Source organism: Natator depressus, chromosome 22, assembly GCF_965152275.1.
Source record: "Natator depressus isolate rNatDep1 chromosome 22, rNatDep2.hap1, whole genome shotgun sequence".
Taxonomy (NCBI): Eukaryota; Metazoa; Chordata; order Testudines; family Cheloniidae; genus Natator; species Natator depressus.
Genome location: NC_134255.1, coordinates 795893 through 940071, shown reverse-complemented (window position 1 = coordinate 940071; position 144179 = coordinate 795893). Strand labels below are relative to the sequence as shown.

The window sequence follows — 144179 nt, the reverse complement described above, 5'->3', positions numbered from 1 at the left end:
CCAGATGTGCATGCAGCTCCTGAATTAATGTCACCGGTCCCACAGCAAGCTCGGGCTCCAGAGCGGCAGGTGCCCTGCTGTGAGCAAGCTGAATGAACCGACTGCAGCAGCACCCACAACGGCAGAAGGGCATGCCTCTAGTGCCAGAGCCGCACCAGGGGAATTGGGAGGGGTGAAGCTCACAGATTTGGGTTGGATAAGCCCCCAGAAGTGTCTCTGCACCTTTTGTCTCTCCAGCATGGGGCTCAGGGGCTGGAAATCTCCTGACCGCAAGCTCTCTTGGGAGACTCCTGGGATTTCCTGCTTTGGTCCAGCCAGAAATGCCTCAAGTAATAGCCACTCCCCTGGTATCCCTGCAATTCCACTCTGCTCCCCATGGCACACGTCTGGTGGGAGCATAGGCTGATGGCTAAGGGATGTCCACACAGCCCAGGGCCCCGGCCAGCTGACTTGGGCTCACCCCAGTGCCCTCTGTAGACAGAGCTATGACGGTGTGGCTCGGGTGGAGCTCTGGTTCTGAAGTGCACTCTTCACCCCCTCTGCCCCCCCCCCCCCCGCCCCGGCTCAGAGCCCAAGCTCCAGCCCCGTTAGGGTCTCTTAGGGGACATCTACACCGCAATTAAATACCCATGGCGGGCCTGGGTCAGCTGATTCAGGCTCACAGGCCTCGGGCTGTGGGGCAGTAGACTGCAGGCTCAGGCTGTTGTAGCCCCGCAGGCCGAGCCCCCTGCACCCGAGTCAGCAGACCCGGGCCAGCCATGGCCATGCTGCAGGTCTTTGATTCCCATGTAGACACACTGCTCCTGACTCCAAAGGGCTCACGGAGCCCTAGTGTTTACTGAGTGAATATGAGGCCGACAGAGAGGGCTGTGCAGGAGGGACTGTCAACTGCCCATGAAAAACCATGGGCCCTGCTACAGACCCCATGGCTGGGAACCACGCACAGTGAGGCATGCAGGAGAACCTCAGAGTTACAGACCCCAGGGTTGCGCACTGACCAGTCAACCCCACCCCTCGTTTGGAGCCGGAAGCGCGCAACCGGGCAGCAGAGACAAACAAAAGCTAATACCGTACAGTATGGTAACATAAACTGCTAAAAAAAAGAAAGGGAAAGTTTAAAAACAAGATCGGACATGGTAAGGGAATGGCTGCTGTGGTTGTTTCATGTAGATGAAGATGGTTAAAAATCAGCTTTTTTTCTTCTGCACAGTAAAGTCTCAAAGCTGTATTAAGTCAATGTTCAGTTGTAAACTCTGGAAAGAACAACCAGACCGTTTTGTTCAGAGTAATGAATATTTTAGCCTTACGAACGCCCTCCATTCTCGAGCTGTTTGTAACTCTGAGGTTCTACTGTAGCACTGCACGCAGCGCTGGGGGGGCGGGGGGCTGGCGGGGGGATGGTTTCTATGCTGCATAGTGATGACTAAGCTACAATCACAGGCTCTTGTTTGTAGCTTCCAAAGAGAATTGTGATGTGTGTGCAGCTGCCCGGTCTGGCATGTGGGCATGTGAGAATGTGTGTGTGTGTGTGTAAAATGAATGACATTGGGCATGTGAATGTGTGTGTGTATGCAATGAGTCACAATGGGTGGGGAGGGTGAGTGAGAGATGCTGGGCTTTGTGTTTTCGCACGGAAACCCCAGATCACACACTTTATTCCTCAGGGTTGCAATGCCCTGGATCCTCAGGAGAAGCTCAACGTCTTGTTTTCTCACCTGTTATCAACTCCCCGTCTCTACTCCGCAGCATATCACAAAATCAGATTCTGAGGGCCAGGGGAGCATCCTGCGCAGCCCTACGCTCAGGTGGGCTGAGAAGCACCCCATACAGCCCTAGACTCTGTGGCCCTCTGGAATCACCCCACACAACCCTGAGCTCTGAGGATCAAGAAACCAGCAGCCCACATGGCTCTGGGGGTCCATGGAACAGCTCCCCACGTGGTCCTGGGCTCTGAGGGTCCAGAGATTGGGGCCCCGGGCAGCCCTGTAACATCCTCAGTATTGCCATTCCTAGATTAATTATATCAAATAATATTTTAAATGCTGCCATAGAAGACTTTCCAGCCAAAATAGACCCTTACCCCCAAAGTTCCATAAACCAGCTCCATGCTCCAGTCAGAGAAAGGGAGTGGGTGGAGAGGGCTGGATGGAGTAGCAGGGGTCAGGATATAAAGGCATTAGCAGAGCTGCCGTAGATGTTTAATCCCTCCTCATCAGTCAGTCTCTTGGGATTGTTAATCATTTTTGTTTCCCACCTTTGAGTTCCCCTGAGTTTGCACCACTCATATATGGAGGGCCCATAACTGAAGGGGATAGCCCAGGTGCAGAGTCTTTACGCCTGCCCATCCCTTCCCTCTCCAGGAAGCTCCACTTTAGATGCTACAGTGCTGCACTTTATGACATGGCCCCAAGGCCTCTTGCTCTCCCTACACATTGTAATCCTTAGTCAGTGTCTGGGAGTGAAAAGTTTCAGTTCCTGGCCTTGGTCTAGGGTCATGGCACATGAATTCCAAGCAGTAAGGTATTGAAAACACAAGCAGGATCATATGAAAAATTCCAGTTACACAAACACAGAGAAGGGGTATTATTTGCACTCATTTCATCCCAGATTAGGTGAGTTGTCTATTAATCTGCTTTTAGGTTAATCTCCCAGCACGATATTACATATTCAAATAGAGAGAAGTTTCATGGGAATTGCATGGATTTGGTCCCATTTGATGAGAATATCTGATACATGATTTCATAATGTATGTGTTCCAGTGAATAATAATCGCACCGGAGGGGGGGGGGGCACCAAGTGTCCCACTGCTCACCCTGGCAGTGGGACACTTGGCCAAGGGCACAGGTATGGCTCAAACACTACTGATTTGGAACTGAAACCAAAGCCAGATGTTTGGCTATTTCTAAACATCTGTTTGAAAACAGTACAATAGAGACAAGGCCTGGCCGCACGCTGCTTACAGAGCTGCCATGTTGACTCAACTAAATTAAAGGTTGTTGAAAACCATGTGGGCAGCATAACAATACTGGTTCCAGCCACGGCCTAGGGAAAGTAGATGGTGATTAAGTAGCAAAACCCATTAGGGACCAAGTACAATTGGTCACTGCCACCAGACTCCTCATCCTCCATAGAGCTGAGAGCCAAGATCAGGAACGGCACTGGAGAATCAATGCCTTGAGTTTCAGCTTGGCTTGGCTTGGCCTTCCCCAGTGGCCTGTGAGAGGTGCTCCAGGGCTCTGAGCAGAAAGGCAGGGAATGCAGGGAAGAACTAGCTTGGAATCGTTTGGGATTCCTGTTCTTGCTGCACACAGTCTCCACCCCTGCCACCAAACCCCTCCAAATTCCCCCAGCCTCTCCACCACTTCCCAGACTTCCTGTCTACTGCCCTGGTGCATATTCAGAGCTATGACCCAGCCTGAGTCGACTGGCCGGGCTCTTGTTGCTAGAGAATGGGTCAAACCAAGCCCTGGATTGTGCATTCCCTGGAATGGGATCCATTTGCTGTTATAACAGTCGGCCTGAGTCTGACAACCAAGCGGAGCTGTTCCCTTCTGGCACGTTATCACCAGTAACCGAGACTCCGCAGGCCAAACAAGCCCTCAGTTACTCCTGTGCATGCTCATTAGCCTCCAGAATAAGCCCTTTGTTTTAAGGCACCATCACTCTTCACGCCCCAGCTACTGGAGAAAGATGGCTACTCAGGCCGTGCACTGTGTTGGCCTCTGACCCCGTCATGCTTTTGTAATAACACGACAGGGGAAAGCTATGGGTTGGTTATAAGTATAACGCTTCTGGCGGGTAGAGTTGGCAGCAACAAGGGCCAGGTTCAATATGCAGAAGTTCCTCTTAACAATATAACACAGAACTGGCTTGAGCCCCCACCCAGTAACCTGGGAAAGTTTACCACCACCCCGAGCGCCTCTCAGAGGCAACACTTCCCCTTTCACAAACAGAGTCTGTGTATAACAATAGAAAACTTCTCTTAGAAGGGAGAGGGAACCCAGCATTCGTTTGGGAAAACACGACAACCACATGCAAAAGCATGTTACCATAAGCAAAGTAGACCCCACAGTGTCCCTTGCCTCAGTTTCCCACCTGGCAGTGGGAAAGTCTGATGAGCGAATGTCCCTTTAACGCATCAGTCCTGCTTCCCCTGCTGCACCCCCTCACAATTGGCTGTCCTTGGTCAGCGTACAGAGGGGCGTTCACGGGGTTCACCTCTCACCACGGGGGGGGTGGTACCAAGCAACACCTCCGCTGCTGCCTCTGCAACTGGCTGCCGGCTACTGCTGCTTCTCTGCCCGCGGCCCCTGCTCGCTGGGTGAGTGACCTGCTGGCCCTGCGCTGCCTCCCAGCAGATGGCCCCCACCCACCCCCGCCATGCTGGCAGCTCAGGGAGGCTAGTGGCCTCAGTCCCACTTCCTGGGGTAGCTGCCTGGGGAGGGGAGTTCCGAATAACTGCCCCTTTCCTCCCCCCGTGCAGAAGGGGGTCGGTCTGATTCCATCGCTTGTGCCCAGGACAGTGGGTAGGAGGCTGATGAAGGGGGGTGGGGCTCTCCCGTGAGTCACCAGTGCAGGTGTAACCCTTCTGCCCGTCAGAGTCGGCAGCAACAAGGGCCGGGTTCAGTATCTAGGGGATCCATTCCAATAACACAATGCAAACCAGCTCGAGCCCCCACCCAGTGACCTGGGACAAACATATACCACCCCCGCTGGGTGCCTCCAAGAGGCAATACTTCCCCTCTCGCAAGCACAGAGTCTGAGTGTAGCAAAAAGCCTTTTAATAACAGAGAGAAACAATGTGGCATTATGTTGGGGAAACACCACCAACAGGATTCATAACACAACCCATGAGCAAAAAACCCACCCCAAGCAAATCGGGGCATGTCCTTTCCCTTTGGTTCTTGAGTCCAGCAACCCAAAATCACCCGAAGTCCCAGATTTCCAACGACCCAAAAGTCTCAGTCCCTGGTCAGGGCAGCCCCAGAGTTCAAAAGTTTATCTGCAGAGTTTTACCTCCCAACCTGGGTAGAGATGGGGGGGGGCTTTAAGGGGCACCTTACATGGTCCAAAGCTGATGGCCCCACCTCTCCATGGGGCGCCGCTCTGCCAGCCGCCCCATGAGCTGCTCTAGGCATCCGACAAACTGCTCTGCTCTGCTCCACCAGCCGCTCTGCTCGCCGTCCCACAAACTGCTCCACCATATATCTTCAGGCTCCCCCACTACTTAACACAACACTCAGTGATTTCAGCTCTTAGTAAGTTTAGCTCTTTTATGATTGTAGCTCATAGTAGGGGAGCCTCAGTGCTGGTGCACCATTAGCCCAAAGGGAATTCAGCTCAGCAGCCGGTAACTAGACTCCTAATAGAATCAAAATTAGCTCTGATATTCCACAGTGGAGAGAGGAAGAAGTGCAATTAGCATGTAAGGCCCTCACCAGGAAGCCCATACCACCAAGTATTAATACCTATCCACAACCTCTCTCCATTCACAGAGAATTGGAACCCATGTCCCTTGCCTAGCGAGTGCTACTTAGTTGATGGCGAGTCCCTCCATCATAAAAAAAGGCCAAGTGCAGTTCCACTGTCCTTGATTCCCATAATCAGGGTAATAACAATTTATTCTTCCTGCCCCAATAATAGAGACACTGGGGATCCCACAGCAGCCAAAGTGACTGTTTATTCCCATTTAGCAGATGGGGACATTTGGGCAGCTATGGGCTCATGCTAGGCGGGGTGGGTGTGCCTATGCAAATGAGATCAGCCCCTGAAGTTCTTTTCCACAACTTGCCACACCTCACCACCAGATGTCAGGGTGGAGCTCATCCTGACTCTGCTTACACAGGTATCCTGCTCCTAGAGACAAGCCTTTCTTGGAAGAGCTCTGTGCCTTCTCTGCTCCAGAAATAACCAGGTCTGGAGTGTTCCCATCCTGCGTCTGTCATCTACAGGACACTGAGGTTTGCTGCATGCTTGAATGGCAGGGGCTGTGTTCAAATGCTGACTGGGTTTGGTTTTCTTGGTTTCTTCTTACACCTGGTGTGACCTAAGCCCTGCCAACAACCCCCTGTGAGGGGGGCTTTGGGGCTAGCACATTAGTCAGTGAACTTGCTCTGCTTAAGTAAAGCTTCATGTATGCACCCCGAATAGCTAATAGTCCAGTGGTTAGAGCACTTGTGGGAGACTCCGGCTCAGGCTCTGGGCTGAATCAGTACTCTAGCCACCAGCCGATTGGCTATTGATGGGCTGGGTCTCTCTCCTTGCCCAGAAATTCCATCCTGGACCTGTGAAACCCTTGTTGATGAACATTTGTTGAAATTGGCAAATTCCTGTGAAAAGCTTTGGCTTCAACCATCAGCATGTTCTGACAATAGTGTTTCGTTGAAAAATGTCCAGCCAGTTCTAGATATGAGGCCCTTCCATAGCATCATAAGAAGATCTCAAAGCACAATAATTAATGAAGTCTCACTGTTCTAATTTAGTCTTTATTCATCTGCAAGATAGGGATTTACTGTTTATTCCCATTTAGCAGATGGGGACATCAAAGTATAGAAAGGCGAAATTATTCTCCCAGGTTCACTTAGTGAATTAGTTATGGAGCCAGAAATGGAACCAAGAATTCCCAGTCAAGTGTTCCAACATCTCAGCCATACTCTTCTCAGTGCCAGTGGTACAACAGATGCTAATTCAAGTACGGTTATGAGGCCCTAATGTTACAAGGTAATACAGGTGGATGGGGTGCGCCACACATGTGCAGAGGCTTGCCTGCACCCATCAGTTTGGACGAGTGGGCTTAAATCTGTATACTTTATCACTGGGTTTGTTTCCTGATTATCTGGTATGTATTTTAAAACAAACAATATGGCTGAATACATGGATAAATAGGACTAGTTGGACATACAGCTATTCAGTCAAGTCTTCAACCATATTTTCTGTCTTGTTTTCCTTTTAATATGGAAAACTTGCAAAAACCAGTGGATGTTCTCACATATCAAAAGGACACTGCTGAAGTGTTCCAAATAGAGTTTTCAGGTACCTAAGGTGTTTTCATGGTTAAAGTTGCCACCCTCCACCAAAATCTGAAATTCTACCCCGACCAGCTTGCCTGATTCAACTCCGGATCAGCACCTTGCTTAATGCCACAGCACTGAGATATAGTTATAGTGAAAACAACAATATGTTTATTATCAAAGAGTCACAATTCAAGAGATAGTGAGTAAGGATCATGGAAACATAAGGGTTACATAACACGCTTTTTAGAGACTACGACCTTGTCTACTTTACAGTGCTGAAACTTTCTCGCTCAGGGGTGTGAAAAAACACCCCCCGAGCGATGCAAGTTTCAGTGCTGTAAAGTGGCAGTGTAGACAGCGCTGGTAGTTACTCCCCTCGAGGGGTGGGTTTTTTTACAGCGCTGGGAGAGTTCTCTCCCAGTGCTGGTGCTGCGACTACACAGCTGCCAAGCGCTTTAATGTTGGTAGTGAAGACATACCCTAAGCTTAACTATTAGGTTAGCCGCCTGTCTAATGAAGTTTATCTTGTGCAAAGCCTTTTGCAGTGTCTTCAGCCAAGGCTGGTTGTGATCCTGTTTTCATTAATGTAAACACACTGCCTGTTTACTTCCTAGGTGCAGGGTGTTTCCTTTGTTCCCCAAATATAGTCTAGCAAACCTTTAACATGCATCTCAAGATAAGCTTCTCTTCCTGCACTCTCTCTCTCTACCCAGGGCTGGCTCCAGGCACCAGCTTTCCAAGCAGGTGCTTGGGGCGGCATTCAGAATGGGGCAGCAGTCCGTGTCCCGCGGTGGCAATTCGGCGGCAGCTCTGCCCCTGTCTCTACCTGTTAACACCTTGCTGGAATTCTTACAATCCTTCCTCTGCATTCACCTCAGATGGGTGATGAGAGACTCACTGTGAATGAGACACTTAATTTACATCTCAGCAGAGAGACAGGTGAATAAACACCTTTTGTGTGACAGGAAACCTGTTTCTTCACTTCTGCTGTGGTACAGACTCCAAGGACACATTCCCAGTGTGCACGCAGCGCCCTGCACAGTATCTCTACATCCCTTGCACAATAGTAACAATGGCCTGAGTGATGCTGGCTTTCAGTTAACCCCTCAGACAACATTCTTTGCTGAGTCACGCTGTACAGACCAGAATCAGGACATCCTTTTAAACCTCTTGTCAGTTGGCATTGAGGAGTTCTTGGGTCATGATCTTGGAATAGAATCATAGAATCTCAGGGTTGGAAGGGACTCAGGAGGTCTAGTCCAACCCCCTGCTCAAAGCAGGACCAAATATCCAATTTTTGCCCCACATCCCTAAATGGCCCCCTCAAGGATTGAACTCACAACCCTGGGTTTAGCAGGCCAATGCTCCAACCACTGCGCTATGAGCTGATTAGGAGACATTGGGCCAATTCTGTTCTTGTTTACATCATTGTAACCCCAGTGAAATCTGGCCCATGTCATCATCATCACTTAGTGTACGACTCATGATTACAATTCATTGCTGTATTTTCCAGCAGCAACATAGAATATCAGGGTTGGAAGGGACCCTCAGGAAGTCATCTAGTCCAACCCCCTGCTCAAAGCAGGATCAATCCCCAATTTTTGCCCCAGATCCCTAAATGGCCCCCTCAAGGATTGAACTCACAACGGGCCAATGCTCAAACCTATCCCTCCACCCCACTGAGCTAGTTCTGTGAGAGGAATTATCTGAGCCTGAAAACATGCTGCTGAGCCATACTACATCTGTCAGAGCCAGCAAGAGAGGGTTTGTTATTGCTGGCAAGGCCGATCTATTCGGGAATTCTTTCTTGGACATATGGCTAATATTTCAGATATGCCTGATTGATGCCTAATGTTTGCATCTTTTCCTTCCGCCTCAATGCAGAGTATTCAGTTGGTATAAATAATAATAAAAATCATGTTAAATGTGAACGTGAGCTGGGGGCAATTTGGCTCAAAAGGCAGGCAGGTCTCCTCTTTATCAGTAAATACACACCTCAAGCCTTTTCAGATCTGGAGCATTAAGACTCTCACAGCTCCTTAGCAGCCCCCCATCATGATTAGACATTTATAGGGAGGTTTTACAATGCAGACTATTGCCATGAGGCTGTGTGTGTGTGTCTGTGAGAAAGAGATACATGGCGTTTTGAAGATCTGGCACTGGAGAGGAATGAATCAAAACAGAAAACAGAAAAGCACTGAGCTTTCTTACAGACAAGCCTTCCCAGTCCTGCAATTAAAATGTCAGTGCAAACGCCATAAACAAATGGTGCCCTTCCCAGGGAGCCACACTGGGACCTTTCTGAAGCTCCGTGTCACACAGCAGCAGCACCATCTAGCGACCAAAGAATGTAACATTTCATTTCTTTTTTCGCACCCTCCTTGATTTCTGGGCAGTTAGTAATTCCCAGGACTGTTGCAGTATGTTCTCTTGCTGGTGCCCTTATTGCACAGGACTACAGTGTATCCTCCATAAAAGAGATGCTGGGTTGGAAGCAACTTCAGGGCTCAGATGCCATTGTGGAGACTTCGTCCAAGAGGGGATGCAGTGGGACTCGGACTGGAGCATCCTGTCCAGTGAACTCTCAATGCACCTGACTGACCCTAGTGCAGAGGGGAGGGCCTGGTTGTGTTGGTGAGGCTGCCAGATTGGGTCCTCTTTTCATAGCCAGCATATGAATCCACAAGTAAAGTAAGTGTCACCCCTAGGGGAGCTTTCGCTTGCCTCTGAGAGGATGCAGCTTTGTGTTCTGCTTGTCATTACACCTCCCCCTGGAGAAAGCGAACCGTGCAATGCTAACAAATGTACACCAGTCTGGTGTGACCGCCACAGGCTATAGGGCGCCAGCTCTTGCTCTCACACACTCTTTTTAATTTTACACATTGGCAGTAACAGGAAACTATGCTAAGGCTACTCAGTGGTTCTCAACCTGCGGCCCATGGGCTGCTTGTGGACCAGTCAGCACCAGGGCCGGCTCCAGGCACCCGCTTTCCAAGCAGGTGCTTGGGGCGGCAGTCAGAACGGGGCGGCCGGCTGTGTCCCGCGGCGGCCATTCGGCGGCAGCTCCGCCGTTCTTCCCACCGCGGCGGCTTTCGGGCGGCAGCTCCGCTGCTGTTGTGGAGGTGGCAATTCGGCGGCGACTGCTTGGGGCGGCAAAATTGGTAGAGCCGCCCTTGATCAGCACAGAGCTGAGGCCCACGTGACATCCTCAGGGCCACACTAACAGTACTGGATGCAGCCCACAATGGTAAACAGGCTGAGAACTGCTCTACACGCACTATTGCCAGGAATCTGATCCCGCTTCAGAGCTTGCTGCACCTCCAGCCCCTCTAGCAGTCCGTCTCTCAGAGCTCCCCGCCTCCAGGGTTTGGGCCTCAAGCCTTTACTTCCCACCGGAAGAAAACAATGGTTACTCACCTTTGTAACTGTTGTTCTTCGAGATGTGTTGCTCGTATCCATCCCAATTAGGTGTGCGCGCGCCGCGTGCACGGCTGTCGGAAATTTTTTCCCCTAGCAGCATCCGTCAGGTCGGCTGTGGAGCCCCTGGAGTGGCACCTGCATGGGGCTCAAGATACACCCCTGCCGACCCGGCGCCCCTCAGTTCCTTCTTGCCGGCTACTCCGACGGAGGGGAAGAGGGCGGGTTTGGAACGGATATCAGCAACACATCTCGAAGAACAACAGGTACAAAGGTGAGTAACCATCTTTTCTTCTTCGAGAGCTTGCTCATATCGATTCCAATTAGGTGACTCCCAAGCCTTCCCTAGGCGGTGGGGTCGGAGTGAAGGAGTGCAGATTGTAGCACCGCTCTACCGAAAGCTGCGTCATCTCTGGTGTGCCGGACGATGGCGTAGTGAGAAGTGAAGGTATGCACTGAGGACCAAGTTGCTGTCCTGCTGGCCCAGGAACGCCGCTGTTGAGGCCTGGGCCCTAGTGGAGTGCGCGGTGAGAGCTGGGGTCGGCACGCTGGCCAGCTCATAGCAAGAGCAGATGCAGGCCATGATCCAGGAGGAAGTCCTTTGAGAGGAGACTGGGAGGCCCTTCATCTGGTCCAACACCGCAACGAAGATCTGGGTTGATTTCCTGAATGGCTTAGTGTACTCAATGTAGAAAGCTAGGGATCTGCGGACATCGGGGGAACGCAGCTGCTGCTCCCGAGGACCAGCGTGATTTTTAGGGTAAAAAACGGGCAGGAAAACATCCTAGCTGGTGTGAAAAGCCGACACCACCGTGGGGAGAAAGGCTGGGTGCAGCCTGAGCTGTACCTTATCCTTGTGGAAGACCGTGTAGAATGTAGAAGGCTTCCGGCATCCATGGTTCAGAGGTGGCCAACCGGGAAGCACCAGACTGTGCACCTTGGGCCTGGTGGTATGCCCACGGGGTCCAGAACAACCACTGGGTGGGTCCCTGCCTGGGCGCCTGCCATGGCCATGCCCCCGCATCAGAGAGTGGCCACAGTCCAACTAGCGGGGATCCCGGTCCGAAAACCTCGATCCTGTTTCTGAACCCGAGGAACGAGAACTGGATTGTGAGGGTCAGGGCAGCACTAAATGAATCTGTGCCGGTGAGCAGCCACGAGGAGAAGGGGAGCGGTGCCGCAAAGCTGGGGCGTGGTGCTGGGACCTGGAGCTGTACCGTGGCCTGGAGCTGTGCCAAGATGACCAAAAGTGCTGGGATTGGCGCTGGGTCCAGGATCTGCTCTGCAACGGCGACCGGCAGGCAGAGCAGCACCATGATTGGGAGTGCCAGCGCGAACCGGAGCGGTGCCGCAATTGCAACCAGCACCATGAGTACAACCGGCGGCGCAATGGAGAGCGGTGCCTGGACTTCGAGTAGTGCCGGGAACGGTGCCAGGAACGGGAACGGTGCCAAGGCTTGATCACTGGTGCCAATGGTGCCAATGGTGCTGATGGGTGGATCAACGCCGGCTTGCCCTGAGACGGTGCCATCCGCAGGGGCACTGGGGGCTTGGCGTGGAGTGGAGGAGACCCCGATGCTGTCATGGTGATGAGGTCCCTCGCCACCGCAAATGTGTCTGGGGTAGAAAGCTGCTGGACTTCCACCACGCTGCGGGTTGGGGAGTCTGGCGGCACCGGACTCAACGGTTCCCCCCGCAGGCCTGGAACTGATGGTGCCGCAGCTATGACCTTTGCTCCTGGGCGCTCCCGTCCAGGATGCACCCCAGTGGCTGGCTCCAGGGAATTGGGTCTCTGCCCCTCTTCTCCGGCTTTTGGTGCCACTTCAGTCCCGGGGAGCGGGAGTGGTGCCAAGCCCGTGTCACCGACGGCGGTGCCAGGGAGCGGTGGTGCCACGGATCTCGGTCAGGGACTGCCTCCCCTGCCGCCGCCGGGGCGCTGTGCACCGAAGAGCTCGGTGCCAGGTCCTGCTGCGCCGAAGGAGGCTGGGGACTAAGTGCCGCCTCCATAAGGAGCTGCTTCGGCAAATAATACAGTAACAAGCAGCTGGACATGTCCTGTCATAAACGGTTAGGGACTTCTTCCTTACCCTTCACCGTTCCGTGCTGCAGAAGTGCCAGCCCGAGGTGGTTGGGGGTGAGGAAGGCCCAGGGACGATTGCCTCAGGGAGCTCTTCCCAAATCAGTCTATTGGGCAAGGAGGGAGATGGTGGTTTGTCCTCCTGCAATGGCACTGTCAACAGTTCCACTCCAAGCCCCACCTGTCAGCTGGGACCTCCCCTCCGAAGAGGACCTAGACCTCTGCACTGCTTCTGGATCCATCAGGCTCTTCCCAGTTCAGGGAGGCATGTGCTGCCAGGGCTTTTTCAGCTGCTGTTTCTCTAGGACCCACACAGAAGCCATTTGGTGCGGGGGGAGGAATGGGGAGTCAAATGCTCCCCCAGATTGGCCTGCCGGGGGCGGGGAGAGAGAGGGGCTCTCCCTGGCAGCTGGGCAGGGAGCAGGACAGAGCCGCATCTGCAGCCCTCTCCCTGCCTGGGCTTGGCCGCTGGGGGCGGAGTGGGGCCCGGGGACAGGGGCTGAGCGAGCCAGAAACATGATGGGGAGGGGAGAGGGGACTCTAGCTCGCTCACCCCTGTCCCTGGCAACTCGCTGGGCCCCTATCCGCTGCAGGGATAGGGGCCCAGCGAGTTGGAGCCCCAGTCCCTCCCTCCGGCAGCCGAGCCCAGGCTGCCTCCCAGCCAGGCTCTCTCAGGCAGAGCGGCTCTGTCCCGCTCCCTGCCCGGCTGCCAGGGAGAGCGGGTTGAACTTGCTTGGGGGAGAGGGGGAGGAACAGGGAGAGAAGGACAGAACCCCCCGGACCCCTCACTGCAGGTAACGTGGTGGCCCGCGCTGGGCGGGGGGTGTCACTCGGCAGGGGAGACACGTGGGGTGGTCACACGTCCTCCCCTCTAACTTGTGCCCACCCAGTCGTAATTTATCCCAGGGTGGGTGGGGGACAGTAGTGGCAGTGCAGCGATTGGATTTAGCCCTCTGAGTGGGAGATAAAGGGTCCATTGGCATGTAACAGGTGCTGGTGTCTTAACAGGGACACATCAACTCCCCTCACAGACACTTTGCCTCCCCAGAAGGCTTCCATGGTATTTCCCCAGCTGTGCGGATCCCACGTCCTTGTGAGCATGGGGAGGGTGGCTGGGGTTAAAATAATGGAACAATGAATGCTGAGACATCTGCCAGGCTGGGACCCTACCTGTGGACTTTCCCATGAGCAGGGATTCCCGTTCACAGCCTGACATCATCTCCTGCCTAGAGCGAGAAGAGGAGCCCTTTGTCCCAGCTGCCCAGGACCTTGAGGAACCAGAAATCCTGAGAGGCATCTACACAGGGGAGGGATGGGATAAAGCACTTCCGAACCCATGGACGAATGAAATGAAACGTTGGGACCCTGGGAAAGCAGCGTGAGCGCCCCTAGCTCTACCTCCTCTGGTGAGCTCTGCAGAGGCAGGTCTCGGCTGGAGATGGGCAGCGTTTGCCATGGCTCTGAGCAGCCCCTTTCTGCCAGGGGGGATTCGCCCCCTGAGTACCAGAGCATTCTGGATCCGTAAAACAAAACATAAATGTAGAATCCTGAGGCCAGAAGGGACCATTACGCCCATCCAGTCTGGCCTCCTCAATCATCCAGGCCCGAGAACATCCTCTGGAGAATCCTGCCTCCAGCCCAGTGGCTAGTGACTGAGCCACAAAGGATCTTGTTGAGTAAAATCTGTTTCTGACCTGTTTTACAAATCCAAGGTGGATATTACATAAAAGGACAGCTAAGCCTCCATCTTGGATACCCTTCTCCTCAGATGATTTCGTGCCCTTTCAGCCTTTTTCAAATTAAGGTGGAAAAAGGTCAGGGCAGTTGGAGTCATGTGACAGCCATAATCTATCTGCTTAGCGACCGCAGGTTATTGAGTGAGCGACATGCCTGTCGCTCAGGGCGTCCCACGCAGTTCAGCGAGCTGCCAGGAGCCCCAGAGGGACCAGGTCTCACAGGACTTTGGGATCTTGGTCTCTATTAATCTACGTGCACTCAGCTGCTACACACCATTAGTGAGCGCATACTTGCACTGGACTACGAGGTCAAGCAGAGACTGCGTGGGCAAGCACTGAAGACCTATCTGAGGGAGAAGACCTGCCCAGAGGACTTGTCCAGACGGAGAAGCAAACCCAGTTCCAGAGTTTCTGTTTGCTGTCCAGCACCCCTGATTTTCACCACCATCCCTGTCAGTATCCTGAGTCTTTGTCACTGTGTCTCTGTCTTCAGGGTATGGTAGAGTAATACCCATTTTGGTTTTCCTCTCTTTTACATCAATAGGTTTAGGGGATTTAAGGGCTTGAGCTTCACGTTCTGGTAACTGTTAACAATGGAGTGTGTCTTGCTTATGTTGTTTATTGTCTGAAGGGGTCCTTGTAAAGTTTACTGACTAGTGACAGAATAAGTATTTCAGAGTAGCAGCCGTGTTAGTCTGTATTCGCAAAAAGAAAAGGAGTACTTGTGGCACCTTGGATTTGTTAGTCTCTAAGGTGCCACAAGTACTCCTTTTCATAATAAGTATTTGTGTGTTACATCTTATTCTGCCTCTGTCTTAATAAATCACCCGACGATAGATGCGGGAGGGAGTGGGATCTGCAGACAGCCCTCTTCTGATCTGTGTAGACTATAAACTGTTTTGGGCTAACAGCTCTTAGGGATCCAAAGAGAGAGAGACACCCTGCAGCCCTCCCCCACACACACACTCTTGTCACCTTCCCTTCACTGTTCCCTTTCCAAGCTGTCTTCTCCAAAAGTGTTCAATAAATATTTCTGTTTTCCTTTTTGGAAAATGCCAGGTAATGTATTCATGTTAAACGATGGGGAGAAATACGGTCTATTCCAACGACTAAGGAGGATGTTAACAGCAGCTACTTTTAAATCAGCAGATCCAGATAACTTGCATCTAGGAGTTTTAAAAGAGCTGGCAGAGGAGCTTGCTCACCCATTAATGCTGATTTTCCATAAGTCTTAGTACACTGGGGAAGTTCCAGAGGACTGGAAGAAAGCTAATGCCATGTCAGTAGTTTGAAAGGGTAAATAGGACACCCTGGATAATTGTAGGCCTGTCAGACTGGCATTGATCTCAGGCAAAATAATGAAATGGTAGATATCCAACTCAATCAATAAAGAATTAAAGGAGAGTAATATAATTTATGACAATAGCATGGATTTATAGAAAATCAATCCGCTCAAACTAACTTGATATCTTTTTTTTTTATATGATTACAAGTTTGGTTGATAAAGGTGTCACGGACTCACAGGACTCGTGCTCTCCCCCGGCTCCATATGGTCCCTAGGAAGAACCCCCTTCAGTGTGACAGCTCTTCTCGGGGGTCCACTCTCTCTCGGGGGTTAAACCATAGGCCCCTCTGCCTCCTGGAAACGCACCTCTTTGAGCCCTCACCATGCCTGTCTCTCACCGTGGGCCCCCTCAGAGAGTCCACTCGCTCTGGACCCCCGGGGCCTCCATGCCCAGAGGAAATAATGCAGCCCTGATCTCTAGACCGGAGTGACTCTCCACCAGCATAAAACAGAAGGGTTTATTGAGCATCTGAACCCAGCACAGGAAACTCTCAAGGCCTTCAGGCCTAGCATCCCTCAGCACAGTACATCTAGGTCTGTCCTGCATCCGGGTGGGCTCTGGCTGCTCTCTCTCTGTCCAGTGCAGCAGCCCACTCCTAGCTGATCATCCGATATCATCTCCCCCAACAGCTCCTCCCCTGTGCTTTGTCTTCCGTCCCAGGTAAACAGGTCACTGGGGCCCTCTCTCTTCCATCCTTTGTTCCCCTCTGGCTGGAACTGGTTGGTCAGGTCAGTGCGGTCCTCTCTCCTCAGCCCTTTGTCCTCCCACTGGCCAGAACCAGCTGGCTGCCAAGCTGGAGTGGGCCTCTTAGTCACCAGTTGTTAGGGTTCCCCATCTCCAGGCCGGTGTCCGGGGCTCCTGGCTGCTAGGTGAGGTCATACCTGGTCCTCTGCAACAAACCATCTCTCACCACCTTGTTAAACATGCAGCACACAGGGAAACTGAGGCGCGCACATGCTGTTCATGTAAAACACTACAAAAGTCCCCAACTTCATCACATCTCTCCCCCCTTCGAGTCTGAACTGAGCAAGGTCACTCCAGCTGGTGACACTCTCCGGGACACAGCATCATCTATAACATTCGCGCTCCTCTTAACATGGACCACCCCATATGATAATCCTTGCGGATCAGACTCCACCCTAGGAGTTTGGCATTGGCCGCTTTCATCCGGTGCAGCCACATCAGGGGCGAGTGGTCAGTGTACACCATAAAGCTCCGCTCAATAGACACGGCTGCAGCTTTTTAACAGCCCATCCCAGGGTCAGGCATTCCTTTCTCTATGGCTACGTAGTTCTGCTCCCAGAGGAGCAGCTTCTTGTTCAGGTACACAATGGGATGTCTCTTCCCCTCCGGATTGGCCTGCATCAGCACTGTGCCCAGCCCTGCGTTTGAGGCATGTCGGTGAACACCCTAAAGGGTTTGTCCAAGTCTGGGTTTACCAGCCCCAGCCACTGGGCTAGAGCCTCCTGCAGTGCACAGAGCGCCCCCTGGCACTGCTCGGTCCAGACCACCTTGTCTGGCTTGCCCAATTTACCAATCTTCGTAACAGGAGCTAAAGTGGGGTACAAACCTTCAGTGGTACCCTGCCCTCCCATGAGAGGGCCTGTGTCTTGGTTTGAGGAATGGGCCAATCTCTGGTTACCTTCACCTTGGCTGGCTCTGGCTTTAGGCAGCTGCTTCCCGCCTTGTGGTGCAGGTACAACACCTCTGCCATCTTACCCTTTCCAGCCTGTATCATCTGTCCTGCATCCTGGAGGTGTCCCAGCCCCCTCTTCACTGGGACACATGGTTCTCCCAGCGCAGGCTCAGGACACAGATATCATGAATGTATGCCAGGCACAGTCCTCCACCGCGCCTCAGTAACTGATCCCCTGGGAGGTGGCAGGCACCCCTTTGAGGCTGAAAGGAAGGACCAGGAACTCAGAGCCCTATAGGAGTGATGGGAGCAGATTTCAACCTGGCAACTGGGTCCAAAGGCACCTGCCAGTAGCCCCTGGTGAGATTCACAGTAGTGAGGTCACGCTCCTCCACCCCGCCTTGTCTAGGATTTTGTTAGTCCTAAGCATGGGGCAGGCATCAAACACTGTGACAGCACTGAGCTTCCGATTGTGCACAATGGGTCTGATCAATTCGTCTTACGTGGGGTCCAGCCCCACGGGTGAGTCCCAGGGGCTGGAGGATGGCTGGATCACCCCTAATGCCAGCATGTCACTGACCTCTCTTTCCAGATCCTGGGCTGTTTTCCCAGTGACTGTGAACAGGGAACACCTCCCCTCCCCCCATAGATAGCCAGATTAGTGAGCCCAGGCCAGCTGGCGCCCAGCTGCGGGTATGAACGCAGCCCCTCTGATCTCTGTCAGCAGGCAGGGATTAGCTGGTCAGAGAGGAGAAGTTATTCCAGCAGGAGGTCAACTCCTGGCTTAGGAGCGAGATTCCCTTTCCCCTTCTCCTTCCGCTGCCCACACTCACGGCCACACCAACAGTCTCCCTGTCAAAGTACAGCTTCATTATGTTGAAATGGTACAATTGCTCAATTGGGCAGCTCCAGCATGACTCACCTCCTTCAGCTGGTTGCTGATTTCACAGGGCTCTTCCCATGTGCCCTTCGCACTGAGCCGAGAACCCTCTTCTGGTCTCTGATCAGGCACATTGTCATACCAGCCCTTTTGCAGTTCCTGGGTCCTGGCTAGGTTCTTCCTGGCCAAACCCATGAGCTTAGTGAGCTTTCCCCAGAACAATACTTCAGAATCTACCACCGATTCCCCATTTGTTTCTCATCAGCTCGAGGGGTCCCCTCCTTCTCTTTCCATACACCAACTCAAAAGGGGGGACCCCTGTGAATTTCCGGGGCAGTAAACATTCTGCAGCAGTCTTCACTTGGTGCACTGAACTCCCTGATATTTAGAAGAAGGGACATCCCCCCATGGGTACTCTGATACCCCAAGTTCAGTTTTCCCGCAGGGAGCCCTTTCTTGGTACTGGGTCACTTCTCTCAGCTGGATCTTTTCCCAGGATCTTGCAACACTGTGGCCCACAAGGCCCCCACTTCTTCCAGGACGGATCCTTCTGCTGCTAGGTCTAAAATTCAGCTACTGGGTTTGGGGCCCAGCTCTCATTGCTGTGCCTTAGTTTTCCCACCTCCGGACAAGGCCTCGGTCTCAGTCCTGTTAAGCCCTGTCCCTGGAAACTCACTTCCTGCCTTTGGAGGTTTCACACCTTGTGCTGGGTGGATTGCTGGTGTCAGGTCAAGTGGCCCTCCCTGACCTCAGCCACAGGCAAGCATGAGGGCACCATCTGGCTAGTTCTTCAGTCCATCCCCCATCAGCCCCTCTGCAGGTAGCTTATCACGCACCCCAACCTCATTGATACATTCAGATGTATCCTCGCTACAAGACCTTAACTGGGAGTCCGACCACCCTCAGCACCCATGTCCCAGTGGGGGTACGGAGCGAGCCCGCTGCTTTGGCTTCCTCATCAGAGCCAGTGTGAGTCACCTCTACCCTGTGCAGGACTGTTGTCCCACTCAGCTCCAGGGGCTGGCTACAGATAGGCAAGTAACCAGGGCTTTGCAGTTCTTCCTTTCTGCTACTACCCAGGGGGGAAAGTATTCCCCTCCCTGCCGGCTAGGCCATTCACATGCTCACTGGCTCCTGCCCTCTCCACCTTCCGATCTCTGGTGGGTTCAGCTCTTTGGCCATTATGGTGCAGGGTCTGGATCCTGTCTTTAAGAGAGAGAGTCACTTCCCAAGAGTACGTCAAAGCTGATGTGCTGAAGGACCCCAGCTAACTGCCGCCCCCACCCCCATCCTTTCTGTGTCGGCACAGAAACCCCGGGTGAATGGCTGCTGTCTGGGAGCCTTCCCCCAAGTTACACGGCCCCTCAGCAGCTGGTGAAGTTGCATCACACCCACAAGTGTCTCATCCCAGAATCGCTTCACTCCGTGAATGTCTTCCCACTGACCCCCACCTTCCGCTCCCATTGGGGATCAGAGGGGCCTGAGCCCAGAAGTCACAAGCAGACATATCTGCTGGGCTCGGAGTGGAAGCCCGTCTGCCTTCCCCACTCCCCTGGCCAGCTCTGCCCCAGGAGCTGGCTGGATGACCGCTTCCCAGCTTGCTCATTCTGCCTGTGTTACAGGTTGTCTACTTGTCTTCCCTTTGCCTGTAAACATAGGCACCGACTTCCCCTCTGCCCGGTGGGTGCTCGACCCCTCCCACCCCTGGCCCCGCCCCTGCACCACTTCTTCCCGCCCCTATATTGCCCTTGCCCCACCACCTTCCCACCCTGCCTTTTCCCACCCCAGCCCCGCCCCCTCCCCACCCCATTCCACCCCTTCCCCCAAGTGCCTGCCCCACCCCGCCTCTTCTCCGCCTCCTCCCCTGAGCACACTGCATCCCCGCTCCTCCCCCTCCCTCCCAGAAAGTCCTAAGCACCCCCAAAGAGCTGTTAGGCAGCTGATGGGTGGGAAGCGCTGGGAGGAAGGGGGAGGAGCGGGGACGCATTGTGCTCAAGGGAGGAGGTGGGGAAGAGGCGAAGCGGAGCTTGGCTGCCGGTGGGTGTGGAGCACCCGCTAATTTTTCTCTGTGGGTGCTCTGGCCCCAGAGCACCCGTAGAGTTGGCGCCTATGCCCGTTAACTCTTCGAGGGTTCTCTTGGGCAAAAATTTCTTGTGTCGTTGGGCATGACACCACCTTGCATCCCTTTGCCAGAAGTAATGACACCTCAGGTCCCAGGGAGGGGGTCTGCCTGCTTCGGCATTCGTGGGCACCCCTGCATTGGGCTTCCTGGAGTGTCACCTCTGAGAGGTCTCTGGGTGACTCCCCTTCCAAGTCCCCGACAAGGGTCTCTCTCCGCAACCCCGTCTGCTGTCCATAACCAAGTCTGCCAGCATACCTGCACCTTGCAGGGCTTTGGGCTTCTGAGGGCAGATGTGCCACAGCTGCCCCAATCCAACCAGATTATACACGCCCTCTGCGAAGGGAGTGGCCCCGCACCCTTTCCCCCCTGCCCTTGCAGAGATATTTCTCGGGATACCCGGAATCTTTTCCTATCTGCCTCTGGGGTCCATTCAAACTTAAGCAGCAAAGCCTGTTTGAACATTCATAGTCCCCAGTCTCTGTAATGTCCATTTGGCTGAACACCCCTATTGCCTTGGGACCAAGCAGTGAGGTGAGACAGCTGTGCCCACCTGTGGGGTCAACCTGGTTCAAATCACCAGCCTTCTCACAGGCAGTGTGGTCGGCTTCATAGATTCATAGATATTTAGATCATAATGGTCCCTTCTGACCATCTACTCTGACCTCCTGCACAACACAGGCCACAGAATTTCACCCACCCACTCCTACAAAAAAAACCTCACACCTATATCTGTGCTATTGAAGTCCTCAAATCGTAGTTTAAAGACTTCAAGGAGCAGAGAATCCTCCAGCAAGTGACCCGTGTCCCATGCTACAGAGGAAGGCGAAAAATCTCCAGAGCCTCTTCCAATCTGCCCTGGAGGAAAATTCCTTCCCGACCCCAAATATGGCAATCAGCTAAACCCTGAGCATATGGGCAAGATTCATCAGCCAGATACTACAGAAAATTCTTTCCTGGGTAACTCAGATCTCACCCCATCTAATAGCCCATCACAGGCCATTGGGCCTATTTATGAATATTTAATTACCAAAACCATGTTATCCCATCATACCATCTCCTCCATAAACTTATCGAGTTTAATCTTAAAGCCAGATAGATCTTTTGCCCCCACTGCTTCGATATACCTCCCCCATTACACCGGGACACACTTTGGAATCTAGGCTTCCTGCTGAATTGGCAGCTTGGTGTCCTTCCCCACTTACTCCACAGCAGGTCCTCTTGGCCTGCCTCTCCTCCAACTCCAGTTCATGTTTTCACTGCTCCAAGCAGTCAGCTAGCCTCTGCTCTTCTGGCTCCAGCTCCTTCACTCTCAGCTCCAGTTTCCACCTCTTCACATCCACTGGGGGGAACCCAGGTTGGGAAGCCCCTGTCCTGGCTGGAGAGCCAGGTCCAGTGGACCCCCTCCCACTAGCCCAACAGCTGGCCCCCCTGCTACTCCCAGGCTCTCCGGGCACCCCGGAAGCCCCACTGAGACCTGGAACTTGCTCCTCGGACTGGTCATTCTCTACCAGCCAGGCAATCAGCAGCTCCTGGGTGAGCCTCCCAATGCTCAGCCCTCTCTCCCTGCACAGACGTGCAAGGTCCCTCACAGGGAGCTGGTTCTAGGCCCTTTCCTTACTGATTCCTTCAATTCCCTTGTTTTATCGCTGGCACCCACTCACTGCAGAGCCTCTCCGCTCACAGCCAACTGTCTACAGGATCCTCTGCAACAACAAACCGTCTCTCACACCTCGTTAAACATGCAGCACACAGGAAAACTGAGGCATGCACACACTATTCATGTAAAACACTACAAAAATCCCCAATTTCATCATAAAAGGTAATAGCATTGATGGAGTATACTTAGAATTTTGTGAGGCATTTCACTTGTTAACGTACAAAACTTTGATGAAGAAACTAGAACAGTATGAAATTAACATGTTGGATTAAAAACTGGCTGGCTGACAGGTCTCAAAAGAAAAAAGAAAAGGAGTACTTGTGGCACCTTAGAGACTAACCAGTTTATTTGAGCATGAGCTTTCGTGAGCTACAGCTCACTTCATCGGATGCATAGCATATCGTGGAAACTGCAGAAGACATTATATACACACAGAGACCATGAAACAAAACTTCCTCCCACCCCACTGTCTTGCTGCTAACAGCTTATCTAAAGTGATCATCAAGGAAGGCCATTTCCAGCACAAATCCAGGTTTTCTCACCCTTCCCCCCCCCCCCCACACACACACAGACTCACATACAAACTCACTCTCCTGCTGGTAATAGCCCATCCCTCTTTGAAACCTCTCTTTATAATGCGCATGATAATCAAGGTGGGTCATTTCCAGCACTAATCCAGGTTTTCTCACCCCCCCCCCCACACACACACCCCCTCCAAAAACCACACACACAAACTCACTCTCCTGCTGCTCTCCAGCAGGAGAGTGAGTTTGTGTGTGTGGTTTTTGGAGGGGGGGTGTGTGTGTGTGGCGGGGGGGGTGAGAAAACCTGGATTAGTGCTGGAAATGACCCACCTTGATTATCATGCGCATTATAAAGAGAGGTTTCAAAGAGGGATGGGCTATTACCAGCAGGAGAGTGAGTTTGTATGTGAGTCTGTGTGTGTGTGTGGGGGGGGGGGGAAGAGTGAGAAAACCTTGATTTGTGCTGGAAATGGCCTTCCTTGATGATCACTTGATGATCACTTTAGATAAGCTGTTAGCAGCAGGACAGTGGGGTGGGAGGAAGTTTTGTTTCATGGTCTCTGTGTGTATATAATGTCTTCTGCAGTTTCCACGATATGCTATGCATCCGATGAAGTGAGCTGTAGCTCACGAAAGCTCATGCTCAAATAAACTGGTTAGTCTCTAAGGTGCCACAAGTACTCCTTTTCTTTTTTCTTTTTATGAATACAGACTAACACGGCTGTTACTCTGAAAAAAGGTCTCAAAAGGTAACTGTAAACAGGGAATCCTCAGTGATGGGTGTGTTTCCAGTGGGGTCCCACAGGGATCGGAGCTTGGCTCTATACTGTTTAACATTTTTATCCATGACTTGGAAGAAGGCAAAAGATCATTACTGATAAAGTTTGCAGATGATACAAACATTGGAGTGATGGTAAATAACGAAGAGGACAGGTCACTGATACAGAGCGTTCTGGATTACTTTCAGAGTGGTAGCCATGTTAGTCTGTATCAGCAAAAAGAACAAGGAGTACTTGTGGCACCTGAGAGACTAACAAATTTATTTGGGCATCAGCTTTCGTGGGCTAAAACCCACTTCATCAGATGCATGGAGTGGAGATGTATATATACAAAGAACATGAAAAGATGGGGCTTGCCTTACCAACTCTAACGAGACAAATCAATTACAGTGGGCTATTATAAGCAGGGTGCCACAAGTACTCCTCATTCTTTTTGCTGGATTACTTTGTAAATGGGGCGCAAGCAAACGTGTGTTTTAATAGGGCCAAATGTAAATGTACATCAAGGAACAAAGAACGCAGGCCACACTTACTGGATGGGGGGCTCTATCCTGGGAAGCAGCGACTCTGAAAAAGACTTGGAGATCATCTGGATAATCAGCTGAACGTGAGCTGCCAATGTGACACCGTGCTAAAGGGCTAATGTGATCTTTGGATGTATAAATGGGAACCTTGAGTAGGTGTGTGACGTTGCACTCCATATTTTAATAAAAATATGTTTATAAGTGTGGATATGATGTAACTGGAATATGCTTTATGCAAAAGGTTTCTTGTAAAGTATCATTACAAAGCTTATAATCTACTGAGTGTGGTCATCCTATTTGTATGAATGTATCATTCTTGTATCTGAAACTAGGAATATGAACTATAACTCCGAGGTCCTATTGTAATTATGCAAAGTGTGGGCCATTAATGGTGGTTTGGAATCTTGATGGCTCCCGTTAACCAGGACAATTGGTTGTAAATGGCTCTGTTTACTTGTAAGACTCCCTGTATAGTGTGTGTCAGCGAGTGGATAATGAAGTCTCACAGGACATGTGATCATGTCACCTGAACTGGAATCCATCTTTAACCTGGTGCTTTTCCATTTAGAAGGAGGGGTGGGAACCCAGAGAGCGACAAAGGATTCCCGCCTTGTGTCAAAGCTATTAAAGGGGGTGGAACAGAACAAAGAGGGGCCCAGTCATGTGGAATCCCCTGCTTTTCACTTCAGATGCCTGCTGGAACTAACAAGGTCTGTACCAGGGGAAAGGATTGGGCCCAGACTAGGAAGGAGTCTAGTCTGTGAGAGAAGCTTATTGGAACATCTCTAAGGGTGAGCTTTACCTGTATTCAGTTTCTTAATGTATTAGGCTTAGACTTGCGTGTTTTGTTTTATTTTGCTTGGTAACTTACTTTGTTCTGTCTGTTATCACTTGAAACCACTTAAATCCTACTTTTTATACTTAATAAAATCACTTTTGTTTATTAACTCAGAATAAGCGATTAATACCTGGGGGAGCAAACAGCTGTGCATATCTCTCTATCAGTGTTATAGAGGGCAGACAATTTATGAGTTTACCCTGTATAAGCTTTATACAGAGTAAAATGGATTTATTCAGCATTTAGGCTCCCAGAAAGACTGAATACTGGGTGTTGGAAAGTCCCTATTAACTGAGAAGCCCCCGGGCTAAGTGAACTGCAGGGGGGCGTGGCCCAACCTCTTGGTCTGTGTGGAGCTGACTGGTGTGTCTAGCTCAGCAAAATGGGAGTGGAGGGAAGCCTTTTCTGGCAGGGGGGTTTGTTCTCAGTGGTATCCCAGCACAACTAGTGACAGTCTTGAGGGAGTTTCTGTGACCCAACCTGCCATAAGGAGCAGAGAGGTTACTTCACCTCTGTGTTTGGCACTGGTGTGACGAACTGGACACAGGATTCCAGCATCATAGTGCCCCGCAGTTCAAGAGGATGTAGAAACATTGGAGAGATTCAGAAAAGAGCTGCCAGAATGGTGAAAGGATTGGAAAACCTGCCTTACAGTGAGACTTAAGGAGCTCTGTCTATTTAGCTTTTCAACGAGAAGGTGAAGGGGTGACTTGATCATAGTTTCTAAGTACCTATTTCAAAGCAAAAATTTTATAATGGGCTCTTCAATCTAGCAGGCAAAGGTCTAACAAGGTCCAATCTTTGGAATTTGGAGCCAGACAAATTCAGACTGGAAATAAGTCACAAATCTTTAACAGCCAATGGTTGTGGCAGATTCCCCATAACCGGCAATTCTGAAACCAAGCCACTCTCTGAACTGTTTTGTAATCTATTGTGGGAGAACTTGTCTGTCCTCGGCCCGTGTGTGGAAGTGTTTTTAGCCCACCAAGGCAGTAAAGAGGAGCCACGTGAGGAGCTTGCCCAACCCTTGAGCCCCAGCACACAGGGAGGCCATACCTGTCCAGAAATGCGTTGCCATTGCCATATGGAAGTTGGCCACCCCAGACTGCTGCAGGTCAGGTGGCTGGTCAGTTTGGTGGTGACAAGCCAACCATCGATGTTGTGGTGATGGAGGTTTGGGAGGTGATTATTCCTGTGGTTTGCCCTTTGCTGGCATTCCTGTTCCCATGGTCTGCCTCGCACAAAGGGCACAGGAATATGGCAGCTAGAAAAGATGCTGCTCCCTTGTTACATAGCCTTGGATCAACTACAGAGGGGGGTTCATGGACATAGCATGAGACGCATCGGCCAGGCGCATTTGGACAAGAAGGGGCTTTGGTTCCCCCACATGATATGGCTATCGACGGGGGTGTCTGTGCCCACTGTTGTGTGGGTGGCCAGGCCCACCCCTGCCCTGGCTTATGAAACTGAATCCTGATGAGAGAGCACCTGGCAGCAGAAGGCTCAGTCACCCCAGAGCAGTTGCTGCATGGTGGGGGAGTGTGCCTGGGGAAGGCAAGAGTGTACTGCCTACAAACCCATTGCTTGTTCCTGGGGGGTGCAGCGCACTGCACAACATACACCAGGATGCAGGCAAGAGCTGTCACTGGGGTGGGTCGATGCCTGTGCTGGGTCACAGCGCAGTGCAGGAAGCTTGACAGTGGCCTCTGCTCATTGGGCTGGGTCACACCCAGGGCAGCTTCCCCCTTTCAGGACGATTGGCCCAGGCTCTGCGCAGACTCAGACAGTGCGGGTGATACTCGGGGGAAGCTGGCCCCTCTCCGGGCAATCGGCCCAGGCTCTGCGCAGACTCAGGCAGCGTGAGTTATGGGGGGGGGGTCACTTTTGAAAGATTTCTATGCAGCCAGGGCAACTGAGCAGAGGGATTCTGAATGCTTGGTCTTTGCCCTAGGAGAAGCAAACTGCTCTGTGGGGCATCCCCAAAAAGATGTGTGTGTGTGTGTGGGGGGGGTGTTTCAGTGTGTGTGTTTATGTATGTGCTCCCTCTCCCAATCAATCACATTCTAGAGCAAGAGAGGCTTCCTTTGGCTAAGGCTTGAATCATGTTGACCTCACAAAGATTCTCTTCATTTGGACAGCTCTACTTCATGCAAGAAGCCATGTGGTCACCAGGCTAGTTCCTGAAGTCAGCCCTTGATTGCCAGCTCTGCCAGTGCTCCATTCAGTAGGGCCTGAAAGCAGCCCTGCTGGGATTTACAGGGATTTGCTTTTACTACATGTATTTTCTTTCTTTACTGATGGAATCAGCACTTCATAAAATAACATCAGACACAGATGTTACTTCTTGCCTTACGTTCCAAGGAGGTGAAGTCAATTAGAGTTCAGATTTATACTGTACATAAACACAGTGCATGGCACAGGCAGCCTTAATACCAATGGAATGATCCCCTGGGTAATTAGCCTGACCTCCTCATTGATGTGCTTGCTGGATGGAGAACAGCCTGGGACACATACCTCATGGCTCAGCAGACAGAACACATCAGAGTTTTTTGCTGCAAGCTGCAGTTTTGTTTTCAGCACATCAAAGCTGCTACTCAGACATTTCACATCCGTGCAACTGGCTGCTGTTTCACATCTGGACACAATGTACATGCTCATTAACTGTCTTGGCTGTGGAGAGATCCAAACCTGTGCCCTTTCTGCCCCAGGGCATCTGTGCCATGGATAGGAAAGCGCCTGCTCTAGGCTCCAGGACCTATGGGCCGACATGGGTGTTCTACAGCTGGGGAGCTAGAGCAGTCCGGGGAGCTATGACTAGAATGTCTTAGCCTAGGTTTGATGCTGCAGCTGTCTGAGTGGAGGCTCTGAGTTCAAGTGCAGGAAAGCCTGTGGCCAGGCTGACCTGATTGCTGGGTAATCTTATCTGTGAACAATTCAACTCCCATCATTATGTGGGCAGCTCACAGATCTTTCTCTGCTCCAGACCTGGCTTCTTTTGTACAAATGAATATCTCTGCCTGTCTCTCTGATGTTGCCTTGTGAATGTCTAGCCATCACCCCAAATTCAAGATGGCAGCTAAAAGAGAGCTCTTAATCTTCCCCCAAACCCTCCCTACTACCTCCTGTCTCAGTCACTGTGGACAACAGCACCCAAAGACCCAATTACTGCAACATCCTGCTCTCTGGCCTTAACCAATGCAATCAGGGCCAGCCCTAGGTATTTTGCAACCCAGGGCAGAAAACATTTTCAGTGCCTTTCCCTGAGCAGGCCAGCAGAGCAAAACCAAACAAAAACACTGGCAAGCCAGACCAGCCAAGTTATGTAGTGCCCCAGCGGTGAATGCTGATTTGGGGCCCCGAGCGACTGCCCTGATCAACCGGCTCTCAGGCCAGCCCTGAATCCTGTCCCACTCATCTCTATCCAGAATGCTGCCGCAAAGATCTTTCTCCTAGCCCATTGCTTTGTCGCTGTTTTCTTTGCAACGCTCTACTGGCTCCCCCTTCTCTACCACATCAAACATGAGCTGCTTCTCTTCACTTTCAAAGCCCTGCACAGCCAGTCCCTACCCACCTATCATCTTTCATTGACTATTGAGCTGTCAATGCTCCTCTCCAATCAGCCCTTTTTGCTTTCTCCCCAGCTGCCCCATGTGTCTGGGAAGCACTCCCACAGGTGTCAGCTTCCTCTGGGTCCCGAGGGTGCTCATCCTTCACCTAATGGATGAAAAGGAACAGATCACAGAACGCAGAATTAATGGTAGCTGAGATACAAGTGATCATGACTTGATCACATCTATAATGTGCCAGCAGAAAAAGGTAATATATATACTTGGTGCTTAAAGAGGGCCAATTTCACAAAGCTGAAAACAGTTATGAGCCATATCAGCTGGGAGGTAGAATTTAAACAATAATTGCGAATCATTTGAGAACACCTTACTAAACGGCCAAAAAGCCACAATCCCACCATTGAGAAAGAAGGCCGTGCTGGTTAAAAAAGCAATCTGGTTTAGTCAGGAAGTGAAGGCAGCTGTAAAAAATGGAAGGAAGGAAGAAGTTGATAGGAATTGTAGCAAATAAATAAGAGAAGCCAAGGGACACATGGAGAAATCTATGGCCAACAGAGTTAAGCACAACAAGAAGCAGATTTTTAAATATATTAAGAACAAAAAGACAACGGTGCTGGTCTGTTACTTGACGGCAATGGTAGAATTTTCAATAATAATGCAGAACAGGCAGAAGTGTTCAATAAATATTTCTGTTCTATATTTGGGGGAAAAAAACATGATATACTCTCATCATATGATGAGGATAATGTTGCTGGCACCCAGTGCCGAGAGGCTAAACAACAGCTGGAGTTGGTTCGCTACCCGGTGTGCTACACCCAATAATCACAACGGGGTGGGGAAGCAGAAAAGTTTATTTGCAGCTGCAAAAAGGTACAGGGAGAATAGAATCTCAAATCCTGCACACAGAGCAGGAAGTTACACAGGCTTTTATACATCCTTTTTTTCCAGCATACTTATCCAATAGCAAGCTGCCCTAAGTATCCATATAGCCAGCCAATCCAGTTCCCAGCTAGTTCCCTTGTTCTCTGTATCATTTGTTAAATAAAATGTAACCCTTCTGCCCGTCAGAGTTGGCAGCAACAAGGGCCAGGTTCAATATCTAGGGGATTCATTCCAATAACACAATGCAAACCAGCTCGAGTCCTCACCCAGTGACCTGGGACAAATATATACCACCCTCGCTGGGCACCTCCAAGAGGCAATACTTCCCCTCTCACAAGCACAGAGTCTAAGTGTAGCAAAATGCCTTTTAATAACAGAGAGAAACAATGTGACATTATGTTGGGGAAACACCACCAACAGGATTCGTAACACAACCCATGAGCAAAAAAACCCCACCCCAAACAAATTGGGGCATGTCCTTTCCCTTTGGTTCTTGAGTCCAGCAACCCCAAATCACCCAAAGTCCCAAAAGTCCAATGACCCAAAAGTCTCTGTCCCTGGTCAGGGCAGCCCCAGAGTTCAAAAGTTTATCTGCAGAGGTTTACCTCCCAACCTGGATGGAGATGGGGGGTGGGCGGGGAAGGAGAGAGAGGTAAGGGGCACCTTACATGATCTGAAGCTGACCGCCCCACAGCTCCATAGGCCTTCGCTCTGCCAGCCGCCCCATAAACTGCTTTGCTCAGCTCCACTGCTCCACCAGCCGGTCCACAAACTGCTCCACTCCACGTCCCACAAGCAGCTCCTGCCATCCAATGAACTGCTCCACCAGCCCGTCCACCAGGCACTCCAGCTGTCCCACAAACTGCTCCACCATATATCTTCAGGCTCCCCCACTCCTTAACACAACACTCAGCGATTTCAGCTCTTAGTCGGTTCAGCTCTTTGGTGAATTCAGCTTGTAGTAGGGGAGCCTCAGTGCTGGTACACCATTAGCTCAAAGTGAGCTCACCAGCCTGTAACTAGACTCCTAATGGAATCAAAATTAGCTCTGATATTCCACAGTAAAGAGAGGAGGAAGTGTAATTAGCATGTAAGGCCCTCACCCAGGGGCCTATACCACCAAGGATTAATACTTGTCCCCAGCCTCTCTCCATTTACAGAGTTTTGGAACCCATGACCCTTGCCTAGCGAGTGCTACTTAGTTGATGGTGAGTCCCTCCATCATAACAAAAGGCCAAGTACAGTTCCAAGCACAGTTCCCATAATCAGGGTAATAACCATTTATTCTTCCTGCCCCAATAACAGAGATACTGGGGATCCCACAGCAGCCAAAGTGACCATTTGGGCAGCTATGGGCTCATGCTAGGCGGGGTGGGTGTGCCTATGCAAATGAGATTGGCCTCTGAAGTTCTTTTCCACAACTTGCCACACCTCATCACCAGATGTCAGGGTGGAGCTCATCCTGACACTGCTTACACATACGTAAAGCTGCTTTATTCAGCATTGTTCTTCCATATCTGCCCTGTTTGGCCTTGCTTAGTTTCAGGCAGTCTGACTCTGCAACATATTGTTGCAGATCCTCAGCATAACTGCTGTGAGTGCCTCCAGGTGGGAGGGCCAAGGACACTTGGGCCTAGTACGCAGAGCTGCTGCGAGTGCCTCCAGGCGGGGGGGCAAGGACACCTGGGCCTAGTGCGAGGGGGCTTCATCGACACTCGTGGTCTTCCATCCCCTCGAGTTACCTAGTGGCCATGCCCCAGGGTCCCCAACAACTACATTCTTTCCATTCTGCTTTTATCTCTGGAGGATAGTAAACAAAAGCTACTAAAGTTAGGCATTTTTAAATCAGCAGCTCCAGATAACTTGCACCCAAGAATTTTAAAAGAGCAGGCTGAGGAACTGGGTGGACTGTTAATGTTAATTTTCAATAAATCTGGAAACAGTAGAGAAGTCTCAAAAGACTGGAAAAAAGCTAATATGCCAATTTTAAAAAAGGGGAAAAAGGATAAAAAGTCTCATCAGCCTGACCCCGATCCTGGGCAAGATAATGGAGCAGCTGATATGGTACTTGATGAATACATAATTAACGAGGGTAATGTAATTAATGAAAATTAACACGGGTTTATGGAAAATTCATCCTGTCAAACTAACTTAACATCTTTTTTTAATGAGATACACCAAAGGTAATAGTGTGGACATCATATACTTAGCTTCTGTAAGAGTTTTGGCTTGGTACCACATGCTATCTTGATTAAAAAACTAGAACAACATAAAATAAACATGACACACATTAAATGGATTAAAAACTGGCTAACTGATAGGTCTCAAAATATAACTGTAAACATGGAATCATCATCGAGCAGGTCTATTTCTAGTGGGGTCATAAGAACAGTCATACTGGGTCAGACCAAAGGTCCATCTAGCCCAGTATCCTGTCTTCTGACAGTGGTCAATGTCAGATGCCCCAGAGGGAATGAGCAGAACAGATAATCATCAAGTGATCCCGTCACCCACTCCCAGCTTCTGGCAAACATCGGCTAGGGACATCATCCCCGCACATCCTGGCTAATAGCCATTGATGGGCCTATCCTCCATGAATGTATCTAGTTCTTTTTTGAACCCTGTTATAGGCTTGGCCTTCAAAACATGCTCTGGTAAAGAGTTCCATAAGTTGACTGTGCGTTGTGTGAAGAAATACTTCCTTTGGTTTGTTTTAAACAAACTGATCTGAAGGGATACGTTCTTGAGCCTATGCTATTTAACATATTTATCAATGACCTGGAAGAAAACATTAAATCATCACTTATAAAGTTTGCTGATGACACAAAAACTGGTGTGGGGGGGTGCTAAATAATGAAGAGGACAGTCATTGATTCAGAGCTATCTGGGTCGCTTGGTAACTGGGCGCAAGCAAATAATATGCATTTTAATAGCACTAAATGTAAATGTATACATCTTGGAACAAAGAACGTAGGCCATATTTCCAGGATGGGGGACTCTCTCCTGGGATGCAGTGACTCTGAAAAAGATTTGAGGGTCGTGGTGTCTAATCAGCTGAATCTGAGCTCCCAGTGTGACGCTGTGGCGAAAAAGAGCTAATGCAATCCAGGGATGTGTAGTCCACTGGGGGGAGTGGCTCCTCCTCCTCCAGGTCTGTGGGCAGCCAATCCGCCCCGCTACATCTCCGGGGGTCGCCTGATGTGGGAAATCAGCGGGGTGACAGGAGACATGAGCTTGGGCCTGTGGTCAGGGCCAAACAATAAACACAATTACATAGTCCCAGGCAGGGCAGCAAAGAGTCTCTGGCTCAGTCCTGGACTCAGGCAGGGCAGCAAACAGTCAGTTAGCCCAGGCCCTTGATCAGGGCAGTAGAGAGTCCAAGGCAGGGGTCTCAAAGTCCTGGCCCACAGGCCATCTGTGGCCCGAGAACCTCCCCACTGCGGCCCGCGGCGCAAGCGCGTCCCCCAGCGCTCCCATTGGCTGGGGGAGAGAGACAGAGATACCATCACTAGTCGCCAGGCAGAGTCAGCCAGGGAGGCAGCATCACTTTTTTCCACAATGAATATAAACAAGTCAAAATACCGGACGTAACTATCTGACGCCCACCTCACTGCAGCCTGAAGGTGTCAACTGCTCAGTCCCTGAGGCCAAACCTCAACAAACTGACAGAACTGAAGCGTTGGCAGCTGTCTGGCAAACACTAAAAACTCTCGGGCAGGCAAAGAATTGTATAAAGCTGTACGACAGTTTTATTATTTCTAAGGAATTCGAAATAAAAAGAGACAATACAAACATTTTCTTTTCTGAACACCATTTTCAGTGACATTATTGGCCTGCTGGGAGGATTTGAGAACCAACACTGGCCCTAAGGTAAATTGACTTCGAGACCCCTGGTCTCAGGGATCAGGCCTGCACTGAGGCTGAGCAGCAGTCGGGCTTCCTAGCTCTGGCGGAGGGCCAACAAGCACAGGCTTCTTGCCTCAGAGAGGGGGAGACTGCCACCCACAGATTGGAGTGGCAGGGGGGAACGCAGGCCCACCCACTCCACTGCGTCCCAGCCCAGGGCCCTGACAGTGGCAGAACGGGCCACCACTGGGTCAGCGGGAATCCTGACCACAACACGCTGAATCGCTTACTGTCCGCGTTGCAGCCAGACAGGGGTCGGCTACCCCTGGGCCACTTCTCAACTCCCCCTCCGGGTGTACCTGGCTCTGGAGAGGGTCGTCCTGGTTGTCAGGAAAGAAGGCCTCCGTCAGGGCTTGCAGCTCCTCTGTGCTCGGGTCCGTAAATGGTCCTGGCCAGTCTGCTCCCTGGGGGTCTGCAGTGGCCTCCCAGCTCAGGAGCTCACAGGAGGCGTCTGATTCCTCCAGCAGTTGCCTCCCAACTGCGTTCTGCGGCCTGCCTTTTATACTTCTGGTCCCGCCCAATGACTTCCAGTGGGAGGGTTGAGCATGATGTGGCTCCACCCACCAGGGTTCAATGTGGGGCTCCTCCCCTCTGCCTCACTAGAGATGCATAAAAGAGAAATCTCAAGTAGGACCAGAGAGGTTATTTTACCTCTGTATTGAGCACTGGCGCAACAGCTGCTGGAATTCTATGTCCATTTCTGGTGTCCACAATTCAAGAAGGATGTTGATACAGTGGAGAGGGTTCAGAGAAGAGCCATAAGAATGATTAAAGGATTAGAAAACCTGTCTTATAGTGACAGACTCAAGGAGCAGAATCTATTTAGCTTAACAAACAGAAGGTTGAGGGGTGACTTGATCACAGTCTTTTAAGTACCTACATGGAGAACAAACATTTAATAATGGGCTCTTCAATCTAACAGGGAAAGGTCTGACATGATCCAAGGCTGGCAGTTGAAGCTAGACACATTCAGACTGAAAATAAAGCATGAGTTTTTAATGGTGAGCGTAACTAACCAATGGAACAATTTACCGAGGGTCGTGGTGGATTCTTCATCACCGCCAATGTTTAAATGAAGACTGGAGGTTTTGCTAAAAGCTCTGCTCTAGGAATTATTTGGGGCAGGTCTCTGGCCTGTGCTATACAGCAGGTCAGACTAGACAATCACAATGGTCTCTTGTGGCCTTGGAATCTGTGACTCTTGAACCCTTCCCTCCCTTTTCTCTGGGAGCCATGGCTGGAGCTGCAGTAGCAGTGCTGAGACCCTTCCTCAGGGCCACAGTCCCTAGGAGCTGAGGCCATGTTAGTGTTTTAGTGAAACAGGCCCAGAACTTTGCTCCTTTGTCTGAGTCTTCCCTGGTAACAAATAGCTCACCAGTGTGATCTTGTAGCTCTGCCAGGGTCACCCCTGAGGGGATCTGTGAAGTGAAAGCTGGCTGTGTGAGTTGGAGGTGACCGTGTGCACGTACAGAAAAGCTGCAAACACCTCCAGGTCGACAGCTATCCCACTGAGCTGAGAAATTCCCTACCTGGTTATTGTAAACTTCTAACTGGATGCAGCAGACCTGGTTGAGTTCCTGACAGAGGAGAGATCCTCAACCCCGGCACAGCTGCGGGTGGGGAGAACCCACCACCACAGAGTGATAGCACTTCCTTGCAGGCACAGCTGGCTCTGGTGGATGGAACAGACTTGCCAGAAAGCTTGGGGTGTCCCCAGTTCTCCGACAGCCCACACTCCGCACAGAGCTGGTTGCTCATGTGATCCTGGCTCCTCCTTGTAACCAGCTGCTAGATCACATTCAAAGGAGCTGTGGGAAATGGAACACCCTGGTGTGCTTTTCCATGGTGTCGCTGTCCCTGTGATGTTATGCCCCCCTTACTGGGGGAGGTGGGGCCAGACGAGGGAGCTGTAATGGGAAGAGGGGGTCCAGGAGACCATCTCTCCATGAAGATGGGGTCCACCCTATGAGAACCTTCAGGCTCCTTTGGGAAGGGGACCAGCCTGTCGCTTCCTGAAGGCTTTGGATGAGTTTTCTGAGCTAGTGGCAAACAGGAGTTGCCAGTGAGACAGAGCAGTCGAGTTCTTTGGGAGGTGCCCAGTGCCCTGGGAGGCAGGCAGCTGGTTTAGGGTTAATCCAGCTGTTCTTAGCACTAGCCCCAGGATCACATTTCATCCCAAATGCAGCCTGTGTGGGATGGTTTCAGAGCGCTAAAGCTAGCAAATGGGCTTCCTTCCCCAAGGCTGTCCATGGGGCTGGGCTCCCTCCAAGAGCCAGTACGCCGTGCCGGACTGAACCGGCTTCCCCAGTCTGGCGATTTAAAGGGCCCGGGGCTCCCTGCAGCAGCCGGAGCCCCAGGCCCTTTAAATCACCGCCCGAGCCCGCTTCCAGAGCCCTGGGGTAGCAGCGGCAGGGATCCATTGGTGAGTTAAAGGGCTAGGGGCTCCGGCCACTGTGGGGAGCCCCGGGCCCTTTAAAGCGCCGCCCAAGCCCCGCTGTCGGAGCTGGTACCTCCAGGAGTGATTTAAAGGGCCCAGGGCTCCAGCCGCCGCTACCGCAGCCCTTTAAATCACCGATGGAGCCCTGCCGCTGCTACCCTGGGGCTCCAGCTCTAAACACCACCAAGGGCCATGCAGCATGTCCTGAGAGATGAGACGGTACTTCCCCCATGTGCGGGTTCTAACTTCTTACTGGGCCCAAACAAACAAGTGCGATACATCCCTGGAGACCAGTTTAGCTTTTCTTTGCTGAGACAGCATTTTGAAGCCTGTCTGCCACAGGACAGGTCAGAAATATACCTGGAATGCTACGACAATAACTGAAAACATGGAAATGGCAGATGTGCTAAATGACTTTTTTGTTCCAGTTTTCACCAAAAAGGTTAGTAGTGATCGGACGTCTTAACAGTGAATGCCAATGAAAAAGAGGTAGGATCAGAGGCTAAAATAGGGAAAGAACAAGTTAAAAATTGCTTAGACAAGTTAGATGTCTTCAAATCACCAGGGCCTTATAAAATGCATCCTAGAATACTCAAGGAGCTGACTGAGGAGAGATCTGAGCCATTAGTGATTATCTTTGAAAAGTCATGGAAGACAGCAGAGATTCCAGAAGACTGGAAAAGGGTGAATATAGTGCCCATCCATAAAACGGGAAATAAGGACAACCCGGGGAATTATAGACCAGTCAGCTTAACTTCAGTACCTGGAAAGATAATGAAGCAAATAATTAAGCAATCAATTTGCAAACACCTAGAAGGTAATAAGTTGATAAGTAACAGTCAGCATGGATTTGTCAAGAACAAATCATGTCAGACTAACCTATAGCTTTTTTTGACAGGATAACAAGCCCAGTGGATGGGGGGAAGTGGTAGATGTGGTATATCTTGACTTTACTAAGGCTTTTGATACTGTCTCACATGACCGGCTCATAAACTAGGGAAACAAGATGGGTGCATAACTGGTTGGAAAACCATTACCAGAGAGTAATCATCAGTGGTTCACAGTGAAGCTGGAAGGGCGTAATGAGTGGGTCCTGCAGGGGTCAGTTATGGATCTGGTTCTGTTCAACAGCTTCATCAATGATTTAAATAATGTCATAGAGAGTACGCTTGTAAAGTTTGCGGATGATACCAAGCAGGGAGGGGTTGCAAGTTTTTGGAGGATAAGATTACAATACAAAATGATCTGGACAAACTGGAGACATGCTCTGAAGTAAATAAGATGAAATTCAATAAGGAGAAATGCAAAGTACTTCACTTAGGAAGGAACAATCAGTTACACTCATACAAAATGGGAAATGACTGCCTAGGAAGGAATCCTGTGGAAAGGGATCTGGGGGTCACAGTGGATCACAAACTAAATATGAACAGTGTAACACTACTGCAAAAAAAAAAAAAAAGAAAGGCAAAACATTATTTTGGGATGTATTAGCAGGAGTGCTGTAGGCAAGACACAAGTAGTAATTCTTCTGCTCTACTCCTGGCTGATTAGGCCTCAGCTGGAGTATTGTGTCCAGTTCTGGGTGCCACAGTTCAGGAAAGATGTGGATAAATTGTGAAGAGTTCAGAGAAGAGCAACAAAAATGATTAAAGGTCTAGAAAACACGACCTATGAGGGAAGTCTGAAAGAATTGGGTTTGTTTAGTCTGGAGCAGAGAAGACTGAGAGGGGACATGATAACAGTTTTCAAGTACATAAAAGGTTGTTACAAGGAGGAGGGCAAAAAATTGCTCTCCTTAACTTCTGAGGATAGGACAAGAAGAAATGGATGGTTTAGGCTGGACATTAGGAAAAACTTTGTAATTGTCAGGGTGGTCAAGCACTAGAATAAACTGCCTAGGGCAAGGGTTCTCAAACTTCATAGCACCGCAACCCCCTTCTGACAACAGAAATTACTACATGACCCCAGTCCTGCCATGAGTGCAGGGGACTGGACTTGATAACCTCTTGAGGTCCCTTCCAGTTCTATGATTCTAAGATTCTGCACCGAGGAAGAGGCAGTGGTGGCCCCCATAATAAGGTTGCCTAACACTTCCTATTGACACATTTTTCCAGCTTTTTTTCTCTTTTTCCTTTTCCTGGAATTTAGCAAGGGCGTAGATTCATAGATTCATAGAATATCAGAGTTGGAAGGGACCTCAGGAGGTCATCTAGTCCAACTCCCTGCTCAAAGCAGGATCAATCCCCAATTTTGCCCCAGAACCCCCTAAATGGCCCCCTCAAGGATTGAACACAGAACCCTGGGTTTAGCAGGCCAATGTTCAAACCACTGAGCTATCCCTCCCCGGGGGAGACTTCTGGGGGAGAGAGGTGCCTTTTACCATTCCTGTGAAGGCTCCAATGGCCAGAAAGGGTCCAGCACCCACCTCTGAGCACCAGACCCTTTTGAAGGATTGCTTGTGAAAGTCTTAGGGCTAGCTCCACATATGCCCTTAGATGTCTAACTACCACTATCGGCACCTAAATTGGAGATTTAGACACCGTTGAGAAGCTCAAAATCCTTGCACAGCTGCTGCCTACACTGGGATGCCCACTTTTAGGCTGACAAGGGGCACCAGGTGCCCACATTTCCATCAAAGGCATATGCAGAACCACCAAGCTGCTGAGAACCCTAGCTCACCGCCAGTGGGATTCTCAAACCAGGCATTCCCCAGCCTCGCTCTCCTACAGGGCCCGGTCTGGTAGGTATGTTTACAGCATGTGGTTAGGTATAAAAAAAAGTTTTAAAATGTTGGTGTTGTTTAATACGTTTAATTAGGTGTTTTAATAATGTATTTTTGAAGTAATGTTACGTAAATCACTGGCTTCAATAGAATTTAATATGGAGTATGTGAACTATGACCCTTGGACTCCATCTTTGTAAGCAAACTTGTTCATAACTTAGACACTGGAGTCTTCTGGCTCAAACCGGACTGAACCAGCTTTTCCCGCCAGAGCCAACCCCCAACATTCCATTCCCTCAAACTTTTCCCGCCTTAGAGAACTTGTAAGATCTTGCTCAGCGCCCGCGCGGTGCTGCCCGTTCCAGCGGCAGCGCGCGCACGGTCGGGTCTGCCCAGCTCTCCAAAGCTCGAGAGAAGAGTACATCTAGCCCGCAGCAAGGTTGAGAAAGCAGAGGCCTGTCATCACTATCCCTGCCACAGCGAACCGAATCCATTTTACCTGTGGAGGGTCCTGCTTTCCTGGTGTCCATCATCCCAGAGGGTCTCCCCGCCTGCGACGAAATCCAGCAGTCGTTGGGACCCCCCCAGCGGTCCTCCTCAAAGGCTTCCAATTAGCCGGAGAGGAGAAGGTCCTGGGCCTCATGTCCGTGCATAGTGCCCGCTGCACCTAAATTGTAGGAAAGGTTTCGGTACTGGGGTTTCATTTATTGTTTTTCTGAAGGCCAAGGAAGGTTTCGTGGGTCTGAGCTTCAAGCTCCTAGAGCCAGTCGCTGAATCACTGTACAGTTAAGTTTGTGTTTCTTCCCCCTCCCCGTTTCCCCAGGTTTCTGTACCTTTACCCACTTACCTTTGTTTGCGCCATATTACCTTGTCTTTTCTTCATTTTTATTACATCACACAGGGAGGGAGGGACACCCTTATTATAAGCTAAATCCACCGGCGACAGATACGGAAGGGAGTCGAGTCTGTCCTTCTGAGAAAAGGGGCTTTCCTTTTATCTCCCCTCTACCATTCCTAAGTTTTCCTTTCTGAAGCGTTGCCTTATTCTCCTTGAGGGAACAATGTTTACTGCATTGGCACTGCACAAAAGACAGTCAGGAATATAGGTCTCCAGTGCCCACAGTACCTAGCAGCCCAGGGTCAGGATGGGCCAGGAAACCCAGGTTTGAATCCCTGCTCTGCATGATGTGGAGCAGGGACATGAGCTTGGGTCCCCCATATCCCAGGCTGAGTGCCCTGCTCCCCAGGCCCAGCGGGGGGGAGAGGGGGCTCTTGTTGAAGCAGTTCCACTTTGTATAAATACTCCATGGGCTAGGGAAGGGGAGCGATTGCCTGCTGAGCAGGGCACTCTGCAGGGATATGGGAGACCCAAGGCCCTGCTCCACATCAGTCCGAGTGACGAGCTGAAAATTCACAGCCCAGGTGAGCATCCTGACTGCCAGGCTATGGGCTGAACGGGGGACATGGTCTAGTTTTCTGACCTGGCCTAGGCTCCTAACTGAAGGAGCAGTGGGTTCACAGCTGTGAATCCCAGGCAGAGGAAGGTGCCTAACTCCCTTTGAGGTGCCTAAATCACCCCTCACTTTGGCATTTCCTGTTGGCTAGTTTAGGCAGCTCCCCACTCTGCTTTCCCTCAGAAACCAGTCTGGTTTCCAGCAGATTTGAGGGGCTTGACACTGTCCCACTGTGTACAATTCAGTACTGATGTGGCCAGACAGAGAAGGGCGCAGTTGCCCAGTGGTTAGGGCACTTGCCTGGGATGCAGGGAGTCCCTGGTCCAATTGGTATCAATGATATATCAGCACCCCCGGGGAGCTCAGCTTGGCCCCTGGCTCTGTGTACTGCCAGCGAAGGAAGACGCATGCTGTCCCCGGGAGGAAGGGGGGCCAAGGGCAGATTCAGAGACTGTGAGCAGCCCCGAGGGAGTGAGGAGAGCCACGATTTTGAGCGATGGCCCCTGGAGCTCGGGGGAAGGACGGCAGCGTGCCTGGATGGCCACCAGCTGCCTGCTCAGAGGAGGGGCCATGTCTGGGGGTGGTGGGGAGTAGAGTCACATGACTGACAAGTCAGAGCCCCGGAAGAAGAGCTAGGGTGACCAGCAGGATGTGAGATGCCGCCCACGGGAGCGCTGGGAGAGGGGAGAAGCCATTTTGGAGGACCTGGAGCCAGCCACTGAAGGGGCAGGACTGGTATGGGGGAGCTGGTGAGCCCCAGGCCTGCATGCAGGGTCCCCCTGAGAACTGGCCTCCAGGTGCCTGGCAGCAACATCCCTCAGCTTGGTGCTTTCACTCCTCAGGAGAGCGCTCAGCATACAGAGTTTTGTGGGAAAATTCTCTCCCCAGCCGGGCGGCGTGAGCCTTTCAGCTCCTAGACAGACCAGGCCCCACCTGGCCAGTGCTGCTCTGGTGCTCGCTCAGGGCTGCCCGCCTGCTGGGAGCGTGGCTGAGCGCTGGGGCAGGAGATCAGGAGTTGTGTTTTTAGCAGAGTTGTTATAATCTGCACCTGAGCCCTGCACCCCTTTGTGGAGCGGGGAGATTCTGGCACCAAAAGTAGCCTGACTCCTGCAGGAAGAGGACACCTGCCAGCAGCGATCGTCAGCCCCTGAGCAGTGCTGAGGAGTCCAGGTCGATCTCTGACGTGAGGATCATTTGCAGAGTTGAGAGACCCCACCCCAGAATATTCTGTAGCCCAGTGGGTGGAGCACTTCTGCAATATGGGAGACCTGTGTTCCAGTCCCTGATCTCTACCAGGTAGAGCAGGGATTTGGGTCTCCCACAGTCCAGATGAGTGCCCTGACCATAGGGTTAGTGGGTATAATTGCACAGACGGACACAGAGCCCCAGGTTCTGTGTAGGTTAGAAGTGCTGACGACGCTTCACAGATTGGACCCTACAGCTGGGATAGGCAGGGGAACGCCTATTCTGAGAATCCCACCAGGGCTTAGGCCTGAACTAGGAACTAAGTAGCTCAGTGGCATCAAAATTTGAGCAGTTTTGTGCATGCTCCCCCAGCAGAAACATAAGTGCCTCCAGGGGCTGGCAGCAGCTGAGCAGAGGTTCGGTTGGTGCCAGGGTTCCCCGCTGCCTCATTAAGCAGCAAAGTCCCTTTGCGGATCTAACCCTGACACACGGGGAGGTGACTGCCAGATAATAAAGTTCCATCTTTTCCCAGTATGCTCAGCTAGTTCTTCTGCTGAAGGCAGTTCCATGTTTGCACTGTGATTTATGTTCAGTTCCCTTTTGCTATACTAAGTGTATGTCTACATTGCAAAGAAAACCCCCCAGACAGAGTCCCAGAGCCTGGGTCAATTGACTTGGGTTCACGAAGTTTGGACTGTGGGGCTAAAAACAGCAGTGTAGGTGGTGCCAGCTCAGTTGGAGCCTGAGCTACAAAGACCCTCTTCCCTGGCCAGGTTTCAGCGCCAGAGCGGGAACGGCTGCACTGTTATTTTTAACCCTACAAACCCAGGGCCTGAGACTCTATGCTGCGGATTGTTCTTTACAGTGTAGATGTACCTAACAGGAGCCTCTCTTGCTTTCCCAGCACAGCAGTAGAGATGTATCTGCTTATAAGCGGATGGCCTTTTGAGAGACAAATTCTCCTGGAGCAGCATTGAGGACTTTTGGAGAGGACTGCATCCCTTTTCTTTACACCAATGGTCCCTAATGCGGTGCCCACGGGCGCCATGGCGCCTGCTGGGACATTTATGTGCGCCTGCTGTCAGGGCTAGCACCAAGGAACGAAGAGGAGAGGAGTGCATCCGCCAGAGAACCTGCAGCCAAAATGCCACCGATGAGTGCGGCCACCGGAGAACCGTCGCCACCGAAATGCAGCCGCTTTGCTCTTATAAAACTACTAGGGTGAGGCAGGGGGAAGAATCAGAACCAATAAGCAGCTTGTCCTGCTCTGCCTTACTCATTAAGAATGAATGTTACGCCCAGCTGGTTAGACTAAGACATTGGCAGCAACGATCTGTCTCTTCGGAGCGAGTGATGCACCCAGCACTACTGGAGATGATGGAGATGGGTGGATTGATAAATAGACGATGTGATAGGCCTATTATTGGTCATGAAGGCAATTTACCAGTTTTTCATTCTTTTTTGGAAGGCTGAGAATTAGATGGGTGTTAAATTGTTAAGACACAGAAGTCCTGTACTTAGCTGGCACAGACTGGCATATTGGATTTAAATGGGGCTCTTCCTTCCCCCACCACCATTCTCCTCTTCCCATTGCATCTCTCTTTCTAGCACAATGTCCCCTAGACATGGGCGTAGTTTGGGGGGACATGGGAGTATTGCACCCAAACTGCAAGCCCCGGGCAGGTGGGGAATTTACTCCCCATGCACGGCCCTGTTGGCCTGGGTAGAATTGATCCCCCAAATATATAAGTCAATCTACACCTATGCTCCTAAAGACACTTTAAGAAAGAGGAGGAATACATTAGTCAGCTGCTTCTGGACATACAGAGGCTGTAGGAGAGATTAATTTTTCCCCCTCCCCTTCACAGTACAGCTCACAGGGATGTTTGGCACTTGAATAGAGCAGTGATAAGCGTGGTGTAAGAACCCAGACAGAGTGTCCTAACAAAAATTGTCGAAGTTACTCTTAAAACAACTGTCAGGGGCCTGCAGTTGCAGATTAAGACATTTCAAATGATAGGAATCTAGTTCACTTTGCACAGAGGCTGGGTGAGCTTATAATCTCACTCAAAGTTTCTGAACTACAAACCATCATACGGTGTTTTAAAATTATAAACCGGTACCATTATGAAAGATGCTGCTTCCTTCCAGTGTAAAGAGTGGTTCTGGAAACAGCAAAGCACATAATAAACCTTAGTTTGTGTTTATCACCAAATCTAGAAACGGGATTCCTGGACTAAACTAACAAGTCTTTTTTTCCCAGGCCAAATGGCAGTGTTCTACTGTTGAGCACTACTTTGTATTATGACCTCGGAGAGCCACGAGCATTGAGACAACCCTTTGTCTTATTCCCCAAAATAAAATTCTTGCTTGCAATACCTATTTGATAGCTAGGTTTCAGAGTAACAGCCGTGTTAGTCTGTATTCGCAAAAAGAAAAGGAGTACTTGTGGCACCTTAGAGACTAACCAATTTATTTGAGCATAAGCTTTCGTGAGCTACAGCTCACTTCATCGGATGCATACTGTAGCTCACGAAAGCTTATGCTCAAATAAATTGGTTAGTCTCTAAGGTGCCACAAGTACTCCTTTTCTATTTGATAGCTAATCACTATCCATTTCTTAGTACCTACTGTTTTAAACTCCAGAATGAGAGAGAATCCAGCCACAGGAACTGGCAAGTTTTCGGCTCAGTTGTTGAGCAGGTTAATCAATGTTACAAACAAATGACGATAGAGACATCTGAAAAGCCAGAAGTGGGGTTCAAACCTGAGGACTGTCAATCATTTGAGAATCACCTGGTGCCGAGACGGAACTGCTGATCTCGACAAGGCAAGGGCCAGAAGCTCTAGCACATCGCATAGAAGGATGCCAGTCTCTGCAGCTCCTTGAGCACAGCGACCTTGGGAACATTTCCCTCCACTCCCAGGACAAAGAGGAGCTCCACTACAACACAGGTTTAGCACCCTTTTAATAATAAAAGAAATAATGGAAGAGGAGCAGAGGCAGCGGGTAAGAGACAGAGGCCCCAGTTATGCCTCACAAAACAGTCCTGGCCCAGAATACACCATCTTCTCCGCACCTTCGCCCTGGTTAAAGCTGCTGCCAAGGATTAGAGTCCGTGGTGGTTGGGTTTTAGAGAACTACTCATCTTCCCAGTTCATTTTGCCTCCATAAAATTCCTCCCACTTTAAACGGAGAGCATTAAAAGGTGGGTTCTGCCAGCAAAGCCCGTCACTGCTGCACTCCGCTGCCTCCCGTCACAGGGAGTCAGGTCAAAATTCTTTAAATCTGCGAGAACAAGAACCATGATTAGAGCACAGCCCATGGAGTGTGATCAGGCAGGCGCCTGCCAAGGAAGAGTTTATTTTCATGAGTTTAATTACATTCAATAAGCTTCCGAAGCCCTTTTAAGCCTTAATAGCCACCGCTTCCCAGGTGCTCAGATACAGTCAGGGACAGATGGAACTTTGCTCTGATGGAGATTGTTCAATAACTGCAGTGGTGCCAGAATCCAAAGCCAAGTCACTAGTACCTACATCCTGCCCCTTTGCATGGCCCTCACCCAGCTCACTTCACCTGCTGAGTTTTAGAGCCATGGAGTCCTTGTGCGAGGGAAAGAGCCAAAGGAGAAACAGGAGCAAGCAGGGAGAGAAGGCAGCAGAGATATCACCACCATTTTGGTTCCTGCTAACGCAAGAGCTTAGTGGGTGGCCCAGCGAGCAGAAAGCAGCTCACAGCTGTTAATTTGATTTCAGTGGGGAACTAAATGGTGAGAGTCTGAGAAACAACCCAAGAGGGACACGCAAGGACCACCCAGGGGCTGGGGTGGCTGCAGCACCTTCCAGAGGCTGGGGGTCCCCAACGTAAGGAGACACCAGCACTGCAGTGACTATGCAGACAGTGAGGCAGCCCCCAGTGACCACTTGGGCCTCAGCTTTAGATACTAGAACCCCTTACTCCAAGAGGGAATTTGGGGACAGAACTGACTGTTGGGAAATGCCCAACTTCCTAGCCCAGCCACCAAAAGCTGGCAGATGGGATGTTACTGTCAGGTCAGATCCATGGGAGAAGAGGCTGGCTTTTGTTGGTCCCATTCTTAGGCACCTGCCCCCCAATTCATTGCATAGGGAAACTAGCACCTAACTCAGGCTTTGTGGATCCTGTTTTTATTCCAGGGATTTCTAGATGCCTAAAAGTTAGGTGTTGCAATGCCCACATCCCTGTGGGGATCTGGCCTTCATCTTAGCTGAATGTCGCAGCTCTTGCACTGCAGCATTCCCTTCTCTCTTTGCTTCTGCACAGCTATCACTGAGGATGAGCCAGAATCACACTGCAGAGACTCGAACCCACAGCCTTCTGGCCCAGTTCTCCCAACTGTGCCAGGCTCACAAGCCCTGAAGAAAGGGAACCTTGTCTCATGAAATGCAACAAGAGGCACCCTGGCTACAGCCCTACTTTTCCAGGCTGCTACTGAGGTGACTCTCTCAAGAAGGCAGAACCAGCCAGATATAAATTGAGGTCCAGCTGTCATTAGCTGGCTGAGCCCACCATATTCCCTTCCCAAGGGATGAGACTGGAGCCTCAGACACCAAAGGGCTCTAAACAGAGACTGAAGCATCACCCTGACTGACCAACATAAAGGAAGCAGGTTTGCCACCCTTTGGTGGGCCCAGCAAGTGAAGAGTGGCACATTCCCAAAGCCAGAGCTGCTCACAACACATTCTCCCTGGGGCCCACTTCTGCCGGCAGATGGGCACACGTCACTCCTGTCACTCCAAAGGGAGCTTGTGCAGGTTGGAGAAGCTAGAACTCGGCCCTTTGTGACAAGGTAGCCAAGACATGAAAGCAGGAGTCTTGTTACTCTGCACCAGGGCTGAGGAGGAGACATGGGCCAGACTTACTGTAACACAGGAGCCTAGAACATGACTACCAAAAAAGCTGTTTACCTGTAAACGAAATCAAGATGTAGCATACCAGGCTCCTGAGAGCATGGCGGGAACACACCTTATCCCATATGGCAAAGCACAGCCCTACACCATCATGAGCTGCCCTGGGACTGTCAGTTAAAGAGCAAAGATGGCCTCTGAGAAATGTAGTCTACAATCTTGTCAATTTGTTTTGACTCCAGGACAGGAGTATTTTTATGACAATACTGATTCAGACACATGATTATTACCTTCACTTTACACAGGCTTGGAAATTACTTTGATTGGTATGTCATTACATTTATATTTTTATCATCAGACTCACTGGCAAGGTTACAGGAGCAGTGGGGCTATGTACTTTGCCACTAGTAGTTTGTTAGTTTAATAAACTAGTTGGTGGTCAGACAAGATGATCTGATGGTCCTTTCTGGCCTTATACTCTATGACTAAAAATTTGGTGTCCAGACCAGTGTGTCTGGACATTTCAAGCAGTATTCTGGTCAGTTAGCCCCACTACTCTGCAATATGACCCAGAGCACAGCGTATTCTGCTGTCACAGTCAGGCACTGGGGATGGACACTATTGGTGGACATATTGGATCCTTTCTTTGGAAGCTGCTCCCTCACAAGGCTGATGTAGGACTACTGTGCCCTGGGTCTCTGCTCTTCTTCAGTTTGCCACAGAACAGACACCTTCATGTTTACCCCACAAATGCCAAGAAAGAAAAATCAGCATAAATCGCAGATGGAATTAGCTGCGGCAGCAAAATACCAGAGATACTCACAATACAAACTATTTCCCATCCAACACTACTGCGTTTGTTAGTGCCACACACGAGCTAAGAAGACACACAAGGACAACTCATTTAGAACACATTATTAGGGTTCTGCCAGGCTGGAGGTAGAACTCTTGGGTCATGAGAACAGTCATAACTCTCCCTGGGTTCTTCTGTGGCCCAGGTTCTAGATGTCCCTTTGGGCATGCTTGGGGGATAGGATAGGGGGTGGGGAGGCATTCATTGTGCAGGGGGTTCCATCAAAGACAAAACATTTACAGCAGCATTTAGGGTGCTTCCCATTCTAAATGCAGGGAATGCAGCAGTAAAGGTAAATTACTCAAGTACGGTATGTTTCCCTTTTCAATGGCACCTACTTTATATCTCAAACTCCTATGTGCACTCAGCATGTACGATACCTGCATATTTTGCCAGGCCAGGACACACCGCTGGAAGTGGGGGCTTCTCTGCCAGTGCTACAGGAGATCTGAGAACAGTCATAGAAATACTCGAAAACTTGGGATTTTAGAAGCACATACCCTCTTTTTCTTGTGTAGCAGCCACACCATCCTTTAATCTCTTTATACACCACCCGGGAAAGGAACTGGAAGGGAAAAGACACTCAAGATGAATATCTGACTTACGATTCTAGCCTCTGGGAAAGTATTGAAGATACAGTCCCCCCACCCGCCCCATCCCCGGAGTGAATGAGAAGTAGGCAAACAAAACTGGATGAATGATTGAGTTTGAATTTAGTTTGTCAGGCCATGTATTGTCTATAAATGTATAAATGTGAATAAATAATTCACCACAGTTTCAGGGAATAATTCTTTGTTTGTAGATTGAGAGCATTTTCATTATGAGTATTCAAGAGTCAAAATTCGGATGGGACGAAGGAGTCACAGGGCCTATATCTATCCCGTGATTGGATGAGCATATTCCTAACATCAGGTTTCTAATGACAACACTTGGTTAAATACAGGCTTTACTTTCTGCAACTGCTCTGAAACATTCACATAATTTGCCATCTCCATGACTATTCCTGCAAAGTCTTGTTTTCTAACGTGTTCCTGCAAAACAAAACATGCACAAAGGCAATCAAAAATCCGACAAAACAGGAGTGGAAAAGCTCCTGATGTAGATCAGGATGTCCATGGAAAGGTGCAGGATGCAAGTCTCAGTGAGCACAGTTACCTCCTTATGGAAGTGGAAAGCCAACAAAAAGGCAGAGCAGTGATGTTGTTGGGGCTGGGGAGGAGGAATACTGCAAGAACACAGATTCCAACCAAGATTGGGACCCCACGGTGGTGCTAGGTGCTGTACACAGGTCAGTGACAGAGCCAGGAATAGAACCCAGGTATCCCCACTTCCAGTCTAGTGCCTTGACTGCTGATCACCTGGCCCCTTTCAGCGACCACTGGCCAGTTAACAGCAGCACTGGTCGTCAGAGAAAAAGGGGGAGAAAAGAGTGCAGATTTTCTTTCGATGCCCCAGTGCAGTGCAAAGGAATTAGGAAGAGTGAAGCGGTTCAGAGCCGAGGCTGTGTTACAAATCTAGGAACCACTTCACGATGGCTAAGAGAACCTGCTGTGCATAAAAGCAGCACTGTAGATGGAAGAGGCTGCTCATCATGCCTGGCTTTATACAGAGCCCACCACTTTCACCATGCATGCTTTTGTCTTTTATCTTGAAGGCTCCCAGAGCATGTTCTAAGCGATGGAAATGCTCCCCACACTGAAATGGAGCCACCTTGATAGTAGAACCAGTTGCTGTTTGACATGTGCCCAGCAGCACTACACAAGCGTTAGGGCAGGAAATGAAGACTCCTGTATCCAGCTGACACTCCAGGAGTAACTCTGGGAGACAAATGGAATTAACCCCACTGGCATTTGGTCACAACACCGGAGTTCCTCCCTCTATGCTTGATAAGCATGCTTTGGGTGCTGTCTGTCAGACACGATGTTAACCCCTCAGGATGCTGGGACACGAATTCATTGCTGCCTCGGAGAGAAGAGCACCAAATACTCAGGCACCAGCACTATGTGCTACAGCTCCTGGCCTTTACTTAGAGGCCACCCATCCAAATGCTGGCCATGCCAGACACTTAGCTTGTGAAATCAGACAACCCCTGGCCCAGCTGCACACCAATCCCCTAATCTGCATCAAGAAGCCACAGCAGGCTCAAGAGAAACCCACCAGGCAAGCCAAGATATCCGCTGTTATTAACATGTAGAAGACATTGTTCCAGCCAGAGGGAGAGATCAGCCCTGCCAGCAGGGGGCCCAGAGCAGCACCTGCAAAGGACAAACAAAGCACATCACTAGCAGCCAGGAACCATCCTGGGCAGCCAGCCTTTGGGCACTGGCGTATGCAGGGCAGAAAACCTATACCCAGCCCCCACATCAGTTCTGACACACGTGCTGGAGTGAGTGCTTGAAGGCTGCATGCTCACAGCTGCATGTGCCAAGAGGTGCAGGCTCCAGCTCCTCTACCTGCTCTCCCAGTCATCTCCTCCCCCTGCCAGTTTCTCGCCTTGCTCCCACTTCCACCTTGGCAGCCGCTGCTATTAGCTATGCCCCCTTGTGTTCTCCCACCGCCCCTGCTATCATGCACTGGCCAGACTTGCCGGATGCTGCAGCTGGGCCTGCAGATCCAGCTCCCACTTCTCAAGGGCCAGAAGAGAGCGGAAGAACTTGCTCCAGGTCTCCCCTCTGAGCAGTCTCCACATGGCCAGCAGTAGCCTCACAGCCCTGCTCAGGAAGCGAGTGTGTCTGGACACCCCTGGCTCCAACCACAGGCAGAGCTGGAGTAGCCGGCAGTAACTTTCCTCTAGTCCCAGCCTGGGTGTGCCTCACTGCCTAGCTCAGTTCCACAGCAGGGTTATTTGTTGGGCACTGGGGACCATTTAACCACCGGGGCCCTCTGAGCAATGGAGTTTGATTCTTCTTGGCAGTATGAAAAGCTCCTTGCAGCACCAGCACCATTAGCTCCCACCCCCCGGGGTGGGGGGGGCGGAAAAGAGGGCTGCGGGAACACAACAGGTCCCCTGAGTCTTATCCCCTCCCTTCCCGTCTCTCTGCCTGCCCGAGAATGGCTGGCTGAAGCTTACAGGACCCAATCACCATCCTGCATAGGGAAGTAAAGAGTCTCTCTCCCTTTCCCTTCTCTGAAAGGAAAGTGAGCTGGGCTGGCCCCAGACCACTCCCAGCTCACCGGCAGCCTGCGTTCCCTTTGGGCAAAGGGTGCTCGTGCCTGGGGGCAAGAGGAACATTGACCCTACTGGGGGCCAGGAGAGCTGGCAGTTGAATTAGGTTCTTCAGCTATTGTATGGAGTTCTTGGAATAGTTTGCCCCCCTTTGTTAGTACAGCCAACCCTACTCACCTATAGATCCAGTCCCATCAATTATGGCTGTGACAGTGGACAGGGCTTTTGCATTTCCTTTGAGACACTCGTGAGTTCCCTGTGCGGGAGGTGAAGTTAAAAAAAAAATCAAAATACTGGAGTGAAAATGAGGGGTACAATTTGTGATCCATCAGTGCATCCTGAACCCTGACTCATTCTGGTTACTGGGGTTAGTCCAGCACCTGTCTCCAGCTTCCAGCGAGGAATGCTGGTATCAAAGTGCCAGGGAGGTTTTTTCTGTGAAGGCAGATTTAGGAAGACACACTCTAGAGAGACAGTTCCTTGAAGAGGGGAAACCCCTTTCTTGAATACGTCCCCTGGAGAGGGAGATTCTTCATCTCTGGGAACTCGCTCCCCTTCTATGTACCAGGAAGGGGCAGCATTCCAATAGCCTGATTATCTGCACATTTTATGTTGCCTCCTGCAGCCATGTACCAAAGGCAGATGAGCAGCACTAGAGCTCACAATGGCTGAAGTACTTTGCTCTGCCTGAAGGAGAAGCTGCTTTGGCTTCTCTGGAGTCCTGGCTTGTGCTGGTTGGAGCCGAGGGATTTTTGAAGATTGAAGTTTGGTTTGGGGGAGAATGATTTTTTTGCTGGCCTCTTTGCAGATTTACTGCATCTTGCTGCCTGAAACAGGGGCCAGACCTGGGTCAGGTTCTCTGCTGTTACATACCAGTGTTTCAGCTACATTTGTACTGAATCTTTGGAGGAGGAGGGGTGGGGGTGGCACCTCCGTAGCTTGCCTGAGTTGATAGTAAGATTGATGAATGGATAATAGGATCATTACTGAGGACTTCCATTGCTGTAGTGCCCAGTGACCCCAATCATGTGCAAGGTTCCATTGTGCTAGGCACTGCACAAATATAAACCAGACCCTTCCTACGAGAGCTAAAAATCCAGTGATCTTAATCCCATCTGATTTTTTATTAACTCCGCAGTTGTAAAGTTTTTAAGGCTAGGGATTTCAAAAAGGTTTCAGAGCCAGGTGCCCAAATACCACTGAAATTCAACAGGGGTTAGATTTTAAGTCCCTTCTTTTCTTTCCCCACACACCCAAAATCCTAACTTTAAGCCAGTTATGAAAGCAGGTAGAAATATCTTCAATTTGAACAAGCTGAAAGTGTCATCTTTAAAAAAAAAAAAAAAAAACAACAACCCAAAGTTACTTCCCTATGAATTAAGGATGGAATTTTCAAAAGCTTATTGTGTTGGCTCAGCTCTGCTCCCGCTGAAGTACAGGGAAGTTAGCTTGATGCAAGCCCAACTGCAGGCTGTAAAAACACCTTAAGTATAGTGGTGCTACTTCCCCACTATAATAGAGTCTCAATGGGAAGCTCCTAAGAGAATGTTATTTAGAGGAGAAAGCGAGCACCGTGTAGACAGCTTCCCCTGTCCATCAGAAGGCCTTCCAGTTTGTTACTGAGGAACTTGTGGGCAGTTGCTGGCAGCGGGGCCATGGCAAGGAATGGGACTCTGTGCTGTCAGAGCATAGAGCTTGTTTACCAGCTAGCCTCACATTTGGTCTGAAGAGTCTCAGTCCAAGCAGGTGCCAGAGCTGGGGGTAAGATGTTCTAGTCCTAAAAGCAGCAGCAACAGGAAATACCCTTGCGTAACTGAGGAACACTTGGACTGGACGAAATCTTTTGAAACAGATAACAACGAACACCTTACACTTGAAAGGCTGCTCTGGAGAATTTATCTCAGGGATGCTTACAGCCAGCCAGCAGATTGCATAAAACCACAAATCCTTCTGAACTGCCTCGGAGATGTCTGAGCACTCTGTACCACGTCACTTAAATCCCTCCAAGTTTCTAATGCAGCGTCCCAGCCCTTGTCCCCCTGCCACCAGGAGGGTTCAGCCCAGGTGGCAGCTTTACACTCGGTGAGAAGACTTTCTTGCACTTGTGCTGTGTGCGATCCTAGCCCGGGGGGGTGGGGGCGAGAGGAGGGATTTGCACTAAGGAGAGGCCCCAGATGCAGGTATTTGCACATGATACACCAGTAATAACCCTCTACGGAGAGGAGACAGCCTTTGTATGGAGGGCGGTGCACAAAAAGCTGCAGTTGGAATGGAAGGCCTCAAACTTTGACCTAGCCAAAAAATAAGAAAAAAGGCTCGAGTGAGACGAGAGGGGCCAGGTCTACACTAGGAAATTAGGTTGGTATAACTACGTCATGCAGGGGTGTGAGAAATCCACACCTCTGTGCAATGCAGGTAAACCACCTAATCCCTGGTGTAAACAGCACTAGGCTGACAGGAGGGCTTCTCCCGCTGACAAATCTACCTCCTGTCGGGGGGGGGTGGAGTACACACACTGACGGGAGGGCTTCTCCCATCAGCATAAGTAGTGTCTTCACTGAAGTGCTGCAGTGTTTTAAGTATAGACCTGCCCTAAGAAAAAACAAACAGTAGAATTCTTACCAAGTCAGCTGAAACCGCTGTCGTAATGAGAGCATAAGGCCCATTCACCAGGGCACCACATATAATAAGCATAGCTGCAAAGAGAAAGAGTATCAATACTACAGCACAGCTGGCCCTGCTGTATGCCAAGAGCCTATGGCGATTCAGTCAAAGATTTGTGTATTTGCTACACTACTGTACTGGGAGGATCTCCTGGGTGCTTCTAACTTCTATGAGCTCACAGTTCTGCCGTTGAGTTCATAGCGGGACAACAAGGTCACCCTGGGAGCAAGGGAATTGGAAGCAAGAGCCATTTGGAATTACAGGCAGCCCAGGAAGGCCCTGTTAGGTTGAGTGTCCCCTCTCCATCTCCAACATACTATTCTGGAGGCCATTGCAGGACTGGTTCTGCATTACACATTTACTCTTCCCTTTCAGAATGTCACATCTTCCCTCCTCTGCTCCCCAAGTGCCTGGCTCAAGAACCATCCTCCTGCAGGCAGGAACAAACTCTTACAACACGACTTCAGTGATACCGTGACCTCCATTTCAGTCACTTGGCTGATAACTGATTGGAGCCTGAGTCCTGGGGAGAGGGCAAGGAGATGATATAAGACTAGTTGGGGGTCCATTGCATCTCCGCTCCCCCTGGCTACTCTAAGGCCTAGAACGTGACTACAGTGGTGACAAAAGAATAAGCTGAGGCTTGGGGAAGGCTGAGTGCAGATGGGAAGGGAACATTCTGGGCTGTGACAGCATCACTTTATTCTGCACTTCTCAGCCATAGTTAGGTGCTTTGACAAGGGTGACAGTGAGTGAGGCCTGGATCAGAGGAAGATTTGCTGGGGACCTTGATGCAAACAGGTTCTGAAGACAGAAATGGGGTGTTGGCGGGGGGGTGGGGAGGGGAGATTTACAAAATAACAGCAATAGCAACCGTGTGGCACCGGTGACTAGTTGTGATTTTAAGGCCAGAAGGGTGCCCAGTCATCACTGAGTCCGATTTCCTACAGGCCACTTAATTTCACCCAGCAATTCCCACATTGAGCCCAATAACTGCTGGGGCCATGATGTGATTTAGAAGAAGAAGATGTCCAGATGATGGAAATTCCACCACATCCCTAGATAAATTCTTCCAATAGTCAACCAATCTCCCTGTTAAAAAAGCCATCTTATTCCAATTTGAACTTTGCCAACTTAAGGTACAATTGGCTGGAATCTACTTCTGCCTTTGGCTGCTAGATTAAAGAGCCGTCTAGCATCAGACATCTTCTCCCAGTGTACGTAACTATAGTCCAGGGTCTACCAGTTAAGATTTCCCTAGGGCAGATCATTCTGGAGGAGATGGGAGGAGTCTAGAGGGTTTATTTGCCTCCAGAGAGGCAGAGATGGCTCATCTAGAAACTCAAACTTGTGAACAAACTCACTGGTTTGTTCACAAGAGTCTGAAGTTCTACTTACCTACTGAACTGGCTATTCCATTCTGGCCAACGTGATTGTACAGGAATAGCTGGAAGCAAAGAGGAGACATTGATTATGCCAGAAGGTTAGAATTACCAAACCCATTACCTAATTTCTGCTCTCCCTCCATAGACCCCAGCTGGGTGGAGGGCCTAACTGCAGCTAGAACAAGTGGACACAAGTATCAGGGTTATTTCCATGGAAACCCTCCATGGACAATCCTGGACACAGAACAGCGATTTGTCTCAAATTCCCCCCGACCCCATTCCAGAAGGAACTCGCCTTCCTCTCGAGATCAAGCAGACCATCTCTGGGTCCCAGACGAGTTGCAAGGTGCAGTGAGCAAGCCCTGCCTGGGTTCTTGTCCTGTCCCCTTTCCCAGCTAAGAGCATTTATCTTATCATAGAATATCTGGGTTGGAAGGGACCTCAGGAAGTCATCTAGTCTAACCCCCTGCTCAAAGCAGGACCAATCCCCAATTTTTTTTTGCCTCAGATCCCTAAATGGCCCCCTCAAGGATTGAACTCACATCCGTGGGTTTAGCAGGCCAATGCTCAAACCACTGAGCGATCCCTCCCCCGCCAAATGTGCAAGACCCCGAGTCCACATTTGGATCCTTTCAGACAAAGGAGGGACCCAATACTGTCTAGCTTGGGGGCCTATCAGGCGCTAAATCCATTCTCCGAGAGACCGCGGACGTACTTGCAGGTCCCGCTGAAGCCAGCTGTTGGGGTGCTCATTCCCTTTAAATGTCAGCCCACATACTTAGCTGCATAAATAAACATCGAGGTCCTTAATTTAGACCTAGTTTGTGGCTGGGGGATTTGGGGGGCAGTACATGCACATGTGCACGGCTCCCTCTGAACGCAAAAGGAAATGCTCAAAGAATTTGGCCTCTGCTCAACAAGGCTCTTGGGCAAACCTAACCTGCACTCCAACAGCTAAGTTCTCATGCTTTCCATGCTAAACTCCTGGAACCAGATGTGTCAGGGTGGATGACAGAGCAGTATTGATTCTGTACCTGTCTCTCACCCCTTCTCCCAGACAAGAGTAAAACAGAGAGGGTGAGGAGAGCCAATTAGACATACCCAGATATGGGCGGGAGGCGGGGTCATTCAAGGATCAGAAGGCACTGTTAGTTCCAAGACAGCAGTAGATTGATTAACAGCCATTATCCTGAATGGAGATCTCTTTAGGAGTTGTAGAGTTGAGTGTAGGAAAAGAGGCCCACTGTGGCATGTTAAGGAGAGTGTTACTTCCATCCTTGCTTGCTGAGGGAAGGGGGTCGTTGCCACATAGCAGGAGAGCAGGAGTCAGTGTCAATCCTGCCAGTGCACATCCCACCCAATCACATCCGAAGCCAAGGGTTATGGGAAGCGTTCTAGAGACACCTGCTGGTCACTCAGCAATGTGCTTTTAAGAGGAATTTAAGTTTTACTTCTTGGTTAGAAAATTTTTAGTCTTTCTAGAAAGTGTGAATTGAGTAAGTCAGCCAGAGCAGATGTTGGCAAGTATTTATGGGAGGGCAGGACTGAAGGGGAATAACAGGCAGAATCTCTCATTTGGCCTTCAGTTCTGTGGTTCGACTGCCAGATAAAATACCATCAGCTGGTAACTGGGCAGCCAGCCAAACATAGCTGTCTTTGGGATTCAGTTTCATTTGGTGGGCTATGTGAATCCAGAGTCTGGAAGAAGGTGAAATCCAGCAATACAAGATAACTTGTCTCTGTGGTGCTGTCACTGCTCTAGCACAGCATCAGGACCAGGACCTCAGAGCCTGCATTCTGACCTCCTGGACAGGGTCTCACGGTTGTTAAGGAAAAGTTAGCATATGTGACTTCATTTTGGTTTGGGGCCCACCATTGTTTAAATGCCAGCACAGCATACACCAGGAGGAGTAATCCTTAGATACTGAATCCCTGTGAAAATCCTCCTCCTTGTCTCCAGCCTGCCTTGATTCCCAGTATCTGGTTTTTGTCAGTCTCTAACTCCCTGTCTCTTGGCCTTGATGTGAGGCCTCCCATCCTGATAATAAAAGTTACTGATGCATGGCTTTAGAACCATGCTGTGTAATTAACATACTGGTATAGCACGAGGAATGCACCAAGCAGGGATAGGTGGTAGATAAGACAAGGGTTTGTTTATTGGCTAAGGTTTCCGATGCACGAGGGCAACATGCTTTGCTAAAAAGTATATAACCTTTGTATAATCTCTATTCAGGGTCCCCTCCTGGCTAGCAGGAGGGCACCACGCTCGAGCGTAATAAACTTAGTGTCTTTTGGGAACTCTGCAGTTGTGGACTTTATTTCTGTGCCGCAGCCTAGATTCGAACTGTGCGTGACCTATCAGGTATAATTCGCAGCACTTGTGTGCGTGTCCTACCAGGTGTAATTCGCAGCACTTGTGTGCGTGTCCTACCAGGTGTAATTCATAGCACTTGTGTGCGTGTCCTACAAGGTGTAATTCGCAGCAGTTGTGTGCGTGTCCTACCAGGTGTAATTCGCAGCACTTGTGTGCGTGTCCTACAAGGTGTAATTCGTAACAGTTTTGGCGACCACGAAGGGACTCTAGGCTCGCCCCAACAAGCGAGACTACACTCCTCCTCTCGGACAGCTCCAGCCGGCACAGGGTGAGTTCACCTTTGAGAACTCCAAGGGGCGGGGGGGTGAGCCGTCGCTTAGGCGATAAGGTGGCACATTTTGTGTCCTTTTGGTAGCCCATTATGGGTTCTGGGCAGAGTGTAAGTAAGGGGACCCCTTTGGCTGAAATTCTCGAGAATTGGGGAAATATTTCTGGCACCCATGGGTTAGGTAGGAAAAAAGCTGTTATTTTATGTAAGGTTGAGTGGCCAGCACTAACAACTCAAACACCTTTTGACTGGCCACTGGATGGTTCCTTTGCTGGGGAAAATTAACAGCGCTTAGGAAAAGGCTGGAAAACAAAGCTCCAACCCAGATGGATTATTGGTATGTATGGAACAACTGGGCTTATGCGCATGCGAAAGGACGTCCTCTTTCCTCCTCCTTTTCTTATTCATCTCAGGGGTCTCCAGCCCCGCTCTGTGCTATGCCTGCTTCTGGCCCTCCTCCGGCTTACCCTCGGCTTTCTGGCTTATGCCCGTCACCTCCTTGCTTGCCAATTAGCCGTGCTTTCCGTCCAGGTGACAAGCCTCATGGGGGGAGGACTCGGGTAGCCCTTGTAAGTAAAAATATTTAAGAAAAGAGACCAGGAGGGCTGGGGGCTGGTTAAGAAGCCCACCCTCCTTGTTAATTTGGTAGTGAAACAAAGCTGGTGCTCATGGAAGGAACAGTTCAGAGAAAAAAAAAAAACAGGATCGGGCCCAAGCGGGCAGGCAACAGATAGAGAGATTGAAAAACAGGTTGAAAACTTGAAGGTCATAGTGAAAAAAGAGGAGTAAAGAATTACAGGCATGGAAAACGTAAATCCCGGAATAATACTTGAAATGGTAAAATCTAAGTTAATTGGGTGTCGTTTTGGGAAATAAGCAAGTGATTTAAGAAAGGAAAGTAAGAAGTTAACTCTTTAGTTGCTGGAAAGAATTAAGCAGTTGAACTTTGTGAAATACTGGAAAGAAAAAAAATTCTTGGTTTCTTTGCAGCCATTTTGGAAAAAAATGGGCCCTTTTCCAAAGAAATGCAATTATACAGTGCTACTTAATTAATATCTTATTAGGCTCCAAGGGGCTACAATAGGTGGTGTCTTCCTTTTCAGGTCGCTGTGTGTTTGACAGCAGGAGTTAAAAGTAAAAGGCAATCAAAAGTCTGGTAAAGTTTATTGTGCCCTTTTTAAAGTAAAAATCTTTAACCTGTGGATCCAAAAGCAAGCCGGAAAGCATTTGTTTTAATGTAAATTACCTAACTGATAAGGTAGAGGCCACTGAAACCTGGGCTGCCTATAAAACAAATACAAGAAAATATGGGTAATTCCTCTGTTTTGCCTGCAATTAACAAGGGTATTTGTATAAAAGGAAAATATTTTAAGCAATGACTGACTGCCCAAAAGGGGTAGATCTGTGTTTTATTTTTGTCTTTCAGAAAATCAGAGAAAACTGATGCCAGCTAAAAAGCAATTCAACATCTCATGAATTTACTGGCACAATAGGAATTCTGTTCTGTGTTCTATGTCCTGTCTTGTGGTGTTTGTCTTGTGGCCAGAATTGCTGTGTTTAATTTTTCATAGGACAGTTTAGTTTAAAACTAAATAGAAGGATTAAATCAAAATGCAGATACTTGTTTTATTCAACTTGGAATACAAAGTGTTTGGATAATATCAAAAAATGTGATATACTAAAGTTTAATACATTTGCTTAAGTTAAAAAAAAAATTTCATTGGCCAGATCTTTTAATTAAAAAAAATTGTTGTTAAAATTTGCACACCAACAGTCTTTGAAAGCAAGGACATGAAAGGTTAACCCGCTCCCCATATTATACATGAGATCCTTCTGGCTACCTCACATTTTTAGCCAGAGGGCTGGGGAGGGAGGAAAGCTATTGGACACCAGAGGTTGTACCAAGTGGACTCCTCAAAAGTGGGTGTGCTTGTCCTGGCTTGTTGCTCCAAAGCTCTGTAAAAAAGTCATTTTCCTAGAAGGGTGTATGTGGCATACATTAAACAATCAGAACTAAAGTGCTGTATAATGGGCAATGTACATGTGTTCCTTTTTAAACAAAGGTGTATAAGTAAAAAGTGAAAGTTTCCTTTGCAGGTTAATAAAAGCCAAGAAGGGGAAAAAAAAAAAATAAAACGGAGGACGAGCTAATTCAACGCTGCAGCTGGCAGGCTCGGTCCAAAGATAGGACACTGGCCTGCCCAAGGACACTACTCACAGCTAGGATTTGGCTAATAGCCAAGAAAGAGGGGGGCTTGAATGTGCCCAAGCAGCTGTGAGATCTGCAACACACTGCCAGACATTAATGAAATGTGTTAGGTCTCTGTATTTACAGGTAAAAGAAGTCCTGCTTCAAGAATCCTGAGCAAACCTGCCATTTGTTAAAACCAGGTGACTGGGTCTAAATAAAGGTCCATCAACAAAAGACTACTCTGGCCCTATGCTGGAAAGGCCCTTATTAAGTCCTGCTAACTAACAACACCGCTGTGAAGTGCCAAGGACTGACTTCCTGGACCCATGCTTCTTACTGCAAAAAGACCCCTCCACCTCGAGATGACTTCACTTCGACTACTGATCAGCCTGTCCCTCCTTCTGGGTTTTTTTTCTTTCCTCCTTTTAAACAGCAGGAAAAAAAAAACCAAGGTGAAGTGCTAGTAACCTCTCCCTTGTCCACTGACAAAGCTAACCTGCATTCAGTATTTGCTAAAGAAACCAAAGCACTACAGAGTGACGTGCTCGTAACCTCTCCCCTGTATAATGCAAAACCATGCCTGTTCCAAGAAAAAAGAAGAAACGCCTGCTCTGCTAAAACCACCAAAACCCAAGGATTCCTGACTGCAAAAGACACTGAGAATTGGCCTTGATGGCAAAAACGGAGCATTGTACATTGGCAGGGAGGAAGTTGCGGGATGTATTCTTGGGAATGTGAAGTGAAGTGGTGGGGTGGGTTTATTCCAGAGGCTGGAACCTGTGCTTGTAGGCAAGTATAAATACCAAAAACGCCTTACAGCCACAAACATTACTCCCACCATCTGCCACCACTTCTTTGCAGGTAAAGGTTCCTGGATCCATCATAGCTACGTTAAGTTGGCGCTGGGACCCCCACCTGACCCTGACAAGCCATTGGACGAGCCACTTCACGAATGAACACTACACCCAACCCATGGACTGAGCTTTCCAGCTACTGGGACCTTCACAGCCCACCAGGACTTTTTGTGTTCCTGTTTATTGGACTTACATTGGGGGTAGTGTTTTTTGTATGGTACAGGGGAGGATGTCGACATTGGTATGGTTTGCCTGGGGGGTCCTCTCCCTATTCCCAAGTCCAGTACAAGGATGGGAGGGCAATAGCTTCTTGAATTTAACCCGTGCTATCAAACAGGGTGTAAATCGAGCGCAGTGTTGGATTGGTATTCATACCCCCACATATTTAGGTCAGGGGGTCCCGTTGGTAGGGGTACCTATCCCCCTTAATTGAACACTCCAAGCTAAGCTATGGGCAAACACTACATTTAACTAGAATGTTACAATCCAAATATGGTCTATTGATATGGTGGCTCAGGGTAATTATGCTTTATGTGTGTCACGACGTAAGGGCATAGAAAATACAGTTTTTGTAGGGAATTTTGTGGGGTGCAAGGACACCACCCAAATCAGCTCTGGTGCAGGAGGTCCCTTTACCTACTCCAGAACCCCGTGGCCAGTCCCCGAGGGGTCTGGCTGGTATTGGTTATGCAATCACACAGCCTATAAGGTTCTCCCAGCAGGATGGTGTGGTCCATGTACCTTAGGGGCTATAGTACCCGCCGTGACAGTACACCAGAACCTGACCCGGGGAGAGATCCGCAATCTAGTATGGAGGGACCGATGAAGTATTCCTTTAAACCCCCTTTCTTATCGGCCCAAAGGCTTTCACTCCTTTGTGCGTTGGTTTCTGCCATGGTTGGAAGTAAGCGAGCTGGAAAAAGCTATAGTTAATATTTCAGCTGCTTTGGAACTAATGGCAAATGCTACTGCAGATGCTCTATCTGCCCTTCAAATTGAAGTCACCCAGCTATCCCAAACTACATTGCAAAACCGCCTAGCCCTGGATTATCTCCTTGCAAATCAAGGCGGGGTTTGTGCTCTGGTCAACTCAAGCTGTTGTGTATTTGTAAATCAGCACCATAGGGTGGAAACTGACATCCACATCCTCAAGCAACAGGCAGCCCTATTCCACCACATCAGCCTCGACACTACCAGCGCCGGATTCCAGGAGGTCTGGGACTGGCTCACCTCATGGCTCCTGGATGTGGGGACTTGGGGACGGTGTATTTTGTATTTACTTTTTTTTTACTGTTATTGTTTTTGCGTTATTTTTTGTACGCCTACAAAGCTGCAGTATGTGCTGCCGGCAGTTGCTAACCCTGCAGCGCGGTTACTCAGCCCCGATATAGCTTACTGACGTACAAAAAAAAACGGGAGGACTGTTAAGGAAAAGTTAGCATATGTGACTTCATTTTGGTTTGGGGCCCACCATTGTTTAAATGCCAGCACAGCATACACCAGGAGGAGTAATCCTTAGATACTGAATCCCTGTGAAAATCCTCCTCCTTGTCTCCAGCCTGCCTTGACTCCCAGTATCTGGTTTTTGTCAGTCTCTAACTCCCTGTCTCTTGGCCTTGATGTGAGGCCTCCCATCCTGATAATAAAAGTTACTGATGCATGGCTTTAGAACCATGCTGTGTAATTAACATACTGGTATAGCACGAGGAATGCACCAAGCAGGGATAGGTGGTAGATAAGACAAGGGTTTGTTTATTGGCTAAGGTTTCCGATGCATGAGGGCAACATGCTTTGCTAAAAAGTATATAACCTTTGTATAATCTCTATTCAGGGTCCCCTCCTGGCTAGCAGGAGGGCACCACGCTCGAGCGTAATAAACTTAGTGTCTTTTGGGAACTCTGCAGTTGTGGACTTTATTTCTGTGCCGCAGCCTAGATTCGAACTGCGCGTGACCTATCAGGTATAATTCGCAGCATTGGTGTGCGTGTCCTATCAGGTGTAATTCGCAGCACTTGTGTGCGTGTCCTACCAGGTGTAATTCGCAGCACTTGTGTGCGTGTCCTACATGGTGTAATTCGTAACACGGTCGCAGCTTTGCACTAATGATAGACTGCAGCATCAGAGGCATTTGGGCTGGGAACAGAATGGCAACTAAGAGTCAGAGTGCGTTCACATTGCAACTTGGTCCAATTAGTTGCTTTTAGGGGTGAACGGTGAAGTCAAACTGAAGTGGAGTTCAGCACAGATGTGGGGGGTAACCTACCCACAGGGGGAAAATCCACAAACATTTTAACTTTAACTCCTCCTTTACTCCAGAACCCACAGGACACTTTGGGCTGGCAGAAGGAGTCCCACTGTTAGAGCCATGCGCAGATAAAAAATTAGCATCTGCATCCGATCCGCAAACAGCCCGCGGGTATCTGCAGTGCTCTGTCCACTGTGATGGATGGATTGGGTTGCTTTCAGCAACTATCAACATTGGCTGCTTTGATCTGGTGACCCAGAGGCACCATAACCTGCCACCAGCCCAGACAATACCAGCCAACAGGCCCATCTTCCCATCACTGTGCAGCAGGTTCGGACAGTCCTGGACGCCTGGATGAGCAGCCAGAGTTTAAGAACAGCCTCACGGCTGCTACTGGGTGCTGTGCAAAGTAGACAGGAGGGCTCCCCATAATTTTCCCTGCCTATGCCACCATGCATTCAAGCAGAGGAAGAGCTCCAGCAGGGAGCAGTCAGATGCCAGCCTCCTGCCAAATTTGCATAGCAGCAGGACTGCTATCTGCACCTCACTGATTCACAGCTGCACCAAGAGCTCCCCTGTGCTGCAGAGAACTCCAGTGCCTTAGAACAAAAGGGATGGCTATTCATTTTTCCTCCCAACCTCCATTCCTCTTGGAGAAACCAAGACCCTGAAGGCTGCCTTTCTAGTCCAGCTAACAGATGACAGAACAAGGAGCAATGGTCTCAAGTTGCAGTGGGGGAGGTTTAGGTTGGATATTAGGAAAAACTTTTTCACTAGGAGGGTGGTGAAGCACTGGAATGGGTTACTTAGGGAGGTGGTGGAATCCCCTTCCTTAGAGGTTTTTAAGGTCAGGCTTGACAACGCCCTGGCTGGGATGATTTAGTTGGTGTTGGTCCTGCTTTGAGCCGGAGGTTGGACTAGATGACCTCCTGAGGTCCCTTCCAACCCTGATATTCTATGATTCTATGATAAAGGGAGTAGATGCGTCCCTATTCAGTGATTGATTCAGCCTCACTAGGAATGACACTTAGGAGTTTTGAACATTAATAGTGGAGTACAGCTTTTCTGTTTCAGACCCACATTGACTAGGCAGAGGAGCAGCAGTGCTGAGAGAACTGCTCTACAGCTCCTGTCTCTTACTGGAGGACATTACAAGAGCTAGCACAGGGCAGAACCAGGAAGCTAGTCAGTCTCTCGGGTGCAGACCAAGCGCACTTGGTATCAGGCTATGGAGTAGAAGTTTAGGAAGAAGCAGCTGGATAGTGCAGTAGACTCCCAAGGGAGGGGGAGGTGGCACCCTCACTGCAGAGGTTCAGGAAGGGGCAGTGAGCAGAGCGCAGGGGGTGGAGGAAAGCCTCTCACATGGCCTCCTGTGCCCAGCTGTGGAGGATGCTGGAAGAGCTAGGAAGAGCTCCAGAGTGAATATCCTCATCCAGGAACAAGAGCTAGACATGCAAGCTGTGACTCATGCTGATCCCGCCCTAGGTTCCAGACTTCCCTGCACAAGATTCCATCTGGCCACTCATCGCAGGAAAGTGCATATGACTCAAAGGGGCTTACTTGGGAGGAGCAGAGGGAAGAGGCTCATGTCAAGCCCTCATGACCAAGGACTAGTGAGCATTTTCCATCAAAATACGCACCATGGGAGCAGCCACTATCAGCATCACACAGCATGTGGTGGCCCTGCCGCCAGTGTAGTCCGATACGAGACCAGCCAGAATGCCTCCTGCACGAGAAAGTCACATACTTTGTATTCTGTCAGAGCAGGGGTTTGTCCCACTGCTGCCTTTCCACACGATTTCAGGAAGGTGCTCGGGGCCCTGCAGACAGATGTTACTGTCTGGTGATCGGTTAGACCCCAGGCAGAGGAGAGAATTCCAGGCAACTCACACTGTGAGCTGGAAAACAGACGTATGCAGCAAGGGCCCAGATTCTAAACAGCTGTCACTACAAGCCAATCAGTGAGCAGAATAATAAAAATACGTGATAATAATTGGTACTTCTATTAGCACTCGCCTTCCATGGCTCTTAACATGCTTTACAAACAGGAGTCAATCCTTACAGCCCCCATGCCCCGGTGAGAAGGGCAAGTGTTACTCCCATTTTTCAGATAAAGCCCAGGCAGAGAACAGGGCCAACTTGTGACACTCATGGTCAGAGGCACTGAGCACCCACGACTCCAGCTAGCAATGGGAGTGGTGGATGCTGAACACCTCTGGGAGTCACGCCTCATCTCAAGGTAGGCACCCAAATCAGGAGACACATTTGACAGTTTAGGTGCAACTGAGTTGGCGAAGGTCCCCCCCAGGAACCCTGGTCAGAGCCAGGGATACAACTCCTCTCTGTGTCCCAGGCCTGTGCTTTAGCCACAAGTCATCATCCCTCCCTGTCCACAATGGCAACACAGCAAGCAAGAGTGAAGAATGCCAGACCTAGGATGCCACCAACATCAAAGAGCGTGGACAGGTCCCCAGCCTCCTTAGCGCCGAAGTGAGCTGCAATGAAATGAGATGCATCAACAGAGACGTTCACTTGTTAGAAGTTCAGAGCAAGCCTGAGCTCTGGCTGTGTGGTTATTCTCCTGGCATCAGGAGCCAGACCTCGTGGGGGCTGAGACACAGGCATCCACTGATGCTGGGTATGGATCTCTTGGGAGCCAGAACAAGCTCTTGTGGATGCCCAAGACGACGCCTTGTTCACTAGGAGCCCACTGTAAGGCACTTGCACCCTAGACTGCAGGCACAGGACACACTGTCACTTGCTTAATTTGGAGCAACATTTGCATCGAAACCCCATGGACCTGCCCAGCACCACGATGGGCAACACTGAGAACAGCTGGCCACAAGAGCTGAGCTGCCATTGTGGTGCACATCTGTGTCCGTCAGCTGAGGTCCCCACACACTCCTGAACCACAGCCAGGTTTTCCCAGGAGACTGAACACTTACTAGGAAGCAGAGAACACTTTCTTTCACTAGAACACTAAGAGCAAATGAGCAAGATTCCTCTGTGGGAAGCCTGTGCACTCCTGCCTGGAGTAAGGAGAATGAGAACCCTCCATCCAGAGCACACACGGTGAAGTAGTTAAATGGACATTAGTAGCTTCCTGTGACTCACCAACATTCACAATGTAGAGAGGCAGCCAATAGAGGAAAGTGTAACTGACCAGCTTTGCAAACAGCAGGCATAAGGAGAACTCCACCACACCCTGGGGAGGAGATGGAGGGGAGAAAGGTCAGTGTCAGAAAACCCCAAGACACAGAGGGGACCTCCATCCTCCCCCTTCCATCCTCTTCTTTCCTCCCGTTTGCTTTCATCCCAATCCCATACGTTGGGTGCATCAGCGGTGCTAATGATCACCTTGGTCAATTAAACAGCTTCATCACACTATTTGCAGAGTTCCAGATGTTCGGGAAGCATACGGCAGATAGGGAAAGAAGAACACTGCAGACAGGGAGGAAATGTTATCCGAAGCACAACCAGACAAGGAGTTACACGGTCCCAGGGAAATGGCCCACCATTTGGATTTCTCTGACACACAAGGCACACCCACTGCACACTAATCACATTTCTAAAGCTCACATCTTAAAATAAACACCAGGAAGAGCAGCTGAGCATTGTCCTTCTGAATTTTCGATAAGTAGGACTCACACCTCACTTTTATTCATAGACTGGAGGAGGAAAACAAGCTTTCCTGCTTTTTTTTCAACTCCCAAATTGGTTTCTTAGTTTTGGAGGAGAAAGTCATGGAACTGAACTTGTTGAATAAACTGAAGTGAAGGAAGTAAAGTATTCTCTCTGCATGTGAAGAAGAGGCTACTGCCGTCAAAAGCTGGTTTAGCACTTCAACAAACTCTGCTTCCAGGTGCTTCGCCAGTGACTTCCCCCAGCTCAGTGCTTTGACTTCCTTTCAAAGTTCAGCAATGAACATGGCCTGCTTGAATTTTATTTAAATGGAAATTTTAACAGATTGTACAATTTTTAGGCCCTAGTATAGGATCTCAATTTCAAAATTTTATTTTCAATAGGTTTATTTTTAAAAATATAAATGTACTGAATTTAAATACTTTTTTTTTAAAGCACAATAGTTGATTTTGTATCTCTACTGCTGTGTCTAGGGTTGCCAACCCTCCAGGATTGTCCTGGAGTCTCCAGGGATCAGAGATTAATCATTAATTGAAGATTATGTCATGTGATGAAACCTCCAGGAATACACCCAACTAAAGCTGGCAACCCTAGTGGTGTCTCCATGCCTCCCTTTCCACTCCGTACAATGGGGACAGTGGCACTACCCTGCCTCACGGGGGTTGAGAGGATACAAGGAGATTGTGAGGTGCTCAGTTACTGCAGTAACAGAGGCCATATGGAACACAGATGGGTGGGGGAAGGCACCAAGGCCCCTCTGGGGAGGCCTAGTAGCAGGCAGTCGGGGGGCACACAAGGCAGCTGGGAGAACCCTGGTTTGAGGGGATGGGAGAGAGTGGTGCACACCCTTGGGGCTAGCCCCTCCTATTGCGGCCCTGGACAGTCAGGGCTGCTCTTAAGGACCAGAGACTCAGACCCATTGTGCAGAGGGTGCTGCACATCCGGTTCTGTAATCCGGTCAGTCACTGGGTCCCCAAGGTTAACTCCTCCCCCTCTAGGAGGCAGGGGCTCCCGTCTTGTCACACCGAGTCTGACAGGCCAGTGTTTTGCCTGTGTCTGTTCTTGTCATTAGCTAAAAGACAAAGCTAGTCCTTGCCTTTAGCTAGTAAGCATCCTTCAATCCTTTCAGATGATGGTATGGTAGCCTTTCGTACGGAGGATACTCTTCCAGGGGAAGGGACCCCGATTACTTGGAATGGCCAGGTAATAGTACTGGGGGATTTCATCATTAGAAATATTGATAGCTGGGTTTGTGAAGAACAGAACAGGGCAATTTTATCTAGTGATCCATCCCCTGTCATTTAGTCCCAGCTTTGAGCAGTCAGAGATTTAGGACACCCAGAGCATGGTTAATCACAGAATCATAGAATATAGGGGTTGGAAGACACCCCCTGGACTAGGGGGTTTGGTCCATTGATGGCCACTGATGGACCTGTCCTCCATGAAAAAGAGTCCCATTCAATGCATCACATGAAGGCAGACAACTAAATACGGACACATTTTATAAGTGCTTATATACAAATGCTAGAAGTCTAAATAATAAGATGGGTGAACTTGAGTGCCTGGTATTAAAGGAGGATATTGATATAATAGGTATGATGATAATCAATGGGACGCAGTAATACCATGGTACAAAATATACAGGAATGGCAGAGTAAGTCTTGCTGGTGGGGAAGTGGCACTATACATGAAAAAAAGCACCGAGTCAAATATAGTAAAAATATTAAATGAATCAAACTATACCATAGAATCTTGAATAATAAGAGTATACCAGAAGGAATACACTATTAGCCACCACCTAACCAAGATGGTGACGCTTACTGTGAAATGCTCCAGGAGATTAAAGAGGCTACAAAAATAGAAAATTCAGTAATAATGGGGGATTTCAACTATCCCTATATTGACTGGGTACATGTTACTTCAGGATGAGATGCAGATAAAATTTATAGAGACCTTACATGACTGCTTTTTGGAGCAGCTAATCCTGGAACCCACAAGGGGAGAGGCAATTCTTGATTTAGTCCTAAATGAAATGCAGGATGGTTCAAGACGGGAATATAGCTGAACCGCTCAGTAACAGCGACCATAATGTAATTCAAGTTAACATCCTGGGGGGGGGGAGAAATACCAAAGAAACCCACCCCAGTAGCACTTAGCTTCATAAAGGGGAACTACAGAAAAATGAGGAAGCTAGTTAAACAGAAATTAAAAGGAACAGTGACAAAGGAGAAATATCTGCAAGCTTCATGGAAACTTTTAAAAACACCATAATAGAGGCGCAAATTAAATGCATACCCCAAATTCAAAAAAGGAAAAGAGGTGGTTGGAGGCAAAAAGACACGCTTTAAAAATTGGAGGTCAAATCCTACTCAGGAAAATAGAAAGGAGCATAAACTCAGGCCTGGTCTACACTACAGAGTTCTATGTGAGGCAGCCTACATGGATTTAACTCCGAAAGCATCTTCACTAAAATGTAGCTCCCACCAATGTAACTTGCCCACTACACCGATTTAATAACTCCACCTTGGTGAGAGGCATAGTGCTGAGGTCAATGTAGTTAGGTTGACGCAGTGCCAGTATAGACACTGTGTTGTTTACATTGACTGGTGAGGCCTTTCAGAAACTATCCCACAACGCCCCACACTAACAGTTAAATCGGTGCAAGCACTCCTGGTGAGAGCGCACACCGCCGACACAAGGAGAGTAGCATGGACGTGCAAAAGCAATTTAGTTACTTGGGTGGCTGTACAATGATGTACCTTAGGTTGACTTAATTTTGCTGTGTAGACTTGCCCTCAGGCAAGTCAAGTATAAACGTATAAGTAGGAGGGTCACAAAATAATCTGAACAACAACTAGCAAAAGACACAAAAACTACCAGACACAAAAATAAATAAATAAATACAATAAAATAAAACAAAAAACAAAACACAAAACAAAAACAACAACAACATTAGAAGCAGGAAGCCTGCCAAACAATCAATGGACGATCGAGGTGCTAAAGGCCTTAATACAGGATGTCTGTTGCAGAGAAGCTAAATTAATTTTTTGCATTGGTCTTCACTGCAGATAATGAGGGAGATTCCCAGACCTGAGCCATTCCTTTAAGGTGACAAATCTGAGGAGCTGTCTCTGACTGAAGGGTCAGTGGAGGAGGTTTTGGAACAAATTGATAAATTAAACAGTAATAAGTCACCAGGACCAGATGGGATTCACCCTAGAGTTCTAAAGGAACTCAAATGTGAAATTGCAGAACTACTAACTGTGATATGTAACCTATCACTTAAATCAGACTCTGTACCAGATAACTAGAGGATAGCTAATGTGACATCAATATTTTAAAAAGGCTCCAGAGGCGATCCTGGCAATTACAGGCCAGTAAGCCTAACTTCAGGACCAGGCACATTGGTTGAAACTACACTAAAGAACAGAATTATCAGACACACAGATGAACACAGTTTGTTGGGAAAGAGTCAACACAGCTTTTGTAAAGGGAATTCATGCCTCACCAATCTATTAGAATTCGTTGAGGGGGGGTCAAACACACACATGGACAAGAGTGATCCAGTGGATATAGTGTACTTGGACTTTCAGAAAGTCTTCGACAAGGTCCCTCACCAAAGGCTCATAAGCAAAGTAAACTGTCATGGAATAAAAAGGAAAGTCCCTCTCATGGATCAGAAACTGTTAGAAAGACAGGAAAGAAAGGGTAGGAATAAACGGTTAGTTTTCACAATGGAGAGAGGCAATAGCAGGCCCCCATAAGGATCTGTACTGGGACCAGTGCTGTTCAAGATATTCATAAATGATCTGGGAAAAGGGGTAAAGAGCGAGGTGGCAAAATTTGCAGATGATACAAAATTGCTCAAGATAGTTAAGTCCAAAGCAGATTGGGAAGATCTACAAAGGGATCTCACAAAACTGGGTGACTAGGCAAGAAAATGGCAGATGAAATTCTGTGTCGATAAATGCAGAGTAAAACACAATGGAAAACATAATCCCAACTATCCATACAAAATGATGGGGTCTAAATTAGCTGTTACCATTCAAGAAAGAGATCGTGGAGTCGTGGATAGTTCTCTGAAAACATCTGCTCAGTGTGCAGCAGCAGTCAAAAAAGCTCATGTTAGGAACCATTAGGACAGGGATAGATAATAAAACAGAAAATATCATAATGCCACTATATAAATCTACAGCATGCCCATACCTTGAATATTGTGTGCAGTTCTGGTCACTCCATCTCAAAAATAATATATTAGAATTGGAAAAGGTACAGAGAGCAGGGCAACAAAAATGACTGGAGCTTCCATATGGAGAGAGATTAATAAGACTGGGACTGTTCAGCTTGGAAAAGAGATGACTAAGGGGGACAGGTAAGAGGTCTATAAAATCTTGACCGGTGTGGAGAAGCTGAATAGGGAAGTGTTATTTACCCCTTCACATAAACACAAGAACCAGGGGTCAACCAATGAAATGAATAGGCAACAGGTTTAAAACAAACAAAAGGAAATACTTCTTCACACAACGCACAGTCACCCTATGGAACATGTTGCCAGGGGACACTGTGAAGGCCAAAACTATAATGGGGTTCAAACAAGAAGTAGGTAGGTTCATAGAGGACAGGTCCATCAATGGCCATTAACCATGCTCTCGGTGTCCTAAACCTCAGACTGCTAAAAGCTGGGACTGAATGACCTGGGATGGATCACTAGATAAAATTGCCCTGTTCTGTTCATTCCCGCTGACACTTGCCACTGTGGGAAGTCAGGGTACTGGGTTAGATGGATCTTGGTCTGACCTAATACGGCCATTCTCATGTTCAGCTACAGGTCAGCGTGGACTTCACCTCAGCCTGTGCCGGCGTATAGTAAGTGGCATCCCAAATCCCACAGGACATTAGCCCCCTGTTCAGAATACTCTGGACCCACAAGCAGCCTGGTTCTTCTACTCACAGGTATCCTGAGGGCTCCTAAGAAGCTTATGGCTTCTGGCTGCTCAGCTGGTTCTCTGGGACACACTGAAGAATCGATAGTGTTCTCTCGGATACAGCTCCCATCATCAGTGGAGAGTGTCACTTCAGGGTCTCTCTCCTCTGATTCCTCTGATTCTGTCTGAAACCAGATTAGCAGTTTACACTCAGGCACAGCTGGAGCAGAGTGTGCCCATACCCTGGCCTGGCACACCTGTCAAGCCCAGCCCACCCTTTGGTTGCAGGTACAGCTTATTCTCATACTCAGACCCGTCAGTATAACAGGATGAAGTATTGCACAGCCACATAGCTGCGAAACAAGCCTGCTGTTTCAGGGCCAGGCATTATAGGCCCACGTGTAGGGCTCTCACTCCTCGGGTCAAAAGTCTCAGCTCTCGTTTAAAAAGAAACAAAAACACAAACACACAACAAAAACTGCTTCTAGCCCTTATGGCTGCAAACACTCAGGTCATGTTTCCAAGGTGAACCAAGGCAGTGACACCTGCCTGAGTTTGCAGACAGCCTGAAATAATAGCTGACAAATGAGCTATGCCATTCATTTCAATGGATTTGTTAACAGTGAAAGCCACAGCTGGGCTGGGGGGAGGGGCCCTGCCATCACCACCAGAACAGGGGCCCTCACTGCTGCCACCCCATCATCAGTTCTCATGGGGTGATGTCAGCAGAGCCCATCCCCCAAAGTTCTCTGCTCAGGGGAGTGGAGGCAGAGTCCTCACTGCTCGGGCAGCCCCAGGTTCCCAGAAGACAGAGCAGTGATTTTCAGTTTTCCCAGAAAGGAGGGTGGTAGCCCTACATGACTCCAACCAACTCACATGGGCAGCCCCTGCCAACACTGCTCCAATCAGGGTGAGGTCCCAATGCCAGGCTGAGGCTGTGCCAAGGACTCCAAGCTGCCTTAACCTGGCTCTGGGTTTGAGAGATTAACAGGACTAGGGGCTTGTCTACATGGGATGTTATACCAGTATAGTTCTGCTGGTAAATTCTAGTGCCATAGTGGAATAAGAATGTCCACACAGGAAGTTATACTGAATACAGCAGTGTCATTATACCAGTACATTTCTCTGGGTAGACCAGCCTTAATAAAGCAGGAGTGTGGCAGGCAATGGCTGAAGCATGTACCAAGGTGCACTGGAGTCCATCACTGGAAACGTGGGGGTAATTCAGCTCAGGAATGAGCTTGCACATTGACAGTTACACCTGCCTGTGGCCGGTGCTGCTAATCCCACTGCCCGAGAACTGGACACACATCAGGCTGTGTCCGAGTTTCAAGAGGAAAACTTGCAAATAGTATAAACTCACTCTCCCTCCCTCCCCCCACCCCAGCTTTTCTGTTTGTTCCGGGGGGTGGAGGGAGGAGGAAGAGTTAAGGGGAAAACCTGACAGGTTCAGTTTCTATCAAGGTTGCATGAGGCTGGGGGGAGGGAGAAGGTGGGTTTAAAAAGCTTTCCCTGAAGTTTCATTTTAGAAAAAAGTTCATTAAGAAAAAAAAAAAAAAAAAAAAGTCAAGCAGCTGTCAACAGCCCTTCTTAGGTTCTGCCAAAGAGCTGCCTAGTCAGTCCACTCATGCACATCAGCTTGGCACCCTCGCTAACTGATGTGTCTCTAGCCCTGAAAAGTGCTCTGAGTGAGGAAGGCCACACGGCTAATGAAAGTAGGAAAGCTCAGAGCACCACCTGTGTCATGGGATCAATGTGCCTCCGTCAAGGCAGCTGAACAGGGGACATGCCAAGAACATTACAATACATCTCCACACAGGTTTCCTGGGGAAATATGTTGTTACACAGGTTATTTATAGATTCCAGCCAGTGAACTACACAACAGCTCACGAGCCAGAGCTCAACAGCCAAAGCATCAGGAGCACCCTCATTGAGAGATCCTGCATCTCTGGTTAACTTGTGCCATTCCCATGGCTATGGCTGCACATCGGAGCTTTTGCCGTACCACAGCAGAGTGAATTGCTGCAATCTCCCTTGCTAGCCCCACACCAGGGAAATGGGAAGCTGGGGTTTGGAACCGTGTTCCCTGGAAATGGTTCTGCCCTTGCTGAGAGGGGAAGAGGAGAAACCCTGCCTAGCCCCGGATTGCTCAGAGAGCTTGGAAAGGAAGTTAACTTACATGGTGTAGAGGTGGGTTGCAGTCAACGTCTTCAGGATCTGAAAGAGAGAGAGATTCCATGTGACTGCCACACACAACAACCCCCTTGCATCCTCCCGTTACCTCAGCACATGCATAACAGCCGGTGTGGGAAGCTAATCCAGCAGTCCCTAGTCTGTAGCATGTGTGCAGCCCGCCCCACGGGACAAGAGCTTTCCTGTGCACTAACTCAGGAGCCCCACAACTAGGAAAAGGAGAGTGCAAACCCTGGCGCAGTGCGCCCCCAGCATTTCATGCTACAAGACCTGAAGAATAAGAGGCCCAGTTACAGCAATCTGAAAAGCAGGTCCAAGATTTAGCAGTGATGGCAAAGCCGAGGCTTGGCAGCAGCTCGCAGTAGAGGTGACTTTAGAGACCAGTGACTATATTTCCTGAAGTGAAGTGAACTGGAAGACCCCAAGTGTTCCCAAAGGACTCATTTCCCCACTATTTTCCAGCTGCAGAGATGAGTGGGAAAGGGCCTTGGCTTTTATGGGGAACATGCCTGGCGGGCAGCAGATCTACACACCTCTAGGGGAGCTCTGAGACCAGAGCACTAAATTCACTCCCTTTCTAGTGCTGGCAGTAAAAGCTTAGCGGACACCTTTCAGGTCAGCCATGCAGAGCAATAGTGTGGCCAGGATAGGGAAGCAGTTGTATCATCACTTGCCACTAGATGGCAATAGCCATTTGCTGTTTCCATACAACGTGCTCCGAGTCTGAACTTTAAAAGGTGCTCTGTGAGCTGTCTGAGCCCCGTGGGGCAAGAGACACAAAGGGTCAGATTGACAAAGGTAACTAGGCACCTAAAGATGCAGAGAGGTACCTAATAACATAAGAAAGGCCAGACTGCGTCAGACCAATGGTCCATCTAGCCCAGTATCCTGTCTTCCAACAGAGGCCAATGCCAGGCGCTTCAGAGGGACTGAACAGAACAGGGCAATTTATTGAGTGACCCATCCTGTCGTACAGTCCCAGCTTCTGGCAGTCACAGGCTAGGGACACCCTGAGCATGTGGTTGCCTCCCTGCCCATCTTGGCTAACAGCTGTTGGTGGACCTATCCTCCATGAACTTAGTTAATTCTTCTTTGAACCCAATGATACTTTTGGCCTTCACAACATCCCCTGACAAGGAGTTCAACAGGTGCCTAATGGGGGTCAGGTGCCTAACTTGGACTCTTTTGTACATCCCACTAGGCACCTCTTTGCATCTTTAGGTGCCTCAATCCCTTTGTAAGTCAGGGTCTGGCCCAACGTTCCCTTCAGCTTTGGGGTCCCCACACATCACATCACAGCAGCGCATGGTGTGAGGATTCTCATGGAATCTGACTAGGAGGCTTTTCCCTTAGGTGACCCCATGTTCCCCAAAGAGCTTTGAAAGCTGTCCCCACGGTAAGGTACCATGCCTCCAGCAGAGATCTTTGTGGCTGCAAGGGGGTGTATGAGCTCCCAGGAACTCTCCCCACTGCTGTCCCTGCTTCACTTCTCTGGATGTCAAGATGCTCCTTTGCACTCCTTCCAATGTAAGAGTTCAACCCTACAGCAGACAGCTTCCTGGCTTCACATGGCTGCAGAAGCCCCACACAGCAGCTGTGAAATACTAAGGTTGGAAGTGGGCCCCTGCTTTGTGCGGCTTTCCCTATGGCTAGCTCCCACACTGCCGACTTACTGCTCTGCGGGCCAGTCAAAAAGACGTTCAGCATCTCACTAGCGTGTGCCACCATGGAGAGAGGCTGCCAGGGCTTGAGGGACAAGAGATTTTTCAGTCACTGCCCTCGGGCATGGCTCTTCTAGGACCTCATGTTCCCTGGAGAGCCAAACCCCTTTCCAAGGTTTTAATTCTTGTTATCGGCCCATCATTTTCTAGTGTTTCCCCAGAGAGCCTCCACATGGCCATGCAGCACTGTACTACAGAGGACAGTCCCACAGGGACTCCCAAAGGGAGATAAGCCCTTCAAGCTCTAAAGTCAACACTGAGTCCATGAGAACTGCTCTGACACCACCTACTGGTTCCACCCAGGCCACTGTACAGCCATCAGATAAGGACTTTGGAACCTGGGTCTTTAGCTCAGTAACAAGTGTTGGCTCTTTCCGTAGATAACCTGTGCCCAGGTTATCCTCGCTCAGAATTCATCAGCTCAACGAGATATTGTAGAATAATCAGTTTTTGGTTCGTCAAGACTCTGCTCTTCACAGTTAGAGCTCTGCCAGCTAGCTCTGATTGACACTGATCTCACAAACACAAACACCGACGAGACTAGCATCATTCGTAAAACCCAGTTCCTGGGGAGAGTACTCTGACAGCCTGAATCCACAGCCCATGGATATTCTCCAGCACCAACTGGTTCCATCTGCCATTTCCACCAACGCTCCTGCCAGGGAACTGGTTTGCTGGAGGGTTCTTAGACACCAGCACAAAGGGGACGGCACCCTGCCAGAGGTCGAGCCAATACTGAAGGGAGGTTTCAGGGTCATTCACCAGCTATCCCAGTGTCCTAGAGCTGAAAGGCTTCAGATGCCAGCCCTAAATATTGAATACAGCCAGTTCTCTCCTCGTCACTACGGAGGGCTGGCATGGTGTCAGCAAAGCTGCACCAGGCACTGTCCTCCCTGAAGAGGCTACTGGGAAGCTAACCTCTCTGCCACGAGCTGTATCCACCTTTCCCTCTCCCATGCCAGCAGAATGCTGCAGCATGGCTGCAGGAGGTTATGACGAAGCATCTAGGCCCAGCTCACACTCACATTCAACAAGGAACAAGAAGCAGACGATTCCCATGACTGCAATGATGATCCCAGGCACGATGAAAGACAGGCCCCAGGCTGACGAAACCCACACTCCAGCGATCAGGGACCCCAGGATGTTCCCTACAGAGGTATGGGAATTCCAGATGCCCATGATCAGACCTCTCCTGATGAAGGACAAGAGGAAAACCATTAGTACAGCATTTCTGCGGTGCTTGCCAGTTATGACCATTTATTGGGATAGACTCTAGTGGATATGAGACTCTTCCCTGCAAGCCCTCAATGTCCCGCCATTTCTTCCATGCCCAGGCCCTATACCCCAGCAGCTAAGAAAGGGATTCTCAGCTCAGCTGATGATGGGGACAAATGTGTGAGCAGGAACCAGGGCACACTCTCTCCTGTTCCAATCAGCCATGCCAATTTGCGGGGGGGGGGGGGGAAGCAGAGGGGATTTGGCCAGTGGGTGTGAACATGGCAGGGTCCAGTAAGAAGTACCCTGCACCAAAGACTGGGCCAACCTAACCCAAGAGGGGACCTGAGAAAGCTGGTGCTGTATATCCTCCCCTCTAGGAGGAAGGGCCCACAAATTTGGGAACTGAGCCTTGCTCACGTTTTTCCAAGGTAAGGGCATGCATTAGTGATGTGACTGTGTGCAGCCCCCACTATTGCTTGAAACGGACGATAATGGGCCAGTAGTTCGTAACCAGCAATTTCACTCGGGGTAGCACTGTTCCTATATACCGTGAGGGCCCAAACACATCAGAGCTTAGCAACAGAGATACAGTTAACAAAGTAGCAATCAAGGAAAAGCCAAAACTAGGGGGCATGAGCAAGCCAGAAGAGACAGTCACAGCTAAGGTCTTTCAGCTGTAAAATCAGAGAGAGGCAAAGATCCACGAAGGCAGCTACAGGTGGCAGTATCGGCAAAGGAGAAGCATGAACAATGGTGTGACTGTGAAGCAACATAAAAGAGGCTCATGAGCAGATGAGAGCTGGGCTGCTTTGAGTCCATGGAGTTTTAAAAACAAGGAGGGATACCTCAGAACTGGCTCCCACACAAATGATAAAGTGTTTAAGGATAGGCTCCTGCTCTGTATGTGCAGAAGGGGATGTTACATTTGGCAGTGGCTGGACTCTGGCATGTTAAGGGAGGGAGCCGCAGCAGTCAAGGGAGAGGAAATGAAGGCCTGGATGAGGACGGCAGCAGCGAACACAAGCAAGGGGGAGGATATGCAGATTTATAGCCACAGAAACAGGGAAGGAGGAAAATTCTCCAAAACCAAAGTTATGGCCAGTGAGGACAAGTGGGGGGCTGGCACCCTGGGGAGCGATGGCAGAGACAGGCTCCTGCATGACCAGTTTGCAGGGTGTGTGCTCATCACCCCATCTGACCATGACAGAGGGCCCAGCAGGTGCAACACATATGATCACTAGTTGCTGACATATACAATAGGTGGCAATGGCTTATCAAGGCATTGCTGGGTAAACAAACATTCTTCTCAGCACTGATGACTTACCAAGACAGGCCCTCAGTGCTGGAACAAGTCAGGAATCTCTGCCCCAAAGCACTGACAGGCAGCTATGCGGAGTGGAAGGAACATAGGGAGACATGCAGTGTGCACAGAGCTTACATTGGCAAATGGCTCAGGGTAGCTGCCTCTTTAATGGTGCTACAATCCTCGCTGGGAAGCCTCCGCATTTTAGGGTCTCCCCTGCCACGCAAAAAAGCTGTATTGTAGGACCTGGTGTGAGTTTCAGGCCAGGCCTTGACAGTGCCACCATGACCAAAGTTAGTCCAGAGGTTTCTGTGCCGGGTGTCGTTTCCTGCCACTGCCAGGGTGTGAATCAGGCACTTCCTCAGGGGATGGGATTAAGCAACAAACACTTGAGAGAAGCCACAACAAAAAGCCTGAGAGATTAAGAAACAGACTCACTTCCCCTTTCCGAACCAGTTCCCAACGCACGTCACCACGGATGGCCAGCCAGTCGTCTGCACCAAACCGTTGCAGATCTAGTGGGGAGACAGCAGGTGTGTCAAGAAGCCATGCAACAGAGTCTCAATGTCAGACTGTGCTATCTCCTATCCCCGCCCGTGGAAAGTTTCGTCCTCCACTAGGACAGAGGTGTTCTCATTAGCCCATCACACATATCCACCACCCGAATCAGTGCCTTACACCTTGACCATGCTCAGGCCATTCACTCCAGCCAGCCTCCCCACCCCAAAGGAGAAGCTCTGTCTGAGGCATCTCAAGACATCCCTACCTGACCATTTCTTCTGGATTTCAGGGTTGCCACTGGTTACCAAGGTAAATGCAGAGCTAACTCAGTACAGGAGCATGGTGGCAAACTGAGCAGTTTGAAATCATACCTCAGTACCAGGCAATTCTGGCGAAATATAGGAAAGAAAGAAATCCCTCTCCCTGCAAGGGGGAAAGGAAGTCATTCTAGAGCCAGAGGTGAGACTCATCAGTGCAGATGCTGTCTAGTAGACAGTCTACCATCCAAAGCAGTGCCTACGTCCTATGGGGTTACTGGTGCCATACTGCCCAAGTAACTTGCGCCTCCTGTGGAAAGGCAGTGCATTTTCCATGGCCCACTAGTCCATTTTCTCCAAAACCCTGGCTGCTCAGGGAGTCAAGTATGCAGTTGTTCTGAAGGGCTGGTGCCCAAGTTAAAAGCATGCCAGTCCCACCCTCTCCATGCAGTAGTAGGGAAGGCCAATGAGTAGTGCAGGTACACTTTCACCCCAATCAGTAAAGGGAACTATGCAGGGCAGGTTTCAGAAGCGCTACAAGGACATTCATGGAGCTACCATAGGAAGTAGGCCTCCATCTGGATGGAGCTGCAGGCATTCACTGCAGAGGGACACAACATCCACTAGCTTTTGTTGTCTCCACAGATCTCTGCTCGTAGTGGAAGAGGCTGTTTCCTTCACTAAAGGGAAACACTGCAGTACTCTTTGGAAAACACTAGTCCCTGATGCCAAATCGGAGAGGCCAAAACCAGACGCCTAAAGTTCACTCCCAAGTACGTATTTTTGACTCCTAAACAAAATGGCTGATTTTCAAACATGCTGAGCACCCAACAGCCCCCTAGTAATTCGGCACTTCTGACAAGTCAGGACATTTATTCCAGAACCTAAATACAGACTGGGCAGATTAACTTTAGGTTCCTGCTTTTGAAAATTGTGGCCTTAATCCTCAGAACCCCTCACCCCATGCAGTTGGCTGGAGGTGTGCAGAAGCAGGGAGCTTGTCACTTGCCCAAGGTCATGCAGTGAGTCAATGAGAGAGCTGGGATTAGAACTCTTAATCCCTGGCTCCATACTCAACCCAATATCGCCTCCCTTGTGCCCAGGGCTGACTGCTCCAGTATGTCTGGGATGCTGAAAGCACCCACCCTTTTCAGTGAGTAGCTGGTATGTTTTCCCTGCTGGGCCATTTTATATGCATCAGGAATGTAAGCTACTGATGTACCCCACCTGGAGGCTGGGAATCCCTGCAGTGCCTAGCAATGCTTTCTCGGGGGTTCAGTGATATTTCTGTCTGAATGTCATTCCAGGAGCTGAACTTTCAAATTATTTTGCCTTATTTCAATACCACAGCATTTTCCAACTGCCCCCACCACCTAGGGAATGAGGAGAGCCTTGGATCTAAGGCACGAGATTACTGAGCAGATTCTCAGTCTGCCACTAACTCGCTGTGTAACCTTGGACAAGTCACTTCTCTCCGTGCCCGCATTTTCCATTTGTAAACTGGGGTTAATAAACCTGACCCACTTCACAGGGAGGCTGTGAGGCTAAACTTGTTAAAGTGTAGAAGGTTCATCAAGTCATGCTCAGCATCCCAGTCACTCCTGTAAATAAAGCCAGAACCACCCTGAGACATGAAAATAGGTGTATGAAAGCACTGGGAGTAGGAGGTGGGCGGGGGGGAGAGGAAGTGTCTCTGCACTTAGAAGGAGGCCTGTGTTTGAAGCACAAGATCCTGACTCATGAGACAGCCTAAAACATCCACTTAGGAAGCACTGGCATGTCAAAACACAAAATGTGAGCAGTACACAAATGAGGCCTTAAACCCAGGCAGCTGCCCTCTGGATTCCAAAGCTGTAATTAAGGTGTGCACTGCTGGTTGGGAATTCATCCTTTAATAGGTAGTAATATCCAGGGCCCCACCCAGGGCCCCACCAATAGCCAGCTCATTGTGAAATGCTTCCCTGGCATTGCTTGGGAGAACAGAAACTCTGCCAGTAGCAACAGCTTTGCTGAAATCTGAGCAGCTTCACCACAGCCCTGGAAGTCAAGTTTTCTCCATTGTGAGGAATGGTGCCTCCGTCTGCAGCTGGGATATATTTGGGAGTCAAGTTTTGCTGCACCCCACGTCAAATTGGCAGGTCTGACAGCATTTTTCTTATCAGAGAAACTGGAGCAGGGAACTGGAACAGGAACCTGCAATTACAGGTTCAGGAAACACGCCTGTTGCCAGTAGGTTACATTTCATCAGCACGGGTGCCAGTTGCCTCTGGTACAGGCTGTCTGGTGAAGCAGAGATTTGCAGTGCTGCATCTGGGACATCAGTGTTCGGAAATATCCATACTTCCTGCTACTTGCTCTCCACTGGCAATGGACAGAGCCAGTGGGTCAGGGACATTTCCCTATTCTCCTGTAATGTGGCACATCTAGGGAACTTTTACAGGTTGTTTTCTGTTAATAGGGCCCCTCCGTTTCCTGTTCCTACCTGAGGGGCACAGAGAGGTCTGGGGCATGCACCAGCTGGACCCCAGATGAAGTGCCTGAGATAGCAACATTCCTCTGAATGGAGTTATTTAGCTTTTGGTTTCTTCCAGTGGTTCATAGCAAGAGGGTGTGAGGAGGGAATCTCAAGAACAGGAACAACTGTTTTTTCTCCAGGCCCTATCAGCTTGCAGAGAATATCTGTGCGGCCTACTCTGGATGAATCAGAGTGGAGGAGATGAACGTCTCTCCAATCCTGAAGGAGAAGCAGCCTTGGCACTGCTCTGTAGCCTGGGTCTCCCTCGAGGAACACAGTCTGCCAGTTCTAGTCACTTGCTAGTTTTTCCATACTGGTCATTCTGCTCCAGCCTGGCTGCTGTAAGTTTGGGAGCATTTCAAGCCTCCCATTTCTTAGAATGTCCTAGGAAGTGCCCTGTTCTTGCTAGCACTTTGGAACAACCACATTAGAGAGAGCTCCTGGAGAATCCACTGCAGACTTCACACTGACTCAAGACACCATGGAAAGTTTCTGCATGCTTAGGCAGATGCCTGGCCATGCCAAGTGTATCTGCTACCTTGCTTGTTCTTTCATACTGGGGGGGGGGACAGAACAGGTTTGTGGTTTTGCTTTGCATTCCTGGCTCTCTGGGCTGGTCAGAGGAACTGCACCCCAAGCTGGTTTAAGAGCAGGTTAGACAAACACCTGTCAGGAATGGTCTAGATCATATTTAGTCCTGCCATGAGAGCAGGAGACTGGACTAGATGACCTCAAGGTTCCTACCAGTTCTATGGTTCTATGATCACATCAAAGGCTGCAGAAGTAAGTACTGAAAAGAAACCATCAGGCAGGACAAAGAGAAACTCCCGAAGTTACTGAGAAACTCACACTCAAAGGATGCTGAGGATTCCCCTCGGGAAACTCAGCCTTTTGTAATCATCACACATTAGGCTGCTCCCATTAAACCAGGACATTTAATTACAGCTTTGCCAATGCACAGATTTAAGGCCATTATGATAAACTATTCTGCCCTCTTACACAATGCAGGCCAGAGCTTCCCTCCAGTAATTCCTGCACTGAGCCCCGTCACTTGTGGCCGAGTTAGCGCATCGCTTTTAGCGGGAAGTCCGATATGGTTTAAAGATTCCAAGTGGCTGAGAAGCACCACGTACCTGCAGAGAGGAGTTCCAAAGAAACTCTTGGCTTGCTGATTGCACACAGACTCTTCAGAGGTACTGAACTCCCTGCTCTGCACAAGGGATTTCCAGAGAGTGAAAATCCAGGCAATAGATGGCACCCAATGTTGTGGTCAGCGAAGCATTTCAGAACAGACGGTAAATGAAGGCCAGGGACTCCTTACCTGGATGATGACGTAGTACCAGAGAACGTGGATTTCCCAGAAGTAGGCCAGGCCGAACAAGGAAGTGAACACTCCACTCAGCACCATCCCTCCCGACAGGTAATAGCGCAGTGGAAGGCGCTCACCAAAGATGCCGCTGCACAGAGGAGGGGGAGGAGGGGAAAGAGCATTAACAGCTACCCACATGCATTCTGCCAGCTCAGCAATACTTTATACAAGGGCTGGTGCCTTACCTCTGGGAACCAGGGGCTGGGACATGCTTATGGAAGGCTACAGCCTTCCCAGCTCTGTGAAATGCGAGGCCCATCTCTGCATGCAGCAGGGCTGAAGGAGCTGTCTGAACTCCAGGGACACAGAGATACTTTCCTCCCAAGCAGGAACAAAACTCAGAACCAAACCAAAAATGCCATCCTGATCCTCTCACCCGTGAGCAGAATGAGCCTTAGATGGGGCCTTCTATCTCCTCACCATGGCACCTTCCTAATATTCTGCTCTTTGAGCCGCCCTCCCCTCTCAATGGCTCTGGTTGTCTCGGTGTGGATTGCTGAAGTCATATCTCACAGGCATTGGGCCATGTTACCATTTATGTGCCATCTTGGCTGAGGCCAGCTGCCATAAGTCACCAACCCAATGCAGCGTCCCCAGGACAGACCTAGTACATGGTCTCCTCCCAGCTGCACCCAAACCGGAGACCACCCCGCCATCCCACTCAGGCCAGATCAACACAGAAACCAACCTGACCTCTCAAACAGGCTGGACACATTTCAGATAGAAACCCCTGCAACTGCCGTCACAAACAGCAAACTGATAAGAAACCTGCTAAAGTGCCCACAGCCTGTAGCACCCGTGATGGATGCTTTACCAAGCTGGAGCGTAAGTCATTTCTTAACCCCACAGGGTAATTTTCCGGGGCAGGGGAAGGGTAAACGCCACTCAAAATCATCATCATAACCCAACAGCAAGCTCCAATAGAGGGGAGAGTCTGCATTCTAGGAACAGAACAAAGTGGCTGGAATTCCAAGCTAGGGCCACACCCATTCCACTGGCAGCAATAACCAGAGTCTAAGGGAAAGGGAAATGTCTATATAGACCAGTCAGCTGGGGAGCTTGGAATCACTGGACTGAAGCAGGCAAGGGAAATCAATTTAGTCTCAGTGCCAGGAGGCCAGTTCAAAGTTTGTCTTCCCTTCATCTTGCTTGACATGAGACATGACCAAAGAGCACTGGTGCTGCAGCTTTCTGCCAGGGTCTAGCTCCCTAAGGGATGTTCCATTTCTTAACAACCAGTCATTGGCATTATACAGCACCATTCACCCAGCACATCCCAGAATGGTTTACAACAGCTTCATGCACCACTGAAATGCAGCCACTTCTGGGGTGCAAGGTAGCAGCCTTTGGCTATGCTACACGTCCCGTGCTTTTGAGGCTCCCAGGGGCATGTAGGGAGCCAGAATCAGAACGTCTGCCCCAGCTTTTGTCCAAAACACCACAGTCATTGAGCCAGGCAAAAATACCGCCCCGACGCAAGAGCCAGTACACCCGTTGGCAGCTATACAGTCGGAAAGCTCTCATGGGGTGTGTGGAATGGAGGTGACCCCAACAGGAAGCAATGAGGTATCTGGGGGAGGATCTGAGATGCAACCGTCTCCTCCCCACATGCTGTGGTGCTCAGAAGTCCATACCTGATAAACATTCCAATGGCATAGGCAACCAAGAAGGCATTGTCCAGGGCACCAAAGAGCTCTTTGTAGTTAGCCTGATCTGGAAAACAGGTGACAATGCAGGCAGAAGCCAGCGTGTTAAAGAGCAACAGGCTGGAATAGCAGGACTCCCAACTGCAGTCTCTGCCCACTCTCCCCACCCCAGCACTGCAGGGATGCTTCAAGACCTGGACGGTGGGCTTGCTGCTAGCTATATTTTCCGGGTTTAAGCCTATATTTTAGAGAAGCCCTGCATCTCATTCACATCCACAGGGGATCCTGCTCTCTCCCACTCCCACCCCAATGCAGGTTCCTGCTTTGTGCTCCCAGAGACCCTCAGAGCTGAATTGCTGAGTGCCTCACTCACTGCTTCAGGGATCAGATTTTTAAGAGTGGAGTGGATCCTTGTGTATTTAAACATTAACTCACTGCTCTTCACCCCACGCCCCAAAAACGAAGTATAAATTATCCCCATCTACCAAAGGGGACTGAAGGTACAAAGAGGGGATGGGACAATGCAGCGGAGCTGGGATTCAAAGTCGGGACTTTTCCTCCTGAGTTCATTCCTCCAGGCCAGTGATTCTCAACCAATGTGACATGAAAGGAATGACACATTGACTATGTTCTTACAATCTAAAGCACAGAGGCTCTCACTCCCACACATCCTGACCCTTCACGGGGAAGTGTTCTCTGTCAACCTCTCAGCATGCACCGACCACTCCATCCCATTGGCTTGGCGCTGTACACATGGCGATGCTTTTTACCCTCTTTTATAGTAAATGTAAGAGAGTTTCAAAAACGTTACTTTGAGCAAGGGGCGCCTGCCTGAAAAGATCGAGGAACCCCACTGCTTTCAGAAATGACACCTTCTCATGCCAGGACATCCCACTATGAGGCCAGCTCTGATGGCTTCTGTTACATGCCTGTTTTCCACTAGACATCTGCCCTTTGTACCTGGGACATGAGGCAAAAAGCACAGTGGGTACTGCTCAGCTGGTTAATGGCCTCCAATTGGCTCCGGTTAGCAACTGCCAAACCCAGGTACTCTGGGAACCGACCCTCAGCTAACACGCTAATGAGACTCATAAGTGCGTTGTGTAAACACATTAAGGCTCCTGAGCAAGGTCATTAATCATGTTACAAGTCTATTTGCCAGGGCACTGCCAATTCTTAATATCGATCGGACTTCCTGGGGTCACAGTGTAGGGCAGAGGCACGCAGGCTCAGTCATGGCTTGCTCTTGGAGAAGGGGCTGGGGCCCCAACAGGCAATGCAAAGGCACTGGAAACTGCTGGCCCCAAGGGCTACCCAAGCAGCACTCCTACAAAGCCAGGGTTGCAGCAGCAGCATGGGGAGTGTGGCAGAGGGACATGGATGGGCTAGGGGGAGATAATGAGGGGTCCCAGCCAGGCAGTCTGAGCAGTCACTGTAAGTTCTGCCCAGCCATTAGAGCCTCCCACCCAAACACCTTCCTGGAGACCTTGGGCCAAGTGACTTGTGGCTAGCTCTGGATGCTGAGCTCAGAGGTGAAGCTCTCCTGGCTGCCCCGTGGCATGCGAGGGAAGGGAGCTGCGCACTCCTGAGCTCTTTGCATCTCAGAGTGCAGCCATCCAGAGGAGCTGGGCAGGAGGCACACGGCACTCAGTCAGGAAGCTCTTACCAAAGGGAGCCCAGTCACACCAGGTGGTGCTATTGCTGTCATTGTGGGGAGTCTTTCCCGGAGAAGAGCAGTTGCTGTGCAGCTCACTCTGTGGACCGAACAAGGAAAGAAAATGCTGAAGAGTCCAGGTCTCCTTCAAAAGGCATCATCTTCACGCAAGAACAAGAGGCAGCTCCTGCTTCTCGTTTCCCTCCTGCACACACTCACCCCACAGCCTGTCCCCAACCCAGCACCTCCCAGACATTCCCCCCCCCACCCCGGCCCATGTGCTCTCTGCTTCTCCATGCCCTCTGGCTACCCCGCCCCCACCAGCTAGTGCCTTTTAAGCACCCTTGGTGCCTAGGATGTCTTGACTGAAGTCTCTCTGATGCTGCTTGGCCACGTTTCAGGCACCAGGAATAGCATTTAACTCCTCTGCATGAAGGTTCGAACCTTCATGACACAGATCCTCCTCAAGGGAAAAGCCTTGCCAGGGTGACTGAGGAGCTGAAAAGCCACCCAAAGAGAAAGTCTGGAGAACTCTTCTCCCTGACCCTCGCCCAAACATCTCTTAGTAAAGTGCACTAGGAAGAGATACTAGTGCGCCGGGATCATTGGCAGGATGCATGTACTGGCAGGGGGAGGCCCTGCAAAACCATCAGATTCGTGCATTAACAGAGGGTTGGGGAGCTGGCCAGAATACGACTAATTACGGAAGCAGAAATCTCATCTCATGAGCATTGGGCCACACTACGAATTACACTCCAGGTACAGCACTTACCTTCACAATGCTAATGGGTTTGCGAGAGAGATGGAAACTGGTATAAAACAGGAACGTCAGCACAAGCGTTAGCCCCCGATACCTAAGTGAGAGAGACAAGGCATTTAAAGGAAGAGGAAATGCCCTCTTTGGCTCCTGGGGCCCTGCTGCAGGAGTCATTTCATTTAGCACCAGGGTCAGGGATAGCACAGTCACAGCCTGTGCTAGTCACTGCTCTGCCATGTAAGAGCTGGGGACAAGCCTGACCCCTTTCTCCATCATCAAGGAGCAAGGAGACTCTATGGACACATGGGCAGGATCCCGTCCACAACCCTGACCCACAAGTTGCAAGGTGAAAGAACTCCACTTCCCATATGTAGAGGTCCAGGGGAGTGTGGCCTGAACAGGGACTGGCTCCACCTTAAGTGGGTGTGAAACTAGCTTCCACCCCATTGCCAGGAACCCTCAGCTGACTGGTGCACCACTTCTTTCATCACACCCCTGGGGCTGCAGAGGCAGGATACTGGTGGGATTGCATCACATAAGTTACACAGGTGAAAGAGACACAGATGGGCTTCTAGTTGATCCACCCACCTATGATGCTAGGTGGAGCGAGTTAGTTCCAGCAATCGCTATATTTAAATTCCCTAAACGGTCCCATTCTAAGGTATTTTTCTGACTCTGTTTGCGACGTTCTCACACCTGTTTGCAGAAAGCCTTTGATATTTAGCAGTGGAAATTCCTTCCATGACACAAATGCCTTTTTCTTTCTCCCTTAAATTTCAGTTCAGCATTTCATGAGTTATAAACCATTCAGTCTGCATTCCCCTTCCCGCAGTCCTCAGGGAAGTGTTGGCAGCCTTCCTAGATAACGGATGACAACACCCAACTCACAATGCCACGGTGACAGCAGACATTGTGCTGAGAGGTCCTGGAGCTGCAAGAGCAGCTGTAAAATTAACAGTTGGTGATGTGGGGGTGAGGAACATGCATGTGGAGGGGAGGGGAAAGAGAGCAGAGCTGCCTAGATTCAGCATATGGCCCCAGTGACCCATTTCTCCCTCCCTTGGGGACACCACATACAGCTGGTGCTCCCCCAACTTACAGGGGTGGGGAGAGAGGAGTACCCCATCCTCCTACACCACCCCAGAGCCAGCAGTCCACACCTCCAAGACAAAACAGCCTTCTCCTGCTGCCAGCTAATACAGTAGTCCAGTAATTCAGGTGATAGAAGTCTGGACTGCAGAAGGCCCAAGGTTCAAAGCCCACTCATGAGCCATCAAGAGAGACTGTTCTAGTTGTATCTATATAAATTTGCTTTTATTTTTTTCCTCTCCAACTTTAAAACAAAAAAACAAAAAACCACACATGCACACACACACAAAGTTACATAAAAAAGTGCATTTAAAGAACATTTAGGTTACAGAGTAAAGCGCTTCAAAAATTAGGAAATGCAAGATTTACTGTTGCCCAAGCAACCTTAGTTTCGCACACTTGTGCATATCCACTATGCTACAGTCTTCAGTTCCATGATTACATGCTATTTTTTCTTCCACGGGACCCTGCCTTATTGAGTGAGGATGGATGCACAAGAGAATGAAATTAAGGTTATGTGGACAACTGTAAATCAGGTGTTTCCTAACTTTTGAGTGCTTGATGTAGTAACCTAAATAGCTTTGAACAGGTTTTGTTTGTTTGTCTTAGATATTTATTTACAGGCAAAAACCAATGTTTCAGTAGCACCCAAAGGCCATCAGGATCGGGGCCCCGTTGTGCTGGGTGCTGTCCAAACACAGAAAGACAATCTCTGCCCTGAAGGCTCAGAACATAAAGGCACAGCAAGAGAAGAGGACGGGAGGGGGCAGAATTGAGGATGTGAGCAAGCAAAAGAACCTGGTAAACAAGGCATCTGGTCAGATGGGTAGAATTTCAGGGGAGGAAGGGAGCGCAGAAAGACAGGGGAGAGGAGTAGTCGCAGCTTGTCACCTGCCTAGCCTTGATCACCATCAGGGCAAGGGTGAGTCTGGAGCAACCTGAGAAGGTTGTGATAAAGCCTGCTTGGATTTTACCTGGGAGACTCCCCCCACCCTTCCAACCACACAAGACAATGGGAAACAGCCCAGAGGTGGGTAAGAGAGAAGCTGACTGGTGGGCAATGAAGCCTGGGAACACTGGCAGAAGGAAGGTAGGGATCCATGACGTTATAAGTTATAAGGAGGGGGTCAAGTGATGAGGCCTTAAGAAAGGTGAAGGCAAGAAGCTTGTATGGGTAAACGGGCGGCAGCAGAGGGGGCTGACAAGGTCCAAGCAACAAGCCAAGGTGGTGATTTCAGCACCAACAGTGCGTACAGACCTGAGGGGAGCAGGAGTGCAGCAGCCACTGTGGGACACACTGAGGTCTCGACAGGCATCTGGCTATGTGGGCAGAGAGGAAAGGCTGGATTTCAGAGATGTCGTATAAAGAAGTGGCAAGACTTAGAAGTAGTTTGAAAGTGCAGGTCTAGAGAGAAGGACTCATCACAGCTGACACCCAGCTTACTGGCCTGCACCACTGGGAGGACAGTAGTTTGCCCACAGTGCTGAGAAACGAGCAAGAGGAGATGGAGCCTCAAGGTGATGACTGAGCACCCAAAGAGGCATCAGGAAGGCCAGCTGAGGCTTGGCCTACACTACAAACGTACTCAGTAGAACAACGTCATTCTACTGACCTAGCCCCTGGTGCAGACAGCTCTGTATCGACAGGAGAGCTTCTTGGGGAGGTGCTGACAGGAGAAGCTCTTCCATCAGTGTAGGTCAGGGGTGGGCAAACTACAGCCCGCGGGCCTGATCCGGCCCATCCAGGCTTTGGATCCGGCCCGTGGGATTGCCCCCCTTGGTGCCGCAGGCCCCACACCGCTCTCAGAAGCGGCTGGCACCATGTCCCTGGGGCCCCTCTAGGCACCGCCCCCGGCAGCTCCCATTGGCCGGGAACAGGGAACCGTGGCCAATGGGAGCTTCGGGGCGGTCCCTGGAGGCACAGCAAGGGCAGCGCACGGAGCCCTGTGCCCCCCCCTTCCCCAGGGGCCATGCAGGGACGTGGTGAGGGCCCCTTCCCGGAGCAGCGTGGGGCCAGGGCAGGCAGGCAGGGAGCCTGCCCTGGCCCCGGTGCGCGCCGCTGCCACCCCAGAGCCGCTTTAGGTAAGCTGCGCCGGGCCAGAGCCTGCACCCGGAACCCCTCCAGCACCCCACCCCCCAACTCCCTGCCCTAAGCCCCCTGCCTGCACCTCGTACCCCAACTCCCTGCCCTGAGCCCCCTGCCTGCACCCCAACCCCCGTGCACCCCAACCCCCTGCCCTGAGCCCCCTGCCACACTCCCCCTGCACCCCAACCCCCTACCCTGAGCTCCCTCCTGCAGTCTGCACACCTCCTGCGCCCCTGCCCTGAGCCCCCTCCTGCACTCTGCACCCCAACCCCCTTCCCTGAGCCCCCTCATATACCTTGCACCCCTCCTCTGCCCCAATCCCTTGCCCTGAGCCCGTTCCTGCACACCACACCCCCTCCCACACCCTGCACTCCCTCCCACACCTCAACCCCCTGCCCTGGCCCTGCATACAATTTCCCCACCCAGATGTGGCCCTTGGCCCAAAAAGTTTGCCCAGCCCTGGTATAGGTAGTGTTTTCACTAAGTGCTACAGCGCTGCAAGTGTGAACAAGCCGTGAGATACTGGACTGGATGGAGGGAGAGAGCTCAGCAGCAGAGAGGCAGATTTGAGAATCAACACAAAACACTAACATGAGGAGGTCAGTTAAAAACAGAAATTAAAAAGGTACAGGGCCAAAAGTGAAATTCCTGCAAGCTGCATGGAAACTTTTGAAAGACACCATAATAGAGGCTCAACCTAAATGTATACCCCCAAATTAAAAAACATAGTAAGAGAACCAAAAAAGTGCCACCATGGCTAAACACTGAAGTTTATAAAAAAAAAAAAAAACACCACCAAAAAAACCAACCCCACACATGAGAGGCAAAAAGGCATCCTTTAAAAAGTGGAAGTTAAATCCTAGTGAGGAAAATAGAAAGGAGCATAAACTCTGACCAACGAAGTGTAAAAATATAATTAGGAAGGCCAAAAAAGAATTTGAAGAACAGCTTGCTAAAGACTCAAAAAGTAATAGCAAACAAAATTAAGTACATCAGAAGCAGGAAGCCTGCTAACAACCAGTGGGGCCACTGGACGATCAAGATCCTAAAAGGAGCACTCAAGGACGATAAGCCCATTGTGGAGAAACCAAATGAATTAATTGCATCTGTCTTCACGGCTGAGGATGTGAGGGTCTGGCTCTGATCCGAGTACCCAAGCATCTCCCAATACTCACCAGATAAGAAACAGAGAGTCTCCTTAACACAGGGAATCTGGGGAGCCAATGGAATGGAATCAGACTGTCTGTACTAAAGGAACTTTGGCACCTCAAGGCTGAGCTTTGCCCTGACCTCAAGGCATGTTTTCCCAGGTGTGGATGCAGTTCATAGAAAGGCCTAATGTAAAATGGCATCCTCTATCCTCAGATATCTGCTCCGTGTGTGCATCAGAATCAAATCTGATTTGAGTGACAAAATAAAAGTATTTACTGCTTTTTACTTCCTATTGCTCCACAGAGCCAACAGAGCAATTGGGGGAGGGAGGGGGGGGAAACCTATTCCTTCTTGTGCATCAACACAATTGTTTGTGGAGTTCCAGCATCACACCTACGCAAGCTCCAGAAGGTTGCCCAGGAGTCTCTGAGCGCAGAACTCAGCCTATGGAACTTTTATTGCAGCTAACGCACAAAGCAATCAGTACCCACTTTCACTCCCGGATGCCAGGTGGAATTTGCAGGGCTGGCAGTTAGAAGAGCCTGCTCTGAATCTGTAGATTGAATGCATTTAGCACGGAGCCTGAGGGAAAAAGATGGGACCACCGGATGACACACTTACTAAGACACGGTGTGACACAGGTGGAATACTGGTTCCACCAGGGCAAGTTAAAGGGCAGGGGGACATGCTACAGAAGCACCCACTCCCTACGTATACAGAAAGAGACCCAAGCACTTGGGAAGAGGGCATCTTTTGATACAGTCTCCCATAGTATTCTTGCCAGAAAGTTAAAGTATGGATTGGATGAATGGACTCTAAGGTGGATAGAAAGCTGGCTAGATTGTCAGGCTCAACGGGTAGTGATCAACAGCTCGATGTCTAGTTGGCAGCCGGTATCAAGTTGAGTGCCCCAGGGGTCGGTCCTTGTGCTGGTTTTGTTCAACATCTTTATTAATGATCTGGATGTTCGGATTAATTGCACCCTCAGCAAAGTTCACAGATGACACTAAACTGGAGGGAGAAGTAGTCACGCTGGAGGGTAGGGATAGGGTCCAGAGTGACCTATAAAAATTGGAGGATTGGGCCAAAAGAAATCTGATGAGGTTCAACAAGGACAAGTGCAGAGTCCTGCACTTAGGATGGAAGAATCCCATACACCGCTACAGGCTGGGGACTGACTGGTTAAGCAGAAGTTCTACAGAAAAGGACCTCGGGATTACAGTGGATGAGAAGCTGGATATGAGTCAGCAGTGAGCCCTTGTTGCCACGAAGGCCAATGGCATATTGAGCTGTATTAGTTGGAGCATTGCCAGCAGATTGAGGGAAGTGATTATTCCCCTCTATTCGGCACTGGTGAGGAGTATTGCATCCAGTTTTGGTCCCCCCACTACAGAAGTGATGTGGACAAATTGGAGAGAGTCCAGTGGAAGTCAACGAAAATGATTAGGGGGCTGGCGCACATGACTTACGAGGCAAGGCTGAGATAACTGGGGTTATTTGTCTGCAGAAGAGAAGAGTGAGGGGGGGGATTTGATAGCAGCTTTCAACTACCTGAAAGGGGGGGTTCCAAAGAGGATGGATCTAGACTGTTCTCAGTGGTGGCAAACGACAGAACAAGGAGTAATGGTCTCAAGTTGCAGTGGGGGAGGTTTAGGTTGGATGTTAGGAAAAACTTTTCACAAGGAGGGTGGTGAAACACTGGAATGGGTTACCTCAGGAGGTGGTGAAATCTCCATCATTAGAGGTTTTTAAGGCCTGGCTTGACAAAGCCCTGGCTGGGATGATTTAGTTGGTGTTGGGCCTGCTTTGCACAGAGGCAACCTTCTTGAGGAGTAGATGACCTCCTGAGGTCTCTTCCAACCCTAATATTCTATGCTTCTATGATCTAAATGCCATCTCTTGCCCTGGTTGGGTAGAGATTGTTTGCAGTGGTGTTGTAGCCATATCGGTCCCAGGATATTAAAGAGACAAGGTGTGTGAGGGCAATATCTTTTATTGGACCAACTTCTGTTGGCGAGAGAGACCAGCTTTTGAGCTTAGACAGAGCTCTTCTTCGGGTCTAGGGTAGAGACTAGAACACCAGAGGGGACTTGGGCTGGATTTATCCCACATGAACGACAGACCAACTGGTGCCATTTAAAGCCAACAAGATCATATTCAGAGGCTGATGCCTTAGTGCAACATTATGTTTAGAACATGTCACACTAAAGGGACCTCCTGGGCCACCAGGTCCAGTCCCTGTTATGGCAGGCAAACCTGACATGTAATCTTGTTCATAAACTGATCAAGCTCCATCTTAAAATCAGTCGGGTTTCTTGCCCCCACTGTTCCTAGTGGGAGGCTGTTCCAGACCTGCACTCCTCCAGTACTGACTAGAAACCTGCTTCTCATTTCCAGCTTCAATTTATTTCTGGCCAGTTTATTCCCATTTGTTCTTGTACCATATTGTCCTTCAGCTTCAATAGGTCTTCTTCCTCCTTAGAGTAGCCCCTGATGTATTTATCAAGCCCCTTCTCAGCCTGTGGTTTGCTAGATTAAACAAGCCAAGCTCTTTCAGTCTCCTTTTGTAAGATAGGATACTCATGGGAATGGTGAGCCTAGTAGCCCTTCTCTGCACCTGGCCCAGTTTGGAAATTAAACAGGCACAGTTCTAGTACAGCAGCTGAAACTCTGGTTCCTCCAGCAGCTGTTTATCAGGTGATTCAGAAACTCAAGAGTTAGAGATGAAGACCTGCTGGATCATCCAGTCCCTCTCCCAGCGCAGAAATATCCCCTATGGCATGTGTACTCGCACTGTCCTCAGCCTAGTTTTACTAGACGTTCACCACTTCCTTGGGGAAACTATTCTACAGCACAATACATCTGGCAGTCAGGGAGATTTTCCGGATACTTGGACCCACGCTACAGGACTCCACCCAGGGTCAGAATGCAGGAAGTGGACAAGTTCTACTCAATTGCCATTCATAACCCAGAATAGGTATGGATTTCTTTCTAAAAATCATCAATCATTACATAATCAAAAGCTGACTTTCAAACCCATCTTTATGCTTCAGAGTGTATGATGAAGAGGCAGTTCACCTATTAGATTCCTGCTCATTCATGAGATTCTAGCAACCAGAAAAAGCAACCAAGTTTGTCCAGAAAGATTTGTACTTTCCAAATTCCCAATGTCTATCGCTCATGGCTCCATTAGCCTCTTTAAGAAAAAAAAAATGCACTACTGGGGAGAGGAGTTAGGGGATACAGAACATTAAATGATCCTGGCAGCTCTTTCTTTTCTGGAAAGGCAGTACGGAGTTTGCTGAGCTCCACACTTCTAATACCTCCCTAGTTTTCCATGTGATTTTTTTTTACAAACTATAATTATCACTGATTCAGTGAGTTCATTAGTTAGTTCCCTTGCACACTAAGACTCTCCATACAGGTCATCAGGTGACCTGAATTGTATCTCTATGACCAAACTTAAGAGCAGACGTTTAGGAAACAAGTCATTTTGGCAGGATCTTCCTTCTTTACCACAAGATTATTTATATATCCAAAAGATCTCAATAAAGACAAGGAAAAAGTTCAGACGGTCATTTTGAAGTCATGAGTGTCACCCCCCACCCCTTTCTCAGGTGTTAGGCAGACCAATGTTCGCCCCTCACTGAGCCACCGCACTTCTGGCAACAGTCACTTGTTTCGCTAGCCTTAACTTTTTTCCCACAAGCCTTAATGTCCACACACGTTTCACTACAGACGTGTACATGGAAAGCCATAGATAAGTTGCAGTTTAATAGGAGCCAATGTACAAGGAGGAGCAGCTCTCAGCATAGGGCCATACTCAGTAAGAGAAAATGCTGCAAACAGGGGGGCCAATCAAGTGCCTTCTACCCCTATCTATGTGGGATTGGATGGAACGGAGCACCTCACAGCACGGGACACATGTTTGTTTAAAATTCAAGAGAACAGAGCACTTCCTGGTCATTCCATTACTCTGGACTGATCATTGCAGGGCAGTCACAGAAATCAGAGACTGAAAAGCACAATTAGCTCAACCAGTCCATCCCCCACATGTGCAGAATCGCTCCCTACTGTATCTACCGCATTTTGACAACATATTACATTGTACAGTAGAAGAAGCTTTCAGTGAATGGCCACAACACTGATCAACAGGAAAAATTCCTCCTATGTTCTTAGTTCATGAGAAGAAAAGTTAGCTTTTAGTGGTTCCAATAAATGTCTACATAAAGCAGCTCAAGACTTCTGTGGGGAGGGCCTAACAGCTAAGTCATCTTTCTAGACGATGTTCCAAATTAGATAGAGGGCTCTTTAGTCTAGCAGAGAATGGTACAACAGAATCCAGTGCTGGAAGTGGAAGCTGGGCAAATGCAGACTATAGGAATATGGAGCAATTGTTAAATTTTGTATTTATTTTTTAAACAGTCAGAGTGACTAACGGCTGGAACAACCTACCAAGGGCTGTGGTGGATACTCCACTACTAGCAGTTTAAAAAAAAAAAAAAAACCTTTTAGAAAAAATTCCAACTTGATGTGCTTTGTTCAGCCACAGCTATTGGACTCCTAACAGGAAGTTAGTTAATGCAGGGAAATTCTGTGGCCTGTGTTATGAAGGTCAGACTAGATGCTCAACATTGATCACTTCTGGCCTTGAAAAAAAAAAAATCAGTTTAGAAATTTAGGGAGCTACTCAAAGATATGTGTAAAGGCAGCAGAAATCTGCAAGAGAATCCTCGGCTTTGATGGTGGTTCATGTGTCAGCTGTTAATCTGGAGCAGATTCCATTGAAATTAGCATATTTCCATTTCAGTATTTCCCTCAGACAAAGCACAGAATGACTAAGTATGTTTCCAGTGTCACATGGGAGAAGCAGTGGAATTACTGCCTCCCTGTGACCAAGTTCCACTCAAGCCCTGCTGTGTGCACTGTATGCAGAGAAACAGGCAGGACAGGGAAGGAAAGAGTCAGAGAATATTTCCCTCTCCCAGGACCAAGCACTTAAGTGTGATGCAGGAAGGATGATCAAGAATCAGCACCCTAGTCCACCACAATTCTGCACACAGAAAAAGTGAATTTCCCTAACCTGAACAAAAAAATGGAGGTGGGGGGGAGGAGGGGAGGGAGGTCTAGATCAATGACATAAGTTGTCATTGTAGCTTCATCCCAGAAACAATGGCATGGAGAATACCTCGTCTGCAGAATCGCCTAATTCCATTTTCTGCTTTTCCACTTCACTAGACAAGGTCTCATTTAATTACACATTTCGTCTCTGCTCTGAGATGAGCATGAGTCCTTCCCATCCACCCACTCAAGCTTGAGAAGAGCTATATCTTTGTTCAAAAGAATTCTTTGGTTTGGTTACTTTGGACCATTCAAATGCTGGCCACTGTGCTGTCTACTTCAGGCCTGGAGAGTCAACAGTTCAGACTGAGATATCTGATTACTGGTGATCAGTACTGACCAGAGCTTTCACATTAACTACAGGAAGGAGAAGCCACCATTAGTGCATTAAACAATCTGAAGACTGAAAAACACGCAATGAATTGGCCAGCTTTACACATTCCTGACGGGCATAAGAGCCTGGCTAGTCTCATCACTTCCTTTGTTAACTTCCGAATAAAAGTCTACATTCACACATTGAAACGAGAGTGTTTCTAGCATCCAAAGACACGTTCAGGTATGCTTTGTGCCTATAAAAATCATTAAAAGTGACGCAAGACATTCAAAAAGTGAAAAAATAAAACAAAGATCCAACAAAATGAGCAAAACCCACTGCACTGGCATTGTCTCCCTTAGGAAAAGTCTGTTTTTTCACAACCCTGAATGCATTGGAGAGTGCAAAAGATCAGACATGCGAGGAGACAAGCGGGTCTCAGGCTGCCTTAGGGGTGATACTGGTGTAAGATCCTTACTTAATGGTGTCTTGGCCCACCTGGGAGTCTGGTAAGGGTAACAGTCCCCATTAAAAAAAAAATGAACATTTGCCAACAGTTCTCTGTGTATTTCCGCTGGTACCCACTTATGCAGAGTCTGAGTATCTCAGATACTGCTCTGTGGTGCACGCAGGTCAGTAATGATGACTCAATTTTCAGAGGTACTGAGCACTGGCAGCTCCCATTGACTTTGGTGGGATTTGTGGGTGCCTAGCATAGATGAAGAGAAGGCCTTTGTGTGGGGGTGAGGGAGGTGGGGAGACATAGGAAACTAAGGCCCTGCTCTAGCCACTCACAGACATGACTTCAGCTTTAAACAGCTGAGGATTCTTGCCCTAGCTCCCCACATCCTCTTAGCATCTGATTCAGCATTTATGTCCCACAACGCTTCCATTGGAACAGCTGCCCTGCACAGAATGGCTAGAGACAAAACTGGGTTGAAGACGATTGCGTTGGGGGGAGAAGGGAGAGAAGATGCTGGGTCCGACGGGCTCCTCAAAGGTCAGTGTCTCAGGCAGGGATTATCTATTCCCTCATTAGCAGGGAGATATCAGTGAAAACAATCACACCGACTTCAGCCAGGGGGGAGCGTCAGCCCCAACACAGTATGAGCCTGTTCAGCAATTTACCAGTCCCAGGTACTTTTATCCCAAACTGAGGGCAGCACCACAGGTGTGCAGAGAGAGGGGGAAATGGACACATCCAGGGACATCATCTTCTCTTCAAGACACAAGCTGACAGCAGTTTAGTCTGCAGCTCCCTTTGGTCCCAAAGTGTCAAGATGATGAGATGTGTAAACCCATCTAGCAGATTTCACAAGGCACACTAAGTAGGTCAACTCAGTGGGCTATTAGAAATGGATAAGGGACTCCCTAGGCAGGTGAGTTCTGAACAAACAGCATCACGTCCTCATACCTTTCAGGGGCCGTGCTGGGCCAGAGTGTGGCAAGGATCTTGTGCTCTGTATTGAACAGGAAATTTCATCTCAAGGGGACCTTTTTAGGCAGCATGAGACAGTTAAAAGCCATGTCCTCCTCTCATTTCTGTTTGAGAAGAGCCAGGGAGAGGAAAGGGAGGAAGAAGTCAGGAGTAAGCGTTAGAGCTGCCAAAGCAGTGCCACATAGCAGCCAGTCACCAGACCGCTTCTTAGCGCTGATCAGACCCTGAGGAGGATCAGTGTTGCAGTACACAGAATTGACGAGTCTATATGAAAGATTAAGCACATTCAGGGGACTGTGTAAGATCAGCTACAGATGTGACACTAGTGACCAGTACAGGAGTGCCTCAGACCTCAGCCTAGCCAGGGAACTACTGTATGCCATTGTAGCTTTTGGTTTCCTTCCCCCAGAGAATTAATCTTCTGAACTGAGCAGCTTCTGTTCTTGCCTCAAACTGGTTTCACTTCTGCTTAAGAGAGAACTGACTTAGACATAAAACACAGTTCAAGAAAATCCTGCAAAGAGAAAGCAAAGACCCTTTGGGGGAGGGGCCGAGGAGAAGGCAAGGCAGCTTCTGATGGAGGATGCACAGCGCCCTTTCCGGGAACTTGCTGCCCCTGCTCAATCTAGAATTCAGCTATTTTAGAGGAAAGAGTGAACAGTAGAGAGGGCTGAAGAGTTCTGAGAGGAAACTGCAGTCCCATGATGTGGTGAGCAACAGGAGTTAGGATCTCTCAAGCCAGTCAAGGATCTCTCAATACTAGAGAGACCAAGGCAGACTCAGGCAAAGCATATGCAAGTCCTGTATTTGCTGGGAAAAGAGGGAACTGGAACCAAGAGGCTTTGGAACTAACACCAACCCCCCATTTCTCTGTCTGGATGAGAAGCCAGATCCTCAAGTTAAGGAGATGCCGGAGCTCTATAAAGCCTGTGCGCAAACACCAGGCTGGGAGCTCTGTCTGTAATGAATTAGCATGTGCCACACAAAGAAACCCTACTCCCATACGACACTGCATCCAAGCCATCGGGAGTCGAGTGCGGATTGCCACAAAGACTTCCAGTGGCAGGGAGGCATCAGAAGAAGCCACACTGAGGTTTGGGTAGGAGCTGATCCAAAGCCCAATAGAAAACTTTGCACTTATTTCATTTGGCTTTGGATCAGACCTCCACAGCAGTGAGCCCAACCAACTTTATCAGTCATTACAAGTGCATTGTAAGCATGCAGTGCAGACTTCACATAGGAGAGCTAGACAACTGCACATCTCCAGAGTTGGAAATCCCTAATTTCTTTCCTCAGCACAGAAACCAGATGACATAATACAGCTTTGAAAACTTTATTATGCAGAAGAAAAATACTGCTTTCCTTTTTTCAGTAGTTCACATTTAACACAGTGCTGTACTGGATTTGTTTCTTTGTTTGGGGGGTGGAGGGGAGAAAGAGAGAGAGAGAGAGGTTGTTTCCGCTGCCTGATTTGTACTTCCGGTTCCAAATGAGGTGTGTGGTTGACTGGTCAGTTTGTAACTCTGGTGTCATAACTCTGAGGTTCTACTGTAGAACCCTCAACATTAAATCGTGCAGTTGGAGAAGGAGCGAGACTCCAAAAGACAAGTATTAGCAGCCTAAGGTTCCCAGTGCATAGAGGCTTTGCAATGTGTTCCTCTCTTACATATCTCCTAATAGTAACAAGTGCAACTCAGATGCAGAAGCCCTAAGCATGGCTAACCTGCTATTTTAGCAGGCCAGCCTACACACTTCCACCAGTTTTAACTAGATCAAAAAAGTAGCACCTCACGAGTTTGGTATTTTGTTTGAAGACATCTCTGGGATCTTTTCGAATCTCACTGAGTTTCTGGCCCCACTGATAGCCTATGGCAATGGAGTTCCACTGTTTAGCTGTGCACTGTGTGAAAGCATATTTCCTTTTATCAATTTTGAATTTGCTACCTTTTAATTTCATTGAATGTCTCCTTGTTCTTGTGTTACAAGACAGGGTGAACAAAAACTCCCAGTCTACCTTCTCTAGGTCATTGTTACCTTTTAGAAAGGAGACAAGAGGGGACATGATTAAAGTCAATAAAATAAGCAATCAGTCATTTCTATCTCTCTTCATATAAGAGTTTTTCCAGGCCCTTGATCATTTTCATTGCCTTCTCTAAACCCCCTCTTATTCTGCAATATCCATTTTCAGATGAAGTGACCAGTACTGCACTCAATACCCAGATGGTGCTGCACCACCGATTTATATACGGTCATTGCAATAGTTTTGCTATTATTCTCCAGCCTATTTCCTATGCATCCTAACATCTTGTTTGCTTTATTGACCGCAGCGTCTCACTGAGCAGAAGTCTCCGTTCAGCTGTCCTAAACGACACCCACAATCCTTTTTCTGAGTCGATACAGTGACATAAAATAAGGTGTACAAATAGTTTACTGTTTTCCTTCCGATATGCATTACTTTGCCTTTATCCAGGGAATGGACATCATGGCTAGTTAGGTTCCCCTATATTCCCCCACAGTTGCTTCCTCATCGCTCCCCTCTCCCCTCCATTTCCAGAACATTCATTCGTACACGTGCGCGCACACACACCCCGTTCAAAGGGCACTAAGGTTGCTAAATCAAGCACTCAAAAGTTAGGAAATGCCAGAATTAAGGTTCCTGATGCAATCTTAATTTGGTCCCCCTGTATGTCTGCATTATGGGACAGCCTTCAATTACAATTAATTGGTTCCAACCATTTCTCTCCACCAGAGCTCAGAGAATGATGATGGGTAACTGCTCCTCCTCCCTAAAGGTGGGATTCCACAAGGATCCATACTATCCCACTCTCCTTCAGTAGGTACAGGAGAGCACAGAGAGCTGCCATGGGCTCAGCTGCCCCAGGATGCCAGTGACACTCTACTACCTACCTCGACGGACGGAATCACCACCACTCCTCAAGTGTCAGAATTCCGACAGGAAATGAGCTCCCCTATGGAGAGCAGCTGGCCCATGTTGAACCTAGACACAACTGAAGCAATGCTGACAGGAAAGAGGAAACACTTTGAAGAGCTAGCCAAAATGTTGTCGCTACCTTCCATAGAAAGCGCACAGCTCCGATTTGTCAGCGTGGTGGGAAGTCTTGGGGTCCTGTTTGAATCCTCACTAATGTCAGGTGACCAGATAGCATCAGTTTCCAAAAGTGTCTTGTGAACAGAGTTCCATGCATTAGTCACCTCCAAGCAAAGTTACTTTAATTCCAAGTGCCTTTCCAGGGGCAACTGGGACTAACTGAACAAAGATACTGGGAGTGGGGGGAGACTGAGACTCAGATGGGGATCCCAGAGGGGGAGAGTAGGGCTGGCTGGCCAAAGACACTGGGACTTGGATGAGAAGCCTGAGGAGTGGGACAGGATAGGCAAGGAGAATGGAACTGGGGTATGAAGCAAATGGTGGGGAAGAGACAGGACTGGGATAAGGACAAGTTGGAGTGGACAGGGCCGAAGAGTCTATAACCACAAAGCACACTCCCCTTCCAGAGCCAGGAATGGAATCCAAGATTCCTGAGTCACCACTTCTCTGCAGACAGCAAATATCTGTGAAATCCTGTGTGTCCTGTGAAAAGTGTGAGTCTCATCCTCCTTGAATGTTAATCGACGTAGATGATTTACTATTGCCTTCAATTAGTCCACTAACTTAAGGGTCAGAGGTCTCTTTGATGGAGCTAAAGGTTCCAACCCTGCTGACCAGAGTCAGGAATGGCAGCCACTTTAAAATTCATAGTTTTAGAATTTAAGGACAGATGGGACCATTGGATCATCTAGGCTGTCCTATATGCCCTGATTCTCATGGGTGACTTTAATTTTCCTGATATCTGCTGGGAGAGCAATACAGCGGTGCATAGACAATCCAGGAAGTTTTTGGAAAGCGTAGGGGACAATTTCCTGGCGCAAGTGCTAGGGGAGCCAACTAGGCGGGGCCACCACAACTCTTAGTAACCACTGGAACAACTTAATTACCCTCAACATTAAAAATCTGCACCTTATTTCTAGTCTACATTTGTCTAGCTTCGACTTCCAGCCACTAAATCACATTAGACCTTTCTCTGCTAGACTGAGGAGCCCATTATCAAAAATATGTATTCCTATATCCATACTTACAGACTGTGATCAAGTCACCCATTAACCTTCTCTTTGTTAGACTGAAGGAGCTCCCTCTATTTAGGTTATCACAATAAGGCAGGTTTTCTAATCGTTTAATCATTCTCATGGCTCTTCTCTGAACTCTCTCCATTTATCAACAACCTTCTTGAACTATTGACACTGGATCTGGACATAGTGTTCAAGTATAGTCACACCAGCGTCAAATTGAGAGGAGTGTCCTTTCTTCCTACATCTCTGCAGTTTAAAGGCCAACAGGGATTTTTTAGAAAGCCATAGAAAAGCAAGAATTAAGGTGCCCAAAAGCTTGTTGCTACTCTCCATCATCCAGACTGCATTATGGTTAGTTAGTTCTTGAAGGCCCACTCAAACAGAGTGTTTGAGTGACTGTTGTGGATGATACTCCTTGGCAACAGGTTTGAGAGAGTTAACAACATTTATGCTGCTTTGCTATGAAAGCCTGTGGCACACACATGTCCCATAGTCAGATGGCCTTACTAGCAATCAGAGCGTAACCAAGGTCAATTACATCCATTAGATGTATTTATTTCTATGGTGCTTATCCCCGTAGTGTTGGAGCTCCTCATATTTATTAATGTGACAATAATGCAGCCTTTCAGACTGCCAGTGTGCCTTGGCCCTGAGCAGGGGAGGGAGGGGAAAAACAAAAACAAACAAACAAAAAAACCCCACCTCTGTAGCTGAGAGGAGAGTGCTGTCTCCATGGCCCAGTCACTCACTAGCAGCAATGGGCCCAATAGAGCTGAATGAATAATCAATACTCTGATTTGGTTGCCAAAAATCAAAAACCAAAACCAAACATTTTGAAATGGAATATTGAAACAACTTGTTTCAAAAATGTCAAAATAAAGCATGTTTCCCCAAAACTCTTAGCTGAATTCAACCCAAATTCACAAATAGTTGTGTTGCCCTAAAAAAGTGCATTTTTTACTATTTTTTACTATTTGCCAAAAGATTTCGCCCGGGGACAAGTGATAGTATTCAGTATTGGGTCCCAGTCCATCAGGAGTTGAACCAAGACAACCCACTTGTTATGCACAGGCAGCCAGCCAGCCAGCCACGACAGACCACACGTTTGGTATGGTGATGCCAGCATGAAAGGCTCCATAGCTTACTACCTACTTACACACTGAACCATTAACACACCATGTAATTACGTACCGTACGTATGTATGTGACAGATTCTAACCACTCGAATGCATACTTACCTCTATCCTTGCTTTCTAAGCCCTGGTCTACACTGGGGGGCTACACAGCCAATAGCGTAGCTGCAGTCGGCAGATCTTAGGTAGACTTACCTGGCCGTGAGTCGACCGCTGCCGCTCCCCCGTCGACTCCGCTTCTGCCTCTCGCAAGCTGGAGTTCCGGAGTCAACGGGGAGCGTGTTTGGGGATCAATTTATCGCGTCTAGACAAGACGCGGTGAATTGATCCCCGATAGATCAATCACTACCCGTCGATCCAGCGAGTAGTGAAGACCTGCCCTTAGGGACATTACAGTACATTACCATACACCAGATTTCATGACCATCCAGATACCATGGTGATGGGCACAATGAGATGATCTACTGTTTCTTTAAAATTGCAGCAAGAAGTCAGGCTAGGTCAAGTGAGATGAGTGAGGGGTAGCTGGTAAAAGTGTCAGTAGAAGCTTTAAACTAAAGCAGAGCAAGACAAAGTTGCTTTGGGAAGAATGCGTCTCTTTATTGCAAAAGGGCTCCTTGCTCAGTGCTAGAAGAAAGCAATACTTTCCACAATTCTTCAGTGATCTTGTGTCTATCATGTGACAATGCCAGATTCCATGTCAACGAGGCACAAACCACTATGCCCCCAGAAGTGATGACTCAGTATTTATACTAATAGCCGTAATGGGAACTGAAAGGTTCCAAGCCCTCGTTATGTAGAAAAAGTCACACAGATGCTAAGACAGTCAGGTTTGAAAACAGGGTGTAAGGGAGTTATCTACACTCAACCGAATGGGAACTGCACCGCCACTCCATGTGCTACTTTGAGAGTTCATCAAAAATTACAAGGCTTCCACGGCCCGCCCCCATCTACATTTCCAAAAAGAGAGACAATATCAAAAATGGAATGTAAAAAGAGAAGACAGAAGCCCTGTGAACATTCTATTTGTGGGGACCAAGTCTCTCTCTGGGAGTAGATCTTTGCCTATCTGGCTCAAGAGGAGTTTTCCCCTGCCCAGTTAGAAAGGGAAATGAAAGCTGCAGACATCCATTTCTATCTCTGTAGCCCCAATAATCTTCTCATTTTCAGAGCAGGGCAGACTGAAGCCCCCTACAGAGCCTGAAGCTTAGGCCAACAAAGCCCTGAGAATTCTTCAGGGATTGGAATGCAACTCAGCAGACTAACAAGGCACCCCCTGACATATGGGCTGCGTCTTCCCGTACAACACAGCACAGCAATGCCCAGGGGAAGAACCTTTCTTGTAACCAAAGACGAGAGGCCTGGGCAGGGGAGAACTAGCTATAAGAGGAGAACGGCTACAGATGAGTTGTATTTTCCTTTCAGTGACCTGAAAAAGCCAGATAAGCTTCACTCTCATGGTTTAGTTGATATAGGAGATAAAGTGAACCTGCCTTTTACCTGTAATCTTGGCACTTTATAAGGGGGGTATCAAGTGACAGGCTTTTACAAAGCACTGTCATGAACTGCAGTGATACAATATAGCATTATAGGAAATGTCGTACTACGACCATGGATACTAATGTCACTTAAAAGCCAAAGGTATGGAGTAAATGAAATACGTTTGAAGTAGAATAGGATATCTGGCGCAAACCACCACAACAGAAGTCCCCAAAGTTTACTGTTTTATCTGAACAGAGTAACAAGTGGAAGACAGATACATTAATGTGGACAGCAAGCAGTGCAAATTATCGTATGCAAATAGACATACGGTCCAGCAAAAGCAAATGAGAGAAAACGGAGGCTAACAGCCTCTAAGATCAGCTCTGTCACTCATGTGACATTGTCAAATCCCTTGCTAGTTGTGCCTCAGTTTCCCCATTTTTAAAATGAGCCTATTAATACTCTTTCTGCTGCAAGATTTATTAATTAGGCAATAAACTGGATTAAATAGGAAGCATGAAGTATTAAGAGCCCATGCATAACATACTACACCCTGTTCTTAGCTTCTGCTGATATATAAACCTCTGAAGTTGAACAAAGCAAACATTTTATGAGAAGTGTTATTTCACATTTATTGTCACTGGATTTGCAGATTTTAAAGAGCCACAAAAATAATCTTAAAAACATTTGTTTCATTGCTGGCCACCAGCATTATGTTGGGGTTTCCATAGCCACACAGGGACTATCTACACAGTGACACTCAGTGCAAGTCTACATTTAAAATGCTGCAGCTGCACCACTGTAGCCCTTTAATGAAGATGGTCTATGCCGACAGGAGAGAGCTCTCCCACTGGCATAGTTAATCCACCTCCCTGAGAGGCAGTAGCTATGTCCATGGGATTTTTCACACCCCCAAGCGACATGGTTCTACCGATATAGGTCTGTAGTGTAGAGCCAACCTCAGAAAAATTAATCCAAATTAATTAAACCTGTGATCATGTAGAATCATAGAACATCAGGGTTGGAAGGGACCTCAGGAGGTCATCTAGTCCAACCCCCTGCTCAAAGCAGGACCAATCCCCAGCTAAATCATCCCAGCCAGGGCTTTGTCAAGCCTGACCTTAAAAACCGCTAAGGAAGGAGATTCTACCACCTCCCTAGGTAACACATTCCAGTGCTTCACCACCCTCCTAGTGAAAAAGTTTTTCCTAATATCCAACCTAAACCTCCCCCACGGCAACTTGAGACCATTACTCCTCATTCTGTCATCTGGTTCCACTGAGAACAGTCTAGATCAGGGGTGGGTAAACTACGGCCTGCGGGACTGTCCTGCCCAGCCCCTGAGCTCCCAACCGGGGAGGCTAGTCCCCAGCCCCTCCCCCGCTGTCCCCCCTCCCCCGCAGCCACACTGCCACACGGACAACACGGCTTGCGCCCACCCACCTCCCAGGCTTTCAAATAAGTCCTGTCCTGCCACTCTGAGCGGCCTGGTAAGGGTAAGGGGATGGGGGGAGGGCAGGAGGTCCTGGGGTGCAGTCAGGGGACAGTTGGATGGGGCAGAGGTTCAGGGGGGGCGGTCAGGAGACAGGGAGCAGGGGGGGTTGGATAGGGTGTGGGGTCCCGGGGGTGGGCGGTCAGGGGACAAGGAGCAGGGGGGGTTGGATGGGTCAGGGATTCTGAGGGGGGCAGTCAGGGGGCGGGAAGTGGGAGGGGGGCGGATAGGGGGCAGGGGCCAGGCTGTTTGGGGAGGCACAGCCCTCCATACCGTTTCGCAACCCCGATGTGGCCCTCGGGCCAAAAAGTTTGCCCACCCCTGGTCTAGATCCATCCTCTTTGGAACCCCCTTTCAGGTAGTTGAAAGCAGCTATCAAATCCCCCCTCATTCTTCTCTTCTGCAGACTAAACAATCCCAGTTCCCTCAGCCTCTCCTCATAAGTCATGTGCCCCAGTCCCCTAATCATTTTTGTTGCCCTCCGCTGGACTCTTTCCAATTTTTCCACATCCTTCTTGTTGTGTGGAGCCCAAAACTGGACACAGTGCTCCAGATGAGGCCTCACCAATGCCATCAATCAATTCTGAAATGAGTGTCCCAAGGAGTTTAATGCAGTTTAACTAATCCACTTCAAATGCACAGTTTTAGGATATGTCTACACTTAAAACGTTACAGTGGCACAGCTGCACTTCTGTAGCACTTCAGTATAGACACCACCTATGCCAACGGGAGAGCTTCTCCCATCAGTGTAGGTAATTCACCTTCACGAGAGGTGACAGCTAGGTTGATGGACAAATTCTTCCATTGAGTATAGCTACGTCTCTGAGGGGTGTGCATTTTTCACACCCCTGAGCGACATACCTGGGTTAACCTAACATACCTAGGTTAACATACCTGGGTTAACCTTTTTAGTGGCCTATGTTAATTTGGATGAACTCTCCTGAGTGTAGACATACCCTAAATACCCCTGCTCCTGCCCCGAAACCCGCGCAATGTTGGTCCACAAAGATACACCAGCAAGTTGCCCAGCAACTTGCCGCGGGAATTGGCGTAGACTTGGGGCAATCCATTGCTCACCATGAAATATAACAGGTGCCAACCGAGTAGGAGGAGAAAGTCCACAAATGACAAAATACACCACCCAGGGCACTTTCTGATCTGGATGATCTCCTTGTTTCAGTGACAAAGTGTCAGATGCCAGAGGGCTTGTGCATGGGGCAGGACCTGGAGTTTGTGACAGACACAATAAACTCAAGAGCTGGGAGCGCTCCTCCACCCGCACGTCTGCCAGCAAAAAAATCAACCCTGAGCAGCAGCTCAGCTCCACGCCCCCAGCTCTCCCGTGCCACCCCACGCCCACTCCAGCCCTGGGCTCCCCCTCCTGCTCTCCCGTGCCACCCCACGTCCATTCCAGTCCTGGGCTCCCCCTCCAGCTCTCCCGTGCCACCCCGCGCCCATTCCAGCCCTGGGCTCTCCCCTCCAGCTCTCCCGTGCCACCCCGCACCTATTCCAGCCCTGGGCTCTCCCCTCCAGCTCTCCCGTGCCACCCCGCGCCCATTCCAGCCCTGGGCTCTCCCGTGCCACCCCGTGCCCATTCCAGCCCTGGGCTCTCCCGTGCCACCCCGCGCCCATTCCAGCCCTGGGCTCTCCCCTCCAGCTCTCCTGTGCCACCCCACGCCCATTCCAGCCCTGGGCTCTCCCGTGCCACCCTGTGCCCATTCCAGCCCTGGGCTCTCCCGTGCCACCCCGCGCCCATTCCAGCCCTGGGCTCTCCCCTCCAGCTCTCCCGTGCCACCCCGTGCCCATTCCAGCCCTGGGCTCTCCCGTGCCACCCCGTGCCCATTCCAGCCCTGGGCTCTCCCGTGCCACCCCGCGCCCATTCCAGCCCTGGGCTCTCCCCTCCAGCTCTCCTGTGCCACCCCACGCCCATTCCAGCCCTGGGCTCTCCCGTGCCACCCCGCGCCCATTCCAGCCCTGGGCTCTCCCGTGCCACCCCGCGCCCATTCCAGCCCTGGGCTCTCCCCTCCAGCTCTCCCGTGCCACCCCGCGCCCATTCCAGCCTGGGGCTCCCCCTAGAACTGCCATGTCCTCTCCCTGGTGCCCCGCTAGTCCAGCCCAGTCTTTCTGGAGCAGACAGTGCCACGGTTTGCGGGCAGGGATGAACCGGCCCATCCCCGTGGCTCCGCGGCAGGCTTCTAGCTACGAGGCTTCGGCGGAAGGACCAGCCCCGCTCGCCCGCCGGAGTCCCCACGGGCGGTGCCACGGCCCGGCCGGGCATCGCAGCGCCGCTGGTGCCCTGCAGCGGGCCGGCCCCGGAGCTTACCAGCTGTCCCGGGGCAGAGCCCGGATGACGCGAATCCCGGGAGCCAGCGAGGATCTCATGGTGCCGGGCGCGGGGAGCGGCGAGCTCGGCTGCGGGCCCTCCGGGCGCTGCCATTTAAATGCCCCGCTGGAGGCCAGCAGCCGGGCACATGCTGCTGGGTCAGCCCCGTTCCCCACCCCGCCGGTCACATGCTGCGGCCGCGCCGGGGCCGGTTCGGGTCCCCGCCTCCTGCGTCCCGGCTCCGCTCCTGGGCCCGCCCGGCGCTGTGCTGGGGCTGCGGCTCGGCGCTCCTCCCCGCCCGCATCCGCCGTGCGCCCTCCCTGTGCCTCCCCTCCCGCCTCAGCCCCCCTCCTCCCATCCGCCGTGCGCCCCTCCCTGTGCACCCCCTGCCCCCTCCCTGCGCCTGCCGTGCGCCCCTCCCGCCTCTGCCCCCTCCTCGTGCGCCCCCTGCGCCTTCCCTGCTCCTCCCCGCCCGCATCCGCCCCCTGCACCCTCTCTGCGCCTCCTGTCCGGCGTGCGCCCCTCCCCATGCGCCCCCTGCGCCCTCCCTGCCCCTCCCCTCCTGCCTCAGCCTCTCCCCGCCCCTCCCACCTCTGCCCCCTCCCCGTGCGCCCCTCCTCCCACTCCTGTGCACCCCCCGCCTGCCTCTGCCCCCTCCCCGCCCGCATCTGCCGTGCACCCCCTGCACCGACCCTGCGCCTCCCGTCCGCCCCCCCGCCCGCCTCCTCCCGTGCGCCCCTCCCCACCCGCATCCGCTGTGCGCCCTCCCTGCGCCTCCCCGTGCGCCCCCTCCCCTCCCGCCTCTGCCCCCTCCCCGTGCGCCCCCTGCGCCCTCCCTGCTCCTCCCCGCCCGCATCCGCCCCTCCCTGCCCCTCCCCTCCCACCTCTGCCCCCTCCCCGTGCACCTCCTCCTCCCACCCACCGTGCGCCCCCCCATCTGCCCCCTCCCCGTGCGCCCCCTCCTCCCACTCCTGTGCGCCCCCCCGCCTGCCTCTGCCTCCTCCCTGCCCGCATCCACCGTGCACCCCCTGCACCCTCCCTGCTCCTCCCGTCTAAATTTGTTAGTCTCTAAGGTGCCACAAGTCCTCCTTTTCTTTTTGCAGATACAGACTAACACGGCTGCTACTCTGAAACAGGCCATGGCATATGTACTCAAAAACCCAGAATGCTGCATACTGTTTTTGTTGCAAACTCTTCCAGTCTAATGTTCCAGCCACATTGGGTTCTACAGGAACAGAGGACTGGAAAAAACTGGCTAGAAATCTGGCATGCCATGAGAAGGCAGCAAATCACCAGAGAGCATTCCATAGGTGGAAAGAGCTTGAGATGAGAGTAAGGTTAAAGGCCACCATAGATGATCAGCATCAAGAGAAGATTGCATCAGAGTCTCTTTACTGGCAAAATGTTCTGAAAAGGCTCATTGCCATTGTGAGAATGCTGCTACCCAAACCCTAGCCCTGTGTAGCACTTCAGATCGGCTGTATGTGCCAAACAATGGAAACTTCCTTAACATTGTGGAGCTGATGGCTGAGTTTGATGCTGTTCTCCAGGAGCATCTAAGAAGAGTCACCACCCAAGACACGTACACACACCACTGCCTTGGAAAAACAATTCAAAATGAGATCATACAGTTACTGGCAACAAAAGTCAAACAGAAGATTGGGGCAGATCTGAAGTGAGCAAGATATTACTCTGTTATTCTGGACTGCACACCTGACATCAGCCGTACGGAACAAATGACTTTAATGGTGCGTTTTGTAACAACAACAGAGCCTAGTGACAATGTCCCGGCAGTGGTGACTGTCAGAGCATTTCCTAGAATTTATTGACATTGATGATACTACAGGAGCTGGTGTGACAAATGTGCTTCTTAAAAAGCTGGAAGAGACGGGAATTGCGATCGCTGACAGGAGAGGTCAGGGCTACGGTGATGGTGCCAACATGAGAGGACAGAACAGAGCAGTGCAGACACGGATCCAAGAGTTAAACCCTTGAGCTTTTTTTGTCCCGTTCAGTTCTCATTCATTGACCTTGGTGGTCAGTGATGCAGCATCAGCTTCCAGTGAGGCTGCTGAATTTTTTAATGTAATTCAAACCATCTCTGTATTTTTCTCTGCATCAACTCATTGATGGCAAATTTTGAAGCAACATTTGGGAAGATCTTCTCTGACACTGAGACCATTGAGTGCCACACAATGGGAAAGTCAAGTAGAGGAGATAAAGCCTATCAAACACCAAACTGGGAAGATAGATGATGCCACAGTTGCCATTATGGAGGATAATGCTGTGACAGGAACAGTGGCAGAGGGAAATGGAATCACCAGAAACATACATCACTGCAAATTTCTGTGTGGCTTCGTGTTGTGGCATGACATAGTGTTTGAAATAAATGTTGTAAGCAAGAGACTCCAAGGTGTTGACCTTGATATATCTGGAGCAATGGAACACCTGGACAAAGCAAAGTCAGACCTACCGTCGTACCGGTCAGATGAGGGATTTCAAAACGTTCTGAAGAGTGCACAGAAGTTGGCAGAGGAACTCCACACTGAAGCGATTTTCCCACCCATTCAAGAACACAAGAGTCACCGAAGAAGACGACGTTTTGATTATGAGGCGCGGGATAATCCCATAATCTAATCTAATTGCCTTCTATGACGAGATAACTGGCTCTGTGGATGAAGGGAAAGCAGTGGACGTGTTGTTCCTTGACTTTAGCAAAGCTTTTGACACGGTCTCTCACAGTATTCTTGCCAGCAAGTTAAAGAAGTATGGGCTGGATGAATGGACTATAAGGTGGATAGAAAGCTGGCTAGATTGTCGGGCGCAACGGGTAGTGATCAATGGCTCCATGTCTAGTTGGCAGCTGGTATCAAGTGGAGTGCCCCAAGGGTCGGTCTTGGGGCCGGTTTTGTTCAATATCTTCATAAATGATCTGGAGGATGGTGTGGATTGCACCCTCAGCAAGTTTGCAGATGACACTAAACTGGGAGGAAAGGTAGATACGCTGGAGGGTAGGGATAGGAGACAGAGGGACCTAGACAAATTGGAGGATTGGGCCAAAAGAAATCTGATGAGGTTCAACAAGGACAAGTGCAATGTTCTGCACTTAGGACGGAAGAATCCAATGCACCGCTACAGACTAGGGGCCGAATGGCTCGGCAGCAGTTCTGCAGAAAAGGACCTAGGGGTTACAGTGGACGAGAAGCTGGATATGAGTCAATGTGTGCCCTTGTTGCCAAGAAGGCCAATGGCATTTTGGGATGTATAAGTAGGGGCATTGCCAGCAGATCGAGGGACGTGATCGTTCCCCTGTATTCGACACTGGTGAGGCCTCATCTGGAGTACTGTGTCCAGTTTTGGGCCCCACACTACAAGAAAGATGTGGAAAAATTGGAAAGAGTCCAGCGGAGGGCAACAAAAATGATTAGGGGACTGGAACACATGAGTTATGGGGAGAGGCTGAGGGAACTGGGGATGTTTAGTCTGCAGAAGAGAAGAATGAGGGGGGATTTGATAGCTGCTTTCAACTACCTGAAAGGGGGTTCCAAAGAGGATGGCTCTAGACTGTTCTCAGTGGTAGCAGATGACAGAACGAGGAGTAATGGTCTCAAGTTGCAGTGGGGGAGATTTAGGTTGGATATTAGGAAAACCTTTTTCACTAGGAGGGTGGTGAAACACTGGAATGGGTTACCTAGGGAGGTGGTGGAATCTCCTTCCTTAGAAGTTTTTAAGGTCAGGCTTGACAAAGCCCTGGCTGGGATGATTTAATTGGGGATTGGTCCTGCTTTGAGTAGGGGGTTGGACTAGATGACCTCCTGAGGTCCCTTCCAACCCTGATATTCTATGATTCTATGATTCATAAGAGACCCCAAACAACAATTCAAAGTTGAATTCTTTAACCAGGTGCTAGATTGTGGAATACAGTCAGTTGAAGAACGTTTCCTGCAGCTCAAGGAACACAGCAGTACATTTGGGATGTTGTCTGATATTCCAAAACTCCTCACTATACCTGAAGAAGACGTACACCAGCAATGCAGGGCATTGGAGACAGCGTTGACACATGATGACATGCGCGATATTGATGTGAGTGATTTAGGTGATGAACTGAAAGCCCTTTCAAGATATATTTCAGCAGGATCAACTCCAAGGGCTGTTCTGGAATATATGTGCACAAATAAGATGACTACTCTGTTTCCAAATGCTTTTGTTGCTCTGCGCATACTTTTAACCCTTCCTGTAACAGTTGCCAGTGGAGAACGCAGCTTCTCCAAGCTGAAGTTAATAAGAACACATCTACGCTCCACAATGACACAGGAGAGGCTGGTCGGCCTTGCAACCATCTCAATAGAGCAGGAGCTGGCCCAGACTGTGGACCTTCAGCAGGAAGCAGTTCAAATCTCTGCAACCAAGAAGGCAGGGAAAGCACCACTTTGATTATTCACACAGATACAAATGCCAGTGTTTACTCTGCAGACAAGGAAAGTTACATTTGCTGTTCAGGCGTTTGAAAGTTAAGTTTTACTTAACATTTTTGAACAAGGCATTTTAAGTTGTTAGTTCTCCTTTATTGGGGTAGGTAGCAGAGCAGTACCATGAAAGGACTAGCACAGGAAGAAGGCAGAATTGAGACCTTTCAAAGTTTTGGGCCAAGCGAGAGGGCATAGGGGCATCATTTGAGCTCCCCGCCTCAGGTACCATAATGTTGTGGGCCGGCCCTGCAACCCTGCCTGTATCTCCAAGCACATACAGCCCCACACCCTATTCCTTTCCATAGACCTCCTGCCCCAGCTCCACCCTTTCCCTCCTCATACTCCCCCCAGCCTTGCCCTCCTCACGCATCCTTCTGCTTTGACCCCAGGGCTCTGGCTTGTAGTCTGCCAGGCACTAAAGCAGGTTTAAGTGTCAGAGGGGGAGGAAGCTCCTAGTGGCTGCTGTTTTCCCCAAGGTAGTCACTGCCCCATCAGTAGCAAAGCGATTTCCCTGTAGCACCAATACCTAAAACAGGTGGCAATGTAGAGCCTGGTTCTGAAGTCACATCAGTTTTACTGCAACGTACTCTCTCCCACTTTTACAGCAGTCAAAAGCAGAAGTAGGCCCAATGAGGGGACGCTGTAGAAAACCAATGTTTGTACTTGTAGTTATATTAGGAATGTGCAGTTAATTAGAGGTAGAATTTCTGCTTTCCTTGCAACCGGAGCGTAGGGGTCAACTCTTGCACTATTTCATGTTAACTCCTAGAGTCAAAGGGTATGTGATAATCTCAGCCTCCATTTAGAAGAGAGGAATGGTCTAGCCTTTATAGCGGGGAAAAAAGCTTAAAACCCCACGATCGCTAAAAGTCTGAAAAGTCAGCAGGCAAATTAAAAGAGCCCAAATCTGGGTTTTGTTTTGATCTCATGATTTTGAATTAAAATCTTCTCTGATTTTTGGATGTTTGGGCTTGTCAATACTGGGTCACTCTGCCGTAGCTGGCAGAGCAGATGCTGTGGGGCCATGCAGATCTGGAGCTGCAGAACCTTGAGCTAATTAACACAATTAGACAGCTGCTTCCAACTGATTGCTTCTTTCTTATATTCTTGGCAATCACTCACCCTGCTTAATGTGGGATGAGAAAGAGTCAATACTGCTAGCACTAACCAGCTGAGCATTGCATTATTGCTTTAGGCAAGTTTATAGATACCTACACAGGGAGAAGATTCCTGCTAATTAAGGACTCTTTAATTTACCGGGCAGAGTACGGTGCAACACCTAGAAGCCATTCGAACTACAAAGAAGGCACACATTTTTAACAATGAGGGTAATTAACTTTTGGAACAACAGACCTAGGGATGTAGTGGATTCTCCATCACTTGAGGTCTTTAAATCAAGATTGACTGAAGCTGTAAGAGATCTGCTGTAGCTCTACCAGGAGTTATGGGTTTGATGGGTTTCACACTTAAACCTGTCCTTTAAATCAGCTACTGTACCCAATGACTGGAAGATAGCTAATGTAACGCCAATATTTAAGAAGGGCTCTAGAGGTGATCCTGGCAATTACAGATCGGTAAGTCTAACGTCAGTACCGAGCAAAGTAGTTGAAACAATTGTAAAGAATAAAATTGTCAGATACATAAATTGAACATAAATTGTTGCGTAAAAGTCAACATGGTTTCTGTAAAGGGAGATCATGTCTTACTAATCTATTAGAGTTCTTTGAGGGGGTCAACAAACATGTGAACAAGGGGGATCCAGTGGACATAGTGTACTTAGATTTTCAGAAAGCCTTTGACAAGGTCCCTCACCAAAGGCTCTTACATAAATTAAGTTGTCTTGGGATAAGAGGGAAGATCCTATCATGGATTGAGAACTGGTTAAAAGACAGGGAACAAAGGGTAGGAATAAATGGTAAATTTTCAGAATGGAGAGGAGTAACTAGTGGTTTTCCCCAAGGGTCAGTCCTAGGACCAATCCTATTCAACTTATTCATAAATGATCTGGAGAAAGGGGTAAACAGTGAGGTGGCAAAGTTTGCAGATGATACTAAACTGCTCAAGATAGTTATGACCAAAGCAGGCTGTGAAGAACTTCAAAAAGATCTCACAAAACTAAGTGATTGGGCAACAAAATTGCAAATGAAATTTAATGTGGATAAATGTACAGTAATGCACATTGGAAAAAATAACCCCAACTATACATACAATATGATGGGGGCTAATTTAGCTACAACTAATCAGGAGAAAGATCTTGGAGTCATCGTTGATAGTTCTCTGAAGACATCCACGCAGTGTGCAGTGGAGGTCAAAAAAGCAAACGGGATATTAGGAATCATTAAAAAGGGGATAGAGAATCAGACGGAGAATATCTTATTGCCCTCATATAAATCCATGGTATGCGCACATCTTGAATATTGCGTACAGATGTGGTCCCCTCATCTCAGAAAAGATACACTGGCATTAGAAAAAGTTCAGAAAAGGGCAACTAAAATGATTAGGGGTTTGGAACGGGTCCCATACGAGGAGAGACTAAAGGGGCTAAGACTTTCAGCTTGGAAAAGAGGAGACTTAAGGAGGGATGTGATAGAGGTCTATAAACTCATGAGTGGTGTGGAGAAAGTGAATAAGGAAAAGTTATTTACTTGTTCCCATAATATAAGAACTAGGGGCCACCCAATGAAATTAATGGGCAGCAGGTCTAAAACAAATAAAAGGAAGTTCTCCTTCATGCAGCGCACTGACATTTCCACGACATGCATCTGACGAAGTGGGTATTCACCCACGAAAGCTTATGCTCCAATACGTCTGTTAGTCTATAAGGTGCCACGGGACTCGTTGCCACTTTAATAGATCCAGACTAACATGGCTAGCCCTCTAATCCCACAATCATATGGAAACATTTTCATTTCTAATACAATGAACTCCAAAGATACTTATACTTAATTCAATCAAGTTTGTCCACCATATTTTCATATCTGTCACAGTCACAATGGTCCCTTCTGGCCTTAAAGTCTATGACTCTATGAAAGAAGGGATTGATTCTGCAGGATTGGTGACAGCCCCACCTCCCTTCCACAGCGTGCTCCTCTGAGCTCAGCAAGCAAGCTACGCCAAGGGACAGCTTCACATTTAAACTACTGGGCAACACAGAAAGGTTTCCTGCACTGGGGGTGTCTCAGATCCACAGGTCTGATGCTCTTGTACAGCTCTGGAACAGTTCCTGGGAGAATCCCTTCAGTCTGCCAGCCCCCTTAGGGTCACACTCTGTCACTAGGGTAAGTCACTTGGCTTTACTGCCTCCTTAGACGGAAACTCAGAGCCTTCAGCACCCCTGCTTCACGTTGTGAGCTACCTGCAATGAGTCCACCTGAGCTGGACACCTGAGGGAGACTTGCACACCCAAAGGGAGCAATGCGCCCCAACTTCCTTAACCTGGAGTAGCTCGCAACCAGTGGTGTAAAAGCAGGAGGGTTTATTAGATGTCTGGAACACAGTATAGAAAGCCATTAGTTAACATAGAGAACAGATAGTTACACCATAGTCCATCGGGTCAGTCCCAGAGCCTTCTGATCCCTCTTTAGTCACAGTCCAGGCACTTCTCCTGCCTCCAGCAGCCCACACTCAATAACCCCACTTGGTCCCTCCCCAGTCCTTTGTCCTTGTTCCCAGGCAAACATAGTCACTGGCCTCCTCACACCCGACTGGCTTCCTAAGGAGGTTGAGCCATCCATGGTCATTAGTTGCTAGGTGCCAAATGTCCAGGCAATTGGAGTGGCCGTTGTCTTCTCAGACTCTCCATGGGCCCGGGGCCCCAGGCAGCTAGGTGTCAGTCACACCCAGATATCTGGGTCTCTGCAAAGAGTAAGGGCTAGTCTACACTGGCAGCGCTTTAACGTGGCTTGTGTAGTCATGGCAGAGCGCTGGGAGAGCTAAAAAAACCACCTCCACAAGAGGCATAGCTGCCAGCGTAGTGCACTGTTTACACTGGCGCTTTAAAGCGCTGACACTTGCTGCTCTCAGGGGGGAGTTTTTTCACACCCCTGAGTGAGAAAGTTGCAGTGCTGTAAATTGCCAGTGTAGACAAGCCCCAAGAAACTTTTCCCACCATCTAGTTAACCATACAGCACATAGGGGAAACTGAGGCACACACAATATACATACAAAATATTATGAAAAATTTCCACTCCATCACAGGGGGCCTCCAGGTTTGCAGCTGTGGTTTTTTTAATACATAATCTTGATAAAACTCCCATGCCAATAGAGACCTGCCTGGCGAGGATTTTTCGACAACAGTCTCTGGACTATGGGTGGTGAGGAGACCACCCGGGTAAGCAGAGCTAGTTATTTAAAATCTGCTGCTATTTTATATTTGTTTCAGTTACTTTGGTTTATGGGGTTATTCTGTTAATGGGACATGAAACTTGTGTCATTCCCTGATCTCTGTGCTCAGGTGAGGAAAGCTCTCAAGTCCCTACTCTTTCTGGCCCCCAGTGTCACACTCTGTTATGAGTGATGGCTCTCAGGTTTGCCTGTTTGTGAATTTATTGCCTAAAATCCCATAAGCATTTTAAAAAAAAAGCCCTGTTTTCTGATAGTACAAAGAGCTAGGGTCATGTGAAGCAGCTACAGTCGGCAGTGTCCGAGACTCAGCTATCAGCAGCATGCAGTTCTGCCTCTTGGACATCGTGCATAGCTCCCAAAGATAATAGTGCGGCTATAAATTCCAGAGCCAGAATGTTCCCTCTTTATAGGTTGCTTCATGTGCCCAGCTACTGAAATTATGGATCAGTGTTTCTGTGCAGATCACCAGGGACTTTCTCCTGTAGTTTCCAAACACATTTTAACACTGGCAGCCAACAGTTGATGCAGACACTGTGTTGCCCGAACTACATCGACCTAAGCCTTATGCCTCTTGCCAAGGTGGATTTATTAGGTCACCGTAGCGGGTGAGTTACAGCGGCGGGAGGAACACTGTAATTTGCAGGCTTACATAGTTAAGTCCACATAAGCTGCCTTACGTCGACCTAACTCTGTAGTGTAGATCTGACCTGAGAATTCTGTTCCCCAGGGCACATGGCTACGGGCACAGCCCAGTTATTTGGCCTGCATGTGATTTTTGAGAATTTTGCCATCACAGATTATTGAAAGTTAGTGCAGAGGTGTAACAATTCATGGCATGTGATTTGGCTGTGCACCACCGGCTCCTCTATGCCTTTGTGCAATGCTGGCCCAAAGGAGTCTAGCCAGGCTGAGTTGTGTGGGACAGTAACTAGAGTGTTCTAGCAGCTGGTTTGCTCTTTCTGGTTATTCCCTCATGGACACCATGTGTTAAAAGTTTTGGAGGAAAGAGGGAAATGAACATGACATCGCCCGCTGTCACACAGATCCGGTCAGGCTCCCCCTGCTGGCAGCCTGCAATGCGGGATCAAGTCAGAGATTCCCCCATGGACTCTAAGCTTCCCTGGCTCTGAGCAGGCTGCAGCCCTGGTTCCTTCCCCATTTCCTGGGCATTGACTCTTAGTCTGTTATCGCTTGATGGAACTGGAGCCCTGCAGCCCTCCAAGACGATTGCTGACCCGTGAGATAGAATCATAGAATCATAGAATATCAGGGTTGGAAGGGACCCCAGAAGGTCATCTAGTCCAACCCCCTGCTTGAAGCAGGACCAATTCCCAGTTAAATCATCCCAGCCAGGGCTTTGTCAAGCCTGACCTTAAAAACCTCTAAGGAAGGAGATTCTACCACCTCCCTAGGTAACGCATTCCAGTGTTTCACCACCCTCTTACTGAAAAAGTTTTTCCTAATATCCAATCTAAACCTCCCCCATTGCAACTTGAGACCATTACTCCTCGTTCTGTCATCTGCTACCATTGAGAACAGTCTAGAGCCATCCTCTTTGGAACCCCCTTTCAGGTAGTTGAAAGCAGCTATCAAATCCCCCCTCATTCTTCTCTTCTGCAGACTAAACAATCCCAGCTCCCTCAGCCTCTCTTCATAAGTCATGTGCTCTAGACCCCTAATCATTTTTGTTGCCCTTCGCTGGACTCTCTCCAATTTATCCACATCCTTCTTGTAGTGTGGGGCCCAAAACTGGACACAGTACTCCAGATGAGGTCTCACCAGTGTCGAATAGAGGGGAACGATCACGTCCCTCGATCTGCTCGCTATGCCCCTACTTATACATCCCAAAATGCCATTGGCCTTCTTGGCAACAAGGGCACACATTGACTCATATCCAGCTTCTCGTCCACTGTCACCCCTAGGTCCTTTTCCGCAGAACTGCTGCCTAGCCATTCGGTCCCTAGTCTGTAGCGGTGCATTGGATTCTTCCATCCTAAGTGCAGGACCCTGCACTTATCCTTATTGAACCTCATCAGATTTCTTTTGGCCCAATCCTCCAATTTGTCTAGGTCCTTCTGTATCCTATCCCTCCCCTCCAGCGTATCTACCACTCCTCCCAGTTTAGTATCATCTGCAAATTTGCTGAGAGTGCAATCCACACCATCCTCCAGATCATTTATGAAGATATTGAACAAAACCGGCCCCAGGACCGACCCCTGGGGCACTCCACTTGACACGGGCTGCCAACTAGACATGGAGCCATTGATCACTACCCGTTGAGCCCGACAATCTAGCCAGCTTTCTACCCACCTTATAGTGCATTCATCCAGCCCATACTTCCTTAACTTGCTGACAAGAATACTGTGGGAGACCGTGTCAAAAGCTTTGCTAAAGTCAAGAAACAATACATCCACTGCTTTCCCTTCATCCACAGAACCAGTAATCTCATCATAAAAGGTGATTAGATTAGTCAGGCATGACCTTCCCTTGGTGAATCCATGCTGACTGTTCCTGATCACTTTCCTCTCATGTAAGTGCTTCAGGATTGATTCTTTGAGGACCTGCTCCATGATTTTTCCAGGGACTGAGGTGAGGCTGACTGGCCTGTAGTTCCCAGGATCCTCCTTCTTCCCTTTTTTAAAGATTGGCACTACATTAGCCTTTTTCCAGTCATCTGGGACTTCCCCCGTTCGCCACGAGTTTTCAAAGATAATGGCCAAGGGCTCTGCAATCACAGCCGCCAATTCCTTCAGCACTCTCGGATGTAACTCGTCCGGCCCCATGGACTTGTGCACGTCCAGCTTTTCTAAATAGTCCCTAACCACCTCTATCTCCACAGAGGGCTGGCCATCTCTTCCCCATTCTGTGATGCCCAGCGCAGCAGTCTGGGAGCTGACCTTGTTAGTGAAAACAGAGGCAAAAAAAGCATTGAGTACATTAGCTTTTTCCACATCCTCTGTCACTAGGTTGCCTCCCTCATTCAGTAAGGGGCCCACACTTTCCTTGGCTTTCTTCTTGTTGCCAACATACCTGAAGAAACCCTTCTTGTTACTCTTGACATCTCTTGCTAGCTGCAGCTCCAGGTGCGATTTGGCCCTCCTTATATCTTTCCTACATGCCCGAGCAATATTTTTATACTCTTCCCTGGTCATATGTCCAACCTTCCACTTCTTGTAAGCTTCTTTTTTATGTTTAAGATCCGCTAGGATTTCACCATTAAGCCAAGCTGGTCGCCTGCCATATTTATTATTCTTTCGACTCATCGGGATGGTTTGTCCCTGTAACCTCAACAGGGATTCCTTGAAAAACAGCCAGCTCTCCTGGACTCCCTTCCCCTTCATGTTAGTCCCCCAGGGGATCCTGGCTATCTGTTCCCTGAGGGAGTCGAAGTCTGCTTTCCTGAAGTCCAGGGTCCGTATCCTGCTGCTTACCTTTCTTCCCTGCGTCAGGATCCTGAACTCAACCAACTCATGGTCACTGCCTCCCAGATTCCCATCCACTTTTGCTTCCCCCACTAATTCTACCCGGTTTGTGAGCAGCAGGTCAAGAAAAGCGCCCCCCCTAGTTGGCTCCCCTAGCACTTGCGCCAGGAAATTGTCCCCTACGCTTTCCAAAAACTTCCTGGATTGTCTATGCACCGCTGTATTGCTCTCCCAGCAGATATCAGGAAAATTAAAGTCACCCATGAGAATCAGGGCATGCGATCTAGTAGCTTCCGTGAGTTGCCGGAAGAAAGCCTCATCCACCTCATCCCCCTGGTCCGGTGGTCTATAGCAGACTCCCACCACTACATCACTCTTGTTGCACACACTTCTAAACTTAATCCAGAGACACTCAGGTTTTTCCACAGTTTCGTACCGGAGCTCTGAGCAGTCATACTGCTCCCTTACATACAGTGCTACTCCCCCACCTTTTCTGCCCTGCCTGTCCTTCCTGAACAGTTTATAACCATCCATGACTGTACTCCAGTCATGTGAGTTATCCCACCAAGTCTCTGTTATTCCAATCACGTCATAGTTCCTTGACATCACCAGGACCTCCAGTTCTCCCTGCTTGTTTCCAAGGCTTTGTGCATTTGTATATAAGCACTTGAGATAACCTGTTGATCGCCCCTCATTCCCAGTATGAGGCAGGAGCCCTCCCCTCGCAGACATTCCTGCCTGTGCTTCCTCCCGGTATCCCGCTTTCCCACTTACCTCAGGGCTTTGGTCTCCTTCCCCCGGTGAACCTAGTTTAAAGCCCTCCTCACTAGGTTAGCCAGCCTGCTGGCAAAGATGCTCTTCTTAAGATACCCTCATATCTTAAACACACCTTTCCCATAGTCCAGGGGTGGCCAACCTGAGCCGGAGAAGGAGCCAGAATTTACCAATGTACATTGCCAAAGAGCCACAGTAACACGTCAGCAGCCCTGCATCAGCTCCCCCACCCCCCCGCTCCCAGTGCCTCCTGCCCACCGGCAGCCCTGCCGATCAGTGCCTCCCCCTCCCTCCCCGCACCTCCCGATCAGCTGTTTTGTGGCGTGCAGGAGGCTCTGGGAGGCAGGGGGAGGAGCGAGGGCAGTGCAGGCTCAGGGGAGGGGGCGGGAAGGGGGGGAGTGGAGGCCGGGCATATTAACTTCTGAAGAGCTGCATGTGGCTCCAGAGCCCCAGGTTGGCCACTCCTGGCCTAGTCCGGCCAAACGGGTGAGCCTGCTGGGTTACTGCTTCAAGGGCCACGTGGCAGGTGTAGCGTATAACACACAGACACTTTGCACAGGGTCTGACACGTTGTTGCTCTTTGCTTCATCACACAAGAACTACCCAGCAGGTACAGACCCTACAGAAAACAACAAACAGCTGGTGCCCAGTGCTCCTCACTTTAGCTCACCATTCCTTAGGAGTCCTTCCTTGGGAACCATCTGTGTTCAAGGAAGCAGGGTTCCCCCACCTCATCCGGACCCTGCATCAGCTTCCCACTTCTTAAGCTGGCCCATGATGACCCAAAGAGATCAGTTCCTGCCCTCTTATAACCTTCCATTCCCTCTGTCCGCTGGCCTTCTGATCAGTCCCAACAGCGACCTCATTGCAAGGTGATCTCTCCCCTGACAAACCCATTCTCTTGTTTGGGGGCCAGTCTTTTGTCTAGAGAAATTCCACTTCAGTGGTCGAGCACTTAAGTCAATGACCCTCTTTTGTTAGCTCTTTGCCACCCGCCTTTAGCATTCCAAACCGGCAGAGAGGCAGAAGCACACAGAGAAGACAACTAGACTTCGCATGCAAATGGAGTTTGCAGCTTGGCGCAGATACACCCATAGAGTTTGTAATCTCACACATTGTACAGACAGACTCCCAACTCGTCACACCCTCTTACCTGATTCCCTTGTGCTGCCAGTTGCACCTAACAACCCATCTAGCTGGATATTTATACAGTGCTCACCACTATTATCTCCAACTACCTCCATGACACCAGACCTACTTTTCACAGTTGGTTGTGTCCGTTTTTGGGTGTCCAACTCCAGACAATTTAAAATGCTGAGCATTCACCCTCTGGCAAATTCAGGGAGTGCAGCTGGGTGGACATTTCCCAGCGGAACAGGTTTTCATTGGGAAATGGTGATTCACCAGTGTGTTTGTTGATTTACTTGGGGGTTGGTCCTGCTCTGAGCAGGGGCTGGGACTAGGTGACCTCCTGAGGTCCCTTCCAACCCTGAGAGTCTATGATTTTGGCAAAACTTCCTCTGCAAACCTGTGTGGTTTCCTGCCAACTCACCCTCCTGCCCACCTGCCTGGCTCTTCTGCAGCCTGCTTGGTGGGCTGCTAGAGAACTGGGGTTCCCAGCTCCCAGACTCCCCTGTAGCTTGCCAGGTAAGCTGCCACAGAGCTGGGGCTCCCTGGGTTCCCAGGCTCCCCGACAGCAAGCTGGGCAGGCAGTTGTGGTGCCGGTACTCCCCTGCGCCTGGCTCCTCGGCATCCAGCTGGGAATGTTTTCTACTGTGAGACCATTTCATTGTTTTGGGAACAAAACATTGCCGCAGTTCATTTGTGCAAAAATCTTTGAGGTTTAGTCTTTTTGTTCCAATTCAGGACACATTTGTTTTCCAAAACCTCAACAGTTTTAGCAGAAGTGAAACTCAATTTCTCAAACAGCTTTATTGGGCGCAGTGGTGGAAGGGAAAAGAGGGGCTTGACAAAGATGACCCAGTAGGGAGGGGCCGAGTTACCCAGAGCTCTGAAGGTGAGAACAAAAAGAACTTAAATATGAAGTGATGTCAGATGGGAAGCCAATGAGGGATTATATATAAAATATTGCTCGGGCATGTAGGAATGAAATCAGGAGGGCCAAATCACACCTGGAGCTGCAGCTAGCAAGAGATGTCAAGAGTAACAAGAAGGGTTTCTTCAGGTATGTTGGCAACAAGAAGAAAGCCAAGGAAAGTGTGGGCCCCTTACTGAATGAGGGAGGCAACCTAGTGACAGAGGATGTGGAAAAAGCTAATGTACTCAATGCTTTTTTTGCCTCTGTCTTCACTAACAAGGTCAGCTCCCAGACTGCTGCGCTGGGCATCACAGGATGGGGAGTAGATGGCCAGCCCTCAGTGGAGAAAGAGGTGGTTAGGGACTATTTAGAAAAGCTGGACGTGCACAAGTCCATGGGGCTGGACGAGTTGCATCCGAGAGTGCTAAAGGAATTGGCGGATGTGATTGCAGAGCCATTGGCCATTATCTTTGAAAACTCGTGGCGAACGGGGGAAGTCCCAGATGACTGGAAAAAGGCTAATGTAGTGCCAATCTTTAAAAAAGGGAAGAAGGAGGATCCTGGGAACTACAGGCCAGTCAGCCTCACCTCAGTCCCCGGAAAAATCATGGAGCAGGTCCTCAAGGAATCAATCCTGAAGCACTTACACGAGAGGAAAGTGATCAGGAACAGTCAGCATGGATTCACCAAGGGTAGGTCATGCCTGACTAATCTAATCGCCTACTATGATGAGATTACTGATTCTGTGGATGAAGGGAAAGCAGTGGATGTATTGTTTCTTGACTTTAGCAAAGCTTTTGACATGGTCTCCCACAGTATTCTTGTCAGCAAGTTAAAGAAGTATGGGCTGGACGAATGCACTATAAGGTGGGTAGAAAGTTGGCTAGATTGTCGGGCTCAACGGGTAGTGATCAATGGCTCCATGTCTAGTTGGCAGCCGGTGTCAAATGGAGTGCCCCAAGGGTCGGTCCTGGGGCCAGTTTTGTTCAATATCTTCATAAATGATCTGGAGGATGGTGTGGATTGCACTCTCAGCAAATTTGCGGATGATACTAAACTGGGAGGAGTGGTAGATACGCTGGAGGGCAGGGATAGGATACAGAGGGACCTAGACAAATTGGAGGATTGGGCCAAAGAAACCTGATGAGGTTCAATAAGGATAAGTACAGGGTCCTGCACTTAGGACGGAAGAACCCAATGCACAGCTACAGACTAGGGACCGAATGGCTAGGCAGCAGTTCTGCAGAAAAGGACCTAGGGGTTACAGTGGACGAGAAGCTGGATATGAGTCAGCAGTGTGCCCTTGTTGCCAAGAAGGCCAATGGCATTTTGGGATGTATAAGTAGGGGCATAGTGAGCAGATCGAGGGACGTGATCGTTCCCCTCTATTCGACATTGGTGAGGCCTCATCTGGAGTACTGTGTCCAGTTTTGGGCCCCACACTACAAGAAGGATGTGGATAAATTGGAGAGAGTCCAGCGAAGGGCAACAAAAATGATTATGGGTCTGGAACACATGACTTATGAGGAGAGACTGAGGGAACTGGGAATGTTTAGTCTACAGAAGAGAAGAATGAGGGGGGATTTGATAGCTGCTTTCAACTACCTGAGAGGTGGTTCCAGAGAGGATGGTTCTAGACTATTCTCAATGGTAGAAGAGGACAGGACAAGGAGTAATGGTCTCAAGTTGCAGTGGGGGAGGTTTAGGTTGGATATTAGGAAAAGCTTTTTCACTAGGAGGGTGGTGAAACACTGGAATGCGTTACCTATTGAGGTGGTAGAATCTCCTTCCTTGGAAGTTTTTAAGGTCAGGCTTGACAAAGCCCTGGCTGGGATGATTTGATTGGGGATTGGTCCTGCTTTGAGCAGGGGGTTGGACTAGATGACCTCCTGAGGTCCCTTCCAACCCTGATATTCTATGATTCTATGATTCAAAAAGATGAATTATCTGATCAAATCTTCTGGCAAGGTTAGCAGCCGCATTTGGTATGGACTGAAAGGAAGCAACGTCTATGCTGCTTGGAGGCCAGAGAGTCAAAAATAACCCTAAGATTGTGGCCCAGAGGGATGGGAACTAGGGGGAGAGGGGGCTGTAGAAGGAAGGAAAAGGAGAAGGTTCAGGAGGAAAGAAAAAGGTTGGTTTTAGCCATTGTCTGTGTAAGGTGGTGCCAAGGCCTGCAAGAGGAGGTGTTAGAGAGGTAAAGTGAGATGTGAGATTGGATGGAAAGAGAAATTTGTGAATCATCAGCACAGAGGTGAGAGCTGGAGCCCCATGAGCCGATGAGGTCACCCAGAGATAGGGTATGTGGTAGGAAGAGCAAAGGGCCAAGATCATATCCATGGGGAGCCTCACAGAGTGGGGAGGGGAGTAGGGCCCCTGAAAGAGACAAATAAATAAACCAGTCACAACAACGTCCTTGTTTTTACACTGCCAATACAACGCTGGAGCCTCTGCGCCACTTCCTACTCTCGTCGAGGTGGTTTTTTTGCAACGCTGCCAACTACGGAGTTTCTGCACACAAAGTGGCTTGGCAGTGTGTACCCCTTGGGAGTTACATCACAGAGAGCTGCTTTACTGCGCAGAAACTTGCCCGAGTACACAAGGCCTTAGATAAACAGACACCGTTACCTCCATATTTGAAGCATTCCTTTTACATCCCTGTACTTTAGGGCAGTGGTTCTCAAAGCCGGTCTGCCGCTTGTTCAGGGAACGCCCCTGGCGGGCCGGGCCGGTTTGTTTACCCTCCGCGTCCACAGGTTCGGCCGATCACGGCTCCCAGTGGCCATGGTTTGCCGCTCCAGGCGAATGGGGGCTGCGAGAAGCGGCGCGGGCCAAGGGATGTACTGGCCGCTGCTTCCCACAGCCCCCATTGGCCTGGAGCGGCGAACCGCGGGCAGTGGGAGCCGCGATCGGCCGAACCTGCGGACGCGGCAGGTAAACAAACCAGCCCGGGCTGTCAGGACCTGTCCCTGAACAAGTGGTAGACTGGCTTTAAGAACCACTGCTTTAGGGGAAACTGCAGACAGTGAGGGAATGTTAGTTATCTTGGGCCAGCTGCGAGTAGTTAAGGGTGTCTTCTGTAAAGAATTATTTTCTTTTCCCTTAGGGTTGTATTTTGTGTTTGCAATTTGAGTTTATTGAGTAAAGGGTTTTATTTAGAGTCGGAATTAAGGTGCTGCTATGAGGAAACATGCATTTCTTTGTACTGGATAATACGTCCTATTCCTTTCCTCCCGAATCACCCTATAGCTTATGTGGGGAGGGTTGGCAGTGTAATGAGGTAATCCTCCACAGAGCAGGCTGTGGGTCTGGATCCCTAGCTGCATAGATCCTGGGATGTCTGCAGGAGGCCAGAGCCAGGGGCTCCAGGCTGTTCCACATCCTTGTCTAGGCTAGGGTTGAAAGATGTCTTGCTAGCAGGCGCGAACTAACACACTACAAGTGTAGTATAAAGAAGGCAGACTGGTCAAGTTAAAGAATAGGCTCTGTCCAGCTGAAGCACAAATGTTTGAGGTCTTCTACATTCTACACCCTCAATGGGAATAAGGTTTGCCCTCCGTCCACACGAGGACTTCCTCGCCACAACTGAGACAGGGTAGCTGTTATCTCTGACAGATGTCAAATGCAAGAGCTTCCTTACCCAACAAACATCCTTCATGCACCAGCTGAGTCCTCCCACCCCACATTGCCCCTCTTAAAATGCTGCCCCTTCCAGCTACACAGTCCCAAGCTGGTGACCTATCTGTGGGTCGCTGGTGGGAACTGCACTTTCTGCCCCTCCCATTGCCTATAAAGCCCCTGCTCCCCTGCCTATCTGTGGCTTGCCAGCTGGCCTGCCTGGCCCTGGCCTGACAAACCCCCTTGGTGGGTCAGTGTGGGGGCATCAGTAGCCTCTGGGACCTGTGCCTTCAACAGCCTGTCATCTACTGGGGCAGAGGATTTAACTTTATTGTCTTAATTTCTGAGGCTCAGGATAGAGGTGCTTAATAATGGAGGGTGTAGAGAAGAGTATATCTCTTGGTGAGACCATCTGGTGGGTGCTATGCAGGGGGTGAGACTAGATGGTCACACTGGTCCCTTCTGGCCTTGGAATCTGTGACTATGATACAAAGGGGGTTCTTGTTTACCTTTTCCATAACCCAGCAGCAAGGGTCTGTGCAATGGCAGTGGAAGGCAGCATATTTACAACTGATTAAAGGCAATACTTTTCTCTTTCACACTATGCACCATTAATCCTTGCTCCAAGATGCAGTTGAGGATGAAAGCTTAGCAGGATTCAGGAAATAATTGAACTTTTAGATGGCCGATGGGAACATCAACAGTCAAAAGGACAGAATGTCTGAACACTGCAGTGAATACGCCAATCACTGACTGCTTGTGGGTAAGGAAGAAACATCCCAGGTAGGCATGTTATTGCATAATTGTCCATTACGAAGGTTTTACACCTACCTCTGAAGCATCTGGTACTGGCATCTGTAGGCCAGGACAGGGAGTCTATGACCTGATCAGGTCTGGCAAATCTTATATTCATAAAGCTCCCATGTAACCCCCCCATCCCCGCAAAAAGAACAAAACAAAACACAAGTACAATAGAACATGTTGGGAGTGAGTGTCAGTGACTGTACGTGCACACCCTGGTGTGCTAAAGCACTCCCCTGTCTCATGCCTCAGCACATTCAAGTGTGTGTGACAATCACAGATACTCTCATCGGTTGTTGCTGACAGACAAGAAGAACATTCAGATAAGTAAAACCTGTCAGGCTCAAAACAGCAGGGGAAATCTCTAACCTGCAACTCTTCGTAAACAATAATTCAGGAGTAGTCGAATGTGACCTTGTCCATAATTTACTTGGGTTTCCAAAAAGCTTTTGATAAGGATTGTCATAAAAGCTTATTAAGGAATCTAACTAACCCGCAGGACAAGGGGCAAAGTCTTGTTATGGAGTAAGCACTGGTTAGGCAATAAGGAAGCTCTGCCTGTCCTAGAAAGGATAGAGGTTAATAGGAGTCGGGTCTGAGGGGTATGTACTGGAACAAGTGTGACTCATACACTTAATGGCTTGAAGAGGAAATTTCCCTGAGTTGGTGACATTCATTTCAGTGATTTGCTGCCATTATTTTAACCAAAGGTTTCCTTTGGCCTCTGCTAAACCCAGCTGTGTGTGTGCTTACGAGAGCCTCATCAGTTGTCTACCCATTTTAAAAAAACATTTTCAAAGCTAATGAGGGAGGAAATACCCTTCGGCAAATAAACCTGGATTAAATGCAATTTCTGGAAATGCTCTTGCAATATTTTCAGAATGTGCTGGTGCTTGAGAAGTTTGAGTTCCTGGGAAAAGTCGTTTCTGGCAGGGATGAAGTAGCAGCAAACGGAGAAGGTTGGGAGATCACCCCAACTCTCCCTGCCATTGGTGGCAGAATTCCAACAAGCACATCACCAAGGTACTTGGCTGAGTGGTTTGCAGAGGGACTGTCGCTGCAGCTCCTGTCTTCCGGATGATGTCAGATTTCCGGAACCACAGAAGACTTTAAGTACCTCCAGCTGGATTTTCCTGAACGGGGAGACTGGGCAGTGTGATGAGGGACGACATTTCATTGTCATCACCCTAAGGCCAAAACCAAACTCATCTATGTTGATGGGCTCTCAGCTTGCAGAGTGCCTTGAGAGGGGCACTGGGCCCCCCATGGGAATGTCGTCATGCTGTGCAGACTGGAATACTTCCAGGTGGTGTTTTGAAAAAACCTACCCCCAGTGAGCCTTGTGAGTTAAAAATTCCTAGTTTATTAAACATACACAGCCCCTGGGCCCTCTCTCCTCCATCTAGCCCCCCTGAAAAGCCAATATAAATCCACTCCAGATAACTTAGCAGCTTGTGTGAGGACAGACTAAAGAGCTTGGGTTTGGGATTTGCACCTGAGTCTTGGAGTTACTTTCCTTTTGCTACCCACTCAGACTGACTCCTTCTGTCTGGGTTGGGTTTTACAGCCCTTGAGCACATCAGCTGTATCCTCTGAGCCACTGCTTTTGATGCAAAAGTTTTTCTCTGTCCCATCCTAGAAGTAGGCCAACTCCCAGGGGTGGCTCCAGCTGTGGAAGGAGGCAGATTCAGAGGCCACTGTCTACACTGTAATGTAAGGGTTAGTGGGACTCAAGTCAGCCGATCCGTGTTAGAGAACCATGGGCTTGAGCAGCTACACTGATTCTTAACCCTATGTTCAGACTTTTCTGAGCCGGGGCTCTGGCTTCCATACTGGAACACACAGACACGAGTCAACAATATCTGAGTCCCTAGCACCCTCCTGAAATGTGGCCGCTCCAGCCCTTTGACCCTGGTGCACTGTGGCGAAACTTGGCTGTCCGCCCTGCACGTCGCAGGAAGTTTGAACAGCCCGCCAACGCAGCCTGCCGAGGGGTCATTTTGGTCTGTGTGCTCCCAGCTCCCAGAGCCAGCAACAGGGCGGAGGAGACGTCTTTTGTAGAACTTCTCTTGCTTGCGCTTTCACTCCTGCGTCAGGAATTGGGCAGAGCGTCCGTGAGATGCTGGTGGACATTTCAGCGGCGTTCTGACCCACCAAACGTACTTGTGAGACTTCAGGCGGGAGCAGAGGAGGAGGAGGAGGAGGCGGCGGAGGAGGAAGAGTACCTGGGCATGGCAGACTGACACTGGCAGATGCACAGTACCATCGGCATAGCCACTGATGCCCCCTACGTAGACTGGCACTTCTGGCACTGGGCCACAAGCACAGACTGGTGGGATCACCTTGTCATGCAGCCCTGGAATGAGCAGCAGGGGGTCCAGAACTTTCGCATGAAGAAAGCTACATTCCTGGAGCTTCGTGAGCAGCTTGTCCCAACCCTCCAGTGTAAAGAGACACATAGGAGGCCACGCTTGCTGGACCAGAAGTGGGTTGCTGTGACCATCTGGTAGCTGGCTACCCCAGACTGCTACAAGTCTGTTGCCAGCCAGTTTGGTGTTGGAAAGTCGAGTGCGGGTAGAGCGGTGGCAGAGGTCTCGGAGGCAGTCAGTCGTGTGGGTTACCCCAAGCTATTCCAGAGGCAATTGCTGGCTTTGAGAGAATGGGGTTTCCTAACTCTGCCGGAGCCATTGATGGGACTCATGTTCCCATAGTTCGCCCTCCCCAAGAAGCACGTGAGTAGATAAACCACAAAGGGTAGTACAAGTCCTCATGGACCACAAAGGGTGATTTAATGGGGGCTGCACAGGGTTTTTCGCTGACCAGTAGTCTACATTCATGGCCCAGCTGGGACACTATTCCCACCACATGACAGTGTCATAAACGGAGTTACTGTCCCCACCGGGATTCTGGGGGACCCTGTGTACCCCCTTTTGCCTTGACTTATCAAACTGTACCCTGATGTCAGCGGCCTGGCAGAAGACGGTTTAACTACACTCTCAGCAGGTGCAGAGTGGTTGCTGAATGTGCTTTTGGCAGATTGAAATCCCACGGGAGGTGTCTACAGACCCCTTTGGATGCCAGTGTCCTCAACGCTGTCCACATCATGGTGGCTTGCTGTGCTCTTCACAATCTGTGTGAAGCCAGAGCTGAGCCTTTTCCTCCTGAATGGACCTGTGACAGCGAGAGGCCGCTGGATAGGTGCCTCAGCCAGAAAGTGCACCCGCCCCAGCTGGAGATGGATGCACCCAGGCACAGGAGTCAGGGATAGAATCCTAGAAGATCAGGGTTGGAAGGGACCTCAGGAGGTCATCTAGTCCCACCCCTGCTCAAAGCAGGACCCATCCCCAGATCCCTAAATGGCCCCCTCAAGGATTGAACTCACAACCCTGGGTTTAGCAGGTCAAAGCTCAAACCACTGAGGTATCCCTCCCTGCTTTGTGCTTCCACGTTATGGACTTGCCTGCTCCAATGGAAGAGGGGGAATAGCACCTCTATGAATGTGCTTGTGGGGAGAAAAGGGTTAATTAATTGTGGAGGGTCCCAACCTTCTTGGGTGTTAGGGGGCTTGATTGCCATGCAATGTACTTATGAATGACATGATGAGTAATGATTTGGGTAGAGGAGGGCAGTCAATGAATCACAGCATAGGATCTTGTAAGGAAGTTATTGAAGTGTGAATTGCTGTACCTAACTGTGTAGAGGAGAAGTTTTTGCTTAGTCATGTATAATTGCTCCTGATCATATATTTAGTTTTATTGTCGCAAATCATGATTATATGATAGGATGCAGTAATAGCAATAAAAATCCTTGATGTTATAATATGTTTTATTTGTAAACATATCATAAACCGGTAGATCTTCAACCATTGCCAGGCAGGTCAGCAAATCAAAACAACACCCACAACCAAGTAACAGAACATTTCCAAACCAAAAAAAATTAAAGTGCAGAACACAGTGCAGGCATGATTCAACTCCCCTCCCCTCCCGCGCATGTCTCCTGGCCCCGCATTCTTCTTTCCCTTCTTTCCCCATTTTCTACACACTTGGTGCCAGGGGAGGGGGATGGATGTATTCACAGGAGAGGGTTTCAGAAGGAAGGCTGCACAATTCTTAGGTGCCTTGCCCAGCCACTCATGGGGCCTGATTGCATGGGCCACCCAGACATGGAGTTGTCCGAGCTACTTCTGGACAGAGGGTACGTTGCAGAGGGATCAGACCATGGTGTGGGAAAGGCAGCAGGAGCTGGTGCTCTTCCAGCCATGATGGAGATGAATTGCTCAAACAGGTCTCTTTGTTGTGCTCTGTTGTCCTTCCTTAGCAACCATTCCCGTTCCAGGAACTGCATAGCTGCCTGCTCCCATACTGAAACACCTGCCCTCTAGCTGTGCGGTGAGCCTCAGCTTTCCACCTGCCTCTCAGCATGCCATTTCTCCACTCTTAAGTCTCTCTGCTCCTGGTCCTGGACCTACTTGTTGGCCCTTTCAAGAATTTTGAACGTAACTTCATCACGGATATGCTTCCTCTTGGAACTGTTCATGAAAGTACGTTGAGCCTGGAGTCAAGTTGTGGACATACAGCAGCTAGTAGAGGTCAAGGGGCCTGAAACTGAACAAGACACAGAGGGTTATTGTCTCAAAGAGCTCAGTGAAGGAGCACAGAATTAATTATTGTGGAATTTCAGGGACATAAAATGTTACATTTCAAAACTGAACCCCAGTAGACTGTGAAAGGGATGCTCCAGTCCACAGAATGGCCCTGGACACAACCTGGTTAATTGCACTTATAGAGGTGCAGAGACAATGGTTACATGCTCTTTCTGTTTGATAAATTTTGCATAATTAGTTGAAGTGGTGGTGGCCTTGCAACAAAAGGTCTTCTTCTATCATTTCAGCCTTTCATGTTTTGGACGCCATAATGGTTCTTATGGTGCCCTAGTGGCCGAGGGAGATGTTATTCCAAGTTCCTGGTGGGAAACCTACTGTGTGTGCAGCCAAAGTATTCGGATGTAGAGAGACTGACCAGCATGTTGATTAGTGGAATGGGCTGGTCAGCTGCCAAGCTGGCCCTGGGAAATACACCCTTCCCTGCAATGCGACTGCCTAGCTGGAGTTCCTGCTTCAGGAGAAGCACCCATCTATCAGCGTCTGAGATTTGGTCAGAATCCATGAGGAAATTAATACGATGCTGTGTTAGCTTCCACAGGGTTTAGCCTGTTACGGCTGCATGCAAACGCGCAGAACTCCACAGCCTTCCTGCTCTCCGCCCTTGGCACATTTCTGGACAAAAACGGACACCCCGGTCGTACTTGGGAGAAATGATTTTGTCCCCTACGGACTGCATGGACTACTTCCAACTGAAATGGGCTAGATTTGGAAAGACAACACATTTCCCCAAACACACACAGAGACTTCACTGTTTCCTGGCAGCTCCGCAGACCGCTGACTGACTACAGAGCAGCAAAGGTAAAGCCGCTATTACTTTGAGGAAAAAATGAATGACCCAAAAAAAAATCAGTCCCTGTCCAGTGAAAATGCTCTTCAGAGATGTTCTTTACTGTTTGCATTTCCCAGCTGCCATTTTGAAAGCCATGTGAAGGGAAGCGGGTTGAGGGATGACAAGGTGCTGGGATACAATCTGCCATCGGTGGGTACATGCTGGTAGCTTCAGATTCTCATTACTGTTGCTTTGCTGTAGTAATTAACTTTTAAATGGCACCAGAAACTTACCAGGTTCAGGGGAAGATTCTGTCTCCTCTGGGTTTGCTGCAGGCTCAGCGGTGGGCTGTTACTTCGGGGGGCAGGGGCATCAAACAGCTCCTCCAAGTATGGACCCAGAATTTGTTGCTGATCCTGTTTCACAGTCTGCTGTGGGACCAATTTCAGCAACAGAGTGACTTGATGGTCCTAGCTCAATGCCTGCTGCTGGTTTCCATCAGTCACCATCCCGGTTGACCAGATTGTCATGTACCACCATAGGTTCTGTGATGGGTGCAGTGCTCAGCATCCAGTAAAACACCTTGTCAAACAGGAATTAGGTTGGCGAGTTGCCCAGGTGAAGTGCTGGTACCTGGTCTTCCAGTATTCACTCTTGAGCCTCTTCATCTGCTCCCTGCACAGGTCGTCAGTCTGGAAAATTTGCAAAGTTTTTTCACTATCTGCGTGGTCATTCCTGGTACTTTTGCTAAAGTCCACAGTTTTGCTGACTTCTCACCAGAGATTCACCAAAATCTGGCCATGTTCCCATGACCATGAGGTAGCGCCCTTTGCAAAAGGCTTCTTCTGGTCAGTCTCCATTGCACACATGAAAGGCTCTTCTCCAATGGGGAATTTGCAGCTCGGTGGTCAGAAGCTGATGGAAAGGTGAATGCCGACTCACTGAGCTGCTGCTGTACATCAAGGGGGCTGGCTTCCATTTTCACCTGACTCCACTGGAGATTCTTGGGACCAAGAGGACAAAGGAAGTTGGCCCATGGGAATGTGGATACTTTTGGTGGACTTCCAGGACATGAGTCACGTGGGGCTGCATTGACACTGCAGAGCAATAAGGCTCAAACTCTGGGTCCCAGCATGACTTGGACTTGGACTCTGCAGCCCAGAAGGGTCCTGGGACCCTGGGACCAAGCCCTGGATTAGTGTGATTTGAGTGTAGATGGAAAGGGGGAATTTATAGAAGTCGATTTTTTAGAAATCGATTTTATACAGTCAATTGTGTGTGTCCCCACTTAAGACCATTAAGTCGGTGGAGTGCATCCACAGTACTGAGGCTAGTGTTGACTTCTGGAGCGTTGCACTGTGGGTAGCTATCCCACAGTTCCCGCAGTCTCCGCCACCCATTGGAATTCTGGGTTGAGATCCCAATGCCTGATGGGGCAAAAATATTGTCGCGGGTGGTTCTGGGTACATGTCGTCAGCCCCCCCCTTCCGTGAAAGCAACAGCTGACAATTGTTTCGCACCTTTTTTCCTGGGTTACCCATGCAGATGCCATACCACGGCCAGCATGGGGCCCGCTCAGATCACCGCGGCAGTTATGAGCGTTGTAAACACCACGTGTGTTATCCAGCAGTATACGCAGAACCAGAACCTGCAAAAGCAGGCGAGGAGGTGATGGCAGCGTGGTGACAAGAGTGATGAGGAGATGGACACAGACTTCTCTCAAAGTACAGGCCCCGGCAATTTGGACATCTACGTGGTAATGGGGCAGGTTCATGCCGTGGAATGCTGATTCTGGGCCCGGGAAACAAGCACAGACTGGTGGGACCGCATACTGTTGCAGGTCTGGGACGATTCCCAGTGGCTGTGAAACTTTCGCATGCGTAAGGGCATTTTCATGGAACTTTGTGACTTGCTTTCCCCTGCCCTGAAGCTCAAGAATACCATGATGAGAGCAGCCCTCACAGTTGAGAAGCGAGTGGCAATAGCCCTGTGGAAGCTTGCAACGCCAGACAGCTACCGGTCAGCCAGGAATCAATTTGGAGTGGGCAAATCTACTGTGGGGGTTGCTGTGATCCAAGTAGCCAACGCAATCAGTTTCATGACTGGCCAGGCTACGGTGTGACAGTTCTGTTTGTTTCTCCTTGATGAAAACCCACCCCCTTGGTTCACTCTACTTCCCTGTAAGCTAACCACCCTCCCCACCCCCCTTCGATCACCGCTTGCAGAGGCAATAAAGTCATTGTTGTTTCAAGTTCATGCATTCTTTATAAATTCATCACACAAATAGGGGGATAACTGCCAAGGTAGCCTGGGATGGGGGAGGGGGAGGAGGGAAGCAGCGGGTGGCATGGGGGAGGAGGGAAGGACAACGCCACACAGCACTTTAAAACTTATTGAATGCTGGCTTTCTGTTGCTTGGGCAGTCCTCTGGGATGGAGTGGCTGGGTGCCCGGAGGCCCCCCCCACCGCGTTCTTGGGCGTCTGGGCGAGGAGGCGATGGAACTTGGGGAGGAGGGCGGTTGGTTACACAGGGGCTGTAGCAGCGGTCTGTGCTCCTGCCTTTCCTGCAGCTCCACCATACGCCGGAGCATGTCAGTTTGATCCTCCAGTAGCCTCAGCATTGCCTCCTGCCTTCTGTCAGGCAGCTGACACCACCTATCATCTTCAACCCGCCACCTGTCCTTGCATTCATATTGTGCTTTCCTGGGCGCTGCCATTGTCTGCCTCCACGCATTCTGCTGGGCTCTTTCAGTGCGGGAGGACTGCATGAGCTCAGAGAACGTTTCATCGCGAATGTGTTTTTTTCGCCTTCTAATCTTCGCTAGCCTCTGGGACAGAGATGATAGCGTGAGCGTTGAAACATTTGCAGCTGCGGGAGGGAAAAAAAGTAGTTAAAGAGACACACTTTAGAGAACAATGTGTAGACTCTTTCACGGTGAACCTTGCTATTAACATTACATAGCACATGTGCTTTCAGTACAAGGTCACATGTTGCCTCTTATATTGAGGGTCTGCCGGTTTGGTGTGAGAGATCACACACGCAGGGCCGGGCAACAGACTTTGGCTTGCAGGCAGCCATGGTAAGCCACAGTCTTCTGGCTTCTTTAACGTTCATAACATGTGGGAATGGTCTCAAACAGCAGTGCCCTCCTTTCCCATACCAAGTAGCCGTTGGGTCGGCCATTTAAGATGGGTTGGCCATTTAAAAGGAGGGGCTGCGGTTTTCGAGTTAACGTGCAGCACAAACCCAACTAAACCCTCCCCACAGACCCAGTTCTCTGGGATGATGGCTTCACCCCTCCCCACACCACATGGATAACAGCGGGGAAGATTTCTGTTCAGCCACAGGCACACAGCCCAGCAGGAACAGCCACCTCTGAATGTCCCCTTAATAAAATTACCCTATTTCAACTAGGTGACCATGAAGAGTGACCATCCAGGAGAGCTTTATGGAAATGTCCCTGGAGGATTTCCGCTCCATCCCCAGACACGTTAACAGACTTTTCCAGTAGCTGTACTGGCCGTGAATGCATCCCAATCTTCAGGGCAAAATCCATCATTAAACACGCTTGCTAATAAACCATGTATTATATCTACAAAGGTACACTCACCAGAGGTCCCTTCTCTGCCTGGCAGGTCCAGGAGCCTGCCTTGGGTGGGTTCGGGGGGTACGGGCTCCAGGTCCAGGGTGAGAAACAGTTCCTGGCTCTCAGGGAAAACGGTTTCTCCACTTGCTTGCTGTGCGCTATCTTCAACCTCCTCCTCCTCAATATCATCTTCCTCGTCCCCAAAATGGCACTGCTGCAGGTCCCTGTTATAGCCTCTGTCCTTCATGCCCTTGGAGATTTTTTCAAATGTTTTGGCATTTTGTCTTTTCGAATGGAGTTCTGATAGCACGGATTCATCTCCCCATACAGCAATCAGATCCCGTACCTCCCGTTCGGTCCATGCTGGAGCTCTTTTGTGATTCTGGGACTCCATCATGGTCACCTCTGCTGATGAGATCTGCACTCACCTGCAGCTTGCCATGCTGGCCAAACAGGAAATGAGATTCAAAAGTTTGCAGGCCTTTTCCTGTCTACCTGGCCAGTGCATCTGAGTTGAGAGCGCTGTCCAGAGCTGTCACAATGGAGCACTCTGGGATAGCTCCCGGAGGCCAATACCGTCGAATTGCAACCACACTACCCCAAATTCGACCCAGCAAGGTCAATTTCAGCGCTAATCCCCTCGTCAGGGGAGGAGTACAGAAATCGATTTTAAGAGCCCTTTAAGTCGAAAAAAATGGCTTCATCGTGCGGATGGGTGCAGGTTTAAATTGATCTAACGCTGCTAAATTCGATCTAAACTCATAGGGTAGACCAGGGCTGAGTCAGAGCCTGGGCTTACATTGCAGTGTAGACATACGCTGAAAACTCCTGTCCTCAAACCATAAATAACCCCCATTCTTGCCATAGCATCTGAAAGGCAGTGTCCTATCACTCCATCTTAGTAGAATGAGAGCTGCGCTGACAATGGAGAAGTGAGTGATGATCACACTCCAGAAGCTTGCAATGCTGTATTGCTACTGGTCAGTGGGGAATCATTTCGGAGTTGGAAAATCCACAGTGGAGGCTGTTGCCATGCAAAGGTGCAGGGCCATTAATCATCTCCTGCTTTGTGATGAATTTTCATCAGTGGGGCTCCTGAACTTTGATGAGATGATAGACAGCATGGACATCTCTATTTTGGCACCTACCCACCTTATAACAGAGTACATCAACAGAAAGGTTTACCTTTCTATGCTTATGTAAGCCTTGGTGGATCACTGGGGACACTTCACCGACATCAGTGTGGGCTGGTCAGAGAAGGAGCATGACATCTGCATCTTTAAGAAAACACCACTGTTCAGAAAGCTGCAAGCAGAGACATTTTTTTCCAACTGGCAGATTATCATTGGCAGCATTGGCAGCATTGAAATGCCCACAGTGATTGTGGGGGACCCAGCCTAACTCTTGCTCCCCTGGCTCATGAACCTGTCTGCCAGCCACCTTGACAGCACCAAGGAATGATGCAACTACCAGCTCAGCAAGTGCAGAATTACAGTTGAATGAGGTTTGAGTAGATTGAAGGGACGCTGGTGGTGTTTACTCACCAGATTGGATCTCAGTAAGAAAAATATCCCAACAGTTATACTGCATATTGTGTTCTGCATAATATCTGTGAAGCAAATGGAGAAACGGTACTGCCAGGGTGCAGGGAGCAACTGTCTGCTGAGTTTGAACAACGAGACACAAGGGTCATTACAAGAGCTCAACATGGAGCTAGCTATGAGGTTGAGGTAGGCTTTGAAAGAGCACTTTAATGGTTAGCCACGTTAATGTGCTGTGCTGGACTGTGCTCTGGCCTTGAAGGTTTTGGGGTTGTTAGGAAATATGTAGTGCTTGATGTACATTTATAACAATTAGACTGTGTGTTTTACTGAAGCTATGAATTATAGATTCATAGATTCTAAGGCCAGGGACCATTGTGATCATCTAGTCTGACCTCCTGTAAAACACATGCCAGAGACCTTCTCCACAATAATGCCTAGAGCAGCTCTTTCAGAAACAATTCCAATCTTCATTTAAATATTGGCAGTGATGAAGAATCCACCACGACCTTTGGTAAGTTGTTCCAATTACACCTTATTCCCAGCCTGAATGTGTCTAGCTTCAACTTCCAGCCACTGGATCATATGCTACCTTTCTCTGCTAGACTGAAGAGCCCATTGTTAAAAATCTGTACCCCATGTAGGTACTTACAGACTGTGACCAAATCACCCCTTAACCTTCTCTTTGTTAAGGTGAATAGATTGAGCGCCTTGAGTCTGTTTCTACCAGGCAGGTTTTCTAACTGTTTAATCACTCTTGTGACACTTTTCTGAAACCTGCCCTGCAATGAGTCAGTCCTGCAAACCTTGCACCTTCCCTTGCAGAGGTCATAGGCATCGCCCCACCCCCCCACCATATAACCCAGGTCACCTGGCCAATTTACATTTAGATGGGTTTACCGTCAGTCTTATGTTTCTGAGGGTCTGTAAGACTACTGTGAAATGTGTGAAGTAGTCTCCCCAAGCCTTGCAGTACACAATGATATCGTCAATATATGCCACTGCTTATCAATTGTGTGGTTTTAATACCTTGTTCAGCAACCTCTGGAAAGTGGCTGCTCCTCTGAATAGGCCAAAGTGCATCGCTTGAAATTTGCAGAAAGTCTGAAGGGTGTATGGAAGGCGAGATTTGCAAATGATGCCACAGTTAGGGGAATCTGCCAACATTCTTTAGTCAAATCAAGGGTAGTGATCACTGGTTCTCAACCTCTTTACCATTGTGGCCGCACAGGCAGCTCTCTCTGTGTTATGTGGGCCACACTTACACAAAATATATATAATACCTGTATGGCCCTGAGGATGTCACATGCTGATTGAGTCTCAAGCAGCCCGTGGGCTGCAAACCACGGCTAGTGATGTACTCAATGACCCCTAGTCTCTGCAACAGTTTGTCTACCCACAGCATTAGGTATGCATCCAACTTGGTCTCTAATATGTAGGGACTGGCTAAAGCCCAGAAGCCAGAAGTTCAAATGTCCGTTCAAAATCTGTAAGCAGTAACTGTCGTAACTCTGCATGACTAGTTATCCCTCGAAATGGCGGATCCCTTCTTGGTGTTTAGGCCTTGCTCTGGCTCTTGGCACAGGATGATGGACGCCCAGAGTCAGCAAAAGCTTTACTGTTTCACTTCCTTATCTCTGCCATGCTGCATAGGGTTCCTGACAGCCCAACCATCGTGTGCATTATCGAGTTTCCCGTCTCTATACATTTCCTCTCTCATTACTGACTTCTCTTGGGGGTAGCTGTTTGTCACAGGCCTGTCATTTTCATAGCCCGGCCCCAAACAGTGTACATTGCTCTACTTTACACCATGTTTACCTTGCTCATCCGATTTACCTGTCATAACTACTGCGTTGCTAGCAACCTGGCACTGAGCCCGCTCTCTTTGTAGCAATACTGTCAGTCCGTCCCTTCCCCTCACTTTGTGACCTTCAGAAATAAATACATTTTATATGGATCTAGGCTATTGACCCAGTGTTTACTGCTGGCTCGGGGCAAAGCTGTGACACATTCCATTTACCAAGGGCCAGCTTCACAAAGTGCAGGTGCCTAATAGCCTCTTCCACTGCCTAAGTGCAACGTATTGGAACCACGGACATTCTCCGAACCAGTGCGCGGCTGCTGCTTCCCTCGTGGGCACCAAAGTGCTCCCCTTTCCCCCACGTTCAAAGTCTCCTGTGTCCTGATGACACCCCAGGACTAACCAACAGGTTGGAGCCCTAGCACAAACCATGGCCCTGTGGGAGTCGCAAACAAGGTGTTCCCCTGCCTAGTTCACCAGCGGGGCCCCATCCCAGAGGCATGCTGAGAGCATGGGCATGGGGTCAGGCCTGGCACAAAAGGCAGCCGTGTGTGTTTGTTCCCAGATTCCCCAACAGACCAGTGGGTGGAGCTCTTACTGGGGATGTGGGAGGCCTAGGTTTGGATCCCCCTCTGCCTGGTTTGGACAGCAGCCTGTATCCAGGTGAGGGCCTGTATCTCAAGCTCTCCTCCTGGAACTGTTCCCTTTGTATCGCTACTTCAAGAATTATTGGAGAAGGGACTGAACCTGCCTTTGCCACATCCCAGGAGTACCCTGACCACCAGGCTGTCTCAGTCTCTTGCACACTCTGGCCCCATTAATAGAGAGATTTAGAAACACGCCCTGGCATGCCCCCCCCCACCGTATTCTCAATAGCTGGGTGGGTGGGGTGCTCACCTGGGAGCTCCAAAATAGGGAGAGCAGGGACTAGAGTCTGGCTCTTCCCTACCCAGGTGAGCGCCCTGACAACTGAGCTACTGGCTGTGATGGGCTGGCTCTCTCTCTTCGTTATTTGTGAGATAAGGCTGATCTGGCTTAGGTGCCTGGCTCCTGGAGAGGGATCATGGCTGAGAATCCTGAGAGGAGGAAATGCCCCAAGGCTCAGGTCCATGGGAGTTAGGCACCTAACTACCTTTGAGGATCTGGCCCTAAGCCCTGTCCCTTTCCTCTGCATTTCATGCCGGACTAGCTCAGGCAGCTCCTCGCTCACATTGCTGGCCCCTGAGGATCCCGTTCTTAGGTGCCTAACTCTCCCCATGTGGTGCGCAGGGTGCCTGGGTACCTCCCCTGAGCTGAGGGTCCCATGAGGCGGCAGGTGCCTAGGAGTTCCGCATGGCAACACCTCTGTCAAGGCTTTGTTGGCATTTATGGAAATTATTTGCTGCTTTGTATCTCACGCTGTTGAGAATCTTTATTTGCTTCTGATAAGCCCCAATAAAGTTTATTACTCTGCTGTTGATGCCTTTGATTGGAGTACAACAAGTTCTGACCTCTGCAAAAGGCTCTTGGCCAACAATGGCATTTGTGTTGCTGCGAAGCAGCTAAAGCATCTCCGCGGTGGATATCATCTGTGAGTGTTTGTGTGTGTGTGTGATTGTCGGGGGAAGCATAATGGCATAGAGGCCTTCCCCTCAATGTCCCTTGCCACACTGTATAACTATGTGATTCCTTGTCCCTGTGGTGTTGAGAACAGGTGAGCATCAGGGTGACCCCAGATTCCTTAAGCTTTGTCACAGCCTGGATTGCATCTTAACGGGGAGAGAGTTGTGGACCTAACCTGCAACACCCCCTCGACGTGCCCTGCAGTGCCATGTGCCCACCTCCCCTCCCGCTCCCCTTGGTGCCCTTCCCAAAATAGGAAACAGCAGAGGCTGATGGAACAGAACTAGAGGCGGGAAGTGTTTCCGTTTTCACTGTCTTGGTCCAGGAGTGTTTCGTCTTATTTGAAAAATCGTTGGGGTTAGAGCGTCAGTGGAGGCCTGGTCACCTGCCTGCTCTTCATTTCACTTCCTGCTCCTTCGGCATTGTGTGTCTCCTCTCCCACGCCCAGGCATGGACTGTTCGGCTGCCTGTGTCTCTTCTGCCCGCTTCCCTTATATGTCTAGCCCCATGGCCCCACTCACCATTGGGTCTGACTGCCTTTCTCTCCTGCATGTGCCCCTCCAACGCTCGGGTCTCTCTTCTCCTCTCCTCTGCTTTCTTCTCCCCTGGCTACTCTGCCTAGGCAGCTGGCCCTTTCCCACAGAGAGGAGCTTGGAGGATCTAGCATAGTGGTTCTCAACCTGTTTACCATTGTGGGCTAAATCCAATACCACCTGTACGGCCCTGAGGATGTCACACAGCCCGCAGCTCTCTGCTGATTGGGCTGCAGGTTGAGAACCACTGGCCTGGTCCCAGGGGACTTCCTAGCACAGGACAACGCTTCCAATCACGCAGCCACCCAGGGTAGCCCAGCAACAAGGAAAAGCTAAGAAGCATCCAGCCCTAGCCAGCGTACATTAGTGCATGCTCCAGTCACTCTAGGAACAGGGAGGAAGGGAAGCTTGGGAACCAGCAGAAGCAGATTAAGGTTTCCTGGGGCCCTGAGCCAGATCCCTTCTGCCTGTGGCCCCGCCCTTGTTCCACCTGTGGCCCTGCCCCATTCCGCCCATTCCACCCTGCTGAAGAGGGCAGCCCTACTGACTCTGGCCATTAAGCCACACTGCCCTGAGGGAGAGGGCAGCTATACTGACTCTGGCCATTGGGCCAAGCAGCCCTGAGGCAGAGGGCAGCCGTATTGACACTTGCCCCTAGGCCATGCTATCCTGAGACAAAGGGTGATCGTACAGACTCAGCTGTAGGGAAATAACCCTAACCCTGCCCCAAAAGGGGATAGAGCACACTTGCCCTGTGACAACTGCTAACAGGGTTTATACTGGTATAGCTTCTCCACAGAAATTGGACAGTGAGAGTAAACCACACTGGGATAAGCACCTTTCTACTGGTCCCACCACTTGTTATGCCCTTCCAGCTTGACTGTGAACCACTGATGATAACTCTCTGAAAACTGTTTTCCAACCAGTTATGCACCCATTTTACAGTAGCTCCATCTAGGTTGTATTTCCCCCTTTTGTTTATGAGACCGTCATGAGACAGTAGTAAAAGCCTCACTAAAGTCAAGATTTACCATATCTGCCGTTTCCCCTCTATCCACTAGGCTTGTTACTCTATCAAATAAAACTCTTAGCTTGATTTGACATGATCTATGCCTGAGAAAAATCCATGTTGACTGTTGCATGTCACCTTATTATCTGCTAGGTGTTTGCAAATTGATTGCTTGATTATTTGCTCTGTTATCTTTCTGTACACTGAATGGTCTGTAATTCCCCAGATTGTCCTTAGTGCCTTTTTTATGGATGGGCACTATATTTTCCCTCTTCCAGTCCTCTGGAATCTCTCCTGTCTTCCATGACTTTTTGAAGATAATCGCTAATGGCTCAGATCTCTCCTCAGTCAGCTCCTTGAGTATTCTCAGATGTATTTCATCAGGCCCTGGTGACTTGAAGACCCCTAACTGGCAAACTGGAACCAACCTAGCATCATGGGGATTAACAGAATTGCAAATTGTTTTCAAACTGTAGCATTGGTACCCTGTCGCTGTCCAGCAAGAGCCGGAGGAGATGGAGCTTGGGGCTTCTGCACTATGCTGAGGTGCTAATGTTTGCCAAACCTCACAAACTTCTGGTGAACTATAAAACAGGAGAAAACAAAGAGGCAGGTTAATGGCAGGAAGATTGGGCCACAAAAATGCTATTGAAATATGCCAGCACCTTCTATTCCAAAATCAATATTTTGTTACAGTGGGTGTGTATATAACCAGCTGGCCCTTTAAATGCTCTGAGTTGAGGAGACTTGCCAAATCCACGTCGTCCGTTGTTGTGGAAATGGCAGAAGTGCTAAATGACTTTTTTGTTTCAGCTTCCACAAAAAGTTTAGGAGCGATCACATGTCCCATAATGAACACCAGTGAAATTGAGGTAGGATTCAGGCTAAAATATGGCAAGAACAAGTGAAAAATTTAGACAAGCGTTTGTTCCTAGGGTTTGGTCCCCCAGCCTCTCTTGCACTGCTGTAATGATATGGATTTCTAAACTGGTACAACGACTGTGCAGCAAGGCCCAGAGAAGCATGAGGCTTTTGCGTCGGAGGGAGAGGAGCACTGCTCCCAGGGAAGGTTGGTGCAGCCACGTGGTCCATCAGCCAGGCCCATTTTTCGACTTGGCATGTTCCCCCGAGTTGTGGTCAGGAGCACGCTGACCTCGCACCCCAGCATTACTAACGAGCACACAGGAGAGTGAGGGGCCTCAGACTCACAGGAAGTAGGCGCTTGTGCTCACCTCTGCTTGGCTCCCTGCAGTTTTCCTTTTGTGTTAAATTTCATCTCTGGGGATCATCATTAACCTTGGCAGCCCATAGGGATGAGCTCTGCATGGAGACGACGACAACTCCGACTGCATGCGCTGGGAGGCACCAAATACTCAGCCCACCTGGGCATTTCCCTGCTGCTGACTCTCAGTTGTATTGACTGTGTCTCTGGCAGAATCCGCACCAGACTTGCCACCTGGTGTCCTCACCTTCCACTGGACAAAGCAAGTGTAAAACGGGCTAGCTCAGAGTGCCGGGATGCACTGACTACCCCCACGCGTAGCAGCTCATCCAATAAACCAGTAGACATGTAACTCAACCACGCACCGCACCATCCATGGGCGTCTCTGTGTGTTTCTAGCAATATCAGTAAGAAGAGATTAAGCCCACCATTTAGAAGGCCCTATCCATAAATCTCACTCTGCATAAAATGGGGTAGCTTGGGAGTTAACCACCTGGAGGTTTGGGCCTCAGGTATGCTGGGGCTGCAGGCAGCCAGGGGGAATGTGTTTGTCTGCTGTGGTGCCAGACTGTGCGCTAACCCAGGAAACAATCCCTAAGACAACCTGGAAGTGAATTCACTTTTTACTCTATTGGTAAAAATGTGCTTTTAAAAGCACTGGCCTTTAGAAGCCACTCTGTAAGCACTGGGCCAGGCTGCCCGTCATTAGAGAATAGCACCAGCAAACCCAATTGACTCCCCTGTGTCACAAGGCAAGGAAACTTTTGAAAACCAATAGCTGCACATTGTAACGGTCTTGGGGAACAGTCCACGGACAAGTCCTACACCAGACAAATGGCACCAGTGCACATTTCCCAACCAGTGCATTAAATAAAGATGTGGTTTGTTTTTTTTAAACCAGCCCAGTTTGTCTGACACTGTTCTAGTTTATCAACCCTCA

The 144179-nt window shown here is 49.5% G+C and overlaps 1 protein-coding gene across 1 annotated transcript; it reads right to left on the bottom strand.

Moving 5' to 3' along the window:
- Positions 1-43732: 43732 nt before the first annotated feature.
- Positions 43733-107265, bottom strand: SLC37A2 (solute carrier family 37 member 2). The gene is made up of 18 exons (XM_074936715.1): positions 107047-107265; positions 85305-85386; positions 84545-84632; positions 82867-82945; positions 81185-81320; positions 77029-77105; positions 75095-75261; positions 72335-72372; positions 70182-70340; positions 64703-64793; positions 64021-64083; positions 63229-63314; positions 53670-53718; positions 52230-52303; positions 49785-49863; positions 48599-48696; positions 46942-47006; positions 43733-43990 (listed from the first exon to the last, which is right to left on the bottom strand). The coding sequence occupies exons 1-18, from the start codon at positions 107103-107105 to the stop codon at positions 43975-43977; spliced, it is 1506 nt and encodes a 501-aa protein (XP_074792816.1). The 5' UTR covers positions 107106-107265; the 3' UTR covers positions 43733-43974.
- Between the last annotated feature and the right edge of the window lie 36914 nt (positions 107266-144179).

Coding starts and splice junctions, on each gene's coding strand:
- SLC37A2 (XM_074936715.1), bottom strand. CDS start 107,105: ATGAGATCCTCGCTGGCTCCCGGGATTCGCGTCATCCGGGCTCTGCCC. Junction 82,946..84,544: donor GTGTGACTGGGCTCCCTTTG/GTAAGAGCTTCC, acceptor CCTGTTTTCCAG/ATCAGGCTAACTACAAAGAG. Junction 52,304..53,669: donor TGGAATAGCCAGTTCAGTAG/GTAAGTAGAACT, acceptor TTCTCTTTGCAG/CTATGCTTATTATATGTGGT.